The sequence below is a fragment of the Elephas maximus genome, chromosome 25 (genome assembly GCF_024166365.1).
Source record: "Elephas maximus indicus isolate mEleMax1 chromosome 25, mEleMax1 primary haplotype, whole genome shotgun sequence".
In the NCBI taxonomy this organism is placed as follows: Eukaryota; Metazoa; Chordata; class Mammalia; order Proboscidea; family Elephantidae; genus Elephas; species Elephas maximus.
Window position 1 is genome coordinate 67,603,681 of NC_064843.1, and position 144,179 is coordinate 67,747,859.

A 144,179-nucleotide genomic window follows, 5' to 3' on the forward strand; every position below is an offset into this window, starting at 1 on the left:
ACACTAATCTCTGCAATCCTTCCAGGAATGTGGTATTGTTTTCAGTTTACCATTTTCCTAGGTAAAGGTAGCTGTAATGGTTTCCATTTGGCCTTTCCTACCATAATAGCCCTTGCTCCACAGTTCAGGGAACAAATGAGGGAATCCTGCTAATTGTTGAGTACGTCTATTCCAGTTATGCATTCTGGAACTGAGGAAATAACCGCAGGATGGATTAAGGGACCCGTAACTGTAGGACAGACCTGAGCTAAAACTCCATTATCATTTGACCTTGTTATGCCTCTTTCTGTGAATGGTGGACCAAAACGACATTTTGGGTCTCCTAGAATTGGTGTTGAGCACTGGCAGCATACTGATTAAGAGCTATGGGGTCAGCAGTTTGAATCCACCAGCTGCTCCTTGGAAACCCTATGGGGAAGTTTTCTACTCTGTCCTATAGGGTCGCTATAAGCCAGAATAGGCTCAATGGCAACAAGTTTTAGAATTAGCATCAGTTCAGAGCCAAAATCCAATAATCCCTGAAAAGTCTGATTATTTCCTTTTCCCTAGGGCACAGTCATCCTGGTAAAAGGCCATAAATTCCTTTGGGGAAGCCTGGGAGAAAGATTAACAGTATAAATTTTTTTCAATTTAGTGGGGTCCTTCCTCAAGGGGACCTTGCCTCCCCTCATTCAGGGATTTGGTATGTACAGGCTCAAGATGGGAACTGATTGAGTAGCCATGACTCTTTGTATTGATAACTGAAGTCAGACCTCCATTAACTTGACCTAGAGCTTTTCTGGTTATACAGATCAAGTAAGAATTTATTAGACTTTCCATCTATTTTACTTCTAGGGACACCATAACCAACTAGCCAACACCAAAAGTCTATGCAAGTCAGATTATTCTAATTACTGTTTTGACTTTGCTGTACATTACAGTAACCATATCCATCTTGTCTTTGATAATTAAGTGCTGCCACTTGACTTCTGCCACCTCAGGATCCAATCACCCACGTTGTAATTAGGTTTCCCAATTCAATAGCAGAATTTCCTACTATAATATTTGACCTACAGAGAAGAACAATCACAACACTGTTCAAGGATACTGGGGCTCCCTTCACAAATTTATACCTCACAGTTGTGGTGACAAGTGTGTCCTCTGGGCATTCCGGGGGGGGTGAATGAGTCTGACATGATAGACCCACTGTAAATTTTCAATCTTTTTAAGACTCTTGATACCTTATTCTACAGTAAACCAAGGAAGTTCTGGCATTTCAACTCCAGTTAATGTAGGCCACTTTTGGTCCATGTTTCAGCCAAGCAACCAAACAATTAGAGACCTTTCTAAACTGTTGAGCTATAACATTGCATCCAGAATCTTGGTTTCACGGGCCCATGTGGAAAAATTCAGACCAATCCAACTTTATGTTCCTTCTGCCATTATCCCACACATATTCCCTGGATTTCTGCCTATATAAATAAGAAAAATCAAGTAGATCTTGTGGAGTGTGCTGCACCTCCTCATGGGTCACATTTTCTACTTCACCTTCAGGATCTGCGGGGACTTGAGTATAGTCATAGGTCTAGAATCAAAGATGGGTGGTGAGGTGGGTCCTGAGGACATTCAACAGTGTCTTACAAGGCAACTGCCTTAGGGGAGCTCATTCTAGTGTCTTCAGGCAAAACTGGGTTAGTATCCTCAGGTAGAGGTGAAAGGGCTGCTTCTACTGGCAAAGAAGACTCAGCAGAATTTGGAGGTTCAGTGTACCCAGATTCATCAAGATCTGCTCATATGTCCCCAACCAAATTTTTAGGATCTCATTCCTTCCAATCGATGCTCTCAATTTAACATCAGACAACCTGCGAAATTGAGAATTCAATTGGTAGTGTAAGTCAGTACTCCTACGATGAGACTCTGGGCTTGGCTTTCAGCAATTTCAGCTCTGTGGCTATAGGAGACAGTATTTCTTTCAGGGAACACACAGCAACATTCAGGTAATTTATGCAGCACTTGAGCTAGAAATTTGATGCTCCAAGCTATTCCTTTTCTTTCTCTACTTTGTCCAACAAAATTAGGAGCAACCATCCAATGTCATTACACTCATCAGTTTGACAAAATTTTTCCAAGATATCAAACATGATCATCCAGAACCTTGTCTCCCAAAATCATTTGATCAGTAGTGTTGGACAGTAATATTTTGCATATCTTTATTGTCATATCACAACATGGGCTACCAGTGCCCTCTATACAACTGGAAATAGAGCCATTAGTTCCTTTAAATCTAAACAGATTTAAGACCCAATTCCAGAAACTTCAAAAACCACTCTCACTACATCAGCCTGAGGCCAGAAGCACTAGATTGTGCCCAGCTATAACCGATGACTGCCCTGACAGGGAACACAACAAAGAACCCCTGAGGGAGCAGGAGAGCAGTGGGATGCAGACCCCAAATTCTCGTAAAAAGACCAGACTTAATGGTCTGACTAAGACTAGAATGACCTCGGAGGTCATGGTTCCCAGACCTTCTGTTAGCCCAACACAGGAACCATTCCTAAAACTAACTCTTCAGACAGGGATTGGACTAGACTATGGAATAGACAATGATACTGGTGAAGAATGAGCTTCTTGGATCAAGTAGACACATGAGACTATGTTGGCATTTCCTGTCTGAAGGGGAGATGAGAGGGTAGAGAGGGTCAGAAGCTGGCTGAATGGACGTGAAAATAAATAGAGAAGGGAAGGAGTGTGCTGTCTCTTTAGGGGGAGAGCAATTAGGAGTATGCAGCAAGGTGTTTATAAATTTTTGTATGAGAGTCTGACTTGATTTGTAAACTTTCACTTAGAGCACAATAAAAAAAATTTTTAAAATACTCTTAGTACCAAAATCTATCTTAGCATTCTCTAGAGAAACAGAACCAGTAAGGTACATAGATATAGATGTTGTTGTTGTTAGGTGCCATTGAGTTGGGTCCTATTCATAGAGAACTTATGTACAACTGAATGAAAATTTGCCCAGTCGTGTCCCACCTTCATAATAGTGGATATATTCAAGCCCATTGTTGCAGCCACTATGTCAATCCACCTGAGGGTCTTCCTCTTTTTTGATGACCCTGTCTACTTTACCAAGCATCATAACCTTCGTCAGGGATTGACTTCTCCTGATAATATGCCCAAAGTAAACAAGACAAAGTCTTGCCATTCCTGCTTATAAGGAGGATTCTGGCTGTACTTCTTTCAAGACAAATATATATATATACATATATGATATAAATATACATGAGATAGATGTTGATGTAGATATAGATATAAACACAGATATAGATCCACCAATCATCTGTCAGTTTCTCACACTGTGGTGGTGTGCATGTCACTGTGATTCTGGAAGCTGTGCCACCAGTATTTTAAATACCAGCAGGGCCGCCCATCATGGACAGGTTTCAGCAGAGCTTTCAGACCAAGACAGACTAGGAAGAAGAACCAAGCATTCTACTTCTAAAAACTGGCCACTGAAAACCTTGTAAATAGCAGCAGAACATTGTCTGATATAGTGTTGGAAGATGAGCTCCTCAGGTTGGAAGATCCTCAAAATACAACTGAGGAAGAGCTGCCTCCTCAAAGTAGAGTCAACCTTAACGATATAGGTGGAGTAAAGCTTGCAGGGCATTCATTTGCTGAAACAGCATGACTCAAAATGAGAAGAAACAGCTTCAAGTGTCCATTAATAATCAGAACATGGAATGTACAAAATATGAATCTAGGAAAATTGGAAATTGTCAAAAATGAAGGTAATGTGTAAAGATAGATATCCTAGGCATTAGTGAGCTGAATGGACTGGTATTGACCATTTTGAATCAGACAGTCATATGGTCTACTATGCTAGGAATGACAAATTGAAGAGAAATGGCATCACATTGATCCTGAAAAAGAAAATTTCAAAATCTACCTTGAAGTACAACTCTGTCAGTGACAGGATAACATCCATACGCCTACAAGGAAGATGAATAAACTGAAATTTTTTATCAACTTCTGCAGTCTGAAATTGATCAAACATGCAAATCATGAGGCATTGATAATAACTGGTTACTGGAATGAGAAAATTGGAAACAAAGAAGGATAGGTAGTTGGAAAATATGGGGTTGGTGATAAAAACAACGCCAGAGATCACATGACAGAATTTTGCAAGACCAACGACTTCTTCATTGCAAATACCTTTTTTTTAACAATGTAAATGGTAACTATATGCATAGACCTCGCTGGATGAAACACACAGGAATCAAGTCAACTACATCAGTGGAAACAGAAAATTGAGAAGCTCAATAACATCAGTCAGAAAGGCCAGGAGCTGTGGAACAGACCATTAATTGCTCATACGCAAGTTCAAGTTGGAGCTGAAGAAAATTAAAACAAGTCCATGAGAGCCAAAATATGACCTTAAGTATATCCCACCTGAATTTACAGACCATCTCATGTATAGAATTGACACATTGAACACTAATGATAAAAGACCAGACAAGTTGAGGGATGACATCAAGAACATTATACATGAAGAAAGGAAAAAACCCTTTGCCGTTGAGTTGATTCCAACTCATAGCAACCTTATAGGACAGAGTAGAACTGCCCCATAGGATTTCCAAGGAGTGCCTGGTACATTTGAACTGCTGGCCTTTTGGTTAGCAGCCATAGCTCTTAACCACTACACCACCAGGGTTTCTGAAGAAAGCAAAAGTTCATTTAAAAGACAGGAAAGAAAGAAAAGACCAAAATGGGAGACTCTGAAACTTGCTTTTGAAGGTAGAGCAGCTAAAGCAAACGAAAACAATAATGAAGTAAAAGAGTTAAACAGAGGGCTTCAAAGGGCAGTTCAAGAGGACAAATTAAAGTACTATAATGAAATGTGCAAAGACCTGAAATTAGAAAACCAGAAGGGAAGAACACACTCAGTATTACCCAAGCTGAAAGAACTGAAGAAAACATTCAAGCCTCAAGTTGCAGTATTGAAGGATTCTAAAGGCAAAATACTGAATAACGCAGGAAGCATCAAAAGAAAACGGAAGGAATACACAGAGTCACTGTACCAAAAAGAACTGGTCAATGTTCAAACATTTCAGGAGGTAGCATATGATGAAAAACCAGGTACCAAAGGAAGAAGTCCAAGCTGCACTGAAGGCATTGGTGAAAAACAAGGCTCCAGGGAACTGACAGAATACCAACTGAGATGTTACAATAAGTGGCTGCATTGCTGGAAGCACTCATTTATGACAAGAAATTTGGAAGAGAGCAACCAACTGGAAGAGATCCATATTTGTGCCCATTCCAAAAAAATGTGATCCAATAGAATGGAGAAACTATCAAACAATATCATTAACATCACACACAAGTAAAATTTTGCTGAAGGTAATTTCAAAAGCTGTTGCAGCAGGACATTTACGGGGAACTGCCAGAAATTCAAGCCTGATTCAGAAGAGGACATGGAACAGTGAATATCATTGCTGATATCAGATGAATCTTGGCTGAAAGCAGAGAATACCAGAAAGATGTTGTTATAGATTGAATTGTGCCCCCCAGAAAAGTGTGTCGACTTGGCTAGGCCATGATTCCCAATATTGTGTGATTGTGCACCATTTGGTCATCTGATGTGATTTTTCTGTGTTGTAAATCCTACCTCTATGATGTTAATGAGACAGGATTAGAGGCAGGACTCCATCTACAAGATTAGGTTGTGTCTTAAATCAATCTCTTTTGAGATATAAAAGTGAGAACAAGCAGAGAGATGGTGGGACCTCATACCACCAAGAAACAAGAGCCAGGAGAATAGCGTATACTCTGTACCCAGAGTCCCTTCACTGAGAAGCTCCTCCACCAGGTTAAAATTAATGAAGAGGAACTTCCCCAAGAGCCAACAGGGAGAGAGAGCCTTCCTCTGGAGCTGGCACCCTGAATTTGGACTTCTACCCTCCCAGAATGTGAGAGAACAAATTTCTTTTTCTTAAAGCCATCCACTTGTGGTATTTCTGTTATAGCAGCACTAGATAACTAAGATAGATATTTACTTCTGTTTTATTGACTATGCAAAGGCATTCAACTGTCTGGATCATAACAAATTATGGATAACATTGAGAAGAATGGAAATTCCAGGACACTTAATTGTGCTTATGAGGAACCTATACATAGACCCAAGAGTCAGTCCTTTGGACAGAACAGAGGGATAGTGCATTGTTCTAAATTAGGAAATGTGTGCATCAGGGTTGTATCCTTTCATCATACTTTTAAAATCTATATGCAAGCAAATAATTTAAGAAGCTGGACCATATGAAGAAGAGTGAGGCATCAGGATTGGAGGGAGATTAATTAACAGCCTGCTATATGCAGATGGCACAACTTTCCTTGCTGAAAATGAAGAGGACTTGAATCACTTACTGATGAAGATCAAAGACCACAGCCTTCATTATAGATTACACATCAACATAAAGAAAACAAAAATCTTCACAACTGGACCAATAAGCAACATCATGATAAATGGAGAAAGTATTAAAGTTGTCAAGGATTTCATTTTACTTGGATCCACAATCAACGCCCACAGAAGAAACAGTCAAGAAATCAAAGGACGGATTGCATTGGGCAGGTCTGTTTCAGAAGAACACTTTATAGTTTTAAAAAGCAAAAATGTCACTTTAAGGACTAAGGTGCACCTGATGCCAAGACATGGTGTTTTCAATCGCCTTATATGCATACAAAAGCTGGACAATGAATAAGGAAGGCCAAAGAAGAATTGATGCCTTTGAATTACGGTGTTGGTGAAGAATACTGAATATACCATACACTGCCAGAAAAACAAACAAATCTGTCTTGGAAGAAGTGCAGCCAAAAGGCTCCTTAGAAGCAAGGATGGTGAGACTTGGTCTCAAGAATGTACTTTGGACATGTTATCAGGAGGGACCAGTCCCCGGAGAAGGACATCAAGCTTGGTAAAGTAGAGGATCAGAGAAAGAGATGAAGGCTTTCTCTGGATTGATACAGTGGCTGCAACGATGGGCTCAAGCATAAAAATATTTGTGAGGCTGGCACAGGATCGGGCAGTTTTGTTCTGTTGTACATAGGGTCACTATGAGTCGGAACGGACTGGACAGCACCTAACAACAACAACAGACACAGAGATAGAGATAATGATATATACAGACACAGATGTAGATATATATAGAAAGATTTATTTTGAGGAATTAAGTCACTTGATTGTGGCCTCTGGAAAGTCCAAAGTCCATTCATCAAGCGACAGGCTAGGGATTCCAGCAGTCTTGTCTATTTACAGTCTTGAAACTGAATCCTTCTTCCTCTAGAAACCTCAGTTTTTGCTCTTAAATCCTTCAACTGATTGGCTGAGTCTCACCCACATTATAGAGGGTTATCTACTTAGCTTGAAGTCAACTGGTTTAAATGGTAGCAACATCTAGACTAGTATTTGACCAACCAACTGGGCACCATGGGCAAGCCAAGTTGGCACATAAAATTAACCATCACAAACACTGCCACCTTTTTTTTTTAAAAACAGGCAAGGAGACTTGGGATTCTAGAAGTCCAGTGACCCACCCAGTGTCCCACAGCTAACAGCTGAGCAAGGATTCAAACACAGGACACTCCATTCTTTAGGGCTTATTTGGCAGGGAGAGGAGAGCTGCTGTTTCCATTGTGGAGAAGGGGCTGAGCACTGACTCCTTCATGGAGCTTTCTTAAGATAGGAGGATGTTGGATGCAGCTAGGTTTTTGGAGCAGGAACAAGTGCCTGAGTGAAGGGAGCCTACACTGTCCCCACAACCCTTAGGGGATACAGAGGGAGGGGCAGGAACTACTGGTTGCTCTAAGCTGATGGCCCAGAGAGGAGATGCCCCATCTCATAGGAGGAGGTGTGGGCTGCAGGAAGGGGCCAAAAGGAGACACAGTCTTGGCAGTGAATGGTCCAGAATGAGGCTTAATGTCCCCAGGAAGGGCTTATGCTCCGTCTACATAGATGGAGGTCACCAGAGACAGATCCAGACTGTGACAGCCCCCACAGCCAGGCAGTGATGTCTCCAGTTAACTAAGACAACCTTGATTCCTGCCTCCTCCTAGGCCCAACTCCAGAGGAGCTAAGCCAGGAGAGTAGGGGCTGCAAACAAGGCTCCCCTCAGCTCCAAGACAGGGGAAGATGAAGGGCACACCTGCCCACAGGGGAGAGGATGCACTTGTAATCTGATTTGAGAAGGGAGTTTTAAGCTTAGAAAGACAGCACACTGGACTTATACATTTTTTTATTATGGGAAATTTCACACGTTTACAAAAGTAGAAGGGATAGCATGACAAGCCCCCTGGTGCCTGGTACCTGCTTCAACAATTATTAATTCATGTTTTTTGAGCTTTACTCTGAGGTGACTCCTGAATCATTCCATCTGTAAAGATTTCACTGCATATTTCTTAAAAGATAAAACTCCCTTTACACATTAAAATATCATTATCCATGAGGAAGAGCCAACATGGTGCTTTAGACAGAAACAACATGCTGTCCCTCCACAGCAAAGACCCAAAAAACTAAGTAAAACAGAGACATATGTCAACCTGGAACCCTAAGTGTCAAAATGAAGGGATAAAGAACTCAACCAAGCAACGAATGGAATAAGAAACTGATAGAGAACAGAGAGTGAGGAGAGCTAGAGTGGAGGTCCCCTATTGTCTAATGAGACAAGTACTTGACATCTTGGACACCTCAGCCACCAAGACTGACAGGGAGTACAGGAAGGCAGATTCACGGAGCTGCCGGCAGGAGACAGAGCAACTGGTAACCAGCAATACACACTGTCCCACCCGCCTTTTCTTTCCCCTGCTCAGCCTCCGCCTCTTTCTAGTAAGCCGCAGTTGCTCTACTGGGGAGATACTGGCCAGTTAAATTCACCTCACAGACACCGGCCAACTCCATCAGTGCTATTTTGTTGTTGTTGTTGTTGCTGCTCTTTTTTTTTTTTTTAGCTTCTTTTGGTTTCTTCGCTCTCTCATCTCCTTCCTTTCCTTTCTCTCAAACACCTGGCTCTGTCTGCCATCTCCACTCCTTCTTGACAGGTTGTACAGTGCCACTCAGTTGGGGAACTACATCCCTTGTTTGCACTGCCACGTTGGTGGGCTCCTTGGGGGCATTTTAGTTTGTTTTTCTCCATTTCTCAGTTTCTTCTCTCTCTCTCTCTGTACCTCCCTTCTTTTCCTTTCTCCCAAATACCTGGCACTATTTGCCATCTCTGCCCCTTCTTGATGTGCTGTGCAGCACCACTGGGCTGGGGAGCCACTTCCCTGATTTCTGACACCACACCAGTGGACTCCCTGGGAGCACTTTTTTTTTCTTTTTCTTCATTTCTTGGTTTATTGTCACTTTCTACTTCCTTCTTTTTCTTTCTTCTGAATACCTGGTGCCATGTGCCACCTCTGTTCCTTCTAGACAGGCTGTGGAATGCTGCTCAGCTGGGGAGCCACTTTCCTGGTCCTTGCTGCCAAGCCAGTGGGCTCCCTTGGGGCTTTTTCTTTTCTTGGTTTCTTGTCTCTCTCTACCATACTTCCTTTCTTTTCTCCAGAACACCTAGCACTGTGTGCCATTTCTGCTCCTCCTTGACAGGCTGTGTAGCATCAATCAGCTAGGGAGCCCCTTCCTCAGTCCATACCACTATACCAGTGGGCTCCCTCAGGTCATTTTTTTTTTTTTTCTCTCTTCTTCTCTTCTCTCTCTGCCTTCCTTTCTTACCATTTTCCTGAAGACCTGGCACCATGTACCATCTCCACTCCTTCTTGACAGGCTGTGCAGCTGCTGGGCTGGGGACTCACTTCCAGTGGGCTCCCTTGGGGCATTTTTTTCCTCTTTTGTTCTTGGTTTCTTGTCTCACTCTACCTTCCTTCCTTTCCTTTTTCCCCACCACCTGGCTCTGTGTACCTTTCTTTTTATTTTTTAAATCTAGTTTCTTATCTTTCTCTCCCTTCCATCCTTTCCTTTCTCCCAACCACCTAGTTGCATGTGCCATATCTGTCCCTTCTTGACAGGCTGTGCCACACGTCCTGGTTAGAAAGTCACCAGTACACAGCTTCTTTGGGTCTGTGCCACTACAAAAGTAGGCTCCCTCAGCACTCTCTGTTTTTTGTTTTGTTTTTGGCTTTTGTTTCTCCTTCCTCTTTCTCTTCTTTTCCACATCCACACTTCCCATCCTCCCCCCTCCCTACTGCCTAGCTTCACCATGTGCTAAGCATTACACCTCTGAGCAGTACAGGCATGGTCTACGAGAACCTGCCCTGCTGTGACCCCTGGCCCCGCCCAGGTGCCCCAATATGTGCCACAAACAACCTATCCCAGACCTCCCATCTGCTGGAACTGCCTTGCTGCACATAGCTGAGTGACTGGCCCTGCCATTGGACAAGGTGGGGAGAAGTATTGTGCCCGCAGATGAGCAAACAAAAAAGAATGCCCAGCCTGCCTTCTCATACATTACTAAAGAAAATTTAAAAAGCAAGACAAATGAACAAATACGCAATCAATAAACAAAGAAAATAATTACTGAATTTCCAGAGACAGCAGACAATATCAAAACATAAAAAAAAAAAAAAGACCAGATGGTTCCAGTAGATACCCAAAATAAAATGCCAGATGACTTTCCAGTAGAAGAAAAGGCACTGGAACCACCTGGTAAGGAATTCAAAACTCTAATATTCAGGGCTACCCAAGAGGTGAAGGAAAAAGCATATAAAATAATGGAAAATACAGAAAAATGTAAGGAAAAGACAGACAAAATAATGAAGGAATACCTGAAAATAATACAGGAAAAAATGCCAAAGTAAACTCACATCTAGAAATCATACAAAAGCAGCAATTAGAAATCCAAAAGATAAACAAGATTTCAGAAATGGACAGTGTCATAGAAGGTTTGAGGAGCAGGTCTGAAACAATGGAAGAGAGAATCAGCAAGGGGAAACAATAAGACTAAGCTTTGATTACTTGGCAGAAACCTTGCAAGCAAGAATGCATTGAGATAATATAGGTAAAACCTTGAAAGAAAAAAATTGCCAACCAAGAATAATAGATCCTGCAAAACTGTTGCTCACATATGATGGTGAAATTAGGACATTTCCAGATAAACAGAAATGAAGGGACTATGTACTGAAACCAAACTTACAAGAATTATTAATGGGAGTCCTTCAATTAGAGAACCAACAACATCAGACAACAGCCTGAATCTAGGGCACAACACCACATCAGCCAGATAGCAGCCTAGATAATAAACTCTCAAGGATAAAAGAAAACTAAAAGATTTACAACAGTGGATTTTATTCCAGGAATGAAAACTTGGTTCAATATTAGAAAATAAGTCAATGTAATACATCACATTGATAGAACAAATGAAAACAACCATATGGTCATCACAATTGACACAGCAAAGGCATTTGATAAAGCCCAGCACCCTTTCTTCATAAAAACTCTCAACAAGATAGGAATAGAAGGGAAGTTCCTCAACATGATTAAAGACACCTATGAAAACCCTACAGCCAACATTAGCTCAATGGAGAAAGATTGAGAAATTTACCCTTAAAAATGGGGACAAGGATACCTGCTCTTATCGCTCCTATTCAATATTATGGAAACCCTGGTGGCATACTGGTTAAGTGCTACAGCTGCTAACCAAAGGGCCGGCAGTTCGAATCCAACAGGCACTCCTGGGAAACTCTATGGGGCAGTTCTACTCTGTCCTATAGGGTTGCTATGAGTCGAAATTGACTCGACGGCACTGGGTTTTTTTTTGTTTTTGTTTTTGTTTTTTTGGTATTCAATGTTGTACTGAAAGTCCTAGCAAGAGCAATAAGGCAAGAAAAAGAAATAAAAGGTATCTAAATTGGAAGAGAAGTTGTAAAATTATCTCTGTTCACACATGACATGACCCTATATATAGAAAATCCCAAAGAATCTCCTAAAAAGGTTCTAGAACTAATAGAGGAATATAGCACAGTTGCAGAACACAAGGCCAACACAGAAAAATGAGTTGGGTTTTTCTACACCAACAATCAGAAATCTGAAAAGGAGATTAAGAAAACAACTCCATATACAATAAATAGCATCTAAGAGAGTAAAATACGTAGGAATAAACTTATCCAGGAATGTGAAAGACTTATACAATAAAAATTATACAGCACTACTAAAAGAAACTAAAGAAGACCTAAGAAGATGGAAAGACGTTCTGCGCTTGTGGATTGGGAGATTTAATATAGTTAAGGTCTCAATACTACCCAAAGTGATCTACAGATACAACAAAATTCCAACAACATTCTTTACAGAAATGGAAAAATTAGCCCTCAGTTTTATATGGAAAGAGACCCCAAATAGCCAAAGAAATTTTGAAGAGGAAGAACAAAGTAGGAGGCCTCACATTTCCTGACTTCAAAACATATTACACAGCTATAGTAATCAAAACAACCTAGTACTGGTTTAACAATAGACACATAGACCAATGGAATAGAATTGAAAACCCAGAAATAAATCCAAACATCCATGATCATTTGATTTTCAACAAGGTAGCCAAATCCATTCAATGGAGAAGGAACAGTCTCTTCAACAAATTGTGTTGCAAAACTGGATTTCCACATGGGGAAAAATAAAACATGATCCATACTTCACACTGTACACAGAAACCAATTCAAAATGGACAAGGACCTAAATGTTAAATCTAAAATCTTAAAGTTCTTGGAAGAAAATTCAGGAGTAAAGCATTGGGACCTAATTTTTTTCAGTGACAAATTATCAAACACAGCAACGAATGCATAAGCAACAGAAAACAAAACAGATAAGTGGGACCTCATAAAAGTTAAATATTTATGGTCGTCGAAAGACTTTATCAAGAGCCAAAAGAGACAACCTACAGACTAGGAAAAAAAATTGGGGAACAGTAAAATGACAAGGTTTCTTTGCTAAATTAAATAGCGACTGGCGAGGGTCAACCCTGGCTTACCATCCAGGCAGACAGACATACTATGTACCAGAGAGAAAAAAGGACAGGTGGGTGGAAAATTGTGCTAAATCCATGGTCATCAGTCTCCTGAAGAGTTTTTGAAATACAGATTACTGGGCCCCATCCCTAGCAAGTCTGAACAAATAGGTCTAGAATGAAGCAGGAGATTCTGTATTCCCATCAAGTTCCCTGGGCTTGCTGATTCTGCCAGAGACCTCACTTTAAGGAGGGAGGGGTTAAATGACGATGGATGGTTGGATAGACTGATGGATGGACAAACCAGTGAATGCTTGAGACTCAGTTCAGAGCCCCTCCCCCCGCAGCAGTGCCTTGGATAGGACAGAAATAGTGCACACAGCACACACATACACAGAGATATATATACACACATGCATGAATACACACAGGCATACACACTGCACATGCATGCTCACAGAGACACATATACAAACCCTTTCATGCAGACCTCACACAGAAACACACAAGACACATATAGACACTTGGACACATACATACACACAATACACACAGACACATATAGACTGAGACACGTGTGCACAAACATACACAGAATCACACACATATCACATAAACACACAGACTCAGAAAACATAGTTACACACATTCACACTCGGACTCATATAAAGACAGAAACAAAGACTCCTGGACACACACACATACACACACAGAGATACAAATGAACACAGACACACACCCCTAAACACACACACATACACTTTCCCATAGAGCCCTGCAATTGGGGTGCTGTGACAGCAGCTCCTTCCTCACTAGGGCATTCTGTGACCTGACAAGCCCCCCTGTGCCAGCAGATAGCTGAGGCAGGTGAATGTGGTGACCACCACTCACATCCACAGATGAAACGGCCGAGACCCCAGGGAAGATGCAGGGACTGGGGCAAGTCACATCATCTCCCTGAGCTTCATCCCAAAAATACAAAAAGATGGAGCAACAGGGACAACAAGCAGTAATAAGAACCCGCCCACCTTACTCACTGGAGGAGCAAGGAGAGAGGACGTGGGGCGTGGCACGCTCAGGGTAGTCTGGGTCTCTGACAAGCCCCTGACACAGCATAGGGATGTCGGGCCAGGTGGGGCACAGGGCGAACGTGGAAGAGGAGCCTCATGCGACCGCGTGGACAGCAGGGTGGGGAGCACGGAGGTGGACAACCGGCTCTCTCCAGACTCTGTGCCAAAGGCACTCCATGGTGATGTTTACCATCCTGGACACCTGTCTTGATGGTAGCCAGGATGCCTGGTACCTGGTGCCCAGCCCTGCAGGCCATCTGGCAAAGGGCTGTGTTCTAATCCTGGCTCTGACTTGGAGTCAGCCTGTGTAGGAGCACCGCCAGCATGGTTCCCGCCCCTGTGAACAGCAGGCTCCAGCATCCCTCTTACTGCTTGGCTGCCCAGAAATCCCAAGCAGGTCATGAACTTCCCTGAAGCTGTGGCTCTCTTCAAAGCCCTGAGCTCTTACAGGGGACAGAGAAAGTCCCCAAATCCTCACCATGACTAGTCTCAGAGAGTAGACTTTCTTCTTGGAACAGACCCCCGCTGCATTCAGAAGCTGTCCTCTCCTCCCTCTCCTGTGCCAGCTTTGAGCAAAAGACAGGGCTGACCAGTCCTTGAACCAGCATTGCTGCTTCCTCAGGGGTCCAGGGGATGTTGGAGCACAGCTGCTCGTACACCAGCCTTCTCCTCACCCTTGGGCTCCATGAGTCCCCAGCCTGCTCTTCTGCCTGGCTTCCCCTGGAGTTGGGGACTTATACCAGGGACATGGGTCTCTTGCTAGGGCCCCTTCAGCATGCCTGAGTCTTCGCAAGGAGGGGTATCATTTGGAGAAGAAACCCCAAATGATTCTGCTTCTGAAATTCCCTGCTGTTTTTTTTTTTTTTTTTTTAATGTGAAGGACCTTCCATATGTGACTGGGGGAGAAACCACCATGGATTGTCACAGGTGTCATGTTTTGTCCCCTCCCCCAGCAAACGATCACGGCTTGGAAACTTGCACAGAGGAAGTGGTTGAGGTTTGGCCTATAGATCTGGAGGAAAGAGCTTCTGATCAAAATGATTCAGCAAGAAACCTCCACTCCACAGCAGAGCCACCCACCCCAACTCAGCCAGGCTGCTGAGGGTGGGGGAGTCCTCCACCTCCGGCTTCTTGACAGGCCTCTGCAGGTACAGGGCACTACTGGGCAGCAAGCACTGCCACGGGGCGCGAGCACTCCACAGGGCATGAGAACTGCCAGGTACCGAGTCCCGTTGGGTCCAGCCTCTCACACAGCCACCATGCAGTTGGCCTGGACACTGCTGGCCTGCTGCTGCCTTGTCCTGAGCGCCGCGGGGGGCCCTTCCAAAGGTAAGAGGCTTGCTGGTTACTGAAATGTTCTCTGCGTTTGTACCTTCTCTCTGAGTTTGCCAACAGCACCCAGCTGTTGGGAGGGGCACGGGCTCCAGGGAGGAATTCTGTCCCACAGCAGGCTGGGGACAAGGGAAGCCGGTTCTACGGAAACCTGAGAATGTCCGCCTGAGCAGTTCTTTTTCTCCCACCACCTGCGTGTGCCTTTGGTCATCAGTTGGAGGTTCCTACTTGATGGCTGTCCTTTCTGCCTGACAGCTGGTCCTGTGCCTGGGCTGAGAGACCCCAGAGATCAAACACTTCCTTGAATCTGCCTCTACAGCATTTGCTGGCTCAATACAGCCAGGGAGGGTAAGCCCTCCTCCACCCACCTCCCCTACCCCTGCCACACACCAAAGGGTTGAGGACCCTCCAGCACACAGACTTATCAAGCATCGAGGCTGATGGAGATGAGAGGCCCCACCTGTGTAACCCAAGGAGCTGGCCCCAGAGCAGGTCACTCAGGCCACAACTGTCTGCCAGGTAGCAAGGCCCCAGATGGGCTGGTTTCTGCTCCCTCTCTTTAGAAGAGAATGGGGGACCAGCCAGAGGGGTCCAGGCAGAGGGTGTTCAGGCAAGACCAGGACACGGGGAACAGGGCCCCGCATGGTGAAGCCAGATGTTGAAGAGATGGTGACACTGTATGTGTGTGACCCCAGCCGGGGTGGTGCTTTGACACAGGGAGGTCATGGTGAGCAGGCCCACTCTGTGGGGGCAGGGTGAGCCCAAGGGCTCTTGCTCTGGTCTCAGGGATGGGCTCACCCAGCGCTCGGCAAACATGACTCACTCACCTGCTCAGACTCCATAGCACTGGAAGATGGAACCAACAGTGGGCTGAGGACAGGACAACCCTCCCTGACCTCCGCTTCTCAGCCTCACAGGGCCTCACCTCCCAGCCTGGTCCCCTGCCTTAGCATGGACTGGGATTTAGTTTTTCATACTCCCTGTTGATTATTCTTATACATGCTTCTCTGTGCCTCAGTTTCTCTACCTAAAAAGTGGGACAGTAGCAGAATCACATGGGACAATCCTTAAAGCAGGAAGCACTGGGCATCTGTGGGGGCCCACTCTCTCCTGGTGTCAAGTCCCTTTCTGCATTGACCCCTAGTGAGCTGTAGGAGGCCAAAGAGATGGCCTTGCCCTCTTTATGGTGACACAGCCAAGGCCCTGGCGCCAAGGCCTCAAACCTGTGCTGCCTCCTGTCAGATCTACCCCCTCCATAGAGCCCTGGGTGGGTCTGGGTGCTCCTCAGACACCCACACTACCACCATGGATCCTGGAACCTCTTCATGAAATGGAGATACTGGAGGGATTACATGACAGGGTGCAGGCCAAGCACTTAGCAGGGCTGCTCACAGGCTGGGGGAGCTGGGCCCCCATTCCTCATGCTCCTAAGTCTGCTATCACAGGCTTTCCTGGGCTGGCCAGTGACACCACAGTCACGGGGCCATGACTGCTACTGTGACACTTATACTTGACCAGCAGCAGCCCCAGCAAGGATTCAGGCACTGTCTATAGGATGAGGGCACTCGGAGTGCCCCCTTTCTGGTGGTCAAGCAGAGACGGGGGACCCAGAGGTATAACAGGGGGTGGAGGGGGGAGAGGGAGGCAATTGCCCCTGAACACAAGCCCAAAGGGGCTTTAGATGAGGTGCAGAATGAAATTCTGAGGCACCACAAATATGAAAGGGGCCTGACTGAGGCGGCGTGACAAGAGGCGAGGAAGGTGTTTCTGCTGACGCAATGTCACTATCAACAATCTATTCATCTTGAAATTGAGGAGGGGGCACAACTTAGAGATTGCCACTGAATACTCAAACAGGGGAGGGGGGCACAACTTAGAGATGGTACTAGGCACGCATTACCCTTGCCATGCCCCTGAATCCAGGCTCTGGACCCCAAGGTCCCCCATCATGGCTCCCGAGTCCCTTCCCTTGCCTCCCTGAGTAACAGGTTCCAGAACCTTCCCCTGGGGTGCAGGGATGACAGGAACCCAAAGGTGGGCCAGGGGGTCTAGCTTCTCCCAGGTGCCAACTCCATCCGCTGACCTGAAGCTGAGCCCCCCTGGAGGCATCTTCTCTTCTCTGAGCTTTCCAGGCCTTAGAAAATTGCTACATTGGTTTCCTCAGCCGTTTGTGACCGTTGTGATGAAAAGCCCTTCTTTCTCAACCTGACTTTCATCCTTTCTGGGAAGTTCCACTTGCTATGATGTCAACTCTGACCCTGGCCCTTCTCCAGCCAAGCTTGCTAAGCTGTATTCTCAGACGGGGTGCACGGGTGGGGCTCTGGGGCAAGTAAACTCTTTGCTCCTTGGAGTGGGTGAGTGTATGTGAGCGTGTGTGTGAGAGACAGACTGTGTGGGGGGTGTGTGTGTGAGAGACTGTGTGTGAGAGAGAGACTATGGGGGTGTGGGAGTGAGAGAGACTGTGTGTGGGGGTGAGGATGTGTATGGGGGTATGTGTATGTTAGAGACTGTGTGTGGGGGTGTGTGTGAGAGAGACTGTGTGGGGGTGTGTGTGAGAGACTGTGTGGGGGTGTGCGTGTGTGAGAGACTGTGTGTGGGGGGTGTGTGTGTGACAGACTGTGTGTGGGGGTGAGACTGTGTGTGGGGGTGTGTGTGTGAGAGACTGTGTGTGGGTGTGTGTGTGTGAGAGAGACTGTGTGGGGGTGTGTGTGAGAGACTGTGTGTGGGTGTGTGTGTGAGAGAGACTGTGTGGGGGGGTGTGTGTGAGAGACTGTGTGTGGGGGTGTGTGTGTGGGGGTGTGTGTGTAAGAGACTGTGTGTGAGGGTGTATGTGTGAGAGACTGGGGGTGTGTGGGGGGTGTGTGTGAGAGACTGTGTGTGGGGGTGTGTGTCTGAGAGACTGTGTGTGGGGGTGTGTGTGTGTGAGAGACTGTGTGTGGGGGTGTGTGTGTGTGAGACTGTGTGGGGGTGTGGGGGTGAGAGACTGTGTGTGGGGGTGTTTGTGTGAGAGACTGTGGGGGTGTGTGGGGGGTGTGTGTGAGAGACTGTGTGTGGGGGTGTGTGTGAGAGTGTGTGTGGGCATGTGTGTGTAAGAGACTGTGTGTGGGGGTGTATGTGTGAGAGACTGTGGGGGTGTGTGGGGGGTGTGTGAGAGACTGTGTGGGGGTGTGTGTGTGAGACACTGTGTGGGGGGGTGTGTGTGAGAGAGACTGTGTGTGGGGGTGTGTGTGTAAGAGACTGTGTGTGGGGGTGTATGTGTGAGAGACTGTGGGGGTGTGTGGGGGGTGTGTGTGAGAGACTGTGTATGGGGGTGTGTGTGTGAGAGACTGTGTATGGGGGTGTGTGTGTGAGAGACTGTGTGTGGGGGCATGAGTTCATGTGTGCCTGTGAGTGTATGTGTGTGTGTCTGCGGGGGACATGTGTATGCATGTGCTGAAGTCTGAGTGTGTGTGGACATGCGAGTGTCTGAGTGTGTGTGCCTGTGTGTCAGTGTGAGTATGTATATGTCTATGTGTGTGTGCCTATGTCTGTGTGTGGGTGATCAGAGCTGTGAGTTGTGTGTGCACGTGAGTGTATGGTGTGTGCACGCGTGAGTGAAAGTGCATGTGTGTGCCCGTGTGGATGTAACTTCCTGTGCAGAGCAGTGTTACACTCAGCCCCTGACTCAGTGCAGTTATCCAGCTGATGAGATGGACAAATGGACGGGCAAATGGATGGACACATGATTTAGTTTCTCACACCATTCTGCCCAGGAGTCAAGTACTGTCGAGTTGGAGTTTTATTTCTCCTCCGTAGCTCCTCTAAGCACGGTCTTGACCTTGGTCTTAAAACCCTCACCTCCTGGCTCTGCATCCTCGGGATTCCTTTCTTTTTATGTGAGCCCAGCTCTCAGCAACCCCTCTCTATCCATTGGCCTTTTTCCACCCACAGTATCTCAGCACTTCCTCAAAGCCCCAAGTCTCTACAGGTGCAGTGTGCTGGGCCCTGTACAGGCACTGCTGCCCCTTGGCCCGCTCCCACACCCTCCTTCTCTGTCACCAGGGATCCCCAGGCCCCGTACCCCCTGCAGCTCTGGGAACTTGAGCCAGGCTCAGGGGGAGGGGGGAGCAGTAGCAGAGCTGGACCACAGGGCAGAGGCACTCTCCCCCACTGGAGGCTGCAAAGCACTGGGAAGAAAGACCCAGAGAGCCTGTGTGAGGGCGCCAGGCTCTGGGGGGTTACTGACCATCAGAAGTGGGCAGAGCCAGGCTTGCTGGCAGCACTTCCTGACAGTTTACTCACATTTATATGGTGGGGACATTTCAGCCTCAAACCTCAGTGTCCCAATGCCCCCAGGCGAGCAGCCACGCCCTTTCACAGCAGCAGCACATCCATGCTCTCTGTAGGCAGAGACCAGAGCACATCACACACAAGAATAGCCCAGCTATTGGTGATGGTCAAGGTCGCTTCCATGTACCTGACCCTCCTTGTGCCAAGGGAAACACCAGGTGCTCAGCATGTATTAACACAATAAATACTCCAGTAACCCTGTGAAGCAGCCTCTATTATCTCCATTTTACAGATAGGGAAACTGAGGCACAGAGCAGCTAGGTAGCACACACAGGTCACATGCCCAGTGCTGACTCTGAGCCCTGACACCACTCCCCATCTGTGGTGGGGTACTGAGGACCTCCCTACCCCCCATCACTCATGAGTGGCCTTGCTTACCATGTGCTTCCTGCTGTCCCTGGGTCGGAAGTGACACTGGACCTTGGTTACCAGAAAGGAGACCTATGAGCACAATGCTGCCCCCAGAGACCACTGCACTGAGGTGGGTCCACACTGTGTATGCATCCTGGGGAGGGGAGGGGAGAGCCTCACAGAGGTAACTATTTTCACAGGTAGGCTCATTCTGGGGCCTGTGGAGGACCACTGACCCACCCTCTGTGTTTTGCAATTTTTTTCCCCTTTGGGGACATGTTTGGCCACATCCCACATTTGACGTTACATGTTTTCTTAGCCTGGGCTCTCTAGAGAAGCAAAACCAATGAAGTGTATATATATATATATATATATATATATATATATACACACACACACACGGAGAGATTTATCTGAAAGAAATGGCTCATGTGGTTGTAGAGGCTGGCAAGTTTCAAGTCTGTGGGTCAGGCATCAGGCTGAGGGCTTCTCCTAACTCACGTAACTGCAGGGGCTGACAAACTCAAGATCGGCAGGTCAGATGGCAGGCTGCTGGCTCACAGGCTGTAGAGGCTGATGAATTCCCAGATAGGCAGGTAAGCTGCTGGCTCAAGTCCCAAGAACCGGAGGTCAGATGGTGAGGATCCAGGTACAGGACCCAGAGTGAGAACCTTGGTGGAACATCTATTGATATACTGGGTACAGGCCACAACCCCAAGGAAACTCTTCCAACTGACTGGCTGCTCATAGCAGATCTCATCAGGGAGCTGATTACGTAACTGCTAAACCACTGAAAATCATGGCCCAGCCAAGTAGACACACACCCCAAACATCACACAAGTGATCACAGTTATCACTCCTGTGTGCCATTTACTGACCAGTGCACTCTACACACTTGTCTTATGCACCCCACCACCTGCCCACCTCACGGGTAAGGGTTTGGAGGCTCAGAGAGGTCCACAGCTCTTCTGAGGTTTCAAATCTGGCAAAAGACACAGCCATGCTCACAGGACAGCCAGGGGTCGAGGGACACATATGCCCTTAAAAGGATGGGCCTCTTGCCCTGCCTTCCTCTGAGACGCAAGAACACAGCCAGCAGGTATGACCTATGCGGGGAGCAGTGGGTGACTTGTCTTCAGTAGGCTCAGCATTCACCTCCCCACCCTGTCCCCAGGCACACTTCTCTGACTGTAAGCTTCAGGACCACAGGCCGACTGGGCCCCCTCCCTGAAGGTCCCACCATCCTGCTCTGTGCCTCACCTAGGTGAGGGGTCGATGGAGGCTGATGGGGGAGACCCAGGTGACAGTGCGGGCTCTCAGGGTGGCTGGCTCAGGCCCACAGGAAAACCCCTTCAGGTAGCCCAAGAGGGCACCCTGCTTTCCTCCTCTGGGATGGCTTCCAAGCTGGGGTTCTCGCCAGCCTCCCAGGCCCCACCTAGAGTACTCCTGAGAGAGGAAGGTTTGGATCATGGGCACCCATGAACAGTGGCCCTTTTCTTACGAAGTACAGGAGCTTCCCAGCACAAACTCCCCGCATTGGGATCATCAGGGCAACTCATCAATGCCGGGGGTGGGGGGCGGGGGGTGGGCAGCTCTTATCTAGGGGGCAGGGTCTTCCACCCTGTTCAATACCCTGAATGTGACCTGGGTCGCAGAAGCCAGCACCTTCCTGAGGGACATGCACCCAGCATGCCTTAGTGCTGAACAACTTTAACAAGTATAGTGAAACCTGGGAGAGCAGGAACTCGACGGGACTGCCTTGTTTTTCCGGGTCTCACAAGTTTTCCACCTTTGACAGGGTGCAGTCTTACTACTTTTCTATTGCTGATTTTAGGGTAAAGCATTTGAGTTTTCCTTCTCTGACAGGAAGCCTTACAGGTCTGGCAGTTCCCAGCTTTCTCAGGCTTTACTGTACTACTCTGACAGAAGCTGACTTCCAGGACATCTACCTGTGTGGTGGTGGGTGATAATTTGAGAAAAGACTGCATCCTGCTTAATCTGCACATAGTTAATAATTAAGTATTGAAGTAACCAACCACTCCCCAGGGTTTCATGTCACCTGTTCAATTTTGGATTGGGTTTAAATTCTTCCAAGATTTCATGAAGAGTCTATACACACTAGTGTGTATGAAGGTACTCTACCAAGAAGCTGTTGTCAGGGGACAGGAGAAGATGACAGCCCAGGATCGGTTAGTGCAGGGTCCTGGGTCAGCCCTGGAGCCTTTGGGGATCATGGTTTGTCCTAGGTTTGCCCTGGTAGGTCACAGTGAGAAAGAAAAGGTGCCAGGCGTTACGTCCTCTCTGGGAGTTCCATTGTCTCTCTTTTCCTTGTTGTTGTTAGTTGCCATCATGTTGGCTCTGACTCATGACAACCCCGTGCATAACAAAGGTTGTACTGGTCCTGCGTCATCTGTGATACCATGGATGATTCTGCTGGTATTTGAAATACCATTGCGCAGCTTCTGGCATCACAGCAACATACAAGCCACAGCAGTATGACAAACTGACAGACGGGTGGTGGTCTCTCTTCCCAGAATCGTCTCATGCCCACTTGAGCAGGGCTTGTCCTCTGGGGCATTACCTGCACTCCCCTCAGGGGCTATGCACCCAGCTGTCAGAACGTCCATGGAGTCCTGGTGCTGGGACGACAGCCCTGCATCTCTAAACCCTCAGGCACTTTTCAGTCTGCACATGGGGGCTCACTTCAGCTCCCCCATGCTGATATAACTGCAGTTCTGGGGCAGTGACCAGGCCAAGGGCTCACCCTGTCTGAGCACCAGCCCAGACACCCATTCTCCCAGCTCATGAACACATAAAGCCGGGCAGAGCAGACACCTAGCCAGAAGTGTCTTCTTGGCAAGACCACTCACCACAGGACGGCCACCCCAAACACTTGCCATCTGAGCTGTTTTTCCATGTACCAGAGCTATTTTTTCCTGACACTGAAAAGATGTGCAAGAGGATGGGGGAGTCCTTTATGTATGGTTCTGCTTCCAAGGGCCGCCAGACAGGCCTGAAGTGGGTAGTTGTCCTCACCTCCTCTCCTGCCTACCTGGTCCCATTGATTGCGGCCTGCCCCGTCCTTGCCCAATAGAGTGCCTGTCCCTAGAGTGAGTGTCCCCTGTGTCTCACACCTAGGTCAGGGGTGTCTGCGTGCACCCCCTGCTGGGCTATGAGCTGTGCGAGGACCATGACAGGCCACCACAGCCCACCAGAGGGTGGACACAGCACCGCCCCAGGCCCTGGCTGAGCTGGCCCTGGTGTCCACGGAAGTGAGGGCTGAGAACAGCAGGCCGGCCAGGGAGGGAGTGGCAGGCACTGCTTCAAGCCAGAAGAATTGTGTGCCCCCTGTTTTCAGTACACCATCCCAAGACAGCCCTGCGTGACATGAGTCACTGTTCTCTCCTCTCGTTCTTTGCCAGCTAAGTCCTCTGCCCTCCATACCTGGACAGTGTCAGCAGCACAAATACTTCTTAAATGAGGAAAAAAGAGCATGGTCTTTACAATTAGTCAAACCTGCATTTAAACCCCTGTGCTCCCCTGGGCTCTCAGTTTCCTTGCCTGTAAAATGGGGGTGCTAACACCACACTGCAAGTCATAAGAAACAGATGCTGCTCAAGACCCTCATGGCAGAGAACAGGGCTCAGGAAACCATAGGTCTCTCTCACTACACCCTCCAGAAACCCCAGACCCTCCTGGGGGGCTGAAACACCCAGGCCTGAGGCCCAGGGGCTGCCAGGGCCACAGCACTCAGAAAGCTGCCTGGCCATTTGCTCTCCGAGTGTTGGGTTGTTTGTTTTCTTCCTCACTTCGGGGGTGTTCATTCTTAATAACTACCACCCATCTCTCAGTTTGTCATACTGTGCTGGCTGATGCTGGAAGCTATGCCACGGGTATTTCAAATATCAGTAGGGTCACCTAGGGTGGGCAGGTTTCAGCAGAGCTTCCAGACTAAGACAGACTAGGAATAAAGGTCTGGTGGTCTACTTCTGGAAATTAGTCAATGAAAACTTTATGGGCCACAACAGAACACTGTCCAACACATCATCAGGAGGGATCCATCACTAGAAAAGGACATCATGTTTGGTGAAGTAGAGGGCCAACGAGGGCGAGGGAGGCCCTCGGTGAGATGGGCTGGCGTAGTGGCCATAGTGATGAACTCAAACATGCTGGCAATTGTAAGGATGACGTTTCGTTCTCTTGTATTTGGAGTCTTCATAAGTTGAAGTCAAAGCCAAGGCAGTTATCTATTCTTAACAAGCAGCCTTTCTCTGCTAATTTCTCTTGGAGAATCATCTTAAAAATAGGTTTGACCTTTAAACTTCTTTTTAATTAAAAATGGAACTTTTAGTGTTTGTTTAGGCAATGGTGAGATGGTTGATGAAGCTTTATTGCCCTGAAGCCTCATTTAAAAATCATGTAGACAAATAAAAATAAACCAACTTCCATATCATTCATAATCTTTCTGTAACTTTATCAAAATATTTTAGGAGCCAAGATCTTGTGTCTGGAAGGGACAGTCACCTGAAGGTCAGCATGACTTTGGTTTCACTTCATTTTTAGAATTCTGTTAAATTCAAGCAAAATCAAATATATTTTATTTTAAAAACATTTAATAGTGGTTACATTTCAAATATTGAGAAATGATTTTTAAATGTTTTCATTATACTCCATATTTTTCAAATTTTCTACCAAATATAAACTTATCAGAAAAACAGTAAACATAATTTTTACAAAGAGAAAAATGGACAGCTGGATATTAATCTACCAAAAGAAAAGAAAAAAAAAAAAAAAACCAAGTGCCAATCTCCGATATTCAGATACTGCCCTTCCCAGAGAGGTGCCTCTTTCTTCTACTGTTTGGATGACAGAGATGAGTAGAAGCCATGCCGGTTTCCAAAACGGTTTTCTTTCATAGCTAAAAACTGCGGGACAAACCACGCTGGACTCCCGGCTTCCACAAGTAGTCGCTGAGAGGGCAGCTTGAGCTTGGCCCTGCCCATGTTAACACACACACCCCAGGGAAAGTTTCATAAGGGCGGCAGCACCCCTGTATCAGAATCATTGGGAGTCTGAAAGCTGAGGTCCAGGGCCCAGACCCACCACCTAGCTTCCGTGCTCAACCTCTGGGAGTGAAGGCTTCTGCCTGGCTTTTGTGGCAAGATCATGAAGCTGGACCGTCATGAAGCAGGCCCTGGTGACGCTCACTCTGTGGATGGCAGGAGCTATGGGAAAGACAAATACCAGTAATACCAGTAGACGGCTAAGATTTCCTACTTGGACAGCACTAGCAACGTGCTTCTCTCATGGGGAGCAAAAGGCCGGGCTCATTATCTCCTAACCCACAGGGAGCCTTGAAAATCAGTCATAAGATTTGTCTTGACCCTTTGCCTTCTGGCCAGGGAATGGCCTGAGGGATGCATTTGCCAGGTGTGGCCCCTCCTTTCACAAAAGAGACTGAGGGTCTGGAAAACAATGGGAGTCCTAAGGTCACAGAGCTCAGAGTCCACACCTTCCTGTTCACCACCAATGTTCTCTCCATGCACCTTCCACTCATGCACTGCCAGTAGGGAGGGGGGACAGCAGGGCTGCTGGCTAGAGGTATCTGTGCCATCTCAGCAAGGCAGTGCCAGTCCTTGGGAGGAGTCAGGCAGGCTCTGGTAGTAGGGAGGATTCCTTGACACTCCACTCTGATGAGATCATCCACAACCTGGCAAGCCTCAGCATCCAGCAGAGCTTCCGCCCCTTCTCAACAGAGTGTGACAAATGACCTTTGGCAGACACCCCAGCTGCTTGACCAACCCCATCCTATGCGTCCAAGCACTCTCGGTGTCCCCAGGGATCTCATGCCCAGCTCTGCCTGCAGGGCCCCAGCATTTCTGGCTCCTGCATGCATCCCCAGCTCTCCTGCCTAGGTAGCCCACTACCCCACTAATTGGCAACTGCAGTTCTTTTATAAAACCCAAACTTGGTAACTAAGCACCATGCCCTGGCCCTGCATCCCTCCAGCCTCGCTTCTCAGCCCTTTTCCTCCTGCCCCTCACTGCCGCCACCCTGGCCTCCTTCTGCTACCTCCCAGCTCGAAGTCCAGCCCCACCCCCCTGCACCAGCAGCCCATCCCCAAGGCCCATTGCTGGCTGTCTTTTCATTTGGATCTGATCAGATAGCATAGCCTTGGCAAAGCAGTCCCTGGTCCCCACTACTGCCCTGGCAGATGGTCCTTGCAGAGCTCCCTGCCTGAGTTCTTCCTCTGCTTGTATATTTTTCTTGTTTGTTTATTTATAGCATGTAAGCTCCAACAAAATTAAACTGCTGCCACCCAAGAGCCTGGCAGGACAAGGCAGGCTCTAGAAGACACTTGGCAACGCTTACAAATGAATTGAACAAAGGAATAAATAGTTCACGTGTTCTTCTTCAACAAGCCAATCCTGACTTGAGTTCAACCATGACAGAAAAGACTAGGGTCCTCAGGGGCCACCATAGCTCCACTTTTTGGGAGCCAGGGAACAATATGTGGAGAGCAGAGAAGGACCATCTGCGGTAACTGGTTCTGCTTGGCTCTGGCACAGACACTAAGGAATGTGACTGTGTAGGGAGAAGTCCTTCGTGTTGCTTCCCCCATCTTTTATGAAATACTAGCCCCCTTGGTACAGAAAGACCATGTCAAAGGTTGAAATCCATCCACCCACCCACCCATCCATCCACCAATCCACTTGTCTTAGTTATTGTCCAAGTTACCTTGTGCTTCTAAAACAGAAATACCACAAGTGGATGGCTTTAACAAACAGAAATGTATTTTCCCACAGTTTAGGAAGCTAGAAGTCTGAATTCAGGGTGCCAACTCTAGTACACTTTCTCTGCCAGCTCTTGGGGAAGGTCTTTGTCTCTTTAGCTTCTGTTTCCTGGTTCCTTGAGATATCCATGTGGCTTGGCATAAATCCGCCCCCCTCCCATCTCTACTTTGCTCACTTGTTTAATCTCTTTTATATCTCAAAAGGCAGTGACTCAAGATATACCCTAATCTTGCCTCATGAACATAATAAAGAACCAATTCCCAAATGGGATTATAACCACAGGCATAGAGATTAGGATTTATAACACATATTTTGGGGGGACACAATTCAATCCATAACAGTTATCTAGTGCTGCTATAGCAGAACTACCATGAATGGCTTTAATGAACAAAAATTTATTTTCTCACAGTTTAGCAGACTAGAAGTCTGAACTCAGGGTGCTGTCTCTGGGGGAAGACTCTCTCCATCCAGTCAGGGGGAAAGTCTTTGTCTTTTTTAAGCTTCTAGTCCTTGGCTCTATGATGATCTTCATTTGGCATGACATATATCTTCCGCCATCTCTGCTTGCTTGCTTACTCTGCTTTTTACATCTCAAAAGAGACTGATTTAAGACACACCCTACACTAATCTTGCCTCATTAACATAAGAAAGAAAACCCATTCTCAAATGAGATTATAGCCAAAGGTATAGGGGCTAGGATTTATAACTTTTATTTTTGGGGGGGAGACACAATTCAGTCCTGTGCTAGCAAACCGCTAAAACGGAGGCACTTGGTATAATAAAATGGTTGACGTGAGGTCCGAATCAAAAGTCCATTTTGCTGCAGGCTCCTGCTTCTGCATTCCTAAAAATGTAACCTTGACTTCTTCCCATTCATATGCATATGTTCTTGGGCCTCTGGCTGGATGGAATCAGAAGACCCTAGTCCTGCACTTCTTTTCCTCATCTCTACTACAAAAGCACACCTCTTCCTCCATGCTTCAGAGCACTTGGTAGATTCCTTTCTACCATGTGTTTCTGCAATTTGTGAATTGTATTACCCTCAATAAATCTCTTTGCTTTTACTTTAACAGTGAGCATTCTTATTCAACATTTCTTGGTGTCAGGAGTGGGATTTTGAAGATACATTGCCTTTGGCAACCCCCGGGACATCCAGGACTAAGGCTTCTGGTACCAGCAGAGCCACTTGAGCTCACCACCTCCCCAGATTCCCGGGAGTCGTCCCAGGTAAACAGTCTCTCGAATCCGAGCTTTGCTCTCTGCGTGACACTTTGAGATTTATTGTTAGATTACCTTCATTTTCAGTTTATATTCTAATCATTTTGATGAGTTCGTTGCCAAATTAAGTTTGGTGAGGTTGTCACCATGGTTTTCCCAGGTCTACGTTAGTTGACTTAGGGAGAATCAAGGTTTCAACCCATTAAGTTTGAATTCTTTCTAAGGCATGCATTCAGGTCTTAGTGCATCATTAGGTTTTGAGGGCACATTAAGTCTCATAGTACATGCTGTTCACTGTTTTAGTAGAATGGGGAATGCCAGTTCCAAGGGCTTGGAAGAGCCACCTTTGGGCACCCCAACCACTTATATGAACAAATATTTTTGCCCTTGTACTTGCTTGCTTTTAGATTACTGGCATGCTTTCAATAAAAACAGTTTAGAAAATCAGTGGCTACTGTAGGACTGTTTTGATCTGGATAAGCTAGATTTTCTGTGCAGTAAGTTAGAAAAGAAAGGCCCCTGAATTCGGCAACCTCAATGGGACACCTACTTTGATTGGTACTAGAAGTCTCTAAAAGACATCAAGAAAGCAAAACAGCTTCCATACAGGATAAACCAAAACCAAAAACCAAACCCAGTGCCGTCGGGTTGATTCTGACTCATAGTGACCTTATGGAACAAAGCAGAACTGCCCCATAGAGTTTCCAAGGGGCACCTGCTGGATTAGAACTGCCGGCCCTTTGGTTAGCAGCCATAACAACTACTACGCTACCAGGATTTCCTCCATACAGGATAAGCATTTCTAAATTGACCAAACTAAAGGAAATGCAATGTCAGGTGCCTGCGCCTACTCCTACCCCATTCCTTCTGCCCCTGCACTGGCTGATTCTATGAATACACTTTCTGAACTCCCTTTCAACCCTACAGAACCTGCTAAAGAACGATTACAGAAACCAGTTTCCGTTACAGTCCCTGAGATGCCTTTTAAGATAAGGAATCCAGAAGAAGCAAATAAACCTCCCCAGGTTACTTTTGCCCCTTGGTCTAGAGCAGAACTTCACACAATTGTAAAGAACTTTCCTAATACAAAGATCCCCAAAAGTTCACCCAGGAATTTAGGATTTTAATAGAAACTTATGGAGCTGGCCCATCAGATCTGTGTCAATTAACAAACATGTTGATAGGGCTAGAGGAAGTTCAAAGGTGGATGGAAGAGGCCAGTTGGAAATATCCAGAAAGATCTTTTAACTATAAGACTCAAAGTTTCCCGTATAGAATTATTAGACCAAATCAAAGCCACTGTTAAGTTACTCATAGACTCTATTCCAAAATTTTCCCTAGGAAAATAGACTGGGCAAAAGTTCAAGGTTAGAAGCAAGAGAAAAGGATGAAAATGTTTATAATTACAGGGACCACTTGAGCCGACTTTTTGCTGAACACTCAGGATTAAATCTAACAGATCCTGGGGCTGAAATAGCTTTCAACTCCATATTCCTAAACGGACTTCACCCTGAATTATCTGAACTAGTCAACCCATTTTTGTTGTCCTTTCTTTCCTCCTCTTTGAGGAACTTTGGCACTCAGAGTTGTCAAAGGGTCTGAGATTCCTTCATCTGAGACTCTAGCAAGTTAAGTAGTTTTATCTAGAACTTGTTTTTCTGTTGAATTGGGTCGATCTTACCAAAGAATTCTGTATACATTTTAAGAAACTGGGTTATTTATGTTATGTGGTATTGTATAAGCCTGGTCTTTGAGTTGGCCTCACAGACCAGTGAGTTTATATGGTTTTCTGTCTCATTTTGTTCTGAGAGTTTACCTCTGGTCTAGACAGTAGTGTCTGAGTTTCTGTCTTGTATCAAGTTGAAGGCCATGGCTGGTGCTTTTCATAGAGCTGTATAAAATCTCAGGTATTTTCCAAGAAAAACTGTTTGTCAAGCCTGGGCTTTCAACAGCTACTCTGAGAAACTTTGATACAAATTAGTTCATTGAAAAGTGCACTGGAAAAGAGAATGGATCGTTTATTTTGACTGGTATAACGAGGTCTCAAAAAGATAAAAATTATTCTAAATTTCTTCTCCAAAGGATCTTATAAAGCATGCAAGAGATAGGGTTATGAAAATGCAATAACTTCCTTCTTTCAGATGGTTCTATTAAATGAAAATTGGCTTAATGACAAACCCTTATACAACTTTAATAGTCCAAATATTTCCAGGAATTAATGAAAGTGAATTCATTCTGACAAATATTTTTCTATTCTGTAGTATGTCAATCTTAAAAGCAAAACCTTTCTAAGTAATTTAAACTGGATATTATATGAAATGTGTTTTATTTAATGAAAAAGGGTCATTTCCAAGAATCAATGGGTTCATTTTTGCTAAAGAGCTTTGGTATTTACTGGGTAGATAAAAGGTTGTGCTAAAGAGAAGGTAAAACTGCTTAAGAAGAGAATAGTAAAAGTGAAAGAATATGGTTATCTTTTGTCTTTCAAAATACATAGGCCAACTAAAACATACGTAAATGAATTGAGATGACTAATTCTTGTCTTTGACAATGAGCCACAAGACAGGGATGGCAGGGTAGGATCAGGCCTCCTTGGCCCCCAGGCTCTGAGGTCATATAGCTCCAGGGAAGCTTTTCCAGGGAAGCTCTTTAAGGACCCCTCCTAACTAGGTGGAGACCTTTTAAGACAAATGAAAGTAAGATGGTACCTTACTATAGTTATCAGAAATTGGGTGGACCCCCATCATAAAAGAACTGTAAACAAGTCCCTATCCACGGTAGAGGAACACTAAGAAGCCAAAAGATAGAAGTCACATTGAAACCACACCTGAAGCAGCCTGGGGAAATATTTCCACCCCTAGTCAAAGACTTAAAGTCATATCCTTATCAATGAATTGGCCAGGTTGAGCAGAAGGCTTTGTGATTTCCAAAACTGGTTGATAAAAACCTTAAAACACTGAAGTTAGATTGGGGAAAATATGGGAAATGGTAAAAGTTTGAATGAAGACAAAATTTATTTCAACAGTAATTATTTTTTATGGTAAATAGGCTTAAAATAATTTCTAAGATCTTTAGGTAACCTATTAACATTCGTTGTATTTTAGGTTTATATACTTTTGCTTTTTATGCCATCAATAAAGGATATATAAAGAAAATTTTGTTATTTTAACAAGAAACCCAATTCTTACATAAACCCAAATATATATATATATATATATATATATTCGGTTTTGCTACAGAGTGTGTTCATTTTTGCCGCTTAAACTGTTACACTCTAAGAGATATGCAGTGAGGACAATGTTTAAAAGGGAATTTATTTGATATGTTCAAAGCCTGTATATGTCTGCCTAAAATTTGATGGATTAATTTACGAGTTTTAAGAACTTTCAGTGTCAAATAACATATAGAGCAAAGAATTGGGTTTCTTGTTAAAATAAAACAAAGTTTTAATTATTGAGTTGAAGAGTTAACTTATTCTCTGTGTAATCTGCCTCAAAGGCAAGAGTTCAGCATCTCATTAGAACAAATTCCTGAGTCATAACCAAGCCACGTGGCTTTGAAAATAAAAAATAAAAAAAGCTGAGTTTTTACCTTTAATACCTGTGGTTAAATAACGTAAGTACTGCTTGTTAGTGACCTGTGATAAACTCCTGACAATTTTGAAACTTAGTGGAAAGCCACAAAATATCTGTTCTTGCTTTATAAAAGGAAAAATGCTAAAAAAAAAAAAAAAAGGTGGGGGGAGTTTATCTGATGTTACAGTGCAATGAATTACTTAATGCGGCCCTTCTAGGCATGGTCTTTGTGACTCACATACAATGATTGAGTGGGACTATGCAAATAAGGTATATGGAACCCGTGATGGTTGGGGCTGTCAACTTGGCTAGGCCATGATTCCCAGTTTTATATATTTGTCCTCTATTTTGTGATCTGAATTATCCTAATTATCCTCCATTTTGTATGTTGTAATTCTAACCTCTACATGGTGATGAGGCGGAATTAGGGTGGAGAGTATCTTGAGTCACCGCCTTGCAGGAGGGCATGGCTAAAGTCCCACCCTGACTCAAGTTACACTCTTTCCTGGGGTGTGGCCTGCAAGAAAGTTATGTATATGGGTACTCTGGTGGGGCTCTCTCACTTTGGATCCTGTGTCAGGTTTGTGATCGTCTTACCTCCGGTTCTTGGGGCTTAAGCCAGAAGCCTGCCATCTGACCTGCTGATTCTGGGATTCACCAGTTTCCTCAGCCCTGTCGGTTGGCAGTCTATCATCTGACCTGATTCACCAGCTTCCACAACCTTATGAAGTCAGAAGCCTATGTTCTGACCTGCCAGTTTGGGTTCGTCAGTCCCTGCAGCCATGTGGGTTGGGAGACGCCGACATTGTGACCCATGAATTTGAGGCTTGCCAGCCTCCACAACCACATGAGCCATTCCCTTGATACAGTTCATGAGTTCTGTGAAATATTGCAGTGAATAATGGAACCCAAAGATGGGAGGTAGAGTATTAACGGGAGGAGTAGTTGATGTTAGAGATGATGGAGTGGTTCATAAGTTTGGAAAAGTTGGACATTTGGGACATCTTTAACCTCCACATCATAGGAACCAGCTTTGTGCTGATACTTATAAATTAATCATTTAGATGTGTTATGCATTACATGAAACATGTAGTCAAATTAAAAGAAGTTCCTGATTTTCTTTGGGTTAAAAAAATTTTATGTGTGTTTCCTCTTAAGTTTTTACCTGATACTAGACAACAGGCACATAATAGTATATCATAATTTTATTATTTCAATTGTTAACTTAGTACAACTTTGTTTTCTTTGAATGTAGCATCATCAAAGCCAATGGTTTTAACTGGGGAATTCACATCATTTACCCATGGAGTTTTTATTAACATTCAGGTGTTTAGAGACTTAATAACCTTAATATACCCATTGCTGTTGAGTTGATTCTGACTCATAGCAACCCTACAGGACAGAGCAGAACTGCTCTATAGGGTTACCAAGGAGCAGCTGGTGGATTCGAAGGGCCAACCTTTTGGTTAGCAGCCAATCTCTGGTTGTGCCAACCAGAGCTCCAAATCTTAGTGTATTCTTGATATATCCTTACTATATGGTATTATGTCTCAAGATCATTATGTGTTCTATCTGAAGCTGACGATGAGATTAATCATTATGTTTAACGTTTGTTGTTTTTTGGGGGGGGGCTTTATTGGTTTTGCATTGCTTCTGTAAATAACTCCTATTAGGTCTCTTACTTTTAAGAATTATTATTATAAGTTAACAATAGCCATTCTTAAGTTTTCATCTACAGCTAAGTTTTACCTTGTTGATTCACTAAAAATGCTTGACCAAAATATTTCAGCAGAAACAGTCTATATCAGACTTATAAAAAGGACTATAATTTTTAAAACATGGATACCACTGGACTAAATAGAACTGTTACGTAGAAAACTAATGGGGTTTTCAAGTTGCTGCTGATACAGAATTGCTAGAAGCAAAATTAGGTATATAGAACTGTGTAAATTAACAGAATTACTATAAGGCTTATATGAGAATATTACCAATACTCAATGCTGTATTTCCTACATAGGAAACCATTTCTCTCTCTCTTTTTTTTTTAAATGTAAGAATCAGCTATTTTAGGAACTAATGACACTATGTTGGTTACAGGATTGCCTGTGAATTAAAACATGTTATGGCTCAGGTCAAAGTTCTGACTACAATATATTCAAAAGTGACAGACCCCAAGAGATAAATACTGAAATGACTATGATGAGAGAAGTAGTTCTTCAAAACCAAATGGACTATGATGAGAGAAGTAGTTCTTCAAAACCAAATGGCCCTCACTATAATATTGCTCAACTCAAGTTACTGAAATATTGTCAATCTTTAATCCAATATTCTAAGGAATATTTTCCACAGGTTAAAGAAGCCTTTGGTGGCCAGAAACCAAAATCTGCCTGATACTGTTCCAGGGGTCTATGTATATTAGAAGACACATCAACTAAAAGATTCCCTGGAGCCTCATCGAAATGGACCGTATGTAGTTCTCCTTAAAAACTCATGTGCTGCCAAATTACAAAGAGTCAAAATTGGATCTATTTGTCCCAGCTAAAGAAGGCTAAAACATGCCTGTGCACTTGTCAGCCCTCTGGAGAACTAAAGATCACTTCGAAACACCCCAGTGGCCAAAAGATGACATCTAAGGTAGACAGTTGATACCAAGATCACAGAACCAGACTTCATAAGTCCATCTGAAGTTTTTGGACTTTGTCTCACAATCATAGCTATTTTTATTTTATTAGCTTTACTTCATACTTGTGGCTTTACTCTTTCACACTTTTATTCAAAATAGAGGGTTTTTTTTTTTTTTTTTTTTTTTTTTTTTTAAAGCCTTGTTCTTTTATTCCTAACACTTCTTGCTAATGCTTGGAAAGAATGCATTTTTCAGGTTAGTCCAATTAGTAGCTTAGTGCCAGTAACCTAGCCAAGTGTTGGATCTGTCATCCATCCCCACAATCTGGGCATGAGAACTCAGATCGGTTAGCCTTTCCTGTACTATAGTTACGTAGCCAGTGCTACTATTAACCCCAGCATCACATCTAAATGGACCATACATGTCAGGCTACGGTATCCCCCTGAATTATTGGCCCAACCTGAGACACCATGTTTTAATCTAATTACAACAACAACAAAAAATGTTCTTAAGCTGTGTGGGATCCTTCCGATGCAAAATGGGGACACAAAATTTTCTAATTTTGTACCCAAAACTTCCTAGGTTTTGGAATGATGCTCATGCAACTAATATAACAAATTGCATGAGTAGATTCAGGAGAATCTCCTGTGCCAAACTTGGGAGCCTGGATAAATTAGGATTAAGCAGACATCATTCGAATCTCCTGTTAAAGTTATATTAGATAACAGAATAGTTCTCGATTTCATTTTAGCTCAACTAGGAATTTGTGCTGTTGGTAATACCTCCTGTTATACTTGGATAAATACACAGGAGTAGAAGAGCACATTGCAAAAGTTCACAAAAAGGCTGTTTGGATACATTTGATACCTCCCACGTCTGGAATGTGGAAGTTGGAAACAAAGAGGAAGGACCAGTAGTTGCAAAATATGGCCTTGGTGATAGAAAAGATGCCAGAGATCGCATGACAGGATTTTGCAAGACTAACAACCTCTTCATTGCAAATAACTTTTTTCAGCAACATAAACAGCAACTACACACGTAGACCTCACCAGATGGAATACACAAGAATCAAATTGACTACATCTGTGGAAGGAGACAATGGAAAAGCTCAGTATCAGTCAGAACAAGGCCAGGGGCTGACTGCAGAACAGAGCATGAACTGCTCATATGCAAGTTCAAGTTGGAACTGAAGAAAATTAGAACAAGTCGACAAGAGCCAAAGTACGACACTGAGTATATCCCACCCGAATTTAAAGACAATCTCAAGAATAGATTTGACACGTTGAACGCTGATGATCATAGGCCAGAGGAGTTGTGGACTGAGATCAAGGAGGTCATTAAAAAGACAAGAAAAAAAACAAAATGCATGTCAGAAGAGACTCTGAAACTTGCTTTTGTACGTTGAATAACTAAAGCAAAAGGAAGAAATGATGAAGTAAAAGAGCTGAAGATTTCAAAAGGCAGCTCGAGAAGACAAAGTATTATAATGACATGTGCAAAGACCTGGAGATAGAAAACCAAAAGGGAAGAACATGCTCAGCATTTCTCAAGTTGAAAGAACTGGAGAAAAAAACTCAAGCCTTGAGTTGCAACAGTGAAGTATTCCATGGGGAAAATATTAAATAATGCAGGAAGCATCAAAAGAAGAATGAAAGAATAAACAGAGTCATTATACCAAAAAGAATTGGTCGACATTCAACCATTTCAAGAGGTAGCATATGATCAGGAACCGATGGTACGGAAGGAAGAAGTCCAAGCTGCACTGAAGGCACTGGCAAAAAACAAGCTTCCAGGAATTGACGGAATATCAATTGAGTTGTTTTGACAAATGGATGCAGCACTGAAAGCACTCATTCCTCTATGACAGGAGATTTGGAAGACAGCTACCTGGCCAACTGATTGGAAGGGACCCACATTTATGCTTATTCCCAAGAAAGGTGATCCAACCGAATGTGGAAACTATTGAACAATATCATTAATATCACACACATGTAAAATTTTGAAGATTAAAATTTGCAGCAGTACATCAACAGGGAACTGCCAGAAATTCAATCTGTCTTGGAAGAAGTACAACCAGAATGCTCCTTAAAAGGGTGGCGAGACTACGTCTTACATACTTTGGACATGTTATCCAGAAGGATCAGTCCCTGGAGAAAGATATCATGCTTGGTAAAGTACAGGGTCAGCAAAAAAGAGGAAGACCCTCAACAAGATGGACTGACACAGTGGCTGCAGCAATGTGCTCAAGCATAACAATTGTGAGCATGGTGCAGGACCAGGCAGTGTTTTGTTCTGTAGTACATTGGGTTGCTATGAGTCAGAATTGACTCAACAGCACCTAACAACAACATGTCCAGCTCTTTTCAATATTTTTAACTGGTTACCAGAAGGTGTTGGTTCTTGGTTCCATTCAATATTAAAAACTGGAATTAATCATTATAACATATATAACTCCGCTGCAACTCCCCTCACTAGGCAAAGGATCACATATTTAGAAGATATCAAATTTACAGGAGAAACTGAATAATTTCACACCTTGAGTTAGCATTTTTGATTGTCAAGTTGTTCCTTCAAATTCAGCCCCATCTGCAGCACTAACCCTGATGAAAGTCAACCCACCCTGAAGATGAGGCCTATTGATATGGCAAGGTAAAGAAGAAACTTAGCCCAACAACCTTAAGGTCTGGCACTCTCAATGTTTGGGCCTGTGACATACCCAAGAAGTCCTTGCAGAAGAAAGGTAACTCATTGTGGGTGCTCAGCACCCTCTAGCAGAGGCTTGAACAAAGAAGGCGAATGTGCTAGCAAACCTCTAAAACTGAGGCCCCTGGCATAATAAAATGGTTGACATGAGGTCTGAATCAAAACTCCATTTTGTTGCATCCTCCTGCTTCTACATTCCTGAGAATGTAACCTGACTTCTTCCTATTCATATGCATATGGTCTTGGACCTCTGGCTGGATGGGATCAGAAGACCTTGACTCCCTATCAATCATCTCATTTAAAAGGCCTTGCTCTTGCCCCAAGCCACTCTTAGCAAATAAGAGTGGGGGTCAGGGATGTGCTTTAGCCATTCTTAGTAAATAAGATGTTCCAGGAAGAATGTAGTTGAGCAGATGACATACCCATATTGTGACCATGCGAACATCACACACTCCCTTTCCCCATCTTTTCTGTAAAAACCACTCTCCCTCCATACTTTGGAGCACTTGGTAGATTTCTCTCAGCCCTGTGGTTCACGAATTTGCAAGTTGTACTACCCTCAATAAATCTTTGCTTTTACTTTAAAAATGTGAGCAATCCACAACACCACCCAATCACCAATCTACCCACCCACCCATCCATCCACTTATTTATCCACCAACACACCTATCTATCCACCTGCCTAACCAAACATCTGCCCATGTATCTATTCACTGAGTATGTACCATGTACCAGGCTCTGTAGTTGGAGTTGTGTAAGATAAAGCTTTACCAGGCCAGGCCTGGTCTCTGCCCTCAGGGCTCTCATCATTCATAGGAGTGAAAAGACTTGTACCCAAATAACTCAGACAGGAGATGGCACACAGGGACACCAGGTGTGACAGGGATTCTGGTAAGTGGAGGGGGTGGATAGGAGAAGGGCTACAGAGGAGAGTCACTGAATCACAGAGGATAGTGCCAGTCTACTTACAAGTGAGAAAGCAGGTCAGGGGTCTGAGGACTGCCGTGTGATCCACCCAGTTGGTGGTCAAGGCCAGAGAGTAGCAGGCCTTGAAGGCCAGACTGGGACTGACTTCTGACACGCTAAGGCTGCATCCTGTCCAGAGTATACACTGTTTGGGGGAAGTGTTCAGTTTTCAAAGTCTAGCTGGGAATAACCATCAGTCCTGAAAGTATCTCAAGGGCATGGATACAGGGATGTCTTATCCGTAACTGTACCCCTCTTTACCCTCCTCCCACAGTGCCTGGTCCCCAGCCTTGAGCGTGGAGCAAATGTTGGGGATGCTGAACAAAGGCACTGGAGGGTAAGGAGGATGGGGGCCCACACTGGGAATGGAGAGGAAAACTGACCATCCCCAGGTGTGGGGCAGGATACCTAAGCCAAGAGCCCTCACTAATATTAATGTTCTTGTCTGCTTCTGTGTTTCTCTTTCAGATTTTTGTCTCCAGAACATAAACTCAAGTGTGAAGCCAGGGTTTCCCAAAACAATAAAGACCAATAACCCAGGAGTCCTTAAAGCTGCCAGACACACTGCTGAAAGGTTCAATAACTGCACAAATGACATTTTCTTGTTCAAAGAGTCCCACATCAACAGAGCCCTGGTCCAGGTGAGGGTCTGGGTTCTTGTTGCCAGCCCCTTGGGAAAACACCAGGATGTACTGCCGTGGAGCCAGTGTGCCTAGCATCCTCTGTGGTCTGGCACAACACACCTGGGCCAGAAATGGACAGCAGTAGCCACAAATAGCACACAAGCAGCTCAAGCTGGTGTAACCCAGAATAGAGAAAAAGGCTCCCAGCTGTTCCCTTCCTCAAACCATGCTTATGGCAGTTACGGCCTCTCAGCCCAAAACACGTGAGGAGTAGGAGCAAGGAGGGGCAGAGGCTGCTAGAGGGGTGAGAAGCTGATGGTAGGGACAGAATAGAAAGCAGTATTTCACAGGAACAAGGCTGTGGCGTGTGTCCACAGCACACCTGAGTCCTTGGCACCCACAGCTGAGCCCACCTCCTGCCCCACCCCTCACCTGCACGACAGCCCCAAAGAATGCCACATTTTTTTCACATAGCTTTGGCCCAAGCTGCTCCCTCCTTCTCAGACAGTTCTCCTTTTCCTGACAAGTCTCCTCCCTCCAGGCCCTGCAGGAATGCCCACATCTGAGGCCATTACTGCTGGGACAACAGCAGTCACAGCCCCTCAAGGACATTACAGCCCCACTCACGGCCCTGCCCTGCTCAGAAACACAGCACAAACTTGGCCATGGTGGGCCGGCATCAGGGATCCTATCCTTTCTCAGAGCCAGGGCCATTGTGCAGCTACTGCCATCATATCTAAGAGCGTCTGCCGACATGGGAAGGTGGTTTGGGGTATTTTCACACTCCTGGGAATGTGTGGGTACATAGATGGTGAAAAGAAAGACATGGACACAGCCCTACTCTAACACTAATATTCTTTACACTATACTAATAATTACCTCTGGGTCATGGAAACCCTGGTGGCACAGAAACTCTGGTGGCATAGAGGTTAAGTGCTATGGCTGCTAACCAAAGGGTCGGCAGTTCAAACCCACCAGGTGCTCCTTGGAAACTCTATGGGGCAGTTCTACTCTGTCCTATAGGGTCACTATGAGTCAGAATTGACTCGGTGGCACTGAGTTTGGTTTTTCTTTTTTTGGTCATGGGATTATGGGTGATATTTACTTCTTTGTTCTTTTTGGCAATTGCAAACTTCTTAAGAGCCTCTACATTTTTTAGAATTAGAGAAGCACATTGGAAAAAGCAGTTTGGTGGTGATACAGTCTATAAACCTTCCCCAAAACAGTGTCTGTACTGTGTCATCACTGCATGGACCCAGCTTCAGGGCCTCAGAGGTTCCCTGCCTTCTCTGGATGACTCAAGCACAATGCTCTGTACTTAAATCTCAAGGCCCTCTGTGAGTGAGGAGGACAGGGAAGGTATCCTACTGGACCTTGGTGATGTTGGGGACCATTTCATTTCATTTGGGATTTGGTAGGGCCAAGTCTAAAAAAAGAGTCCTTTGAGACCAGTTCGCTGGTAATGTCTCACTTAACAGCCATGTCCAAGTGATGAAAGAAAACCAAACATTGCCCCAGGATCAGTGTGGAAATAGCTATATGGAAACAGTGGTAGACAGCACCAGCCGAGGGGGTGAGTCCCTGTGGGTTGGGTCCCTGCAGGTTGGGCTCAGTTGGTGTGCTACAGGAATGGGCCAAGCAGCCCCAGGGTGACCTAGCCTGACGTTGCTCCTGAGTGCATGGATCTAGGCAGAAAGGAGACATGCTAGCACAGGACACAGAGCCTGCAGCACCCCCCACCTGGGACTGGGAGTAGCCCTATGAATGGAACTGAGAACACTAGGGGGTTTGAAGTCCCAGTGAGTCTCCTCCAGAGCTCAGGGCTCTCATCATTCACAGGAGAGAAAAGACTTGTCCCAAATCCCAGAGGAGCTTCTGATAAATCCTCCACGCGTTCTGCCTCTCCACATCGCTCTGCTCCCAGCTGCACATCTAGGCATCTTTACCACCTGTCCATATACCACCTCTTGCTGTTGGAGGAGTCCACTAGCCCTTCCACCTGGCACCAAGTCACCAGGACATTCCCTTTTTTCCCTTCAGATAGTGAAAGGCCTGAAGTACATGCTCAACCTGGATATTGGCAGAACGACCTGCAAGAAAACCAGGCATCCCAGTCTAGACAAATGTGACTTCCAAACCAACCGCACTTTGACACAGGTAAAACAAAGATGGTCTCTCAGTCCTGCATGTCACGGTGACTATGTATCTCCATATACACCTGCATGTCTCTGTGACTGTGTATCTCTGTATACACCTGCATATCTCTGTTGCTATGTATCTCCATATACACTGCATGCCTCTGTGACTATGTATCTCCATATACACCTGTATGACTCTGTGACTATGTATCTCCATATACACCTGCACATCTCTGTGACTATGTATCTTCATATACACCTGCATGTCGCTGTGACTGTGTATCTCCATAAACACCTTCATATCTCGATGTATCTCCATATACACCTGCACGTCTCTGTGAATATGTATCTCCATATACACCTGCTGTCTCTGTAACTATGTATCTCCATGTACACCTTCATGTCTCTGTGACTGCGTATCACCATATACACCTTCATGCCTCTGTGACTGTGTATCTCCATATACAACTTCGTATCTCCGTGACTATGTATCTCCATATACACCTGTCTCTGTGATTATGTAGCCCCATATACACCTTCATGTTTCTGTGACTGCGTATCTCCATATACACCTGTCTCTGTGACTATGTATCTCCATATACACCTGTCTCTGTGACTATGTATCTCCATATACACCTTGTGTCCTTGTGACTGTGTATCTCCATATACATCTGCTGTCTCTGTGACTGTGTATCTCCATATACACCTTCTGTCTCTGTGACTGTGTATCTCCATATACACCTGCATGTCTCCGTGACTATGTATCTATATGTATCTGCATGTCTCTGTGACTATGTATCTCCATAAATCCCTGCATGTCTCTGTGGCTACGTATCTCCACACATACCTGCATGTCCCTGTGGTTATAATGCTCCATGCATACCTGCAAGGTTCTGTGAGTATATGAATACATATACAGAGAACATGCAAGAGCTCAAATGTGGCAAAACTGAGTATGTAAGTATAGGTGCAAGGTATAGAATCTCGAACCATTCTTTTCATCTTTTCTGTAGTTCTAAAACTTTTCAGAATAAAACTTTGGGGGCAGGGACCATGGAATCCCTCAGTAAGGAAAAGGGACACACAGGAACAGTGGCTGGCTCAGCATCCCACAGCCAGAGGCCCCGGGCAGCTTCTGGGGAACGCACTTGCCAGAGAGCTGCGTTCAGTGAGTTGCACGACCTTGGAGCAGACCAGGCAACCTTCAGCTCTGCTCCTTCTCTGTTCACAGACGTTCAGCTGCTACTCTGAGGTCTGGGTTGTTCCCTGGCTCCACAAGGTCACAGTGCTTGTTCTCCTCTGCCACTGACAACCTTCTCTTCCACAAGACTGCAGTTGTGACCAGCATGCAGCATGTCCTCTCTGCTACTTTCAGTCACAGCTTCCGGCTACCAGACTCTGGGGACTCCTGAAGCAGGATCTCACGAGTGAGCAGAAAGGAGGGGCAAGTGGGCTCATGACAACAGCTGGAGCAGTTTAGATCACCCCATAACTAGACTAAATATAGGCCTGAACATGAGATGGAGTATTGGATGGGAATCATCCGAGTAGCGAGCCGGCCCGGGGGCACGAGTCTTGGATGCCTGCAGAGGTTGTCTGTGCGGAGCTCCTGACTGTCCACCGGTCCCCAGGCTTGTAGACATCCATCCATTGATCTGAGCACCGAGTGGGGGCCAAGTCTGCAACTGACCATCTTGTCCTTTCATCGATAAACAGTTATGAATAAAAACTGACCATCTCAAAAGCAATGACTATATGCTTTCCCTTTCAATGGAGAGTGAGGGAGGAGAGGTGCGCACTGCAAGTGGTCTCTCTCACTGAGTGGCCTGAAGATTTCTAATTACTCCCAGAAAGCCCCTTGACTTGCCTCCTTCTGGTCATTTAATTTAGGGATGGTGGTGAGGAACTGGAGCCCTGGTGGCGATGTGGCTAAGAGCTCGGCTGCTAGCAAAAAGGTCAGCAGTTCAACTTCACCAGCCGCTCCTTGGAAACCCTATGGGGCAATTCTACTCTGTCCTGTAGGGTCACGATGAGCCAGGTTGGTGAAGAACTGGGCCATAAGATGTTCAACTTGTTCAATGATTCCCAAGACCCCTGAGGGCAACCCTTGCAATAACAGATGAACATACCCAACCCCATCAACAGACAGGGTTTCAGGGACAGAAGGGCCTCAGGACACATGAGAAAGGGGCCAGGTGACCTGTGCAAGGTGGTGAAGCACCCTAAGGTAAGGCCCACTCTCTTATTTCCCAGTTCACTCTCATCTCCGTTTTAAATACAGACCAACAGACAGCAAGGCCAGGCTTCTCCTAAAAACCAGGCTATCCAGACATGTCACCTCGCTTGGCCTCACAGCCTCAGAAATGCTGGCCCATGACTCTGGTCAAGTCACTTAGCCCTTCTGAGCCTCGATTCTCTCAGATTATCTGCAGAATGAGGCAGTATCTGCTTGCACCATTAAAAGAGTCAGCCTGTGTGAAAAAAGCTTCGAAATTATATCACTACATTGATAATAAAAAATCTCAAACGGGGATCTCTACTCTATGAACGGTAATGACAGAACCCTGGGGGAGTTTTTGCAACAGATAATAAAAAGGCACACAATGAATCACTCGATTTAATTTAAAAAGCATGTTCATAATTCAGATTAGAGCAAACCCTTTCTATGGATACAGCAAAAGCAGATCACACATCTAAACTGAGTAAAATCTGCACCCTGCCAGGCCAAACTACCATACAGAACACAGGAAATGACACTTTTGAGATAAAAAAATAACACAGGGTCACACTTTGCTGCAAAGTGTGAAAACCAATTTACCAGCTTCTCTGTATTGATGAAAACTGAGCACTGAAAGCAAAGCCCTCTGTTCTCAGCTGACAACCTGAGATGGGAACTTGTAGGCCCAGCACACCTGAACTGACTTTATGATTGAGTCATCAGGTACTGTCTTATTATTTTTGTATTCCTGATTTACGAGGCACACCACTAGCTATTAAAATGTATTTAATAATGACTACTCAGTTTTCTAACATACAAAGTCACATAAACAATATTCACAGTTGTTCAGGGGACCTGGTTGCATCAACCAGGTTGAAGCCCTTCTTTGAATCCATTCTACTGATGCTGTCCACACAGCACCACCCCTGTGCAGCCCAGTGCAACAAGACTAAGCCACCGTCAGGCTCCTGGCACCCGCTTCCCCTCAGATGGGACCTGACCAGCGCAGGGTGGGGGCAGGACTGGGAGAGGGATCGGGGGTAGGACACCAGCCGTGCAACAAGACTAAGCCACCGTCAGGCTCCTGGCACCCGCTTCCCCTCAGACGAGGCCTGACCAGTGCAGGGTAGGGGCAGGACTGGGAGAGGGATCAGGGGGTAGAACACCGGCCAGTGCAACAAGACCAAGTCACCGTCAGGCTCCTGGCACCCGCTTCCCCTCAGATGGGACCTGACCAGCGCAGGGTGGGGGCAGGACTGGGAGAGAGATCAGAGGGTAGAACACCAGCCAGTGCAACAAGACTAAGCCACCGTCAGGCTCCTGGCACCCGCTTCCCCTCAGACGGGGCCGGACCCGCACAGGGTGGGGGCAGGACTGGGAGAGGGATCAGGGGGTAGGACACCAGCCAGTACAACAAGACTAAGCCACCGTCAGGCTCCTGGCACCCGCTTCCCCTCAGATGGGGCCTGACCAGCGCAGGGTGGGAGCAGGACTGGGAGAGGGATCAGGGGGTAGAACACCAGCCAGTGCAACAAGACACAGAAGGTTCAGGTTGTACCACAGCTGCCACTCACCTTTGATTTTAACATGGCTGCCTATTTAAAACACGGTGTTTGTCAAGTTGTTAAAATACTTCCAGAGATAAAATCTCTGGTACATTAGTTCATAAACACGCAGGGATGAAAAGAACAGGTATTAGCCCCATTTTGAAGGCTGGAAAACATGAGAGAAATTACTATTAACTTGCCCAAGAACGACTCAACACTGACAGATGCACAGCCGGAGGCTGGCCTGCTCTCCCGGAGACGGCTGCTGTGTATACACGTGTCCTGTGGGCTGTCTTCCTGAGCAAATCGAACGGACACTTGTCGCTAAGACAAAATCCTAACCAAAACAACCCTCATATCAACACTAAAAGAAGGGAATTTCTAGTCACTGCTAAAATATTAAACTAAAGAAGACAGTCCCAGACAACACCATCAAAAAAGGTTAAGCGGCAGAAAAGTAGATTTAATATGATCATCACTACATGGGTCTCTCTAATAAATTTATGACCAGTGGGTAAACATAACTGTTAAGATATTCAACAATTTCGGGCCTCTAACACTTGACTCGACGGCACTAGGTTTTTTTAGGTTTAACACTCCAACGTACCGTGCCCTACTCATGTCTGCAGGTCTAGGGTGAACAAAGAACAAAGGTGTATAAGCAGGCCTCTCCTAAATTTACCCCTGCAGCACTAAATCACTGCATCCAACAATTCCCAGTGCAGTAGTGAGTTTACAGACACTCGTAAAGCCCTCGCTGAGCTGGTGGAGTTAACACACGTTTCAAAGGCACTGACTTGCAGATCCCTGAAACCCTCTAGGATGGTGGGGGCTGAGCTGGACAACAGGCTGGGAGGTGCGAACACCACCCTCCTCCATGGCTGGAACAGGCTGGGAGGTGCGAACACCACCCTCCTCCATGTGGAAGGGGGCCTGGGGACCAACAGCACAACTCTCGAGGACACAGTTCTAAGTTCCTCTGCACAGCTACTGCCACTGAGCTCAATGCACGTCAGCTCTGTGCTCCCCTCCCCCAAGCAAAGGCATTGCCCAGTTTACAGTGAAGACATGGAGGCTGGCAGGACAGAGCCAGCAGCCAAAACAAGAGCTCTGAGCAGCTCATCTACTGCTCTATCCACCAAGCCCTGAGCCCTGGTTAAAGTACATGAAGTTCCCAACTCCTAGAGAATTGTCAGACAGAGAAAGCATTTTTATCTAAAGAGAAAATGGCTTTACACGGATTTATCTTCCTCATGGCAGATAAATACAAAGTCAAGCCAGGTGAGGGTGGTGCTCGGGGGTTCACACCTCATGAGGTGTAGCAGCAGTCCCCGCACACATACGAGAGCTGATGAGGCGTAGCAGCAGTCCCCGCACACATATGAGAGCTGATGAGGTGTAGCAGCAGTCCCCGCACACATACGAGAGCTGATGAGGCATAGCAGCAGTCCCCGCACACATACGAGAGCTGATGAGGCATAGCAGCAGTCCCCGCACACATACGAGAGCTGATGAGGCACTGCAGCAGTCCCCGCACACATACGAGAGCTGATGAGGCATAGCAGCAGTCCCCGCACACATATAAGAGCTGATGAGGCATAGCAGCAGTCCCCGCACACATATGAGAGCTGATGGGTGCACAGGTCAGAGATGTGCCCGCTGCTCCTCCTGGGCCCAGGGCCCCTCCCCAGCACTACAGCCCCGGTGTGAGGGCCCAGCAGGATGCTGCCTGGCACAGCCTTGTGGCAGCTCTAAGTGGGTCACACAGACTCGAGGCTGAGCTGACAGAGGAAAGGGGACCTGAAGGAGCCCAGGTACAGATGCCCGTCATGCTCATGTGCCTCACTGACGTATGTGGCCACCAGGCCATTGGGGTCGTGCAGGCTTCTTTGGAAGGCCCCACTGTTGCTGAGCTCTAGGACGAGGCTGTACCGTGGCACGAACTTCATCACCGTCTCTTGACTCAAGAGCTGGAAGAGAAGCACAGGGTTAGGAGGATTTATCTCCCCACTCAGAAGATGTGAGATCTGACCGTACAGCCACCCACCACCCACTGACAGCACTGCACCTTCAGGGGCAGGGAGAGCATGAGAGGCAGGGCTGAGATTCAAGCCTAGGACCCCCGGCCTCATGGTGCTTGTCCCACACAATGCCTCACCTGACCATTGTTCCCCCAGGGTGCATATCAGTTCAAGATGCTTTCTGCAACTTGCATTCCAAGGGGCAGCACACCAGGCCCTCACCTCAGTCTCTCTCTGCACAACCCACTTGACAGAGAATCTAAGTCATACCCAGGGAAGACAAGGCATGAAGCCAGGTTTAGGGTGACCTTGATCCACCAGATCAAGACCAGCACAACCCAACCAGAACAAACATCAAGTCTTGTGATCAGGTTTAAAATATTTCAGATGTGCAAGGTACAAATGGTGGAGACCTGAGAGCAGGTCATGTCAAAAAAAAAAAAAGGAAGAAAGATGCCCTGGGAGGGTTAAACAAACAAGTTCACACACAATGTGATGTGGCTTCTTGCACAAGCCAGTTCAGCCTCCAGTGCTTTCCTGGAAGGACAGCACACAAATGCACCTAGTGCTGAGCAGAGTACGCTCAAGGTACACACCTGGCACGGCTGAGCAGAGGGGCTCAGGCTTTGGTTCTGTGTGCAACACGGGACTACTGAAAGTTGTTTTTTGTTTGTTTTTAATTTATTTTGTTGCTGTTGTTGAGAATATATACAACAAAACATACCATTTTTTACATGTACGGTTCAATGACATTGATTACATTCTTCGAGTTGTGCAACCATCCTCACCCTCCTTTTCTGAGTTTTCTCCTCCATTAACATAAACTCACTGTCCCCTAAGGTTCCTGTCTAATCTTTTGAGTTGCTGTTGTCACTTTGATCCCATATAGTCCTTAAAAGAGCATAATGTCCAGAAGACAGAAAGGGCCACATAAATCAAAGACTACATCGGCCTGAGGCCAGAAGAACTAGATGGTGCCCAGATACAACAACTGCCATGACAGGGAACACAACAGAGAATTCCTGAAGGAGAACAGTGGGATGCAGACCTCAAATTCTCATAAAAGGACCAGACTTAATGGTCTGACTGAGACTAGAAGGACCCCGGAGGTCATGGTCCCCAGGCCTTCTGTTAGCCCAAGACAGGAACCATTCCCAAAGCCAACTCTTCAGAGAGGGACTGGACTGAACTATAAGACAGAAAATGATATTAGTGAGGAGTGAGCTTCTTGGCTCAAGTAGACACATGAGACTATGTAGGCAGCTCCGGTCTGGAGGGGAGATATGAAGGCTGAAGGGGACAGAAGCTGGTTGAATGGACACAGAAATACAGGGTGGAGAGAAGGAGTGTGCTGTCTCATCAGGGAGAGAGCAACTAGGAGTATATAACCAAAAAAACCAAACCCACTGCCGTCGAGTTGATTCCAACTCATGGCAACCCTATAGGACAGAGTAGAACTGCCCCACAGAATTTCCAAGGAGCACCTGGCAGATTTGAACTGCCGACCTCTTGGTTAGCAGCCATCACACTGCATCACTATGCCACCAGGGTTTCCAGGAGTATATAGCAAGGTGTATATAAGTTTTCGTATGAGAGACTGACTTGTAAACTTTCACTTAAAGCACAATAAAAATATATATATATAATGCTCAAGGCAGACTTCTTTTTTTACTAATTTAACTAAACTATTATTTGGTTTTATGAAGACTTCAGGGGATATTTTTGGTTAAGTTTTAAAGATATCTCAGGGCAATAGTTTTAAGGGTTCATCCAACCTTCATGGCTCCAGGAAGTCTGGAGTCCATCAAAATTTGAAATTCTGTTCTGCTTTCTCCTCCTTTTACACAGGATTCTTCTATAGAATCTTTGATCAAAACGTTCAGCAATGGTAGCCAGGCACCATCCAGTTCTTCTGGTCTCATGCACGGCGAAGGGGGCAGTTGTTCATGGAGGCAATTAGCCACACATTCCATACCCTCCTCCTATTCCTGACTCTCCTTGCTCTGTTGCTCCAGGTGAACAGAGACCAATTGTCATGCCTTGGATGGCTGCTTGCAAGCTTTTAAGACACCAGGCAATACGCAATGAACTAGGAGGTAGAACAGAAGCACTAAATATGTTATTAGGCCAATTACTGGGATGTTCCATGAAACCATGACTCTAAAGCTCCAAACCAAGGAACCAAATCCCATGAAGGTTTTGGTTGTACATACTCTCAGCAGCTTTTTTTTTTTTTTTTTTAAATCACTGTTCTAAATCTATCACACAATTCTTGCCAATTCAACTTTTTAAAGGTGTATGACTTACTGACACCAATTTCAATAATCGGTTATGCAACCCTACCCTTAATCAATGTGATTTTTCAATCACCATTAACCTCCCCTTACCCTCTCCCTCTTCTCCTGGTAACCACTAATAAACTTTGTTCTAACTACTCAAAGGCTTTAAACAGAGAAACGCAAGGAAAGATGTTTAATTTCTAGCAAAGCAGCAGGATACCAGATAGGAAATAATGCCAAAGTGCATGGTTGTGTAAGCCCAATGAACAGAGACCTCTACCTTCCCACATGAGGGAAAAAACCCACAGAGCCACACATGCCCAGAGTACTGTCTCCCAGTCATAGGAAATGTCCAAGTCCACATACGAGTAAACTGTGTTTTAGAAGGTTCTACAGCGACGTACTTAAGTTTCATTATGGCTCACAGCCCTCCCATAGGGCTTCCAGCAACCTGCGAAAAGCTATCCCCGCCAGTCTGTCCCAGGCTCTCTCTCCTCTCCATTGTATCCCTAAGAGAGTTCATCTCTTTATTTCAATTATTCACTGTCCCAGAATGATGTCATTATGTAAAAGATGACAATAATCAATAAAGAGGAAGTAAATACAAGAGGCACAGATCTTCCATATGGAGAGGAAATCAAAGTGATACAGGGAGATACAAGTTACATTTATACTTAGAAAAATAGGGGTAAATATTAAGGTAACCACAATCCCATACTTCAAAATAAAAACCAAGATAAACATATGGGCTCAGCAAAAATAAATTCAACTATAATGAAAAACAGGAACACACAATTTACAAGGAAAAACTTCTCAGCACAAAAAAGTGGAAAAATGAAATTGTCAACAGCACACAAAAAAAGGCATCAAAATGACAGCACTAAACTCATACGTATCTACAATTACACTGAATGTAAATGGCCTAAATGCACCAATGAACACACAGAGAGTTGCAGATTGTATACAACAACATAATCCAGCTGTATGCTGCCTACAAGAGACACACCTTAGACTTAGAGACACAAACAAAAACTCAAAGGATGGAAAAAATATATCAAACAACAATCAAAAAAGAGCAGCAGTGGCAATATTAATTTCTGACAAAATAGACTTTTAAGTTAAATCCACCACAAAGAATAAAAAAGAACACTATATAATGATAAAGGGACAATTTACCAGGAAGATATACCCATATTAAATATTTATGCACCCAATGACAGGGCTGCAAGATACATAAAACAAACTCTAACAGCACTGAAAAGTGAGATAGACATCTCCACAATTATAGCAGGAGACTTGAACACACCACTTTTGTTGAAGGACAGGACATCCAGAAAGCAGCTCAATAAAGACATGGCAGGTCTTATTGCCACAATTCAACCAACTTGACCTCACAGACATATACAGGATACTCCACCCAACAGCAGCCAAGTATACTTTCTTTTCTAGTGCACATAGAACATTCTCTAGAACAGACCACATATTATGTCATAAAGCAAGCCTTAGCAGAATCCAAAACATCAAAATATTACAAAGCATCTTCTCTGACCATAAAGCCATAAAATTAGAAATCATTAACAGAAAAACCAGGGAAATCAAAATACTTGGAAACTGAATAATACTGTGCTAAAGAAGACTGGGTTATAGAAGAAATTAAGGATGGAATACACAAATTCATAAAATCCAATGAGGATGAAAACACTTCCTATCAGAACCTTTGGGACACAGCAAAAACACTACTCAGAGGTCAATTTATATCAATAAATGCACACGTACAAAAAGAAGAGATGGCCAAAAAGAAAGAACTGTCCCTACAACTTGAACAAACAGAGAGCAACAAAAGAAAATGTCAGGCACCAGGAGAAAACAAATAAAAAAAATTAGAGCAGAATTAAATGAAGTAGAGAACAGAAAAACAATTGAAAGAGTTAACAAGACCAAAAGCTGGTTCCTTGAAAAAATTAACAAAATTGATAAACCATTGGCCAGACTGACTAATGAAAAACAGGAGAGGACGCAAATAACCCAAATAAGAAATGAGATGGGCGATATCTCAACAGACACAACTGAAATCAAAGAATCATATCCAATTACTACGAAAAATTGTCCTCTAACAAATCTGAAAACCTAGAAGAAATGGATGAATTCCTAGAAACTAACACAAACAGAGGTAGAACAACTAAATAGACCCGTAACAAAAGAAGAGATTGAAAACATCATCAAAAAACTCCCACCAAAAAAAGCCCTGGTCCTGATGGCTTTACTACAGAGTTCTACCAAACTTTCAGAGAAGAGGTAACACACTGCTACTAAAGGTATTTCAGAGTATAGGAAAGGATGCAATACCCCCGAACTCATTCAATGAAGCCAGCATATCCCTGATACCAAAACCAGGTAAAAAAAAAAAAAAAAAAAAGACACCACAAAAAAAAAAAAAAATTACAGACTTACATCCCTCAAGAACATAGATGCAAAAATCCTGAACAAAATTCTAGCCAATAGAATTCAACAACATATCAAAAAAATAATTCACCATGACCAAGTGGGTATTATACCAAGTATGCTGGGATGGTTCAACATTAGAAAAACAATTAATGTAATCCACCATACAAATAAAACAAAAGACAAGAACCACATGATTTTATCAATTGATGCAGAAAAGGCATTTGACAAAGTCCAACACTCACTCATGATAAAAACTCTCTCAAAATACGAATAGAAGGAAAATTCCTCAACATAATAAAGGGCATTTACACAAAGCCAACATCCAACATCATCCTAAATGGAGGGATTCTGAAAGCATTCCCCTTGAGAACGGGAACTAGACAAGGACGCCGTTTAACATCACTCTTATTCAACGTTGTGCTGGAGGTCCTAGCCAGAGCAATTAGGCTAGATAAAGAAATAAAGGGCATCCAGATTGGTAAGGAAGAAGTAAAAATATCTCTGTTTGCACATGACATGACCTTATACACAGAAAACCCTACCGAATCCTAAAGAAAACTACTGAAGCTAGTAGAAGAGTTCAGCAGAGTATCGGGATACAAGATAAACACACAAAAATCAGTTGGATTCCTCTACACTAACAAAAAGAACATCCAAGAGGAAATCACCAAATCAGTACCATTTACAGTAGCCCCCAAGAACATAAAATACTTAGGAATAAATCTTACCAGAGACTTAAAATACCTATACAAAGCAAACTACATGACACCACCGCAAGTAACCAAAAGAGGCCTACATAAGTGGAAAAACATACCTTGCTCATGGATAGGAAGACTTAACATTGTAAAAACATCTATTCTACCAAAAGACATCTACAGATACAATGCAATTCTGATCCAAATTCCAACGACATTTTTTAATGAGATGGAGAAACAAATCACCAACTTCATATGGAAGAGAAAGACGCCCCGGGTAAGTAAAGCATTACTGGAAAAGAAGAACAAAGTGGGAGACCCCACTCTATCTGATTTTAGAACCTATTGTATTGCCACAGTAGTCTAAACAGCCTGGTACTGGTACAACAGACACATAGACCAGCAGAACAGAATTGAGAATTCAGACATAAATCCATCCACATATGAGCAGCTGATACTTGACAAAGGCCCAAAGTTAGTTAAGTGGGGAAAAGACAGTCTTTTTAACAAACGCTGCTGGTATAACTAGATATCCATCTGCAAAAAAATGAAACAAGACCAATATCTCACACCATGCACAAAAACTAACCCAAAATGGATCAAAGGCCTAAACATAAGATCTAAAACGATAAAGATCATGGAAGAAAAAATAGGGACATTAGGAGCCCTAATACATGGCATAAACAGAATATAAAACATTACTAAAAATGCAGAAGAGAAACCAGAAAACTGGGAGCTCCTAAAAATCAAATACTCATCCAAAGACTTCACCAAAAGAGTAAAAAGACTACCTACAGACTGGGAAAAAGTTTTTAGCTATGACATTTCCTATCAGCACCTGATCTCTAAAATCTATATAATTCTGCAAAAACTCAACCACAAAAAGACAAATAACCGAATTAAAAAATGGGCAAAGGATATGAACAGGCACTTCATTAATGACATTCATGCTGCTAATATGAGGAAATGCTCACGATCGTCAGCCACTAGAGAAATGCAAATCAAAACTACAATGAGATTCCATCTCACTGCAACGAGGCTGGCATTAATCCAAAAAACACATAATAATAAATGTTGGAGAGGCTGTGGAGAGACTGGAACACTTACACACTGCTGGTGGGAATGTAAAATGGTACAACCACTTTGGAAATCGATTTGGCGCTTCCTTAAAAAGCTAGAAATAGAACTACCATACGATCCAGCAGTCCCACTCTTTGGAATATACTCTAGAGAAGTAAGAGCCTTTACACGAACAGATATATGCACACCCATGTTCACTGCAGCACTGTTTACAACAGCAAAAAGTTGGAAGCAACCAAGGTGCCTGTCAACGAATGAATGGATAAATAAACTATGGTATATTCACAGAGTGGAATACTATGCATCAATAAAGAACAATGATGAATCCATGAAACATTTCATAACATGGAAATACCTGGAAGACATCATGCTGAGTGAAATTAGTCAACTGCAGAAAGTCAAATATTGTATAAGACCACCATTATAAGAACTGGAGAAACAGTTTAAACAACAAAGAAAATATTCTTTGATGGTTACAAAAGGGGGGAAGGAGGGAGGGAGGGAGGGGGAGGGGTATTCACTAATTAGATAGTAGATAAGTTTTATTTTAGGTGAAGGGAAAGACAATACACAATACAGAGGAGGACGGCACAACTGGACTAAACCAAAAGCAAAGGCGTTTCCTGAATAAACTGAATGCTTTGAAGGCCAGCGTAGCAGGGGCGGGGGTCTGGTGACCGTGGTTTCAGGGGACATCTAAGTCAACTGGCATAATAAAATCTATTAAGAAAACATCCTGCATCCCTCTTTGGAGAGTGGTGTCTGGGGTCTTAAACGCAAGCAAGCATCCACCTAATAAGATGCATCAATTGGTCCCAACCCACCTGGAGCAAGGAAGAATGAGGAACACCAAAGACACAAGGTAATTATGGGCCTAAGAGACAGAAAGTACCACATAAACCAGAGACTACATCAGCCTGAGGCCAGAACTAGATGTGCCCAGCCACAACCGATGACTGCCCTGACAGGCAACTCAACAGGGAAACCCTGAAGCAGCAGGAGAGCAGTGGGATGCAGAGCCCAAATTCTCATAAAAAGACCAGACTTTGTGGTCAGATTGGGACTGGAGGGACCCCGGAGGCCATGGTCCCTAGACCTTCTGTTAGCCCAGGACAGGAACCACTCCTAAAGCCAACTCTTCACACAGGTATTGGACTGGAATAGGGGATGGAAAATGATACTTGTGAAGAACAAGCTTCTTGGATCAGGTGGACACATAAGACTATGTTGGCATCTCCTGTCTGGAGGAGGGATGAGAGGGCAGAGGGGGCCAGAAGCTACCTGATTGGACATGAGGAGAGTGAGTGGAGGGATGAACTGTGCTGTCTCATTGGAGGGAGAGCAATTAGGAGTGTATGGTAAGGCGTATGTAAATTTTTTTATGAGAGACTGACCTGATTCGTAAACTTTCACTTAAAACACAATAAAAATTAATTAAAAAAAAAAAAACTAGAACTACCATACTATCCTGTAATCCCACTACTTGGAATATATCCTAGAGAAGTAATAGCCCTTGCACCAACAGATATATGCACACCCATGTTCACTGCAGCACTGTTTACAACAGCAAAAAGATGGAAGCAAACAAGGTACCCATCAACGGATGAATGGATAAATTATGGTATATTCACACAATGGAATATTACACAGCGATAAAGAACAATGATGAATCCATGAAACCTTTCATAACATGAAGGAATCTGGAAGGCATTATGCTGAGTGAAATTAATCAGCTGCAAAAGGACAAATATTGTATAAGACCACTATTATAAGAACTCGAGAAACAGTTTAAACAGAGAAGAGAATATTTTTTGATGGTTACAAGAGGGGAGAGGGAGGAGGGAGGGCGAGAGGTCTTCACTAATTAGACAGTATATATGAACTATTTTAGGTGAAGGGAAAGGCACACAATACAGGAGAGGTCAGCACAACTGGACTAAGCCAAAAGAAAAGAAGTTTGCTGAATAAACTGAACGCTTCATACACCAGCGTAGCAGGGGTGGGGGTTTGGGGACCATGGTTTCAGGGTACATCTAAGTCAGTTGGCATAATAAAATCTATTAAGAAAACATTCTGCATCCCGCTTTGGAGAGTGGCATCTGGGGTCTTAAACGCAAGCAAGCAGCCATCTAAGATGCATCAATTGGCCTCAACCCACCTGGAGCAAAGGAGAATGAAGAACACCAAAGACACAAAGTAATTATGAGCCCAAGAGGCAGAAGGTGCTACATAAAGCAGAGACTACATTAGCCTGAGACCAGAAGAACTAGATGGTACCTGGGTACAACCGATGACTGCCCTGACAGGGAACACAACAGAGAACCCCTGAGGGAGCAGGAGAGCAGTGGGATGCAGACCCCAAATTCTCATAAAAAGACCAGACTTAATGTTCTGACCGAGACTAGAATGACCTCGGAGGTCATGGTCCCCAGACCTTCTGTTAGCCCAAGACAGGAACCATTCCCAAAGCCAACTCTTCAGACAGGGATTGGACTGGACTATGGGATAGACAATGATACTGGTGAAGAGCAAGTTTCTTGGATCAAGTAGACATATGAGACTATGTTGGCATCTCCCGTCTGAAGAGGAGAGGAGAGGGTACAGAGGGTCAGATGCTGGCCGAATGGACACGAAAAGAGAGAGTGGAGGGAAGAACTGTGCTGTCTCATCTGGGGTAGAACAATTAGGAGTATACAGCAAGGTGTTTATAAATTTTTGTATGAGAGTCCAACTTGATTTGTAAACATTCACTTAAAGAACAATAAAAAAAAAAAAAATCTCTGATAAAGGACTTGTATCCAAAATATACAAAGAACTCTCAATATTCAACAATAAGAAAAAAAACCCAATTACAAAATGAGCAAAAGACCTGAACAAACACTTTACCAAGGAGATACACAGAAAAAAAAGAGAAAAGATGCTCGGCATCATACGTCATTGTTGTTAAGTGCCATTGATTTGCTTCCAACTCATAGTGACCCTACGTACAACAGAACGAAACACTGCCTGGTCCTGCACTATCCTCATGATTGTTGTTACGCTCGAGCCCAGCAGGGGGCTACACACTTCCTGACTTCAGAACATATTACACAGCTATAGTAATCAAAATAGCCTGGCAATAGTTTAACAAAATAGACACACAAACCAACTGAAGAGAACTGAAAACCCAAAAATAAATCCAAACCTCCATGATCTATTGATTTTCGACAAGGGACCCAAATCCATTCAATGGGAAGGGACAGTCTCTTCAACAAATGGTGCTGGCAAAACTGGATTCCACATGCAGAAAAACAAAATCCATACCTCACATCATACACAAAAACTAATTCAAAATGGGTCAAGGACCTAAATGTTAAATCTAAAACCATAAAGTTCTTGGAAGAAAATATAGGAGCAAAGCGTTGGGACCTAATTTTTTTCAATGCCAAATTATCAAACACAGCAATGAATACACAAGCAAAAGAAAACAAAACAGACAACTGGGACCTCATAAAAGTTAAATATTTATGGTCACAAAAAGACTTTATCGAAAGAATATACAACCCACCAACCGGAAAAAAATCTTTGAGATAACCAAAACCAAACAAAAACCAAGCCCACTGCCATGGAGTCGGTTCTTACTCTTAACAACCCTATCAGACAGTAGGGCTGCCCCATAGGGTTTCCAAGGAGCGCCTGATGGATTCAAACGGCTGACCTTTTGGTTAGCAGCTGTAGCTCTTAACCACTATACCACCAGGATTTCCGACAAGGGCCTAATACCTAAAACATATAGGCAGTCCCCAGGTTACAAACATCCGACTTATGTACAACTCGTAGTTACAAACCAATCCTTGTAAAGCCTAGTATATTAAAAATTTGAGGTACATACACTGATTCATAATAACAAAGGGGCACGAGGTTGTGACACTTAAATTATTACTACTGCATCATGTTAAAGATGTTCTAGTGTATCTGGAAGCGTCTCTTTAATATCTTTTATACATACAAAGGTATGTACATATACTATGGCAAACATTTGACTAACTGGCATTGGATATGAACCGCACCTGTTTTGACTTAGGTACAAATTCGACTCAAAGACAGACTTAGGAATAGAATTTGTTCATAATCTGGGAACTGCCTGCATATAAAGCTTCTACAACTTAACAACAAAAAGACAAATAACCCAATCAAAAACTGGGCAAAGGACATGAACAGACACTTCACCAAAGAGGAAAATTAAATGGCCAAACAGATACTTGAAAAGATGTTCAACATCATTACCTGACAGAAAAATGAAAATCAAAACCACGATGACATAACATTTCACTCCCACTAGGATGGATAACATTTTTTTGGGTTTTTAGGATGGATAGCATTGTACTTCAGGATAGATCATGAAACGTTCTTTTTGACGATAAATGCAACACCATTCCTCTTTGAGTTGTCATTCCCAGCATAGTAGACGATATGATTGTCCGATTCAAAATGGCCAAAACCAGTCCATTTCAGCTCACTAATGCCTAGGATGTTGATGTTTATGCATTCCATTTCATTTCTGACGATTTCTAATTTTCCTAGATTCATAGTTCGTACATTCCAGGTTCCAATTATTAATGGATGTTTGCAGCTGTTTCTTCTCATTTTGAGTTGTGCCACATCAGCAAATGAAGGTCCCAAAAGCTTGACTCCATCCATGTCATTAAGGTCGACTCTACTTTGAGGAGGCAGCTCTTCCGCAGTCATCTTTTGAGTGCCTTCCAACCTGGGGGGCTCATCTTCCAGCACTATATCAGACAATGTTCTGCTGCTATTCATAAGGTTTTCACTGGCTAATGCTTTTCAGAAGTAGACTGCCAGGTCCTTCTTAGCTTCTTAGTCTGGAAGCTCAGCTGAAACCTGTCCTCCATGGGTGACCCTGCTGGTATATGAATACCGGTGGTGTAGCTTCCAGCATCACAGCAACACACAAGCCCCCACAGTACGACAAACTGACAGACACGTGCGGGACAAAAGAACAAATCTGTCTTAGAAGACGTACAACCAGAATGCTCCTTAGAAGCAAGGATGGTGAGACTGAGTCTTACATACTTTGGACATGTTGTCAGGAGGGATCAGTCCCTAGAGAAGGACATCATTCTTGGCAGAGTACATGGTCAGCGGAAAAGAGGAAGACCCTCAACGAGGTGGACTGACACAGTGGCTGCAACAATGAGCTCAAGCATAACAACGATTTTAAGGATGGCTCAGGACTGGGCAGTGTTTCATTCTGTTGTACATGGGGTCGCTATGAGTCGGAACCGACTCAACGGCACCTAACAACAGTAACAACAGGATGGGTAAGATTAACAAAAAAAGAACAGAAAATGACAAGTGGGGGTGGGGGATGTAGAGAAACTAGAACCCTCATCCATTGCTGGTGGGAATGCAAAATGGTGCAGCTATTGTGCAGAACAGTCTGGCAGTTCCTCAAAAGCTAGAGGTAGAGCTGCCGTATGACCCAGCAATCCCACTCCTAGGTATGTATATACCCTAGGGATCTAACACAAGTGACACAAACAGACATATGCACACCTATGTTCACTGCAGCACTATTCACAACAGCAAAATGATGGAAACAACCTAAATACCCATTGACAGACGAATAAATAGAATGTGGTACACACATACAGTGGAATACGAACCAGCCAGTAGGAGAAATGAAGTCTTGATACATGCTACAGTATGAACAGAGCTTGAAGACATTATGCTGAGTGAAATAAGCCAATCACAAAAGGACAAATATTGTATAATCTTACTTACATAAAAAGACAAGAAAAGGCAAAAGTATAGAGAATAAAGTTTATTAGTGGTTACCGGGGGTAGGAGAAAGGGGGAAAAGCAGGGGTAGGGGTGAAGGAAAAATCAAGTCAATTAAAGGTAGGGCTGCAAAACCAATTACTGTAATTGCTGTCAGTAAATTGTATACCTGTAAAAGGGTGAATTAGCAAAAGTTGTATGACAGACATATTTATAACAACGACCAAAGAGAAGAGTAGCTGCTGAGGCTGTTTATGTACAACCAAACACCTCATGGGATTTGGTTCCTTGGTTTGGAAGTTTAGGATCATGGCTTCATGGGACATCCCAGTTCACTGGCCTAATAGTATGTTTAGTGCTTCTGTTCTACCTCCTGCTTTGTTGCATAGCGCCTGGGGTCTTAAAAGCTTGCAAGCAGCCATCCAAGGCACAACAACTGATATCCATTCACCCGGAGCAATAGAGGAAGGGGGAGAGTCAGGAACAGGAGGAGGATATGGACTATGCGGCTAATCGTCTCCATGAACAACTGCCTCCTTTGCCTTGAGACCAGAAGAACTGGAAAGTGCCTGGCTACCATTACTGAATGTTTTGATCAAAGATTCCATAGAAGAATCCTGATCAAAAGGAGGAAAATGGAGAACGGATTTTCAAATTCTCATAGACTCTAAACTTTCTGGAGCCACAGAGGGTGGATGAACCCCTGAAACCACTGCCCTGAGATAATCTTTAAACCTTAAACTAAAAATATACCCTAAAATCATGTGGAAATCAAACAACAGTTTAGCTTAACTAGTAAAAGAGGTCTGTGTTGAGCATCATGTTCTTTTCAGAACTTTCCACACGGGATCAAATTAACAACAGCAACTGGAAAGATTAGACAAGAGCTTTGGGGGCAGTCAGTTCATGTTAATGAGGGAGGAACAACTCAGAAAAGGGAAGTGAGAATAGTTGCACTACTTGAAAATAATCAATGTCACTAAATTGTACCTGTAGAAACTGTTGAATTGTATGTTTTGCTGTGTATATTCTCAACAACAACAAAATAAATAAAACTTAGGAAAAAAAAAGAAAAGATTGCCACCTTTGGGTATTGCATTACCTGAAAAAAAAAAAAAATCCATGTAAGACCAAAAGGTCAATAAAACCCATTAAAAACCCACTGCCGTCGCATCAATCCTGACTCACAGCAACCCTAAAGGTCGATAGCTGTTTTAAAATATAGATGAGAAGGCTGAGGAGGGCAGGGAGATTAAATAAATGGAAATAACTAGAATAGAAATAATGACAGTGTTGACAAAATGTGAAGAATGTAGCCAATGTCACTGATCATTGTCCAGACAGTGTAGAATGGGAGTGGATTTGCTGTGTATATCTTCACCAAAAAAAAAAAAAAAGTAATAACATAAGTAGAACTAGAATTTTTTAGGGCTAAAAATGTCAAAAGATCACAATTAGATGCATTTTCATTTTGTTTTTGGAACTGTAGTTTTTAGTTACCTTAAAAATTATTTTTTTAATCCAGGGTCTCTCGGATAAAAAATCCAACATGGAAAACCCTGGGTTAGAGCGGATCGCCGCCATGCTGACCCAGTATCCGCCGGAGCTGCTGGGCCGGATGTTGTCTGGAAATCCAGGCATGTTCTCCACGAACATATCTGCCCCTCCCTTCATCAGACCAGACACGTAGAACCTGAAAAATTCACCCAAGTATGCATTGAGCAGTAGCCCCCAATCTAAGGAAAAAGTTTTAGCCAAGCAAGAGGCTAGTATTAGTCCAGATAAAGTTTAGGAAGGCGAAGCTTACAAAAAGGGACCCTCGCAAGGAGGGCCAGCTGGAGTGCAGGAGAGCCCTGTGAGCACTGGGGGTTGGGATGCCATTAGGTCAAGCAGCACTCACAGACCAACAGACATTCAGAGGTGGGAGAGAGAACACACATCCCTGGAGAGCGTGACTGCATGAGCAGGAGGGGCCTGCTGCATCCTAGGCTCTGTCAGTCAGCATACCCTTCCACCTGGGGTAGAGCCAGCTCTGTGAGCAGCCGGCAGCTCTGCTAACACTGCACGTACCTTCTAATCCTTGCCATGGTTGTTTCTGCCACCAGGACAAAGTCCTCTGCTGGAGAAAGCTGGACTCCATTAGGGAACTGCAACTGCTCCATTAAGACTTTCACTTCCTTGGTCACAGTGTCATACTCTAGCAGGCTGAGGAATGACAAAAGTGGAGAGTCACCAATGTGGAGACCCCACGGCCTCTCACTAGTCTGGGGCTTTGCCCCCCTTCTGGTCCTTCAGGTGACTCAGCCTCACACTCGAGTATTGAAAGGCCCCTGGAGCCGCCCCATCCAGGGCAGACCTCAGCACCCTACACAGTCTGAGGGGTTGGCTGTGCACCAGGGAGGGCCGTCATGTTTCCAGCCTCACAGGAGCCCCCCAAGGGGAGCTCCCCCAAGGGGATCAACCTGAAGTCAGCCTGCTTGCAGGGTCTCCTGAAGGCTGCCAAGAACTACAGTTTCATTGGGTCAGTTGATGGCCAGGCTGCCTCGGAAACACCAGGAGGGGGCTTCACACCCCTGGCCCCATCAGCACGTACTTCCTGTGGGGCCGGCATACCACCACCTGGCAGCAGTTTTATTTAATGTGCTCATCTGTCCACTGTTCCCCCTCTGGACCATATGAGCCTTCCCTTGAGCGTCCCAGGACTAGGGGTAGTGGGCTCCTCTGCTTGTGGTAAGCCTGACAGCCCTGCCTGCAGCAGCTGGAGTCAGTGTGGTTCAAGCCCAGTGAACTTCAGAGGCAGCAAGAACTACAACAGGAGTGTCCCAAAATGGGTGCTAGTGTCTCAGCAGGCGAGGCTGTTTAAACAGGCACAACCAAGGGCAGCTGGCTCTGAGTACCTGCCGTTGTGCACCTCTTTGAACAGTTCCAAATGGGGCCTCTTGGGGGAGACATCTTCCCACACAAGCACTGTTGGCTGTGAGGAAGGAAGCCAGATGGGCACACCTGGCCAGCCACATATGCCACAGACTCAGTTCCCAGCAGAGAAGCCAATGTTTTATCAAACCCATGCATACACCATGCTCTCAACACCCAGCTTCTTTAGTTCAGAATCCATACCCTCTCTGTGTCCAGCCTCACAGGTCCACCTCAAGCAGAGCAGACAGGGCAGAGAGACAGAAGGCAGTCAGGATCCTGGGGAGTCCATCATACTCCAGTTTAGAGCACCAGGCATCACCTGGATTCCTCCTTCCTGTACATCCCCACACTAAATTCCCATCTAGCCTCCTATAAGGCTGCCCCAGGCTATAGGCCTTCATTAGCAGGCCCCTCTTCCACAGGCAAACCAAACCAGTCTGAATGAAACAGCAAACACCACGCATACACAAGTTTAACCCCTTAGAGTTACAGTGCTGGTCTGCTCACTAGATAGACCATTAATATGAAAACCTTTAAAGAGATAACCATCACATGGAAGAAAATATTTACCATAAGTCCTATTTTAATTTTATATGTCTTCAAAAGAGAAAGTAAGGAGAACATCTTGCCCTGTCTGTTTCCTCTGTAACCTGTTCCCAGAAGTCCTTAAGGTCTAATCTTAAGAAACACTCCAAGGATCTCCTAGAAGTAACAAACTCTGCTGAAGCTAGCCTGCCTGGCTGATTACATAACTGAGTAAAAGTCCTGAAATATATACTTACCGTCCATCGTCCGTTCCCTCCATAATCAAAAGCAGATAATCCCGTCTTTGCCATTTGCTGCTAGAATCTGTAAAATAAATTTTCCTCCCATCTCGAGTTATCGTAAGATCATTTACAAAGGACATTTTCTTTCCTTCAATTGGTGTCTCAGAAGACAACAGCACTTTCACTTCACCTGAGTTTTAAAAAAGAAATAAAAAAATCTTGCTTTCATTTTAAGAACTTGTTTTTCAATTATTTCAAAATATTAATAACCATAACTGGCTTAAAAAGAAGCTATGAAGAGCTTCTCCACATCATGTCATTCCTTCTTATACTAAAATACAGTGTATTATCTGTTAGGTGATAAATTTGTTTAGACTAACTTCATCAAAGGCGGAGTGCTTCTTCTAAGGACGAGGTCAGCTGACTTAAAAAGCTATTAAAGTAACTTAGGTAAAAGGCAATTTAGTTCTATCTGTTTGCTTAAGAGAAATATAAAACGTTCCACTCATCCACTTTTTAAAGAAAGCAGGAGTAGTTGTTATTACCCGTAATGTTTCCACTGGGTAATTTTCAGAAGTAGATTGCCAAGCCTTTTTCCTAGTCTGTCTTAGTCTGGACGCTCCACTGAAACTTGTCCACCATGGGTGACCCTAATGGCACTTGACATACCAGCGGCATAGCTTCCAGCATCGTAGCAACACAAAAGCCACTACAATACAACACACTGAAAGATGGGTGGTGGAAATTCGCCAAAGAAAACCTTACGGATAACAACAGAACACTGTCTGATACAGCGCTGGAAGATGAGCCCCACAGCTTGGAAGGCACTCAAAATACGACTGGGAAAGAGCTACCTGCTCAGAGTGGAGTCAGCCTTAATGACACGTATGGAGTAAAAGCCTTCTGAATCTTCATTTGCTAATGGGGAATGACTCAAAATGGAAAGAACTGTAAACATGCAATGATAATCAGAACATGGAATGTACAAAGTATGAATCAAGAAAAACTGAACATTGTCCAAAATGAAACGGGATGCTTGAAGATCAATATCCCAGGCATTGGTGAGTATTGGCCATTTTGAACCCAACAACCATGTGGTCTACTACAGCCGGAATAACAAATTGAGGAATAATAGCATTGCACTTATTATCAAAAAGAACATTTCAAGATCTATTCTGAAGTACAATGCTGTCCGTTTATATGACTATTATTCAAATTTACATACCAACCACAAATGCTGAAGATAAAGAAATCGAAGATTTTTACAATCTGCTGCAGGATGAAACTGATCGAACATGCAATCAAGATGCACGACGATTACAGAATATGATAATAATTGGAATGTGAAAGGTGGAACAAAGGAGCATCAGTAGCTACAAAATACAGCCTTGGTGATAGGAATGATGCTGAAGGTTGCATGATGGAATTCTGCAAGACCAACGAACTATTCATTAGAAATAGATTTTTCAACAACACAAACGACAGCTATATGCATGGACCTCACCAGATGGCTTACACAAGAATCAAATCAACTATATCTGTGCAAAGAGATGATGGAGAACCTCGATATTACCAGTCCAGACAAAGCCAGGGGCTGACCGCAGAAGGGATCATCAATTGCTCACATACAAGTTCAAACTGAAGCTACAGAAAATCAAATCAAGTCTATGAGAGCCGAAGTACGACCTTGAATACATCTCACCTGAATTTAAAGACCATCTCAAGAACATACGTGACACACTGAACAATAAAGGCCAAAGACCAGAAGAGTTGTAGGATGACATCGAGGACATTATACGTGAAGAAAATGAAAGGTCATTAAAATGACAGGAAAAACAAAGTGGATGTCAGAGAGACTCCGAAACTTTCTCTTAAGCACAGAGTAAAGCAAACAGAAGAAATGAAGTAAAAGCTGAATAGAAGATTTCAAAGGGCAGCTCAAGAAGACAAGTATTACAATGAAATGTGCAAAGACCTGGAGTTAGAAAACCAAAAGGAAAGAACATCATTGGCATTTCTCAAGCTGAAAGCCTGAAGTTGCAAACTGAAGGATTCTTTGGGTAAAAAACTAAACAATGCAGGAAGCATCAAAAGAAAATGGAAGGGATACACAGAGCTACTGCACCAAAAAGAACTGGTCAACATTCAACCATTTCAAGAGGTAGTATGTGATCAAGACCCGGTGATACTGATGGAAGAAGTACAAACTGCGCTGAAGGCAATGACGGAAAGAAGACTCCAGGAATTGACGGAATACCAATTGCGGGGCTTCAACAAACACAGGCAACTCTGGAAGCGCTTACTTACCTATGACAAGAAATCTGGAAGCAGCTACCTGGCCAACTGACTAGAAGAGATTCATATTCGTGCCCATTTCAAAGAAGGGCGATCAAACAGAATGCGGAAATTACCTAACAATATCATTAATATCACATGCCAGTAAACTTCTGCTGAAGATAATTAAAAAATGACTGCAGCCATAAATCAACAGGGAACTTCCAGAAGTTGAAGCCAGGTTCAGACATGAAATGAGGGATATCACTGCTGATGTCATACAGATCTCGGCCAAAAACACAGAATACCAATAGGATGTTTACCTATGTTTTATCAACTACGCAAAGGCATTCGACTGTGTGGATCTTAACAAATTGCAGGTTATGAGAATTCCAGAACACCTAATTGTGCTCATGAGGAACCTGTGCATGGATTAAGAGGCAGTAGTTTGAAGAGAGCAAGGGAATACTGCATAGTTTAAAACTAAAAAAGGTATGCAGCAAGTTGTATTCTGTCACCTTACTTATTCAACTTATATGATGAACAAATAATCTGAGAAGCTGGGCTATATGAAGAACACAGCACCAGGACTGGAGGAAGACTCATTAACAACCTGCTAAATGCAGAGGATACAATCTTGCTCGCTAAAAATTAAGACGAATGAAGCACTTACTGATGAAGGTAAAAGAAAACAATCTTCAGTATGGATTACTTCAGAATATAAAGAAAACAAAAATCCTTACAACTAGACCAATAAACACCACCAGGATAAATGAGGAAGAAACTGAATTTGTCAAGCATTTCTTTCTTCTTGGATGAATAATCAACATACATAGAAGCAGCACTCAAGAAACCAAATGACAGGGCAGGGCCAAGATGGTGGAGTAGTCAGACGCTTCTGGTGATCCCTCTCATAACAAAGCCCAGAAAAAATGGGTGAACGATTATATATATCACAGGTTAGGAGCCCTGAACATCAAAGGCAAAGTTAGGAAAACAGACTGAACAGCTGTGGCAAGGACAGGCAGTGCAGAAGTGGCGAGGAGTTGCCAGACTTGACCCAGTGGGAACTGAAGCCCCTCAGGCACGACCCCGTGACGCGAACGCAGCGGGGCTGGCAGTAGTATTCAGGATGCGGGTTCCTCAGGGACAGACAGCAAGCCGTACAGTCTACATTCACGTCCAGAATCAGAGAAGAACAGCACCCTCGGCAAAAGGTAAGTAGGTGCATCTAATTTACCGTGCCCCTAGCCTCAAAGCCGGCTTCAGTGGCTGTCGATTTCCCTGGACCTGAGATAGGTCCTGCTGCACGTCCTGAGCCATTCTCCCAGCCTTGGAGAAGGAATAAAGTAACACCTGGGAGAAAAGATAATCTTCCAGCTCCCCTAAGCTGGGAACTCAGGACAGAAGTGCCTCCTGTCCAGGCACAAATGGTCCACGGACTCTGAATGCCTTTCACCCCTGCACAGACCTGTGGGGACCCATTTCAGGAGCTTAGGCCCTGGTTGGCAGACTGCAACAGTGTATGTAGCCTAAGATCTGGCTTCAACTGTTTCAGCTATGTGGTGGAGAGGCAGTTTTTTGACATTTGACACCACCCTGCCTATTAAAAAGCGTCATCACCTACCCACATTGGGCCTGAGGACTGATGGCTCCACCCATGCTACCTAGCCAGCCTCAACAGGGGTCGAAGGATAAGTGATGCCTCCCAGTCCCTACAACCAAAAGCACTGGATGCCCATGGTCCAGCTGCAGAGCTGAACCACCTACGGGCTCTAGGGAACAGGGATGCGCCTTCCTCACAGACACTCGGGGAAGGTTGTCAGCCCCCTGCCTTGCTCAGGGCATGAACCCCTGCTGCAACCAGGTACCTATTCCTACACCAATCACCCTTGCCCCTCTAAGACTGTAGGACAGAACCTGCACCACACACTTGATGACCAACTACCTGGATACCTGAGCTGTATCCATACAAGAAAGGTGAATGGACTCCTAGGCTAATATACACGGTAACAGCTCTAGCCATCCGGTGACAGGACATTAGAGCTTCAAAGGTGCAAATTATCAAGCTAGCTCTCTCAAGCAGCCTATTTGGGAATATCTAAAAAAAGCAAAGCAAGAAGCTAGGATACAGTAAGCAAACATAAATTAATACAATAACTTACAGATGGCTTGGAGACAACAGTCAATATCAAAGACCATGACCATTCGAAAAAGCTCTCAAAACAAAGAATCAAAGAATCTTCTGGACGAAGAGGTATTCCTGGAAATACCAGAGGCAGAATACAAAAGATAAATTTACAAAACTCTTCAAGAGATCAGGAAGGAGATGAGGCAAAATGCAGAACAAGCCAAGGAACACACAGATAAGATAGTGGGGGAAATCAAGAAGGTTATTCAAGAGCATAATGAAAAATTTAATAGGCTGCAAGAATCCACAGAGAGACAGCAATCAGAAACTCACAAGATTAACAATAAAATTTCAGAGTTAGACAACTCAATAGAAAGAGGAGCAGAACTGAGGAAAAAGAAGTCAGAATTACTGAGACTGAAGATAAAACACTTGGCACCAATATATTAGAAGAAAAAGTAAATAAAAGAATTTAAAAAATGAAGAAAACCTAAGAACGCTGTGCGACTCTATCAAGAGAAATAACCTATGAGTAACTGAAGTACCAGAAGCAAGGGAGAACAGAAAACGGAGAGAGAATTGTTGAAGATTTGCAGGGTGAAAACTTCCCCAATACCATGAAAGGTAAGAAGATACCTATCAAAGATGCTCATCGAGCCCCAAACAAGGCAGATCCCAAAAGAAAGTCACCAAGACATATTATAATCACACTGGCCAAAACCAAAGATAAAGAGAGAATTTTAAGAGCAGCTAGGGATAAATGAAAAGTCACCTACAAAGGAGAGTCAATAAGAATAAGCCCGGACTACACAGCAGAAACCATGCAGGCAATGGGATGACATATATAAAGCCTTGAAGTAAAAAAACTGCCAGCCAAGAATCATACATCCAAAAAAAAACTGTCTCTCAAATATTAAGGCAAAATTAGGACGTTTCAAGATAAACAGAAGTTTAGTGAATTCATAAAAACCAAACCAAAACTAAAAGAAATACTAAAGGGAGATCTTTGGTTAGAAAATGAATAATATCAGGTATCAACCCAAGACTAGAACAATGGACAGGGCCGTCAGATGTCAACCCAGACAAGGAAATCACAAAAATAAATCAAGATAAAAAAACACGCAAAACAGGGAAACAGCAATGTCATTATGTAAAAGATGACAACATTTAATCAAAAAAGAGGAATTAAGAAATGTAGTCATAGACTTTTCATATGGAGAGGAAGTTAAGGCAACATAAAGAAATAAAATTAGGTTTAAACTTAGAAAAATAGGGGTAAATATTAAGGTAACCACAAAGGAGGCTACCAATCCTACACATCAAAATAAAATACAAGAAAAACATAAGAACTCAGCAAAAACAAAATCAACAACAATGAAAAAGAGAAAAAAATATATAAAGAAAAACTTCCCAGCACAAAAAATGAAGCAGAAAAAAGAAACTGTCAACAACACACAAAAAAACGGCACTAAACACATACCTATCCATAATTATGCTGAATGTAAATGGACTGAATGCACCAATAAAGAGGCAGAAGGCAGCAGAATGGGTTAAAAAAAAAAAAAGATCCATCTATACGCTGCCTACAAGAGACACACCTTAGACTTAAAGACACAAACAAACAAAAACTCAAAGGATGGAAAAAATATCGAGCAAACAACAATCAAAAAAGAACAGAAGTAGCAATATTAATTTCTCACAAAATAGACTTTAAAGTTAAATCCACCACAAAGGATACAGAAGGACACTATATAATGACTAAGGGGACAATGTACCAGGAGGATATAACCATATTACATATTTACCCACCCAACGACAGGGCTTCAAAATACATAAACTCTAACACCGTTGAAAAGCGAGACAGACAGCCTCACAATGATAGGAGGAGACTTTAACACACCACTTTTAGTGAAGAACAGAACATTCACAAAGAAGCTCAATAAAAACACGAAAACCAAAAAAACAAACCTACTGCTGTCAAATCAATTCTGACTCATAGTGACCCTACAGGACAGAGTAGAACTGCCCCATAGAGCTTCCAAGGAGTACCTTGGTGGACTGGAACTGCCAACCTTTTGGTTAGCAGTGGTAACTGCTAACCACTATGCCACCACAGTTTCCAATAAAGATATGGAAGATCTAAATACCATGATGAATCAACTTGACCTCACAGACGTATGAAGAACACTCCACCCAACAGCAGCCAAGTATACTTTCTTTTCCAATGCATATGGAACATTCACTAGAACAGACCATGTATTAGGTCATAAAGCAAGCCTTAACAGAATCCAAAACATCGAAATATTACAAAGCATCTTCTCTGACCATAAAGCCATGAAAGTAGAAATCAATAACAGAAAAAAGCGGGGAAAAGAAATCAAACACATGGAAACTGAACAACACCTTGCTCAAAACCCACTGGGTTATAGAAGAAATTAAGGACAGAATAAAGAAATTCATAGAATCCAATGAGAATGAAAACACTTCCTATCAGAACCTTTGGGACACAGCAAAAGCAGTGCTCAGAGATCAATTTATAGCAATACATGCACACATCCAAACAGAAGAATGAGTCAAAATCAAAGAATTATCCCTACAGCTTGAACAAACAGAAAGACAGCAACAAAAGAAACCCTCAGGCACCAGAATAAAGGAAATAATAAAAATCAGAGCAGAATTATATGAAATAGAGAACAGAAAAGCAACTGAAAGGGTTAGTAAGATGAAAAGCTGGTTCTTTGAAAAAATTAACTAAATCGATAAACCACTGGCCAAACTGACAAAAGATAAACAGGAGAAGAAACAAATACCCTCCCCGCCCCCCCCCCCCCCCCCCCAAAAAACGAAAGAGGTGATATCACAACGGATCCAACTGAAATTAAAAGAATCATATCAGGTTACTTTTAAAAACTGCACTCTAACAAATTTGAAAAGAAATTGATGGATTTCCACAAACACACTACCTACCTAAACTAACACAAACAGAGGTAGAACCACATAAACCTATAACAAGAGACTGAAAAGGTAATTTAAAAACTCCCAACAAAAAGAAAAAAAAAAGCCCTGGCCCTGGCAGCCTCACTGGAGAATTCTCCCAAACTTTCAGAGAAGGGTTCACATCACTACTACTAAAGGTATTTCAGAGCATAGAAAAGGACGGAATACTCCCAAACTCATTCTATGAAGCCAGCATATCCCTGATACCAAAACCAGGTAAAGACACCACAAAAAAAGAAAATTACAGACCTAGATTCCTCATGAACTTAAACTCAAAAATCCTCAATAAAATTCTAGCCGATAGAATTCAACAAACCAAAAAAAAAAAAAAAGATTTACCATGATCAAGAGGGATTCATACCAGGTATTCAGGAAAGATTCGACATTAGAAAAAAAATCAATGTAATCATCACATAAATAAAAGAAGAGAATCACATGATTTTATCAATTGATGTAGAAAAGGCATTTGACAAAGTCCAACACTCATTCATGATAAAAACTCTCAGCAAAATAGGAATAGAAGGAAAATCCCTCAACATAACAAAGGGCAATTATACAAAGCCAATAGCCAACATCATCCTAAATGGTGAAAGTCTGAAAGCACTCCCCTTGACAACAGGAACCAGACAAGGATGCCCTTTATCACCATTCTTATTCAGCATTGTGCTGGAGGCCCTAACCAGAGCAATTAGGCTAGATAAAGAAATAAAGGGCATCCAGATTGGCAAGGAAGTAGTACAAGTATCTCTATTTGCAGATGACATGATCTTATATACAGAAAACCCTAGAGAATCCTCAAGAAAACTACTGAAACTACTAGTTCAGCAGATTATAAGGATACAAGATAAACATACAAAAATCAGTTGGATTCCTCTACACCAACAAAAAGAATATTGAAGAGGAAATCACCAAATCAATACCATTTACAGTAGCTCCCCAGAAGATAAAACACTTAGGTTAGGGATAAATCTAACCAGAAGGACATAAAAGACCTATACAAAGAAAACTACAAGACGCTACTGCAAGAAACCAAAAAAGACCTACATAGGTGGAAAAACATACCTTGCCCAGGGATAGGAAGACTCAATGTTGTAAAAATGTCTGTTCTACCAAAAGACATCTACGGATACAATGCAATTCCGATTCAAATTCCAACGACATTTTTTAATGAGATGGAGAAACAAATCACCAACTTCATGTGGAAGGGAAAGAGGCCTCGGAGAAGTAAAGCATTACTGAAAAAGAACAAAGTGGGAGGCCTCGTACTACCTGATTTTAGAACATATTATACCACTACGGTAGTCAAAACAGCCTAGTACTGGTACAACAACAGATACATAGACCAGTGGAACAGAATTGAGAATCCAGACATAAATCCATCCACATATGAGCAGCTGATATTTGACAAAGGCCCAAAGTCTGTTAAATGGGAAAAGACAGTCTCTTTAACAAATGGTACTGGCAAACTGGATATCCATCTGTGAAAAAGTAAGACTCATACCTCAAACCATGCACAAAAACGAACTCAAAATGGATCAAAGACCTAAATATAAAATCTAAAACAATAAAGATCATGGAAGAAAAAATAGGGACAATGCTGGGAGCTCTAATACATGGCATAAACAGTATACAAAACATTACTAACAACGCACAAACACAGAAGAGAAACTAGATAACTGGGAACTCCTAAAAATCAAACACTTATGTTCATCCAAAGACTTCACCAAAGGAGTGAAAAGATTACCTACAGACTGGGAAAAAATTTTTGGCTACAATAATTCCAATCAGCATCTGATCTCTAAAATCTACATGATACTGCAAAAACTCAACAACAAAAAGACAAGCCAATTAAAAAATGGGCAAAGAATATGAACAGACACTTCACCAAAGAAGACATTCAGGTGACTAATGGATACATGAGGAACTGTTCATGATCATTAGCCATTAGAGAATTGCAAATCTAAACTACAATGAGATACTCTCTCACTCCAACATGGCTGGCACTAATCCAAAAAACACAAAATAATAAATGTTGGAGAGGTTGTGGAGAGACTGGAACGCTTATACACTGCAAAATGGTACAAGGACTTTGGAAATCGATTCAGCGCTTCCTTAGAAAGCTAGAAATAGAGCTACTATATGATCCAGCAATCCTGCTCCTGGGAATATATCCTAGAGAAATACGAGCCTTTACACAAACAGATACATGCACACCCATGTTCACTGCCGCATTGTTTACCATAGCAAAAAGACGGAAGCAACCAAAGTACCCTTCAAGATGAATGGATAAATTATGGTATATTTACATAATGGAATACTACACAACCATAAAGAAAAACGATGAATCCAGGAAACATCTCATAACATGGAGTGACCTGGAAGGCATTAGGCTGAGTGAAATTAGTCAGTCACAAAAGGACAAATATTGTATGAGACCACTATTATAAGAACTAGAGAAATAGTTTAAACACAGAAGAAAATATTCTTTGATTGCTACAAGGGTGGTGTGGGAGGGAGTAGGGTATTCACTAATTAGATAGTAGACAAGAACTATTTTAGGTGAAGGGAGAGACAACAGACAATATAGGAGAGGTTAGCACAACTGGACTAAACCAAAAGCAAAGAAGTTTCCTGAACACAATGGAACACTTCAAAGGCAAAAGTAGCAGGCGGGGGTCTGGGGACCATGGTTTCAGGGGACATCCAGGTCAAGTGGCATAACAAAATGTATTATGAAAACATTTTACATCCTACTTTGGTGAGTGGCATCTGGGGTCTTAAATGCTAGCAAGCGGCCATCTAAATGCATCAACTGGTCTCAACCCATCTGGAGTAAAGGAGAATGCAGAACACCAAAGACACAAGGTAATTATGAGCCCAAGAGACAGAAAAGACCACATAAACCAGAGACTCCATCAGCTTGAGACCAGAAGAACGAGATGGTGCCCAGCTATAACTGATGACTGCCCTGACAGGGAGCACAACAGAGAACCCCTGAGCAGGCAGGAGAACAGTGGGATGCAGACCTCAAATTCTCATAAAAAGACCAGACTTAATGGTCTGACTGAGACTAGAAGGAACCCGGAGGTCATGTTCCCCGAACCTTCTGTTTGCCCAAGACTGGAACCATTCCCAAAGCCAACTCTTCAGACAGGGATTGGACTGGACTATAAGACAGAAAATGATACTGGTAAGGAAAGAGTTTCTTGGCTCAAGTAGACACGTGAGATTATGTGGGCAGCTCCTGTCTGGAGGTGAGATGAGAAGGCAGAGGGGGGCAGGAGATGGCTGAACGCACCCCAGGGAATACAGGGTGGAGAGGAGGAGTGTGCTGTCTCATTATGGGGAGACCAACTAGGAGTACATAGCAAGGTGTATATAAGTTTTTGTATGAGAGACTGACTTGATTTGTAAACTTTCACTTAAAGCACAATTTAAAAAAAAAAAATCAAATCTGCCGCAAAAGACCTCCTGAAAGGGTTAAAAAGCGAAGACATCACTTGGATGACGAAGGTGTGTCTGATCCAAGCCATGGTATTTTCAATTGCCTCATATGCATATGAAAGCTGGGCAATAAAAAAGGAACACTAAAGAACTGGCATCTTGGAATCCTGACCTTGGCAACAAATACCGAATATACCTTGGATTGTAAGAAGAGCTAACAAATCCGTCTTGGAGGAAGTACAGCCAGAATGCACCTTAGGTGTGAGGATGGTATGACTTCATCTTGCTTACTTTGATATGTCATTGGGAAGGATCAATCACTGGAGAAAGACAGCAAAGTAGAGGGTCCGCGAAAAAAGAGACAGGGATTGACACGGTAGCTGCGACAATCAGCTCAAACATACAAATGACTGTGAGGATGGCAAAGGACCAGGCAACATTTCCTTCTCTTATACATAAGGTCGCCGTAAGTTACAGCCAACCCGATGGCACCTAACAACAACTACCACTAGCAGCAGTGGTAGCAAGTTTTCAGAACTAATAGAACCAAACATTTATTGAGTACTAAGCTCTCCCCAGAAGCCATGGCTGCACAGTGGTTAAGCACTCGGCTGCTAATGGAAACGCTGGTGGTTTGAACCGTGGAAGATGTTGCAGTCTGCTGTCACAAAGGTTTACAGCCTTGGAAACCCTGTGGGGCCAGTTCTACTCTGTCCTACAGGGACGCTATGAGTCGGAATTGACCTGATGGTAATGAGTTTAATGGGTTAAGCTCTTTCCATGAAATCCCCTTTAAACCCTCCTATGAGGTAAGCGCTATCATTCCGCCTGTGTTTTCAGCAAAGGCTCCATAATGTGCATCATCACAGAGCCAGGAGACAGCAGAGCTGGGGTGTACCTGAGGTGGGCAGTCTGCAGAGCCTGAGCTCAGGCCCCTGTGCCATCACCCACGACACCGGGCTCCCTTGTAGCGTAAGTCTCCATACAATAAAGTACCTATAGCGAATATGGTAACACTGGCTGAAGGTGACATGGCCAGCCGAGGGGCAGAAACAGGAGGAGGAGCTGGAGAAAAGGAGAAACGCAGAGAGACAGAGACAAAGGGGCAGGACACAGGAGAAGACTGAGAAACAGAAGACAAACAGAAAAGGTAGGACAAATCTTCACGGTCAAACATCCCCAAAATGCGACAATCTGAGACCTGCAGATAAAACACAGATGCCAGGGGAAAACAGGGCAATATCACATGCTGTCACGGACAGGAGTTACGGGGTGTTTACTACCAGCCAGTACTTGCAGGGAATACGCTCATTACTATTCAGACTGCATTTCCAACAAATTCTATTAAATCTGCATATATGCATTTTGTTTAAAAGATCTGAAATCACCACAGAGAATATAAGATGCTGTCACATACGTTTCCAGGGATTTACTTCAAATAGTCCCTTATAGGCATCAGCCACAAAAAGGGTCCCATTGGGCCCCGCCCGGATGCCCAGAGGTCTTCCACAGGCAGGCTCGTCATCTCGGGTTCCTAGGAAAACAGAGAGACAGGAATTGAGAGCTGGTCCAAGATCCTACCTATGCTCTCCTCCGTGTCCAAACGCCTCACCTGTCCCTTTGTAAATAAACATCACACACAATCTGGCAAAACTAAAACTACTGCAGTAGCACTAGCACTGCCCCCATCTAGTACTCCAGCCTCCTTAGGACATCTGAAGACAACCCACGGTCAGAGGGAGTCCCAAAAATCTGGGCACAGAGCCTGCTCACATCAGCATCGGAGAATCCAACAGCTACCTCAAGGGATAAAATCAGGACCCTGGAGTGGCTCCGGAATCCTCCCAGAACCTCCACTGGGAGTTTAAGCCCAACGGCCTGCCCTGAATACTTGTGCCGGGTGTGAGAGTGACACTCTCTTCTCCACCCGACATAAAGGGAGAACTGTTATTTTACCCCTTAGGTTCATTCTCCTGCTCCATTACTAAGCTCTTTTTAACCTTGTGGCAACGCATGTTTATTGCCAAGAGCTTACTGATTACTGCCAGGTGCCTACTGCAGGGTGTTTACTGCCACAATATGGTGTGGAAAAAAAGAAATGTATATACATCTCCATTATATATAACTGTGGGTGGGTATGTGTGAGTGTCCATTAACAGAAAGAGGTCTGAAAAGTTATTCACTAAAATATTCATAGCAGTTATACCTGAGAGGACTCTGAGATGACTTTTGCTTTGTTCTTTGTATCTTTCTGTTGGGTGCATTTTTACAAAAACATTGCAGCTATTAGTAAATGATGGCTGATAGGTGGTAAGTCTGTGCACATCACCAAATGAATGGATAAACAAAATGTAGTACATATATACCAAAAACTAAAGCAAACCCACTGTCGTCGTGTGGATTCCGACTCACAGCGACCCGACAGGACAGGGTCGGACGGCCCCACAGGGTTTCCAAGGCTGTAAATCTTTCCAATACTGCCACTTCTTTCTCCTGTGGAGCAGCTGATGGCTTCAACCTGCTGACCTTTCGTTCGGCAGCCAAGTGCTTAACCACTGTGCCACCAGGGCTCTTCATACACATATACGATGGAGTATTACTCAGTCATAAAGAAAATGAAGTCCTGATACATACTACAATATGGATGAACCTTGAAAGCATTATTATGCTGAGTGAAATAAGACACAGAAGGACAAATATTGTATATGAGTCCACTTATATGAAATTAACTAGAATAGGCAAGGCATAGAGACTGAAGTTTATCAGTGGTTACCAGGTGCTGGGGGGAAGGAGAAAAACAAAGTCACTGCCTAAGGGTTACTGCTGAGTTTCTGTTTAGGATGATGAAAAATTCCTGCAAATAGTGGGGATGGTTGTACAACATAAGGAATGTAATTAATGTCACTGAATTATACACTTAAAAATGGTTAAAACAGCAAACTTTCTGTTATATATGTTTTGTCATAATAAAATAAGAAAGAACTCTGTTGGCTACCACTTTTTAAGCAGTAAGATTCATCTACTGTAGTTTTTAAATACCAGAGTGACTGAAGGATAGTGTCCCTTTGAATGACACTGTGAAATTCCTCAGAGGTTAATGCAGGAGTTCCGTTTCAACATCCAACTCACGGCAGAGCCAAGTGCTTTTCTACAGCAGTGCTCTCTCTGATGTCAACACCCAATAACCTTCTCCAAGTCACACACGGGCCTGAGCTGATGGCAAGGGGCGGGGACCCAAGAAGTAATCAGCAGGTACCAACACGCCGTCTGGCACGAAGCCGCGACCAGAGGGTGAGAAGCAGGCACCCTGAGTCATGCCCTGTCTGTCCGATGGCCAGGGGTCCTGGCTGTCCCAGGGGACCATCTGACAGCTCTCTAAAGATGGCAGGAAACTAAAGTCCTGGGTGTGTCATCAACTTACTGCACGGGCCGGTGCCAAATTGGGCAATCGTCTCTACCTCGCCATTTTCAAGTTTCACGATCCGGCCATCTGCTGTACCAGTAAACATGGCATCTGTTTAAAAAATGAAAAGGATAAGAGCATGACAGGGCAGCCTACAGAACCACGACCACACCACTCTTCTACAACAGAGGCGGCTTACTTATGCTTTTGTCTCCAGAGAGGAGACAGCAGCTCTGAGAATGAAGTGCTGTCTGGAAATAAACACCCTTAAAGCCTTGCAGTGACTGGCCCGTGGGGCTAGAGGACTGGTGTGTGGACTGCAGCCTTACTGAGGAGCAAGGGTGCAGAAGCCCCAGCCCACAACAGGAAACTAGGGGGATCGTCCACTCTCCAGAAAGAGCATGGCTCCAACCCTGCCACTCAGAGGCCGGGGCATGTGTTCATGTCGGCCGCGTGTCAGTGACTGCTGCTAATGTTGGTTATACCCAATTAGGAAGTCTTCCAGAATAAAATTAAAGCACAATTATTCTCCCCATGTGCTTTCCTCTGAGGCTAGGCCCTCCCTCCACTGCCAGCATCACACCAGCCACCCACCCACCATGACGACGTCCAAACAAGGCTGCAGCATCAGCCCTTGGGGGACCCTGTGGGCCACACTCACAGCCAGGTGACCCAAGAAACCCCATAGTGCCTTATCAGAAATGCCACTGAGAGGACAACCAGCTCCTTCAGTGTGGGGAAAGAGAAAAAGGCAAGAGCTGGTGAAGAAGTGCAATGAGCGGTCAAGCCAAGTGGGAGGGGAAAGTGCTCTCTGTGAGCAGCAAGAACAGAACACTGACTGCACTTCACTCCTGTAAGTTCCACTGTTAAATATCAATATGTGATTTTTCACCAAGGAAAAGCTAACATCATTTACTAATAAATTGTCATTTTCTTTTTAAGCAAAATTGAAAAGTTCTGTCAATAAACATCCTACACATCATGAAATACTATCTCTCTTGAAACATAGCAACAACAACAAAAAATCTACCGAACGTGCTAGTCTTTGGGTTCCATGTCAAACAGCAGGAGCTGGGAACAGGAGGTGGTCAAATACAAGTAGAGGGGTGGCTACTGACCTGTCTTTAAAAAGAAAAACAGGTAGTCCCCGACTTATGACAGGGCTCCGTTCCGACAACTTCGTCCTAAATTGGTTCTGACTTAAGTCAATCATCTTGTTTTTTTTAGTTTTCATTATTGTTGTCTTTTATTATTGGTATCTTTATAAATCTGATGTTTGGGGGTTGGAAACTTCACATGAACTTACAGATATATTTTGATATTGTATGTAGTACATATTACTAAGAATAAAATGTAGAAAAACACAGAGGGTCATAAGTGTGGTTTGTCATAATGCAAACACGCCGCCATCGGGGACTACTTGTGTAAGAAAACTGGACACTCAGATCCACAGCTGTTTTGCTGATACTGGGATTTCAGAATGATGAGGGACACGTCCAAGTTGCTTGTAAATCCTCACACTATTTTAAGTCTATAAATATTTTCATTAACTTTATTTTTTTAATTCATAAGCTTAATTCCTATTTTAACAGGTAGAAAATGCTCTCCTTATTAGAATCAAGCCAATTCTAGTTTTCAGTGTGAAATGTGAAAAAGATGATTACCATGAACATACCCTGACACGTACCTACCAAAGTGAGCTTTACAGTGGGAAGACTACAAACCATTCATCTTCATTTCTAAATGAAATCTACAGAAAGGCAAACAGCTGAGCAAGGACATCTGCCAAGTAACACCTACTGACAAACTCTGATAAATGAATCAATCACCAATGTCTGTATTCTGCCTTTTTCCTCTCATTTTAATGAGCCTGACACTTCAAACTGAAGGAAGCGCTCCACAGAGGTGAACTGAAAATCACCTGGTACTAGAGCAACACAGCAACTGAGAGGCCAGCACCCAGAAAGAGCCAGTGAGCACACCCCTCTGGAGCAGCCTGCTTGACAAGCGGCACCCCTGGGGCCAAGACGGATGTCCAGGTCCCACCAGCCCCCAGTAGAGTGAAAAATAATGTCCAGGGCCCCTCTCCATCCCTGATGGAGGTAAGAAGGACATCTAGGTCCCCCTCAGTGGAGCTAAGAAGGATATCCAGAGCCCCCACCCCAGCAGCAGCTACCACTATGGGTTGCTCCCACAGAGTCCACCCCTTACAGCAGCAGGCAGCCTCAAAGGCCCCATAGCATCAGACTCTGTGGGCCCAGGGTATACTTACCCCCAATATGTGCTATGGACTCTGGCCCAATAAGTTGATTTTCATATAGCCTTTTGGCCTGTTGCAACTTTGTATTTGGATGCAGAACACCAAGCAAGAAAGGAGGTTCTTTGAAACTGTAAAATAACGCAGTTATAGTAATTTGTTTATAAGAAACATTCCAATAATACCCTCAGTTGCCAGAAACACAAAGCGTAAGAAAAAAAACTGCTCTAGGACATCAGAAAAGGTCATATACAAAACAAAAATAAAGATATAACTCTGGCTGGTGCCAGGCCTTGGTCCTCATTCAATGATCAGCTCGACAGGCACCTATCACCTGACAGTACCTGTGCCCCTGCAGTCCTCCAGGCTACCCGCACTCCTCTGTCACCCATCCAGCGCCTCACAATGCCTCACAGGAGGCTAAACCTCCTGGAACCCTCCAATTTATACAAGCCTGTGTCAAAGACTGAACTGTGTTTTCCAAAAAGATATCGTAAAGTCCTAACCCCTGGGACCTGTGAACCTGACCTTGTTTGGATCTAGGGTCTTTGAAGATGTTATCAGTTAACAGAGGTCATACTGGAGCAGGTGGGCCCTACCACATCTGAGTGCTGTCTTATAAACAAGGACAACAGACACAGTAACAGAGATAGACAGAGGAAGGACAGCCACGTGACAACGGGGGTACATGCCAGCCAAGAAACACCAAGGATTGGCAGAAGCCACAAGAAGCTAGGAACAGTTTCTCTCTCAGAGCTGTCAGAAGGAATCAAAATGGCCAATGCCCTGATTTGGACTTCCGGCCTCCAGAACTGTGAGACAACACATTTCTGTTCTTTAAAGCCACCTATTCTGTACTATTTTGTTACGGCAGTCCTAGGGGACCAAGACCTGGTATTCATTTGTCCAGAGGCTGTCCAGCCGTTAACATCCAACTGAGATGGAGGCAGTAGTGTGGACACTTCACACCTTGCTCACCTCAGACTGCCGGGCTCCTCCACCAGCCGACAGCCTTGCTTCCTGCTTCAGAGAAAAGAGAGCACAGGTACTGCCCACAGCTCCCCACGGCCTGACATCCGGCACGCCAAGGTAAGCTCTGCCTCCGCCTGTCTAGTGGCATGGGTCACCCGGGCTTTTCTCTAAAGACAGCCCTCTACCAGGCACAGGGCCCCTTCTCCCCAGCACAAAGCCACACTCCAGAATCTTTCCCTCTGCTCAGTCAACCCCACCCACACGTGAATGTGTTACTTCTCCAGATCCACCTGCTACCATAGAATCACACATCACTGAACACTGCACCGGCATTCCTCTGCCACCTTCAAATCACACATCACTGAACACTGCACCGGCATTCCTCTGCTACCACTCTGCTTCAAGCCACCATCTTCTCCCCTGGATTGCCACAATGGCCTCCTGCTCCTCCCTGGTACCACAGTCTAGTCTCAACACAGAAGCCAGCGTGAACCTTCTGAAATAAAGACAGGTCACATCACTTGTCTGCTCAAGCCCTGCAACGGTCTAAAGTCCTTTTGGGGCCTCTCAGGCCCTACAGAATCTTGCATGTCACCCCTCTCGCTCCCTCTCCTCCTCTCCCCCTGGCTTGCTCCACTCCAGCTGCTCTGGCCTCTACTTGCTGTTTCTTGAATGCACCAAACCTCTCCCACCTTAAGTCCTTTGCGCTGGCTGTCCCCTCCACCTGGAACGTTAACTCCCTCAACAGCCCCTCTGGGCTCAACTCTCACCTCGGTGAGGCCCACTCTAACCACCCACTTTAATAGTCACCACCCAGCCTGGCCCCCCTGCCCTGCTCTACTTTTCATTGCATGTGTCACTTGCTCACACGCTATGTAATTTACTTCTTGTTATGTTTCCTGTCTGTCTGTCCCCACTGGATACATGCTCCATGAGATCAGGGATTGCGTCTGTGTTTTTCTCTGCTGGAAGCTACATGGCACACAGGAGGAACCCAGTGACTACTGCAGAAGGAAGGGATAGATGGAGGGAGAGAGGGAGACAGTGAGGAGGGCAAGTACAGGTTCACCACTTCAACGTATCTCTTGGGGGACACAATTGAATCCGTAACAGAGCATTTTCCAATTCCCTCCCCGCTTGCCCTTGGTTTCCTAGCCAAGCAAGGGGCAGCGGTGGTTGAGGGTGTCCCAAGAGGGGAAAGCTCTCTGCCCTGCCTCCTCCCTCCCTTCCAGGCAATGCACTTCACTCCCGGCCACGTCATCTGACTAGGCACCTGCTCAGGAGACGGCACAGAATCCCCAAATGAAGTCCCCTCCTTCGCTCTCTGCCCTGCCTCCCAATGGTGGCTTTCCACCTGCTTTTTTTTTTTTTTTTTTAATTGTGGTAAATATATAGGTAACAAAACATTTGCCGTTCCAATAATCTTGACATGTACAGTTCAGTGACTTCATGTTCACCATGTTGTTCAACCGTCACCCTTATCTGTTCTACCTGCTTTTAAAAACCATTCCTAGTTTAACTAACAAGTTTTATTTCCAGAGGAGAAAAGGGAGGCACTTGTGGAAGTGGTCCGCATGCTTTGGTGAAAAGATGCTGGGCTATGGAGTCACACACACATAGGTTCAAATTCTGACCTCGGGAAGGTCATGCCTCGCAGCTGCACCTCCCTCCTCACGTCGGATGTTCCTGTGAGGATTATACAACAGGAACAGGCACATGGCCCGAGGACAGAGGGGCCCACAGCAGACGCTCAGCCATTCTCTGCCCCGGAGTCCTTGGTCTTTGCCTAATTCCCTACATACAGCATGTACTCAATAAGTGTTTGCTGAACTAAACTCACCAGTCTGTAGTCCACAGTCCCTGCTCACAAGGAACCCCAGGAATAACTGTAGCAGGGAGAGAAGGAAAAACCCTCTCTGCCCCCTTGCAGCACGACAGCCACCAACCAGTGCAGGGCCCCACAGGCGTACCACTGGGTGGTACAGGCAAGAAGCAGAGGCTTCCCTGGAGAGTCAGGCCACACGGAGCTCTTGCCAGATCTCTGCGTGTGCCGCTGACATTTTTTAATACAAATATGGGCCTTTATATGGTCAATTTTAAATTTTATCCTGTTTCTCCTCGTGGTTCTAACTGATCAGGATCACTCTTTAATCTTCCTTCTGTGAACAAACTTATTAAATATTCCTGCCAACGCTGCCGAGCTGTAAATGTGGTGCGTCTCCTGTGAATCCACGCGGCTCGGCCACAGCCAAGCAGTGGCGGTCCTTGTGCATCAGCTCGTGAATCGCCATTTCAGTCCTACACCCCACAATGAGTGTGGATTTCCATACAGAAGAAACAAGATGATTTTTCAAGGAAGTATATGAATGCTTTTAGTCGCTGTTTAATGCATTTATTAAAGTAAAGTTTAAGTCAAAAAAATAGTCATGTTTTGGGAAGTAGATTTTGTTGCCGTAGTTGTAAAGACCAACCAAACCAAAAAACCAAACCCAGTGCCGTCGAGTCAATTCCAACTCATAGCAACCCTGTAGGACAGAGTAGAACTGCCCCATAGAGCTTCCAAGGAGCGCCTGGTGGATTCAAACTGCCGACCCTTTGGTTAGCAGCCATAGCACTTAACCACTACACCACCAGGAAAGATAATTCTACTAGCAGTTGAAAGGTATAATAGTACCATCGAAGGTACACATCTTACTACCAAGATCAAACTGTAACACTTAAATGTTATAAATAAAAAATACGAACAGTCTTTATAGATGGTCAGGGGCACTAAGAGAAAACAGAAACCTGTACACCAGTGTTCACTGCAGCACTATTCAAAATAGCCAAAGTGCACAACCCAAGTGTACATCAACAGATGGGTGGATGAACAAATGTGGTATATCCATATGATGGTATGCTGCTGTTGCTGGTAGGTGCCATCGAGTCGCTTCCGACTCATAGTGACCCAGCGTACAACAGAGCGAAACACTGCCCAGTCCTGCACCATCCTCGCAATTGTTGTTATGCTTCAGCCCATCGTTGTACCCACTGTGTCAAACCATTTCACTGAGGGTCTTCCTCCTTTTCAGTGACCCTCTACCAAGTATGATGTCCTTCTCTGGGGACTGGTCACTCCTGATAACATGTCCAAGGTACCGGAGACGAACTCTCACCATCCTTGCTTCTGAGGAGCACTCTGGATGTACTTCTTCCAAGACAGATTTGTTCATTCTTTTGGCAGTCCATGGTATATTCAATATTCTTTGCCAACTTCATAATTCAAAGGCATCAATTCTTCTTCAGTCTTCCTTATTTGCTGTCCAACTTTCACACGCATATGAGGCAAATGAAAATACCACGGCTTGGGTCAGGCGTACCTTAGTCCTCAAAGTGAGATCTCTGCTTTTTAATACTCCAAAAAAAGGCTTCTGCAGCAGATTTGCCCAGTGCAGTGCACTGTTTGATTTCCTAGTTGCTGCTTCCTTGGGCATTGATTGTGGATCCAAGTAAAATGAAATCTTTAATAACATCAAATCTTTTCTCTGTTTATCGTGATGCTGCTGATTGGTCCAGTTGTGAGGATTTTTGTTTTCTTTATGTTGAGGTGTAACCCATACTGAAGGCTGTGGTCTTTGATCTTCATTAGTAAGTGCTTCAAGTCCTCTTCTTTCAGCAAGCAAGGTTGTGTCATCTGCATATCGCGGGTTGTTAATGAGTATTCCTCTGATCCATATGCCATGTTCTTCTTCATATAGTCCAGCTCCTCGGATTATGTGCTCAGCATACAGATTGAATAGGTATGGTGAAAGGATACAACCCTAACGCACAGCTTTCCTGACTTTAAACCACATAGTATCCCCGTGTTCTGTTCGAGCTACTGCCTCTCGATCCATGTGCAGGTTCCTCACGAGCACTATTACAACGGCATATTACTCTGCCATAACAGAAATGAACTCCTGATACATGCTACGACATCGATGAACCTTAAAGACATTTTGCTAACTAAGTCAGTCAGAAAAGGACAGATGTTATATGATCCCACTTATACAAGACAGTCAAATGTAAAGAGACCAAAGTTTATTAGTGGGTTCCAGAGATGGGAGGGAGGGAAAATGGGGAGTCACTGTCCAGGTGGCACTGAGTTTCTGCTAATAATGGTGGAATAATTCGGCAACAGCGGTGATGACTGCACAGCATGATGAATGTAACCAATGTCACTCTACTGTAGACATAAAAAATGCTGAAATGGTTAAATGTTTTCTTGTATGATCTTGCTGTTGTTGCTGTTAGGTGCCGCCGAGCTGGTTCTGACTCATAGTGGCCTTATGTACAAGAGAACGAAACAGTGCCCAGTCCCGTGCCATTCTCCCAATCACTGCTATGTTTGAGCCCATTTTTGCAGCCACTGTGTCAATCCATCTTGTCAACGGTCTTCCTTTTTTTCACTGACCCTCTACCAAGCATGATGCCCTTCTCCAGGAACTGGTCCCTCCTGATAACAAGTCCAAAGTATGTGAGACGAAGTTTCGCCATCATCCCTTCCAAGGAGCACTATGGCTGTGCTTCTCCCAAGACAGACTTGTTCATTCTTCTGGCAGTCTGTGGTATATTCAATATTGGTCCAGTTGTGAGAATTTTTGTTTTTACTTTATATTGAGGTATAATCCATACTGAAGGGTGTAGTCTTTAATAAAACAATTTTTTAATCTTTTTTTTTAAAAAAAAGCACAGGGGAGGTCCATGGGAGACTGGCAGGGGAAAACAGTAAGAGAAACACAGAGTCCATACCCCCTGACCTCCTTTATTGGGGAGAGACGTGGAAACTGAGAGAGCTGGTTCTCAGAAACGCTTGTCAGCCTAAACCATTTCGGCTCCCGCATGTGGCCCCACTGAAGTGACCCAGGCTTTCTGATGTCAGCTACGCAACCATGCCTGACAGCATGTTTCACTCTGCTCCCGTCTCATGTCTCACTGACAGCATCAAAGCATGCCCTGAAAGACGCTGCCAAACACCCTATGGAGTCAAGTCAGTTTGCTGTGTCCATGATATACCTCTAGTCTCCCAAATAAGGGGGAAAACACTACACCACGTTGAACAGCAGGTTTCTGGTACAGCCCTGCAGCCTTCCTGGTAATTTTACTCTGTAAGCACTGAAGCCAGCCACATAATAATCCGTTCTGGAAGGGTGTTCACTTGTCTCCTCTTTCCCCAACCAGTCCCTGGTCTGTCTGTTCTCTATGATTTCTCAGAGATTTCTGAGTCTAAGGTTTCACAGGCAAGTCACTTAGCATCCTGGGAGATGGACTCTCAAACACACTAAAATTCACTCACTGAAGGCTCATGCCTACCCCACCTCTTTGCCTGACTCCACACCCTGCACTTCAGAGGTGACAGAGGCAGAGCAGAGACTGAATATTCCTGCCTTTCTCGGTCATCACAATGTTGCACACTTGCCCCAAAGAGTGGGGCTCTCTCTTCCTTGCTCTTTTGGCTCTGAAGAGGCTTTAAAGCCCTTTTTGCTGCAGTCATTAGCAATTTTTCCCAAACCTCAGGTCATTTCAGTTCTTACACTCTCTGCCAGTCTTTTGCTTTTCTTCTTCATTTTGGAGCCCATCCTCCCAATTCTAGGGCAAGTCATTCCCTAAATCTGAGCCCACAGGAGCAATCTGTCAGCCACATTGGTTTCGTTGGGTTTCCCCTCTCTGCCCTCCTCACCAGCTCACCTGCACAGATAGAATCCACTCTTCAGAGCCTCTTGGGCCATGTGTCCTTTTAGTTTCTGCTCAGGGGCACATGCCTATCTTTCCTTTGAATTTTTCACCGCTTTTTCCACATATAAATTCACTTTTACTTTACTGAGGTCAAAGTTTTTTAGGCAGTGAAGCTTAACCCACTCCTCACCAACTCAAAAACTCAATCTTCACCTTCTCTTCTCTTCTTCTATCAGCAGGAGAAGTGTCCTTCTTTTCCAAGGTCAAATTCCTAATCCGTGTTCTAGATTCTCACCTGGGGACACCCTCCCCTCTCTTCTCCCTTTGAGACAGATTACCCAAAAGGTATGGGGGGTGTGGACTGAGCCACATCCTTTGATATGCTGAGTGGAGTTAACAGGACAGAAGCCCCTCCCCCAGCATCCTGGGAGCCCCTGGGGATGGTGAACCAGACCCCTTCTGAGAGGGTACCTTATGTCCTCGGGCCCCCTTCAGGCAGACACCTGAGGATCCGCTGGCACACCAGGAACCACAGAGCTAAAACTCACAACTGCCCACAGTCCTCACGCCTGCTTCCAGTCTCAATCTCACACTAGCCAACTGTGCTTTACAGCACACTGCATCTTTCCTAATTCTAAATCCAATATAAAGTTGCTGATTCCTGTAAATATATGTCAACCTAAGGTCAGAACCGTGTCTTCGTTATGTCTTTGTATCAGCTGGGTACCTACCTTAAGCATACTAAGTGTTGAATATACATTTTTATTAAGTTGAATGCAATATAAAGCCTCTATTTTTAAAACATCAACACATTATTCAGTTGTATGTTCCATTCACTCTATAGCTAGAAATGGTTCTCACCTGAAATTTTTAAAACCTTTCATAATAAATTTATTTAAAATAAACTTCAGGCAGCTTCACCTTCCTGGGCAGTTTCGAGGGGAAACATGTCTAGTTACTCGACCGGGTTGCACAACCCTTCTGACACCAGTTCTACATCAATGTCATAGGTCTTCGCAACCAAGGAAAGTCTAGGTCTGTACTATTATAATTACAAATATGAATATATGTCATGTGTTCCCTAGGTATGTGCTAATTTTTCAATTAAAATGAACTGCTTTACTCATAGTTCTCCATTGGTAAAAAGTAACTTAGGAAAAATAGAACATTAGTCACAGGTATTAAAAAATTATCTGCTGATAAAATTTAAACTCCACCTTTTTTTGTGGATGTTTTTGCCACTTCCGATGAACCTAGGTTACCCATCTCTAACTTAACTATTTGGATTTTTCTGAGTTTTCTTATTGCTTTATACAGCTTTGTTTTTTAAACTATGACATGGATGATCCAAGCCAAACCCACTGCCGTTGAGCTGATGCTGATTTACAGACATGGACAACATCACACATATATTCTGCGTAACATCTAATTCAATATGAGAACTAGGATCCTAAAGAAATCACAAAACTCTATTTCTCGTAACTTACCATTAAGACCCTCCATTCCCTAGAAATTATTTCAGGGTATTACATGTACCAAGCAGCCCTCCCCACAAACTGCTGGCGTAGCTCACCTGAGAGGCTGTGGGTCTATGGGAGACTCCAGCAGCACCATGGCGCCGAGCAGGGGGAGGGCGAGGGAAACAGCGAGCATCAACAGCGTCACTCGGAAGACTCTGCCACTAAAAGTGCTGCCGGAAATGAAACACACAAAGGTGAGCAGCAGAGACTAACCTGGTGACAAGCTCATGTGACCTTCTGAGCCCTTTCTCAAACACAACCGACAGGGGCAGCCCCCCCCCCCCCCGCCCCCCACACTGCAAGGCCGCTGACCTCCAGGCCTTGTGAGTAAACTTGGTCACTGTTTGCGGAGATTGGTAAACATGCCTTTGTTCTGTTCTAAAATCTTCTAGCTGTGTGGGTCACTCTTACCAGGTATTTTCCAGACAGTTTTTATAATGGGCTGCACTTGAATCCTCTAGCAGAATTTAAAGAGGGCAAACTCAAAAGACGAGCACAAACAGTAGTGGGAAAACAAAGTCCCGGTGACATAAGGGGCACACACTCATGCACATGGCAGGCAGCGGTCTCAGGTTTTGCTGTGATGTGGGTTCAAAGCAGCGACTCTCAGTACCTATGAGTCCCTAAGATTTCTCAGGGTTCCTGGGTAGAAGAAGTAGAGAAAAATTCTTGAAGCAAATGGAAGCAGAGCAACTTCCGGAACCTACAGTTCCCAAATATTTTGCAGATCACACCTTTAACAGCTCAAAAGGAAATCCAGCTCTTCCACCTGACAGATATCTGACAGCTACTGACAGTTATTCACATAGAAATTATAAAATCACAATTGCAAATCATCACTACTAAATCTACGGGAAGACCTGAATCTTGGGAATCTTAAGCGAAAGTTTTTGGACAGATGACCAAGAGTGACTAAAACCTCTCTCGGCTCTCGGCCAATGCTGATGTACACTATTACTTACCTGGTAAACAACGGAAAACATGTGGCCTCTTGCCACCAAGTAAACTTCATAGGATGACTGTTTACTTACATTAATGGCACTCACACTCACTAAACACTTGACATTATAGTTAATTTAAAGCAAATAAAATCATAAGCTCCTAAGGTGGAAAATCCTTTTTCCATAAAAGGAAAAAAAATGTTGACTTAAATAAATCAAGACCCATACTTAACGAAATGGACTTGATTTAAGAAAACTGTTTTGTCTGATAGAAGGCTATTCCGCTGTTCCAACATATGTTTAGCTCCGTTCTGGGTTCAGGGCAGGAACGTGCAGACCGCCGTGCCATTCTCCACTCCCCAACAACCAGCCAGCGGACTGTCGGCAAGCCTCTTCACCCCAGCAGCCCACAGGCTCCTCACTGTAAAACGGGGACTTGGAGGGAAACCCCAAAATCCCGCCTGGTTCTGCACATGCATGATTTTAATAAATTATGACCCTAATACTCCCTAGCATCTTCTCTCCTTTTCAAATGGGTGACTCAGGGCTTGACATAACCAATGCCATAATGAACCTGTAAGTATTTCTCCTTCCTCTGCCTGCCTTTTCCTTTCACATACCTTTGTTAATGGCTTTGTTTTGATCTGATGCTAATAACTTTGTTTTGTTCTGTCTGACCACCTGTGACTTAAACCTCCCACATGGAGATTAGAGCCCAGACGTCTGGCACCAATATCCTTAGCCCGGCACCAATATCCTTAGCCCGGCACCAATATCCTTAGCCCGATAAGGACGTGTCCAGTATGTATCTCTTTAGAGTCTCTTGTCATTATCTTGAAATGAATAACTCATCTGGCCATGCCATCTGCGGCTACAAAGGCACTTCTAACTTTTGTAAAAATCATATATAAGCTCTAACGTAAAAATGCCTTTTGGGATTCCACAGAGACAGCCTGCATTGTTGTTGGATCCCCATTGGTGGATACCGCCTAAACAAAGTTTCTCACTCTTTCTCACTTTGGAGTACATTCCATTGGCTGGACTGCTCCAGGGCATGAACCCTAAGAGGGCAACAAAATGAATAAATCAGAAAACGAAAGAATTCTGCTTCTATTGGGACAGCTGGAAGTGAAAGGCAAAGGGAAGACATTCGGACAGAAGACGCAGACATTCGGACAGAAGACGCAGACATTCGGACAGCACAACTGAGGTGTGGACCCTGCCAATAACGCACCTGAGTAGAAGACAGAATCTCCACCAGAGCCTCAGAAAGTAGCACAGCCCGGCCAAAGCCCGGATTTTGCCTAGAGAGGCCCAGACAGACTGCTGACCTACAGAACTGTAACACACTAAATTTGTGTTGCTTGAGCCACAAAGTTTAAGTAATTTGTTGCAGCAGCAACAGGAAGCTAATACTGATTTTGGTACCTGAAGTAGGGCACTCCGGAATCAGGCAGTGGTGGATGGTGAAAGAATTCTGAGGAGCATGACCAAAAAAGTCTAGGCTGTCTTGAACAGGAACAGACATATGGATGTCCAAGCCTTTGCCAGTGAGGACTCGGAGGGAGTGATGGGCATGGTGGAGAAAACTTAAATCTCTTAGAGAAAACCTAAATCGCCAGCAACAGACTGCAGGTAAAAATGAGGACATAAAAGGTGTGCTGGAGAGGGCTCAGGAGGAGGTGAGGGACATGGTACTGGCTACTGAAGGGGATCGCAGTTATAGGGTGGCAGAAAGCTTAACACAATTGTGCCCTGCAGTTACGTGGACTGCAGAACTTGTAAATGATGGAATTGGACCTTTAATTGCCCTTGTTTCCCTAGAGATTATTGAGCTGAGGAGATTTCAAGCCAAGTGTTAAGGGTGCAGCCTGGTTTCTTCTTGCTGCTCTCTCCTCCAGTGCAGAACAGGCATAGGGAACAGTACTAACCACTCCTCTTTTCTTTTAACACTTCCCCTGTGCTAATGAGAACTCTCATCTGTGCCCATCCAGAAAAGTCTTTTGCCCATAACTTCCTTCTCTTCACTCCCAGCCCAAAACCAAGCCTGTTGGTGTTGATTCCAACTCATAGCAACCCTATAGGAAGGCAAGAACTGTCCCACAGGGTTTCCAAGGAGCCGCTGGTGGATTCAAAGCCCTGACCTTTTGATTGACAGTCATAGCCCTTAATCACTATGCCACCAGGGTCCAGGCCAGGTAAAATGCCAAGTCAGCAGTCTTTCCCCTTCTTGCTAGCTGGGAAAAGAGGTTGGGGAAGGAAGCAGTCAGCCAGTAGGGGGAAAAATCAAGTTAAACCTTCCCTCCCAGGCCTCTCTCCACAACCCCAGAGCCACACAAACTCTTTTAATATGACTTATGCTAGTCAAGGGGTACGAGAACCACAAGTACATGAGAAGGCCTTTGTGACACAGACGACCCCTGAGCTAGACACTGAGCAGATTCATGCAGCCTGAAAGGCCTGCAGCAGGGAGAGGTGTAAGGGCCATGAAAGAATTAATGATAAAAACCAGTAAAAGTATGATCTTGTTGAGCACTTACCATGTGCATGCAGTACGCTTTACACAAGTAACTAGGCAGGAACTGTGTATCTCTCTGCTTTACAAATGAGGGGAGAGGGCAGAGGAACGTCCAGGCGGCTTGCCTTCAGCCCACTGCAGGAGCTGGAAGAGCTGCAACAGAAAGCCAGGCCTGGCTCTAGGCTGCAGTCGACATAAGCAGCACTGCCTGCCAAAGAACGTGAGGAGGGACCTAGAGCCTTCAGACTCGAATTTAAAAACTCTCTAAAAGTTAATGGGATGAAACTTAGACTGTGGTGATGGCTGCACAACTCTGCGAATACGCCAAAAACCACTGAATTGGGATGCCAAATGGGTAAATTTTATGATACGTGAATTAAATCTCACTGAAGATGTTTTCTAAAAGGGCTATTTATTCCACTAGTCAAGCTGCTCTTTAAACCAGTGATCTCCTTTAAAGGATGCCTAATGTCTTTCCACATGATAGAAATGACAAAGTACCTGTAAAGTAAAGCAGGGCTTGTTTACACGTGCAAATGACAGCAATGTTTCTGAGAGTATGATTCTTTAAAAAGCAGGACCCAAAGAGTGGCAAACCCACAAAGGAGCAGAGCGGGACGTGCGACCCAGAGAGGAACAGGCACAGGGTCTTTCAATACAGAGTCATCGAGGACGCTTCCTGTCCAGACAAGGAGGCTGGCGTAATCACTGCCCAGAAGTGGTCCCTCAGGGAGGCTGCATTATGCACTCCTCCAGCATGCCAACAGCTGTCATTAACGAGAACAGTGGCAATGTGAACCAAGTGCTACTCTACTTTTTCCTCGCCTAACGTGATTCTACATAAACAATTTCCCCCATTTACCTCAGGCCCCTACATTGTTAACTATCCTTTACCAGACTGCAGTTTGCAGTTTGAAAATCTTAATTTGGCCATCTGATGCGGAGCTTGTGACACCTGATTATATAGTCAGTTGCCCCTTCACACAACGGTAAAAGGCTCGATTACGTCCAGAACAAAAAACCCGGTCAGGACTAGACGCGATGGTGCTTATGGTAAAGAAGTCAAAATGGGTCAACCTGCATGCCACATCACCTGTCCTTACCAAGCGTCTAGCTGTAATGCCCTCTTAGAACCAAAGAGTATAAAAGCGGGAGAAGAATCTAGAGGCTGCCCCATCCAGAGCTCCTCAGAAAGTCAGTCCCTGCATTGCTTACATCAAGATGACCCGGCAGCTTTACACAAACAGACCCTGGGCCACAGTCCAGACTCCGGGGGGTGGGTCCAGGGTTGGCCTGGGAGCCCAGCTTGTTTTCATGCTCCCCAGTTGTTCCTGATTTGTAGCTGACACCACTGGCCTTGCCCAACCCCTACCCCAGTAAAACAAGTCTTTTCAGACTGATATCGGGTCATCATCCAGCCTCTACCAGAAGCTCTGTGGTCAAAGTTTAGAAAGAGTAGCTTAAACGAAACTCCTTGCACAGCACTGTACAGTGGAAATTTCTGCAGTGACAGAAATGTTCTAAATCTGCGCTATCCCATACGGCAGCCACACGTGAGGATGGGCTACTTGAAACGGGGCCAGTATGATGAAGGGACTGAACGGTTACTTTTAATAATTTTAATTTAAATAGCTACACATGCTGAATGGCTACTATACTAGACAACATAGCCTTAGAGCATTTAATATTCCTTCACAAGGCGCATTTATGTGCCAGGTACTATTCTAGGCCCTGTACAGAGTACAGTAGTAAATAAAATAAACAAAGTGAATACAATAAAGTTTCCTGCCCTCTGTGATTTTAGTATAAATAAGCATATGCCAGACAGTTACAAATACAATGAAGAAAAATAAACCAGGATGAGGGCAAAGTGATGGGGAGGGCTGGCTACACACAGGTGTCAAAGCAAATGACATGGGAACAGAGACTTCAACGAATTTGGGGAGAAATCAAATATCTGCGGGAAGAACAACTCAGGCAGAAGAAACATAGCAGGACCTCAAAAAATACTTGTCATATGAGTAAAGAACAAATGCTCTAAGGAGTTCTGTTAACAGCTCCTGTTTCTAAACTTTGATCGCAGCAGGGCACTGAGGCAGAGTGAGTGACGGGAGTGGGCCAGGGTTAGAACAGGCCAGGTAGGTAGACAGGGTGGACCCCAGAGAGCCCTAAAGGCTGGAAAGCACCTGTTAATGTGCACCCTGTGGTCCAAGAAGGGCCCAAACAGGCCACTTCCCAAGCTACTGGATTCACAAAGCCCTAACTTCTCAGGTCACCTCATGGACTACATTTTGAGAAACATGCTTTCCCCCTGTGCCACTGCCTGGCCCAGCTCTGCCCTCCAGAGTGGCAAACCCTTGTCCTCCATGACAGCGCTTCCAGAAGTGATCCCCCAAATTGCACCACCATTCAGTTCTCTCCTCTCCTGCATGAAGCACCCCTAGTCCTGTGGGAGCTCCTCAGACAATAGGGGTTACAGAGCATTCTTTCTTCTGGTTGTTTCAGGGTTTGTTAAGTCCCTCACAAAATGCAGTGCCTGGAACTCAAAGTCAAGTTCTAGTCTAAATCAGAAGCTGACATTCTACAAAATGGCTTTCATTGCCAAAACTGAACAATAAGATTTCACAGAAAGGTCTGGGTTTCCAGCTTCTCTTGAAAAAGTGGGAGCTCGGGCCCTAGGAGACCCGAGTGCCACCACACAGGGTCCCTGCTCTTCAGGCGGGCAAGCCCTCCACCTCTCCCCAGGCCCACACTTCCTGTGGGGGCACCTACATATGGAGCAGTATAAAAGCCAAACAACGTGATGTATGTTCAGGCCTAAGATCAGGGCCCAGAACACAAAAAGTGTTCAGTCCCCTGACACCTTCCCTGACCGCTCCCCCGGGGGGCACCTGAGTCTGTTACTGCCGGTGCAGAGTTGGAGAAGGTGCCTATACTCATGCCCTGGGCATCATACTTACACTTATTTTAGCTCAGCCCAAGGCAAACTTGCAGTCAACTGCACGCCGCCAGCCAGCTCTCCCCATCTGCATCCCTGACTTGGCGCACCTGCGCTAGTTTAACTTCAGGCTACCACAGTTAGCCCTAGCAAATCTGCATGTTCCCACCATGCTCTCCTTCCCAGTCTGTGCGGACACATCCTGGTAAACCGGCAACTTACTAACCTGGTGTGTCTTGGTAATCACTTTGTTTGCCCCAAACTGTCAGAAAAGCCTGGAGTGAGGCCTGCCCTCCCTGAAGAAATCTGCAACCTGAAATTTCACAGTCTCTAAGGGCAAGTGAGCAATCATGGTGATGTAAAAGGATTTGACAATTATCGCTGGCTCAGCCACAATTTACAAAATCCTCTGTGTATTTCCCAGCCTAATCTGAAGGGTGTTTGTTCTCTCTTTCTGCATAGGGCACACCAGACCCTGGAGTCATGGACTGAAGTCTTCATGGCCAGGCTCTGTGAGATCAAAGCTGGCCTTTGATTTTTGAGGAAAACCTGTTAGTCCCAAATCACAGGGCCCTGGAACCACAGGTGTGAAGGTAATCCCCAGAACTTACAGTCAAATAGACACAGCTCAGTCTTTTTAAGTGACTGCACTTTGAATTTGTTCCTTTCTCACATTCCTTCAAACCAGGGCTTCAACCAGTTTGTTCCGGTTCGAACCCCTGCTGAGCATTAGCATTTCCAAGATCAGAAGGCTGGGTCGCAACTGCTACAGTGAACCCTGTCCAGAAAGGGCCAAAACAGACCACTTACCAAGCTTCCCGCTGAGAATCTGCATTTCCACCCCAGATATACTGAATCAGGATCTACAGTTTAACAAGATCCCCAGGTGATTCTTATGTATAACTTCCTTGGAGCTTCTTAGAAACTCAAATTCTTGGCAGGGTTCGAAGCCCTGTTTTAAACTGGGGCTCCCAGACTGTTACTGCTGTGTGCCCTGGAGTTGATTCCGATACATAACAACCCTATAGGTCTGAGTAGAACTGCCCCAAAGGGTTTCCCAGGCTGCAGTCTTTATGGGAGCAGGTCGCCAGGTCTCTTCTCCCATGGAGGCCCGGTGGGTTCAAACTGCCAGCCTTTCCGTTAGCAGCTGAGCAATTACCTATTGCGCCAACAGGGCTCCTTTTTCCTACGCTGTACAAGGATTAATTTCATCACTGAAAAAAATTAAGAAACAAGTTACAAGAACCATTTGGAGACACACACCCAGGAGCAGGGCTGAGAAGAAAACTCCTGGTTCCTGGCTGCTCACATGGTGCCTCCCTTACTCTTCAGTCTTGACAGGGAAAATGGACCTGGTATAGATGTTTCTCATTCGTCCAAAGCCCTTCAGACTGAAAAACCAGCTGTTACATTCTCAATGTGTTCACTCTTTACTCCTAAACAGTTATACGTGAATGTCAAATAACTATTTTCTCTTCCCAGGCAGACCTGGGCTCCAAGAGAATGAACAGTTTCCCAGTACACAGTTACTAGGTTTCTAAAGTATTTGGGGGAATTGATTCCTAATAATAATTATAAGGAGCCCTGGTACCACAGTGGTTAAAGCGCTCAGCTTAGCTACCAACCAAAAGGTCAGCGGTTCAAAATCACCAGTCACTCCATGGGAGAAAGATGTGGCAGTCTGCTTCCATATAGATTTACAGCCTTGGAAACCCTATGGGGCAGTTCTACTCTGTCCTATAGGATCGCTAGGAGTCGGAATTGACTCAATGGCAGTGGGTTTTTGGTTTAATAACAATTATAAGCTTGCACGGGTATGCTACAGTGCTTATTTCACCCATGTTTCACACTGAATAAAAGGGTTTAACAATTAAAATTCTCCACTTTAACTCAGAAACAGAAATTTAAGAGCTTTGGCATAAAATCTTATTTCCAAAGTCATCCTTTTATTTCTCTTCTGACTCCATTACTCTGTAGCTTCATATAAACCACTACATAGGCCTCAATGCCTCCTCGGTAAGACAGCTAATACCACCTTACATGCCAAGAGTTAGGAGACCAGTCAAGGCATCCCTAGGTGCCTCTCCCACTGCTAAAATCTACTGTGCTGCTTCTGTTCTCTTAATTTAATTATAAATTAAGGGTTATTATTCTTCCAAGGCTTATTCTGTTTAAAAAAAAAAATGTGTATAGCACATTTAAAGTTTATTCTACAGTTAGCATGTTTCTACTTCCTTTAGACTCCTTTACTTTTCTGTCTTATGTTGAACTCTCAACTTTCAAAGTAACCAGAATAATCAGAAGTACTACCAGAAATAACTACAACAGAAATGAAAACTATAGAATTACAGAAGAAAAATACACAAACAGCTGTAATGTTGTAACAATAAATGTAGAAATGAAGGTGGGTGACAGGAACTCTAAAAAGACCACTGCAGGTTTATAGAAAAGGGATCAAACAAGAAACCGAGGGAAAGAGAGGAAAATAAAAACAATGTTCATGGACAGCAAAGTCAAGAATATATCTTAAATAAACACAATAGATCAAGCAGCAAAAGATAACTCTGGAACATCCAATTTACCCTGCCAATAAAGAAGATATCCCCAAACTAAAAAACTCTGCCCCTCCAGGCTGGGCCCCTCTAAAAAGTGCCCTCACTCAGGTGCTGTATGCCCTGGTTTTCCACACACTGCCCCCCAGACAAACTGAGGCCCAGCTGTTTGTTCACTTCTCATGTACAGGTGTCTGGGGGGCCATGCCTCGTTTTCATATTTTCTGTAGTAAAGCACTGCCGCTGCTTGCATGTCCATTCTAAAAGGCTGGTCAGTCATCAGCAATGAAGTCATAATAGACAGTCTGTGGGGTGATCAAGTTTCCCCAGTTAGCCCAGGTTTAGCACTGCAAGTCTCATGTCCTTAGAAACCCCTCGGTCCTGGACAGGCTGGAGGCAGCTGTTCGTCCTACAGACAGGATAGATGGCAGCACCCCCCGACCTTTCCGCTGGCCTTGGGGGTCAGACACTACCACCACATCTTCTCCCCGAAATGCCTTTCTAGAGCCAAAATCAGTGATGACACCCCTGGCTGGTGTCTCCTCTCTGCTAGAGCTCGCCTTCAGATGCACTCCTCTGTCTTCAGTGAAGGAATTCAGCCTGCCAGAGGTAAACCCTGCCCCTCATTTAGCATGTACCACAACCTTTGGCACACCGCTAATGATTAATAAATATTTCCAGTATTTCTATCAAGATGTAAGTCAATCACTCCCACAGGGCTTGGTCTATGGGGCCTCTTGGTTCTGTCTAAAAACTCAAATCACGAAACTCAGGACACAACATTGAAAAAGAATTGTATGTATTTTGTGTTGAAATAAATACCTTAAGGGTTGAGCTTCTGTTTTTCCGTAACAAAACACATCATACTTAAATTTTTGGAAGATTGGGACAGGAAACAAAGACCAAAAACCTTCAGGCTTCTTTCATTAGACATCAACAATTACAATTTCCTATGCTTCTCCGGCCCTAGCAGGAAAACCTGCAAGGCTGAACTTTCACAAAAATTGCCTAACAACGTAACTTCTGTTCGCTGCCCGCTCCCGAGGCCCGCGGCGAGGGCTGGTCAAGCACCAGGAGGAACCAGGCGCAGAGAAGCAGAGCTAGAAGCCAGCTCTTGGCTGGATGGCGAGGCGGGGCGCGAGCATCTTTTCGGCCTCCTCCAGGGAGGTGCGAGCAGGGGACAGGTTAGATACAGGGCCGCGGGCCAGGTGGCTCCGTCCTGAGAGGGTGGGGGCCCAGGTAAGCCAGCAGGAGGGCAGGGCGGAGGGGCAGCGGGGACAGGGAGCGCGAGGAAGCAATCGCTCCGGAGGGTCTGGCGAGAGTGCGGGGCAGGACGGGGCTGCTGCGGCGCGAGAAGAACGCGGCCACCGAGTCCAGGGCGGCCTGGAGGCCTGACGAGCCCGCTTCCCATCCCGTGAAGCCGGCTTTGCCGCGGGACCGAGCCAGGGCGCACACAGCGCCTCCGGCCGCGCATCCGGCCCGTTACTGCCCCGCGTCGCCCTGCTTGACCAGAGCCGCCCCACGCCGCCCCGCCGCAGCGCCCGGCCTGCGGTCCGGCTCACCCGCCGCCCTCGGCCTCCGAGGCCGGGCCATCGTCCGTGACGACCTGAGGCCGTAGAGGCCGACGCTGCCGCAGCCCGTCCACCTCGCTCATGACGCGGGCGCCGCTGCCACCTCCTCCTCCAGCACCGACGGGTTCCAGGCTACACCTGCCGCCGCGCCGCACGGCCTCTCGCCTGCGCCCCGCCCTCCGGTGTCGTCATTGGCCGGCGACGCGTGAATCGGCGCACGGAAGGACGTCACAGCCAGGAGCCAATCCGCAGCGCCGGCCCGCCCCCCACCCGACGCTGGGGCGGTGGTTTCCGGAGCGTTGGCGCCTGGGCTTTCCCGGCAGATTTGGCCGTGGACCGACGTCAGGCTGGGACGCCAGGTTGGGCAGGGGTCCCCGGGGGGCGCGGGGCTCAGAGCCCGGTCGCGAGCAAGCGCCAAGGTCTCTGGGACCCGGAAGCCCGGGGCCTGAACTCGGCCTCGCCTGGCCCGGCCCCCGCGCTTGCCGCCGCCCTGTTGTCTGACAGTGAGAGCTTCCCTGCGTGTTGTCCTCTGACACTGAGAGCTTCCCTGCGTGTTGTCCTCTGACATTGAGAGCTTCCCTGCGTGTTGTCCTCTGACATTGAGAGCTTCCCTGCCTGTTGTCCTCTGACACTGAGAGCTTCCCTGCGTGTTGTCCTCTGACATTGAGAGCTTCCCTGCCCTGTTGTTCTCTGACACTGAGAGCTTCCCTGCGTGTTGTCCTCTGACACTGAGAGCTTCCCTGCCCTGTTGTCCTCTGACAGTGAGAGCTTCCCTGCCTGTTGTCCTCTGACACTGAGAGCTTCCCTGCCCTGTTGTCCTCTGACACTGACAGCTTCCCTGCCCTGTTGTCCTCTGACACTGAGAGCTTCCCTGCCCTGTTGTCCTCTGACATTGAGAGCTTCCCTGCGTGTTGTCCTCTGACACTGAGAGCTTCCCTGCGTGTTGTCCTCTGACATTGAGAGCTTCCCTGCCCTGTTGTTCTCTGACACTGAGAGCTTCCCTGCCTGTTGTCCTCTGACACTGAGAGCTTCCCTGCCTGTTGTCCTCTGACACTGAGAGCTTCCCTGCCCTGTTGTCCTCTGACACTGAGAGCTTCCCTGCCCTGTTGTCCTCTGACACTGAGAGCTTCCCTGCCTGTTGTCCTCTGACACTGAGAGCTTCCCTGCCCTGTTGTCCTCTGACACTGAGAGCTTCCCTGCCCTGTTGTCCTCTGACACTGAGAGCTTTCCTGCCTGTTGTCCTCTGACAGTGAGAGCTCGCGCCGCCCTGTTGTCCTCTGACACTGAGAACTTGCGCCGCCCTGTTGTCCTGTGACACTGAGAGCTTCCCTGCCTGTTGTCCTCTGACACTGAGAGCTTCCCTGCGTGTTGTCCTCTGACACTGAGAGCTTCCCTGCCTGTTGTCTTCTGACAGTGAGAGCTTCCCTGCCCTGTTGTCCTCTGACAGTGAGAGCTTCCCTGCCTGTTGTCCTCTGACACTGGAGCTTCCCTGCCTGTTGTCCTCTGACACTGAGAGCTTCCCTGCCTGTTGTCCTCTGACAGTGAGAGCTTCCCTGCCTGTTGTCCTCTGACAGTGAGAGCTTCCCTGCCTGTTGTCCTCTGACACTGAGAGCTTCCCTGCGTGTTGTCCTCTGACACTGAGAGCTTCCCTGCCTGTTGTCCTCTGACACTGAGAGCTTCCCTGCCCTGTTGTCCTCTGACACTGAGAGCTTCCCTGCCCTGTTGTCCTCTGACACTGAGAGCTTTCCTGCCTGTTGTCCTCTGACAGTGAGAGCTCGCGCCGCCCTGTTGTCCTCTGACAGTGAGAGCTTCCCTGCCTGTTGTCCTCTGACACTGAGAGCTTCCCTGCCTGTTGTCCTCTGACACTGAGAGCTTCCCTGCCCTGTTGTCCTCTGACACTGAGAACTTGCGCCACCCTGTTGTCCTGTGACACTGAGAGCTTCCCTGCCTGTTGTCCTCTGACACTGAGAGCTTCCCTGCCCTGTTGTCCTCTGACAGTGAGAGCTTCCCTGCCCTGTTGTCCTCTGACACTGAGAGCTTCCCTGCCTGTTGTCCTCTGACAGTGAGAGCTTCCCTGCCCTGTTGTCCTCTGACACTGAGAGCTTCCCTGCCTGTTGTCCTCTGACACTGAGAGCTTCCCTGCCCTGTTGTCCTCTGACAGTGAGAGCTTGCGCCGCCCTGTTGTTCTCGGACAGTGAGAGCTTGCCCTGCCCTGTTGTTGTCTGACACTGAGAGCTTGTGCTGCCCTGTTGTCCTCTGACAGTGAGAGCTTCCCTGCCCTGTTGTCCTCTGACACTGAGAGCTTCCCTGCCCTGTTGTCCTCTGACACTGAGAGCTTCCCTGCCCTGTTGTCCTCTGACACTGAGAGCTTGCACCACCCTGTTGTTGTCTGACAGTGAGAGCTTCCCTGCCCTGTTCTCTGACAGTGAGAGCTTGCCCTGCCCTGTTGTTCTCTGACAGTGAGAGCTTCCCTGCCCTGTTGTTGTCTGACAGTGAGAGCTTGCGCTGTCCTCTTGTTTTCTGACAGTGAGAGCGTGCACTGCCCTGTTGTCCTCTGACAGTGAGAGCTTGCGCTGCCCTGTTGTCCTCTGACAGTGAGAGCTTGCCCTGCCCTGTTGTCCTCTGACAGTGAGAGCTTGCCCTGCCCTGTTGTCCTCTGACAGTGAGAGCTTGCCCTGCCCTGTTGTCCTCTGACAGTGAGAGCTTGCCCTGCCCTGTTGTCCTCTGACAGTGAGAGCTTGCCCCGCCCTGTTGTCCTCTGACCCTGAGAGCTTGCGCTGCCCTGTTGTCCTCTGACAGTGAGAGCTTCCCTGCCCTGTTCTCTGACAGTGAGAGCTTGCCCTGCCCTGTTGTTCTCTGACTGTGAGAGCTTCCCTGCCCTGTTGTTGTCTGACAGTGAGAGCTTGCCCCGCCCTGTTGTTCTCTGACCCTGAGAGCTTGCCCCGCCCTGTTGTTCTCTGACCCTGAGAGCTTGCCCCGCCCTGTTGTTCTCTGACAGTGAGAGCTTGCCCCGCCCTGTTGTTCTCTGACAGTGAGAGCTTGAGCTGTCCTGTTGTTGTCTGACAGTGGGAGCTTGTCCTGCCCTGTTGTTTTCTGACGGAGCTTGTCCGGCCCTGTTGTTTTCTGACAGTGAGAGCTTGCGCCGTCTTCTTGTTTTCTTACAGTTTGAGCTTACGCCGCCCTGTTGTTTTCTGACAGTGAGAGCTTGCGCTGCCCTATTGTTCTCTGACAGTGAGAGCTTGCCCTGCCCTGTTGTTGTCTGACAGTGAGAACTTGCCCTGCCCTATTGTTCTCTGACAGTGAGAGCTTGCGCTATCTTGTTGTCTGACAGTGAGAGCTTGCCCTGCCCTGTTGTTCATCTAACAGTGAGAGTTTGCGCCGTCCTGTTGTTCTCTGACCGTGAGATCTTGCGCTGTCCTGTTGTTTTCTGACAGTTAGACACCAGTAATCGTCATGAACCACGGTGCTGGGCTGAGGTGCTGGCTGCTAGGTCAGAGAGGATCGCGCTCTTTTTTAAGCTGAGAGAGACTGAGGCGTTCTTGGAGGCTAGTTAGTGCAGCAACTCACGTGTTTACCTGGAAATGACATGACCTTTTTTGAACCAATCCAGTTAAGGCAAAAACTAAGGTGTAAAATCTTTTCCCTTTCGTTAAGGACAGATGTGTATTAAATCTTTATGTATAGGTTACAACGGCCATTTGATGAAGTTTGTGAAAGAGTTACCTGTAGAAGTAAAGGCAGCGTATAAGTAGAAACTACTATTAATAACAACAAAGGTTAAGAAAGCATGAAGCGAGCATCGTTCCTTCGTTCACAGTGTTTTAATGAACTAGGTAGATTGCTAAGTGCTGGGAGGTGATGGTGAGCAAACTGCAGACGAGGTCCGTCTTGTGGAAAGAAAGCCAATGGGAGAGGTGACTTTAATCGGATCATCGTAAGTGTAAAATTTTTAATAATTGCTTTGAAGAGGAAGAACATGATTTTGTGAGGGCATTGGGGAGGGGGCTGAAAAGGAGCTGGAAGTTGGATAGGATTTGGAGGAAGAAACCAGGAGGACTTCCAGACAAAGGAAACCAAGTCCAACTAGTGCCAGTATAAATCATCTCTGAAAAGGCTTGTTCCAAAATCCAGTATTAAAAATGAATTTCCTTATTGCACATGGAGGCGTTCCTGGTGCAAACTTGCCATGACCTTTTTCAATGCTAGATGGCACTAAAATTCCACGTGAATATTCCAGGCTAAAGAACCAGCAAGAGAGAAATGGAGTGTTGTTATACAAACCTAGTTCTCTAGCCATCCCAGATTGTAGTTCAGGCCTTGGTGACATTTTAATTCATTCTGTGTCACTGAACATAGCCAAGAAAACAAACCCATTGCTGAGGAGTTGATTCCGGCTCGTGGCGACCCTGTAGGACAAAGTAGAGCTGCCCCAGAGGGTTTCTAAAGTTATAATCTTTACCGGAGCAGACTGCCACATCTTTCTCCCACAGAGCAGCTCCTTGAATATAGTCGATAGAGCTGTTAAATCAGGGACAGCTTTAACTAAGCATTTCACGATCTCACCCTGCCTGCCTGTCTAGTTTATCCTTGTTGCCTTGAATCCCATGTTTCAGATACTCAGGATTGCTTGTCATTTCTAATTCCATGGCTTTGTCCACATTGTTCTTTCTTCCTGTAATATGCTTTCCTTCACCTCCACTGTTTTTATCATTCAGGGTCACTTTGAAAAACCTTTCCCTAATTTCCTAAGCAGAACATCTTCCTCTTTGTTTCCAAGGCACTTGGAACATGCTCCAACTATAACACTTAGCCCATTGCCTTGGAGGTATTTGTATCCTGTTCCCGTTGTTAAAGCCCAACTACCAAAAGCAACCAAGAACACATCTGTAGAAAAAATAGTAATAAATTAGGTTTATTGAACTTGCTGCAACAAGAGAGAATGTACCAAAGGACCTGTGAGTCTCCTCAAAACAGAGACGTAAGGGAGTTAGTCATGGGACTAGGGGGCTGGAGTTAGGCACAGGATGGTCTTGGCAGAGATTGTTCAGCATTTGTAAACTGGAAGCTTCAGTGGCCTTATTACGGAACACATGAGTCCATGCAGAATTATTGTGAGATCTGCCTGTGGTCTTATCTCGGAGCACTTGGGTCTGAATGAGCTGGCTTTAAAATAGCCTGAACTTAGATCATTTGTGTTGTATGACACACCATAATTAGTTTCTCTCTGTATGAGTCATCATGGTGAAGTCCACTTTGAAGGTTGTAGTTTGTCCCAGTTTTCAGCCCCCACCCCACCTTTCAGCCTAGTTGCCAATCAGATTGACGTACACTTTCTCCTCATGTCTAAATCAGTTATTGGCAGGGAATGGAACCACTCTGACTGGTTAGATCAGGGCTTCTCTCTCTCAGCACTACTGGCATTTGGAGCTGGGTAAGTCATTGCTGGGGACTGTCCTTTGCACTGTAGGATGTTTAATAGCCACTCTACCCACTAGATACCAGTAGCACTCTACAGTCATGACATTCAGAAATGTTTCTAGACTTGCAAGCTGTCCCTTGAAGGCAAAATTGTACCTGGTCGAGAGCCATAAAGTTTGAGAATGTGGAATAGCTTGTTCACAGTAGAAGAAGCATCTTCGAGATCATTTGGCTGCAATAACAGACCTTGCCCCAAACTAGCCTAAGATAAAGGTAGCAGTGAGGGGTTTATTGAAGGAGTTGGGATCTCTTATGAAGCTCATGTGCAGAAAGTACAGCCAGGCCTGACCATCAACCAGCATGAGGACCTGTGAAACAGGAATGTGGTGATCCTCCGGCTCCCTGCACCACCTGCCACCCCAAACACACACACTTCTGTGGCAGACCTGTTTGGCAGGCCCTCTTCTCTTTTGCTGCCCTCTACCATGGAGCCTAGAAAAGATGAATAGTCGCTTTAGTAGCCACTCTTGAAGCTAAGCTGGCCACGGACAATGTTCTAGCTGTGAGATAAAATCAGAAATCTACCGAGGGCTTCTATGAAAGCTTTTGCTTTCCTGATAAAAGGGACTGATGGGACTGGCACTGCCTTTTCTTCCTATCTGAACCTGAGAGTTATGCTTGAAGCAACAAGAATACCTTATGACCACGGGAAGAACCTTTAGGTCTAAAAGACAACATGTTTAGAATAGAAAAGCCTAAGTCCTTGGTAGTATCATGAGAAAAAGTAATCCATTGTGCATTTAAGCCACTGCCAGTCGAGCAGTTTATGTTTGCACTTGAATGCATCCTACCTGATGTGCTAGCGTCTTCTGCTTGGCTATTTGTCAATGGCAGAAAGTTATTACCTCAAGTCCAGCTCTTCGTGACTTCTTATTTCGAGTGTCCAATACCAGCTGACTACCGTCTCTTCATTCCAAGTCCAAATTCTTGAACTGAGAATCTTATGTTCCCAGCTTCGTTTAGGAGCTCAAACGTGGTCTGGGCATCAGTGGTAGAAGACAGGATCCCATGGCCCGGCCTCCATGCAGTGGGAGCCAAGAAAGCAGACTAGGAGATGCAGGCAGGACAGGACAGAACTGGCATGTCGAATGCCATGTCTACCCCAAGAGAATCAAGGGTAGAGTTGAAGAGTACACAGGTGAGAGTAAAGATAATAGCAAAGGGATGACGTAGGTAATAGGACAATGAAGTAAATTAGGAAACAAGCTAAAAGCACATGGTAGTAATAGAGAAAGGAGTACAGGGCAAGCAGAATTTTGTTACAGGAAGAATTACAAAAATAGGTTGACTGGGAAAAGCCACCTTAATAGCCCTATTGAGGAGGATTCTTAAGGTCCAACTGAGTGGGAAAGGTTCCTCCGTAGTAAAGCCTTTCCTAGTCAATGTCTACCGTGGGCATGGCACTCATATTTGTTATCCCTGCTGAAAGGTGAACTCCCCAGCACTGGCATTTCATGATTGGCAGGGGTCACTCATTTATCATATGTTTCATTATACCCAGAAAGGATTTCTTGAAGGCAACTAATCATTTCCCTTTTGACAAGTACTGCTTTGCCTTTTTGCCTCTGTGTGAACAAACTCATGTATACTTTTAAGAGTTAAATATTTCTTTGACTGTCAGTAATAAAGACGTGTGGTTTGGGCCAGGTAATTTTCTTTTTTAGGAAAGTAATTGGCCTAAAACTAAAACCAAACCTGTTGCCGTCAAGTCAATTCCAACTCATAGCGACCCTATAGGACAGAGTAGAACTGCCTCATAAGGTTTCCAAGGAGTGGCTGGTGGATTTGAACTGTGGACCTTTTGGTTAGCACCCAAGCTCTTGACCACTGTGCCTAAGGTGTGTTTATTCATTCAGAACACTAAGTGGCTGAAGTTTGGATCTACAAGAGCAGGAAGACTAGAAAACCCAGGATTACTCAGTTGACGGCACTTACCAAGAAAATTCCACCCTGTTGCAAAAGAAGCTGGCAATGCCGATTATCCCTACAGATTTTCTAAACTCCTTAGATGCAGCTTTATTAATAATGATAGCTGAATAACCAAAGCAATCTTGACAAAGAACAGCAAAGTAGGAGGATTCACACTTCCCAATTTCAATGTACTATAAACTACAATAATCAAACCAGTGTGATACTGGTATAAGAATACACATATAGACCAACAAAATAGAAATGAGAGTCCAGAAATAAACCCAAACATCAATGATCAACTTATTTTTGACAAGGGGGCTAAGTCCATTCAGGAGTCCTGGTGGTGCATATAGTCTCTTCGATAAATGGTGCTGGGGCAATAGGATCTCCACAAGCAAAAGAGTGAAGATGGACCCATACTTCACACCATATACAAAGATTAATTCAGAATGGGTCAATGGCCTAAAAATAAGGATTAAAACCATAGAAAGTATAGAGGAAAACATAGTAGTAAAGCCCTGAGACCTAGCTTCCTACAATGGATTCTTAGATATGACATCAAAAATACAAGCAACAAAACATAAAATAGATAAATTGGACTTAATCAAAATTTAAAATGTTTGTGCATCAAAGGAATTTATTAAGAAAGTGAAGAGACAACCAACAGAATGGGAGAAAATATTTGGTAACTAAAAATCTGACCCACAAAAAAAACCAAACCCACTGCCATCAAGTCCACTCCAACTCATAGCGACCATATAGGACAGAGTAGAACAGCTCCACAGGGTTTTCAAGGCTGTAAATATTGTGGCCATATAGGACAGAGTCGAACAGCTCCATAGGGTTTTCAAGGCTGTAAATATTGTGACCATATAGGACAGAGTAGAACAGCTCCATAGGGTTTTCAAGGCTGTAAATATTGTGACCATATAGGACAGAGTAGAACAGCTCCATAGGGTTTTCAAGGCTGTAAATATTTACAGGAGCAGACTGCCACATCTTTTTCCTGCAAATATCTGACAGGCTTTTAATACATAGAATATACAAAGAATTCCTACAACTCAACAATAAAAAGATAACCCAGCTTAAAAATGGGCAAAAGATTTGAATAGATATCTCTTCAAAGAAGATATACAAATGGCTTATAAGTACATAAAAAGATGCTCAGTGTCATTAATCATTGTTGTTGATATTTTTGGTGGTGGTGTTAACTGCCCTCAAGTCAGCCCCCAACTCAGTGAGCCCACACACAATGCCACGAAACGCTGACAGTCCTGCGCCATCCCCGTGTTCAGTCGCAGATTGGACTGTTGTGATACATAGGTTTTTCGCTGGCTGATCTTTGGAAGTAGACTGTTAAGCCCTTCTTCCTAGCCTGTCTTAGCCCGGAAGCACCTCTGAAACCTGTTCGGTATCATAGCAGCATGAAAGACTCCAGTGATCAATAGTGATGGGTGTTTATGAGGTTCATTGGCTGAGAATTAAATATGGGTCTCTCAGTCATTAGAGAAATGCAAATTAAAATCACTATAAGATACAATTTCTTATCCACTAGGATGCATATTATCAGAAAAAAAAATGGAAAATAACCTGTGTTGGAGAGGTTGTGGAGAAATTGGAACCTCGTCAACTGGCGGTGGGAATGTGAAATCACGTACCCGCTGTGAAAAGCAGTTTGACTGTTTCTCAAAAAATTAAGCATAGAGCTACCACATGACCCAGGAATTCCACTTCCAAGTATATGTCCATAAGACTTGAAGGCAGGATGGAAACAAATACTTGTACACCAGTATTCATTGCAGCATTATTCACAATAATCAAAAAGTAGGAACAACTTGAGTGTTCATTAACAGATGAATGGACAAACAAAATGTGGTATATGTATACACTGGAAAATTATTCAGTTATAAAGAGAAATGAAGTTCGGATAAGTACTACAACATGGTTGAACCTTACAGACATTATACTAAGTGAAATAAGTCAGACACATAAGGAAAAATACTGTGTGACCTCGCTTATGTGAAATTTCTAGAACAGGCAAATGCATAGAGGCAACTAAGCGGTGGGTGAGAGGGAAGTGGGGAGTTGTTACTTGAGAGTGCTGAGTTTCTGTTTCAAGAGATGAAAATCATTTGGAAAAGGATATTGGTGATGGTTGATCAACTTGTTGTTAAGTACTGTCAAGTCAGTTCTGACTCTAGCAAGCCCATGTATAACAGAACGAACCGCTGCCTAGTCCTGTGCCATCCTCACAATCATGGTTAGGCTTCAGCCAATCCCTGCAGCCACTGTGTAAACCCATCTCATTGAGGGTCTTCCTCTTTTTTGTTGACACTCTACCTTACCAGTCATGATGTGCTTCTCAAGGAACTGGTCCTTCCTCATGTCCAAAGCGTATGAGACGATATCTCGCCATCCTTGCTTCTAAGGAACATACTGGCTGTACTTCCTCCAAGACATATTTGTTCGTTCTTCTGGCGTCCATGATACATTCAGTGTTCTTTACCAATACCACAATTCAAAGGCATCGATTCTTTTTTGGCCTTCTTTATTCACTGTCCAGCATTTGCAGGCATATGAGGTGACTGAAAATACCATGGCTTGGGTCACACGCAGCTTAGGCCTCAAAGTGACAACTTTGCTTTTGAACACATTAAAGAGGCCATTTGCAGCAGACTTGCCCTATTCAATTCTTCACTTGAGTGCTTGACTGCTGCCTTTATGGGTGTTGGTTGTGGATCCAAGTAAAATGAAATCCTTGACAATGTCGGTCTTCTCTCCGTTTATCATGATGTTGCTCACCGGTCTAGTTGTGAGGGATTTTGTTTTCTTTATGTTGAGGTGCAATCCATAACAAAGGCTGTAGTCTTTTATCTTCATCAATAAGTGCTTCAAGTCCTCTTCCTACAGCCCATATCCCCTCCTCTGAGATGAGGCGTCTCCTCCCTGGGCCATCATCTCAGGGCAGCCTGCTGGCTCCTGCCCCTCCGTCTGCATCCTCTGAGGGCCGTGGGGACAGTGTGGGCCCTTTCTCCCATGCACTCAATTGTACACTTTAAAATGAATATGATAGTAAAAGGGGGGGAACAGTAAGAGCACCCTCATACAATTTTTGTGAGGATCAAGTTAGATAAATTAAAGGATTTAACCTTTGCAGAGTGCTTAGACCAGGACCCAGCCCAGAGTTGGTGCTACAGAAGGTTTGGAGAGAAAAAGGGATGGCAGCACAAACCCTTGGAAGGTGGGCAGATGGAGAGACCAGTCCACAGAGGAAAGACTTACCCCTTTTCTGAAGAGGTGGTCAGCAAAGGCCTGGGAACAAAGCCCTACAGCTTTGCTCACCACCCGTAGGTAAGTCTTCTATGAGACACAAAGAACTCCCAATGGCCCCCAGAACATGGCGCCCTCCTTGGGGAGCCAACTCAGCAGACTCTGTGGGATCTCTTTAGAGCAGGGAATGGCACTGGGGCGGACATGGGCCACCTGCCAGACACTCAGCCTTCCCCAACCAGAAAAAGAAGAGACACGACTGTTCTCCACACTGTCCAGGACGCTATGACCCACCTGTGGACAGAGAGCCTTAAAGATACACTCTGAAATCCTGTCCCCTGACTCCGGGCCTCATGGATGCACCACCCCACAGGTACTCTCGGTGGAAGGCTTCCAGCTGTTGGCTGTGCACCCTTCCTGTGCATTTCTAGCCTCATCTCACCCTTCACACTTCTTGCCTCCAGCACTGTGGCCTTGCCAGACTCTGCCAGGTCTCTCACAGGTGCTGTGCTCCTCCCACCACTTAGCCTGTCCTATGTGGTCCTGTACCTGGCACTCTTCCCTCCCTTCTTTGCAATTTTAGCCCAGTGCACTCAGATTTCAGCTCACAGAATACATTCTCATCTTGCCACGTGCCTGTCCCTGGTCACATCTGTCATTTGTCTTTGTGACCTTTATTAAAATCTGTCTGTGTTCTGAGTTCCTGCTGGCCAAACCCCAGGAAGAAGGACTGGAGGACCCCTAACCTCTCCTTCCTCTCCCATGTGCTCACCATCACTGATCCTCCCAGCTAAGGACTCTGGACTGAAGCCAGCAAAGACAACCACATGGACAGCACCAGTCCTGGCACAGGCAAGCATTGCCATCACAGCCAGTGAGAACACAGGCATGTAGATGGCCACATGGTCCTCTCGACGAACTTCATGTCTCTTCAGCATGTTGGCCAGGCAGCAAGTGGTCTCCAGCAGTTTCCTGCAGCAGATGGAAAAGATGGCCATCAGAGATGGGGAGGGACATGGCACAGCATTTAGTGTGGAATAACTGCAAACTGTAAGTACTGTATACCAGGCCCAGTGCCTAGAGCACAGGAGGCACTCAAATCCTTGTTTCTTGGAAAGTTCTTCACCAGAAAGAAATACTTTTGAACATTTTAGTCTGGTAGTGACACTAGTGACACAGAGGTATAATGTATAACACCTCAACACAAGGAAAACAAGAATCATAACCAGACCTCACAACTGGACCAATAAGCAATATGATAAATGGAGGCAAGATTGAAGTTGTCAAGGATTTCATTTTACTTAATCCACAATCAACGCCCATAAAAGCAGCAGTCAAGTAATCAAACAACATATTGCATTGGGCAAGTCTGCTGCAAAAGACCTCTGTAAACTGTTAAAAAACAAAGATGTCACTTTAAGCACTGAGGTGCCCCTGACGTCTGAGTGACTCGGGTCACGAAACCTCACCCAGAGTTGTGCGTGCCGGTGCTCTGACTGCAATGCAGCGCTCCATGGACTTGGACAGAGCCAGCTTGAAACCTGCATCACCTTTGCTTTCTTCTCCTTTGATTTTTTTTATTGTACTTCAAATGGGTTTACAGAGCAAATTAGTTTCTCATTAAACAGCTAATACACATATTGTTTTGTGACTCCCCACCCAACAGACTGACTTTGCCCCAAGTACCCACACATTAACCTATCCATTAATGATCCTCTCCTTGGCTGCCTCGATATTCTGATAAAGAAGTTTGCTCCCGAAAGTAATTACTTTGGGGGTGAGAAGAGCAAGGTGCAAGGGTGAAGCACCCAGACTGGAGGCCTGCCTTTTAGCTGAGATGCATATCCTCCCAGCTGAGGTTACACTGTGTGACCTTACACACCTGCTATGAACACAGCCCTGAAAACACCAGCTGCCTGCCCAGCACCAGTGGCCACAGGCCACTCTGGCCTATGGAATCTGAGATTCTCTGCTGACCTTCCTTCAACGGCTACAACACAGCTAAAAGAGGCCCTCCCAGGACACGGGCCCATGCTGGGCTCTCGTCCCATATCCCACTCAGCACTCACAGCAGCCCAGGGAGAAGTCATGATCCCATTTTGCAAATGAGAAAACTGAGGGTCAGTGGGTAAAGTGACACACGGGCAGAGGGCAGAGCAGCCCCTCTCCCAACCACGGCCACCTCGCCCTTCAGTGCACCCACTGCCACTGCCCCTCTGCCTCCGTCACCGATGCCTCTCCCCGTCCCTCTGCCTCTCTGTACCCAACACGAGATTTCCCCCAAAAGCTTCTACAACCAGTGTCGACATGAAACTTCCTACTCCCGATCACTTGAACCCACAGGGAGCACTTCCGTGGCCTCGATAAATGGCCGCATTGGAAGATAACCCAGGCCGGGAAAGAAACAAAGGAAGGCCTCCTTCTGCTGACTTGTGCGGCATAAGGTTTCACAGCACCTGAGAAAACATGGGCTGCAAATTCCTCCCCGTGCACAGGGCAAAGGCCACGGTGCCTGCTGTGGGGCTGAGCCCCTGGCCAGGGCAAGTCTGGGATGTGCTGACTTGCCCCCTCTGTGCCTGAGGCCATGCTGGCTAACCATCAGGGAGTTTCTCTCTCTGAGTCGCCTTAGTCTTGGGGGGCCAGTTAACAGCAGAATCCTGGGCTAGCCCCATGCTTCAGCTCCCCATGGCTGGTGTCGTATCCAGGGAATGGCATTCCTACCACCATCCTAGCATCTGAGAACCACAGGGACCCAGGCTGTGAGTCTGGAGCTTGGCCTTCCAGCTGGTGAGGTCTGTGACTGTCCTGAGGCCCCTTGAGTGCCATTTGCATGACATGGACAGGAAAGCAGCTTGTTTTAGTGGTCTACACAGTGGCAGTTTGTGTCCCACAGGACAACCAGCATCAATGTCTAGGTAGTTTTCCTCTGAGGGGGAGAAAAGAACAAACGTCAAAAACCCAAAATGCCACTCCACCCTCACTAGGATGGCTATTATCAAAAACAGAAAGCAACAAGTGTTGGCAAGGGTGTGGAGAAACTGGAGCCCTCATGCATTGCTGGTGGGAAGGTAAATGGTAAAGCCACTGTGGAAACCAGTGTGGCAGTGCCCCAGAAGTTAAGCTATGCAATTACCATATGACCAGCCTAGGTATATACCTGAGAGACTTGAGAGCAGGGTCTCAAAAGGTACTTGTCTACCAATGCTCATTGCAGCATTAATCACAATAGCCAAAAGGTAGAAACAACCATGGCCATCTACAGATGAATGGATAAACAAAATGTGGCATATTCATACAATGCAATATGATTCAGCCATAAAGAGAAATGATGTTCTCATACATGCTATGACATGGATGAACCTTGAAAACATTATGCTGAGTGAAATAAGCCAGACAAGGGACAAATATTGTATGACGACACCACTTCTACGAAATATCTAGAGTAGGCAAAACCTCGAGACCAAAATACATTGTGGCCAACAGGATCTGGGGGAAAAGGGGGTGGGGAGTGGCTACGTAAAGGGCACTGAGTTTCTGTTTGGGGTGAAGAAAAAGTTTGGGGAAAGGATAACCAAAAAAAGGAAACCAAAACCCATTGCTGTCGAGTCAATTCCAACTCATAGCAACCCTACAGGACAGAGTAGAACAGAACTGCCCCTTAGGGCTTCCAAGGAGCGGCTGGTGGATTCGAACTGCCAACCTCTTGATAAGCAGCTGTAGCTCTTAAGAACTGTTGCCCCACGTGGTGACTGTAATTTTGTCACTGAATTGTACATGTAAAAATGGTTGAGACATATTTTACCACAACAAAAATTTTTTAAAAGAAAAACCTAAAATGGCCAGGACAATAATTAACCCAAATCCCTTAAAAATTGGCTGCAATTACCACCGTGCATACAACTTATTTCTCCTTGACATTGAAACAGCAGATAGGAATAATCACCTTTTACCAAGCCTGGCTGAGGCCCATACCCTGAGGCCTGTAAAACTACCTCAGGGTAAATCTGTCTATCTTTGGAGAGAAAGAGAAAAGTAACATAACCGTTCGCCTGTACCCATAACTGTCCCTCGTTTGGGGCTGCTTTGGTGAACTGGAGCTAAGCCTGTTCTCAGCTTCAACGTGCTGGCTCTAGTCCTGAAAATTCCTGCTTGGTTTACATTTAACCCAGGAGCAGATTAACCAGTAAGCAAGGCACACATGGGCTTAATTGTGTTTACTTACTAATCTGTAGTGCACAACTGCATGTGGGTTTCACCACATCTTTGACGTAGTGAAAAACAGGTGAAATTGTGCGCCACAGGTTAGTAAGCACACACGTGTAAGCCCGAGCGAGCCTTGCTCTTGGGTAATCCGTCCTTGATTTAACCGCATTTCTCCACAGGCCCAATGGCGCTGTGCTCACTGCTGGTCTGATGCTGCTTCACAGTAACTCGGTGTTCAAACAGGGCACTCCCAACCCAGGGGGGCATCTGCAACACCCACCATCCCTGGGGCCCAGGCACAGGGAGGGAGATGTGATGAAAGTGAATTAGTTCTCAGGAGAGCTCCTTAACTGAGCCAGCTGGCCTTATCTCCCCGCCATCCAGTTAGTCACACCCTCCACCTGCCCCCATTCAGTCTTCGTTTTAAAGCAGAAGGGCTCCCCAGGGAGTTTGTGTACCGAAGCAGGGCTCCCCAAACCTCAGTGTGCATGGGGAAGGTGGACAGCGCCCCAGGCGGTCTGGGGTGGTGGGGTCGAGACCAGGAGAGGGAAGGCTCACCTGGCTCTAGCCAGGAAGTGGAGATGAGAAATGTACACAGTCCCTGAGCCTATCCCTGCAGGAGAAGAGGGACAACCCCCGAGAGCTGTGGAGGGGTGGTATGATAGAACAGTGCAAGCTAGGAGCTGGGGCAGATTAACGAGCAGCTCAGGATTCACCTGTGATAAAACCTGAGTTCAAAAACACACAGGAAGCTACGAGTGGCCAGCCACCACCCCAGTCGCCCAATGCCAGGAAGTAAGTAACGGCTGCTCTCAGCCCGACATCTGGACCTGCTTCTCTGCACAGTGCTCATACCACGTCCCCCACTCCCATTGCCAGCCACGTGCACCCACTTCAGGGCCTGGGACACACTCAGCTTACCCCCCTCAGGGCCTTGGCATGGGCCTGGGATGTTCCTTCCGGGTCTTCTCATGGCTGCTCCACCTTATCGGTAGGACCTCAGCTTACATGTCACCTCCTCAGAGAGGCTCTCCTTGACTATTCAATCCAAAGGAACCACCTAGCCACCCCCTACCATGCCTTCAGGGATCCTTTGTTGCTACAACATACCCCATGGGGGCAGTGGTGGAATGCTTGCCTTTCATGCAGGAGGTCTGAGTTCAATTCCTGACCAATGCACCTTATGCATGCCACCACCCATCTATCAGTGGAGGCTTGTGTGTTGCTATGATGCTGAACAGTTTTCAGTGGAGCTTCCAGACTAAGACAGACTATGAAGAAAGGCTTTAAAACAGTGTAGGAAGAAAGGCCTGGCTTTCTACTTCAGAAAATCTGTCAATAAAAACCCTATGGAGCACAGCGGTCTGATCTACAGCCCATCAAGGGGATGGCACAGGACTTGGTAGTATATGGGGTCACCATGAGTCGAGGACCACCTGGACAGCAGCTAACAAGAACAAATACCCCAGCCTGTCCTGAGTGATATAAAGTCACTCAGTGAAAGCTTGTTGATGATTGGACGAGAAAACCCCAAGCCACCCAGGGAGAGCGTAATCATACTTGATGGAGAGGGAAAAGAGGTGTGGTGAGAAGGACACAGGACTCAGAGACAAAGTGGGCGGCAGATATCATTGTAAAGGTGAGACGAGGCTTAAGCAAGGGGCTTTTACTCAAGGGAAATGAGAGCCAGTGCCCTGCAGTGACAGAGAACCAACGACTTCTGAGCAAGGCCCCACCCTACAGGAAGCAGTGCCTCAGGAAGGCAGTTACCGTTCCCGGACAGTGGGCTCGCTTAACGCTGACTTGCTCCACGTCTCCCCCCGATAAGCACACACAATATCTAGAAGAGTGCTTGGTGCATAGAATGTGTGAAGCATTTGTTTAAGGAATCAAAGAAGAAACATGTCAGGTGCTTGCTGCTGTTGTTAGTTGCTGTCAGGTTGGCTCTGGCTCGTGGCGTCCTCTTGTACAACAGAATGAAACATTGTCCAGTCCTGTGCCACCTTCGTGATCAGTGGTGTGGCCCAGTCCATTGTTGTGGCTACTGTGTCAGTCCGTCTCACAGAGGGTCTCCCTTGTGTGCGCTGACCCACTCAGTTTTCTTTATCATCTCGCTCTCACAAAGGAACAAAGAATAAGAGACTGAGTGAGCATGTGTGCACGTGTGCTTGTGTGTGTGTGTGTGCTTAAGTGCATGTTTACGTGTTGCTTGTGTGCATGTGTGTGTGCATGTGTGTGCGCGCATGTGTGCATGGATGTAAGTTTACGTGTGTGTGTAAATGTATGTGTTCCTATGTGTGTGCATGTGTGTGCATGTTTATCTGAGTGTGTTCTCGTGTACATGTGTATGTTCTTATGTGCTTGTGCTCATGTTGTGCTTGCATGCATGTATATGTCCGTGTGGGCTTGTGAGCATATGTGTCATTGTGTGCGTGAGTGTGCATGTGTATGTGAGTGTGTGCTTATGTACAGGTGTGTGTTCATGTGTGCTTATTACAGGTGTGTGTTCATGTGTGCTTCTGTTCATGTGTGTGCTTATGTGCATGTGTGTGCATGTGTGCATACGTGTGTGAATATGCGCTTGTGTACATGTGAGTATGTGTGTGTGATGTTCGTGAGTGCTCACGGTGAGGCCACCCTGTGCTATAAACCCCACATGAGGCACTAACTCCCACCAAGGGTCTCGTGTCATTCCCAGCATAACACGCCATGATGCAAGAGCATCCAAGGCTAACGTCAAGCAGCTACAGGGTCTTATTTTGCTTCATTACGAAAAGGTTTAAAAACCCTCTCCCACTGCTGGTGGGACTATAAAATGGCCCAGTCACTGTGGAAAACGTTTGGCAGTTATTGAAAAAGTTGAAATAGAGCTACCGTATGATCCAGCAATCGCAATCCTGGGCATATGCCCAGAAGAAGTGAAGGCAAGAACACAAACAGAAACCTCTACAACAATGTTCATTTCTGCCCTCTTCACAATCGCCAAAAGGTGCAAACGACCGAGATGTCCATCAACAGATGAGTAGATGAGCAAGGTGGTATATACATACAATGGACTATGACTCAGCCATGAAGAGAAATATAAATGAATGAACCTTGAAAACATCATGCTAAGTGAAATAAGTCAGACACAAAAGGACAAATATTGTATGACTCCACTCATATGAAGTGTCTACAATAGGTAAATGTACTGGTGTAGCGACCTAAGATTATAGTGGTAACCAGGGGCAGGAGAGGGAGAGAAGGATAACGGAGACTTATTGCTGAAAACAAAAGTTATTTTTAATTTAAAAACACTGGCATTTCCCATCCACCCCCCGGGAGCCTCTCCCTTTTTACCAAATGTTTGTTTGTTTGGTTTTCTGGATGGCGTGGTCTTTAAGGAGCACAAGGCATATGGAGCATTTAAAACCCCAGATTGAACCAATGTACCGGGCACCAATTCTGATCAAGGCATCAGGCTGAGTGCCAAGGGAAGTGCAAGGACAAATGTTAGAGACATGATGAGAGAAGAACATGCAGCAGTAACCAAAAAGATAGAGAGTAGGCTGGGGCAAGCACCACAACATTTGCCCAAACTGGACACGGGAGCTGAATTTACCTAGAGAGGGCAAACCCCATGGAAGTTAACACAATCCCAGACCATGGAAGTAGGAATGGCAAGAGCCTTCATGTAGACAGCAATCCCTGTGGACCGGGCCCTACACTGACCCAGGAGGAGGGACTATCATTGTCTCTGTGCTATGGATGGGAAAACTAAGGCACAGAGAGGCTAGGTAGCATGTTTAAGGTCACACAGCCAGTCAGGGGAAGAGCTGAGATTCCAACAAAAGCTGACTAGCTGGATATTCCTATGCTTCACTGTGAATCCACAACAGTCCAAATACCAGCAGCCAAATACTTGCTCCATAGACTAGTGGGAGAGAGGATAAGCCACTGGGGCTGGGATGGCAGAGAAGAGGGGGAGAGGTGAGATTAGAAAAGTAGAGAATGGAGAGGCCAAGTCAGGCAAGTGGAAAGGAAAAAGTGAGCTGTGGGGGAAGTGGAGAAAAAACAAGGTTGTTGGGAGAAAATTAGGAAACCAGTCTTGCCAAATCATAGCACAGGGGTCACCAACAGTAGTACGCAGGCTATAGACGCGTTTTGTTTCTCTGACTGATGTGTATGTGTCCGGTGTCGGTGTGTATGTGTGTCAGCCTGGTCCAATGTTGAAAATTCAAGAGTTGTCACACTAAAACCATGGGCTTCTCACTTCTCTTGAGCAGTCAGCAGGCCAGACCCATCCTCGAGGGAGCTAAGGTGAAGGCCACCTCTCAGGAGGGCTCCTCCTCTCACCCAGCTGCCCCATTGCCTACCTTGGAGATACTGGATTGTAGTACCAGATCCAATGGAACAGGAGGTGGTAAGACCAGGCAGGTCACACAAAGTCCTGACAGGTCAGCTAAGGACCAACACTGCAGGAAGACAAGGGAGAGGTCAGACCTGGTCAGTGTGATGCATAAGGGGGTCTCTCCTGGAAGGGAGAGCTCAGACCTGGCAATTATGCACAGAGGGGTCTTGCAGGAAGATGGGGAGAGGCCAGATCCAGTCAGCATGAGGGAGTCTCACAGGAAAGGGACAGCTGCTGACAGTGCACAGCGGCCTGTTTAGCACCTGGCTGCTCCAGGCATCACCTCGGAGCAGTAGCAAATACAAATTCTCAGCACCACCCAGGCCTGCTGAATGAGAACCCACACAGGGAGAAGACCAGGAGGTGTGTGTGTCCATATCTGAGAATGGCTGCCTTAACACACCTGCTCTCACACTAAGTCTTGCCCTCAGTTGCCCTGGAAAGTGGTCTACTCAGGTGTAGGTAGGAAAGAGCTTCCAGCTGTGCAAGACCTGTGAGGCCCAGGCCCTCACACCGAACCTGGGCAATGGGTTCTCCCCACCTGAGCCTGAGAGCTGCAACTTCAGCTGAGAGACCCTTGCAGGGCATCCCGGGCCCTTTTCACACCAAGCAGGAGGCACAGCTGAGGAAGGCTGACAGGAACCAGAGTCAGCTGTGTGTCCCAAGGGCAGCTGTATGCTCAACTCTCCCAGCTGGGCTGATGCTGGATCCAGGCAGGCCAGAGCTGAGCCCAAAGAGTAGTGTCCCTGGTGCCTGGAAGACACCTTCCCTGCACATAGCACATGCTAGCTGTGGTCCTGTGTGATCTACCCTCCCTGTGTGCCATGCTCCAGCCACCCTGGGTTCCCAAGTCCTGCCTGGCCCCTGCCTGCCTCAGGGCCTTTGTGCTGGCTTCTCCCTCAATGTGGGACACCGCTTCCCTCTTCCCATGCTGCTTCCACCCACCCTTACCATCCTGGGGGCCTTAGCCTCCATGCCACATCCTCAGAAAGGCCACCCCACTTCTACCCTCTCTCACTGCGCACCTCACTTTCCTTGGACTCTGCATCTTCCCTCCGAAGCATCATGAGCTGTTTGCTGCTTGTTGCACCATCTGCAAGCCCCCTGAGGGCAGGCCTGGATGCCTGCTCGTCTCTGTACACCTGCTGCTGAGCCAAGCACAGACCAGCAGCGGAAGCACCCACTCTGGGGTGATGCTGGGGTCTAAACAGCATAAGCCTTGCCCCACAGGCCCAGGGAGGGGACCTCTTCTTGTCTCCATGCCTTGTCCACCTGGCATGTCTCTTTTTGGCCTAAATCAGCACTTTTTTTTGCCTCTACTGGCATCAGAGCCCCCTGGAGGGCTGTGAACATACAGATGGCCGTTCCACCCCAGTCTCAGATCCATTACTTATGGTGAGCGCCCCAAAATTTGCATTTCTACATGATGCTGATGCGGCTGGCCAGGGACCCCGCTCTGACACAGACAGATGTGTACAGACATCTGCACACACACCTACAGTGCATGGGATACTCGTCGCCTATGTAAGACATCACTGCATGGCATTAAAATCCATGGTCTAGAGCCAGGCCCTGTCCAACCACTCAGTGAACTGTAGGCCATGGGCTTGTAGTTTAACCTGAGTCTCAGTTTCAGAATCTGTAGGGCAGTGTGAGGATGCCCGTGAGAACTGGGCTGTTGTTGAGTGTTTATTGACATAGGGTCAGATGGCTCTGCAGCTTTCGCAAGGGAAACACAAATGGAATAATCCCCCCGTTTGTTCACAGTTGCCCTGAATGAGACTCAGAGATGCAAGTACCTAGAGAATGCACAGTGTGGGTGTCTAAGTTATCTATCGTGATCCCTATCAGGGCAGTCGTTGGTGGTAGCTGGACACCGTCTAGTTGTACTGGACTCAGTCTGGTGAGGGCTGTGGTAGGTGTGGTCCATTAGTCCTGTCTTAGTCATCTAGTGCTGCTATAACAGAAAGACTACAAGTGAGTGGTTTTAACATACAGAAATTTATTTTCTCATAGTTTAGGGGCCTACATACATGTCGAAATTCAGGGTGCCAGCTCTAGGGGAAGGCTATCTCTTTCTGTCAACTCTGGAGGAATGTTCTTGTCTCTTCAGAGTTTGCTCCTGGGCAATCTTTTTTTTTTTTTTAATTGTACTTTAGGTGAAAGTTTACAGAGCAAAGGAGATTCTCATTAAACAATTAATATACATTGTTTCATGACATTGGTTTTCAACTCCATGACATGTCAACACTATCCCCTTTTCAACCTTGGGTTCCCCATCACCAGCTCTCCTATCTCCTCCTGCCTCATTGTCCTTGCCCCTGCGCTGGTGTGCCCATTTAGTTTCATTTTGTTTCGTGGGCCTGTCTAATCTTTGGCTGAAGGGTGAACCTCAGGAGTGACTTCATGACTGACCTATAAGGGTGTCTGGGGGGCATACTCTTGGGGTTTCTCCAGTGTCTGTCAGACCAGTAAGTCTGGTCTTTTTTTGCATGTGTGTTAGAATTTTGTCCTACATTTTTCTCCAGTTCTGTCTGGGACCCCCTATTGCGATCCTTTTCAGGGCAGTCAGTGGTGGTAGCTGGGCACCATCTAGTTGTACTGGACTCAGCCTGGTGGAGGCTGTGATAGCTGTGGTCCATCAGTCCTGTATAAGTCATCTAATGCTGCTATAACAGAAATACCACAAGTAGATGGCTTTAACAGAGAGAAGTTTATTTTCTCACAGTCTAGTAGGCTAGAAGTCTAATTTTAGGGCGTCAACTCCAGAGGGAGGCTTTCTCTCTGTGTCGGCTCTGGAGGAAGGTCCTTCTCATCAATCTTCCCCTGGACTAAGAGCTTCTCTGCACAGGAACCTGGGGTCCAAAGGACACACTTTGCCCCCAGCGCTTCTTTCTTGGTGGTATGAGGTTCTCATGTCTCTCTGCTCATTTCTCTCTTTCATATCTCAAAAGAGATTAGCTTAAAATACTACTTAATCTCAAATATCATAGACCTCATCAATATAACCGCTGCTAATCCGTCTTATTACATCATAGTGATTGGATTTACAACATATAGGAAAATCACATAAAATGGTAGACAATCACACAATACTAAGAATCATGGACGAGCTAAGTTGACAAATATTTTGGGGGGCACAATTCAATCCATGACAAATCCTCTGGACTAATCTTTCCCTTGCATCTTTAGTTTTCTTCTTTCTCTCTTGTTCCAGACAGGGTGAGACCAGTGGAATATCTTAGATTGTCGCTCACAAGCTTTTAAGACCCCAGACCCTACTCACCAAAGTAGAATGTAGAACATTTTCTTTATACACTGTTATGCAAATTGAGCTGGATGTTGCCTGAAACCATGGTCCCCACAGGCCTTAGCCCAGTAATTTGGTCCCTCAGGGAGTTTGGATGTGTCTGTAGAGCTTCCATGTCCTTGCCTTGGACAAATTTGCTGGCTTGCCCTGTATTGTGTACTGTCTTACCCTTCACTAAAGTTACCACTTGTCTATTTAGTGTTTTTACATCTTGACCCCTCCCCTCCCTCATAACCATCAAAGTCTCACCATCCTCGCTTCCAAGGAGCTCTCTAGCTGTGTTTCTTCCAAGACTGACTTGTTCGTTCTTCTGGCAGATCATGGTATTTTCAATATTCTTCACCAACACCATAATTCAAAGGCACCACTTCTTCAGTCTTCCTTATTCATTGTCCAGCTTTCATATGCATATGAGGAGATTGAAAATATCATGGCTTTGCTCAGGTGTACCTTAATCCCCAAAGTGACATCTTTGCTTTTTGACATCATTCAAGGGATTGTGGGTCTGTAAACTGATTCGAGTCTGGGAATTGTTTCAGGGACCATGACTTTCTATTCCAGCAATTCAAGTTAGCCTGCCATTCACCTGACCTAGAATTTTTCGTATTCTATCTATAAAAAAAAAAATTTTTTTTTTTTTTTTTTAGTAAATATTTAGTAGGTTTTCCATCTATTTGACACCTAGACTCCTAGGGACACCATGACCAAGTAGCCAATGCTATAAATCCATACGAATCTGACCTTCTGGTTACTGCTTTGATACTACTGCCCATTATGGTGACCACGCCCACCTTGCCTTTGTCAATGGAGTGACGCCACAGGGTCCAATCACCCCATCATAGTTTGGTGTCAACTGAGGGTAGCTCCCACTGTCAAATCTGACTTACATAACATAGCAGTCACAGCAGTCTTCAAGGATGCTGGGGCTCCCTTCACAAATTAGTTCCTCACTGTTGTGGTAAAATATCTGTCCTCTGGGCACTCCGTGTGTGGCTGTGTGGGTCTGTGGGTCTAACCCAATAAATCCACTCTAACATGCCAATTTCCCTAAGCCTTTAGGTATCTTCTTCTACGGTATACCAAAGTAGGTATGGTACTTCAGTTTGATTTAGTATAGGCCACTGCATAATTCATGCATCAGCAAACCAACAAAATAAGCTATTAGATCCTTTCTAACCACCTCAAGCTGAAACACAGAATGAAGAATCAGTGCTTAGCAGGCCCATATCAATAAACTCAGACTGATCCTACTTTATGTTTCTTGCACCATGTATTCCACATCCTCAATACCCATTCCCACACGTATTCACCAGATTTCTGTTTGTACATATTAGAGAAGTCAAGCAGTTCTTTTAGAGTGTAGCATACTTTCCCCTGGTAACATTTTGTACTTCACTTTCTGAGGCTCCCTGGGACTTAAGTCTAGTTACAGGCCTAGAAGCAAAAATGGGTGGTTGGAGTGGGTCCTGGGAACATTCAACAATGCCCTGGAAGGCATCTACTTCAGAAGATCCCCCAAGTTCCACCCCAGACAATATCTCAGAAAAGGCTCTTCAGGCACAACTAGGTTAATTTCCTCAGATGGAGTGCAAGGGAAAATGGTTTTACTGGGGAGGGTAGCTTAGCAGACAAAGATGGAGCGATCTCTTCATATGGGTGTAAGAGGGCTGGTTCTGTTGGCAGGTGTGATTCAACAGAATTTGGGGGCTCAGTGTCCCCAGCTTCCTGATTACCTGCCCTTATGTCTCCATTTCAAGTTTCAGGACCCCATTTGTTCCTAATCAATGCCCGCACTTTGACTTCAGACATGATTCAAGATTGAGCATTCCATTGGTGCTGCAATTCAGCCACTCTTACAATAATACTCTGAGTTTGGTTTTCAGCAATATCAGCTCTATTACTACAAGAAATAAGGCTTCCTTTCAGGGCATATGTAGTAACTTTCAGGTGTTTTATGCAACACTTTAGCTATGACCCTGAAACCCTGAGCTCAGAGTTATTTCACCACTTTCTCTAGTGAATGTAGGACCAACCAACCAGCTTCCTTATACTTCTCATTCTGACAAAATTATGGAAAAGGATTAAACATGCAGTCACCCAGACTTGATCTATTGGTGGTGATATTTTGCATATTAATATTGCCACTTCACACCATGAATTAACAGCACCCTCTTTACTACCGGAGACAGAGTCATCAGCACCTTTAAGACTACTCAGACTTGGGAACCAATTTAGAAAACTCATCCTTACAATTTTGTTTCTCTAGAACCACTCCTGGTACCAAATGTCTTAGGCTGAGTCCTCTAGAGAAGCAAAACCAGTGAGTGTATGTATATGTATATAGAGAGAGATTTATCTCAAGTAAATGGATCCCGTGGCTGTAGAGGCTGGCAAATTCCAAGTCCATGGATCAGGCATCAGGCTGGAGGTTTCTCCTGACTCCTGTGGGTGCAGTGGCTGAGGAACCCAAGATGAGCAGATCAGACTGCAGGCTGTTGGCTTAGGGGCTGCAGAAGCTGACAAATCCAAGATTGTCAAGTAATATGACAGGCAGCAGGCTCAAGTGCCAAGAACTGGCGGTCAGATGATGATGAGGTGGATACAGGATCTACAGCTAGCAAGCGAACTTTTCCAAAATGTTTCCATACATATATATATGTATATAGGATGCAGTCCACACCCCAAAGGAAAATTCCCTTACAACTGATTGGCTAATCACATCAGGTCACATCATGGAGGATGACTACATCATTACATAACTTCCAAATTACATAAATGCCAAACTGTATCATTACATAACAGCCAAAATTCATCATTACTTAACTGTCAAAACACTGAGAATCATGGCCCACCCAAACTGACACACAACCTTAACTACCAAAATCCTCAAAGTTATATCTTTGCTTTTTTTTCCTAAATTTTATTTTCTTTTTTTTGTTGAGAATATACACAGTAAAACATACACCAATTCAACAGTTTCTACATGTACAATTTAGTGACATTGATTACATTCTTCAAGTTGTGCACCCTCTTTTTCTAAGTTATTCTCTCATTAACACAAACTCACTGCCCCCTAAGATTCCTATCTAATCTTTCTGATTGCTGCTGTCAATTTTATCCCATATATTGTTGTTGTGGTTAGGTGCCATTGAGTCAGTTCCAACCCATGGTGACAACAGAAAGAAACACTGCCCAGTCCTGCACTATTCTCACAATCATTGTTATGCTTGAGCCCATTTTGCACCCACTGTATCAATCCATCTCATTGAGGGTCTTCCTCTTTTTCTCTGACCCTCTTCTTTACCGAGCACGATGTCCTTCTCCAGGAACTGATCCCTTCTGATAACATAAGTATGTGAGATGTAGTTTTGCCATCCTTGCTTTTAAGGAGCATTCTGGCTATAATTCTTCCAAGACAGATTTGCTTGTTCTTTTGGCAGTTCGTGGTATATTCAATATCTTCACCAACACCATAGTTCAAAAGCATCCATTCTTCTTTAGTCTTCTTTATTCATTGTCCAGCTTTCATATGTATATGAGGCAATTGAAAACACCATGACTTGAGTCAGGTGCACCTTAGTCTTCAAGGTGACATCTTTGCTTTTTAACACTTTAAAGAGGTCTTTTGCAACAGATTTGTCCAGTGCAACACGTCCTTTGATTTCTTGACTGCTGCTTTCATCGGTGTTGATTGTGGATCCAAGTAAAATGATATCCTTGCTAATTTCAATCTTTTCTCCATTTACCATGATGTTGCTTATTGGTCCAGTTGTGAGGATTTTTGTTTTCTTTATGTTGAGGTGCAATCCATACTGAAGGCTGTGGTCTTTGATCTTCATCAGTAAGTGCTTCAAGTCCTCTTCACTTTCAGCAAGCAAGCTTGTATCATCTGCATAACACAGGTTGTTAATGAGTCTTCCTCCAATCCTGGTGCCCTGTTCTTCTTTGTATAGTCCAGCTTCTCGGATTATTTGTTCAGCGTACAGATTGAATAGGTATGGTGAAAGGATACAACCCTAATGCACAGCTTTTCAAAATTTAAACCACGCGGTATCCCCTTATTCTGTTTGAACGACTGCCTCTTGATCTGTGCACAGGTTCCTCTTGAGCACAATTACGTGTTCTGGAATTCCCTTTCTTTGCAATGTTATCATAATTTGTTATGATCCACACAGTCAAATGCCTTTTCATAGTCAATAAAACACAGGTAAACATCTTTCTGGTATTCTCTGCTTTTAGCCAGGATCCATCTGACATCAGCAATGATATCCCTTGTTCCACATCCTCTTCTGAATCTGGCTTGAACTTCTGGCAGTTCTCTGTTGATATGCTGTTGCAGCCACTTTTGAATGATCTTCAGCAAAATTTTACTTGTGTGTGATATCAATGATATTTTTTGATAGTTTCCACATTCGGTTGGATCAGCTTTCTTGGGAATTAGCATAAATATGGATCTCTTCCAGTCGGTTGGCCAGGTAGCTGTCTCCCAAATTTCTTGGTGTAGATGAGTGAACACTTCCAGCTCTGCATCTGTTTGTTGAAACATCTCAATTGGTATTCCATCAATTCCTGGAGCCTTGCTTTTCACCAATGCCTTCAGTGCAGCTTAGACTTCTTTCTTCAGCACCATCAGTTCCTGATGATATGCTACCTCCTGAAATGGTTGAACGTTGACCAGTTTTTTTGGGTACAGTGACTCTGTATACTCCTTCCATCTTCTTCTGATGCTTCCTGCATCATTTAATATTTTCCCTGTAGAGTCTGTCAATATTGCAACTTGAGGCTTGAATTTCAAGTTCTTTCAGCTCGTTCTTCTCCTTTGGTTTTCTATCTCCAGGTCTTTGCATATGTCATTGTAAGACAGATCCCATAGAGATAGTTCTTAAAAGAGTGTAATGCTCAGGGCAGACATTTTTTACTAGTTAAGCCAAACTCTTGTTTGGTTTTAAAATAATTTCAGGGGATATTTTTGGTTTGAGATTTAAAGATTATCTCAGGGCAATAGTTTCAAAGGTTCATCCACCCTCCATGGCTCCAGAAAGCCTGGAGTCCACTGAGAATTTGAAATTCTGTTCTGCATTTTCTCCCTTTTGATCAGGGTTCTTCTGTAGAATCTTTGATCAAAGTATTCAGTAATGGTAGCTGAACACCATCCAGTTCCTCTGATCTCATAGAAAAGGAGGCAGTTGTTCATGGATACGATTGGCTACACAGTCCATAACCTACTCCTTTTCCTGACACTCCTTCTTCCTCTGTTGCACCAGGTAAATAGAGACCAGTTGTACCTTGTATGGTCACTTGCAAGCTTTAAAGACACCAGGCACTACAAAACAAGCTAGGAGGTAGAACAGAAGCACTAAATATGTTATAAGGCCAATTAACTGGCTTGTCCCATGAAACTAAGACTCCAACCTCCAAGCCAAAGTACCAAATCCCATGAGGTGTTTGGTTGTACATAACCATCCTCAGCATCAGCAGCTACTTTTTTTTTTTTGTCATTAGTTGTAAATATTTCTATCACATAGCTTTTGCCAATTCAAAATTTTACTGGTGTACAATTTATTGACAGCAATTACAATAATTGGCTGTGCAACCCTACCCTTAATGCAGTTTTCCCATCACTGTTAATACCCCTTTTCCACTGCCCATGGTAACCACTAATAAACTTTGGTCTCTATACATTCACCTTTTCTTCCTTATATAAGTGAAGTCATAAAATATTTGTCCTTTTGTGGTTGGCTTCTTTCACTCAGCGTTTTGTCTTCAAGCTTCATCCATACTGTAGCATGTATCAGGACTTTATTTCTTCTACTGGCTGAGTAATATTCCATTGTATGTATGTATCACATTTTGTGTATCCGTTCATCTGTTGATGGGCATTTAGATTGTTTCTACCTTTTGGCTGTTGTCAACAGTGCTGCAATGAACACTGGTGTGCAAGTCTCTTCTTGAGTCTCTGCTTTCAAGTCTTGGAATTGCTGAGTCACATGGTAGTTCTACTTTTAGTTTTTCGAGGAAATACCACACTGTTTTCCATAACAGCTGTACCGTTTTATAGTCTCCAACAATGGATAAGGGTTCCAATTTCCCCACATCCTTGCCAACATTTGTTTTTTCTTTTCCTTTTTGTTTTTTCTTTTATCTTAGCCATCCTAGTGGGAGAGAAATGGTATCTCATTCTGGTTTTGATTTGCATCTTTCTAATGGCTAGTGATGCTGAGCATCTTTTCATGTGCTTGGCAGCCATTTGAATGTCCTCTTTGGTGAAATGTCTATTCAATACCTTTATGCATTTTATGATTGGGTTATTTGTCTATTTGATGTTAAGATGTCCAAGTGTTATATGTATTTGGGGTATTTGATTCTTTTTCCAAAGATACTCTCCCAATTGGTAGCCTGTCTTTTCACTTTTTTGGGTAAAGATTTTCTTTTTTCATTGTACTTTAGATGACAGCTTACGGAACAAACTAGTTTCTCATTAAACAGTTAGTACACATATTGTTTTATGACATTGGTTAACAACCCCACAACGTGTCAACACTCTTCCTTCTCAACCTTGGGTTCTCTATTACCAGCTTTTCTGTTCCCTCCTGCCTTCTAGTCCTTGCCTCTGGGCTAGTGTGCCCCTCTAGTCTTGTTTTGTTTTGCGGGCCTGTCCAATCTTTGGCTGAAGGGTGAACCTCAGGAGTGACTTCGTTACTGAGCTGAAAGGATGTCCGGGGCCATACTTTCAGGGCTTCTCCAGTCTCTGTCAGGCCAGCAAATCTTTCTAGGTAAAGACTTTTGACGAACAGAAGTTTTTAATTTTTATGAGGTCCCGTTTATTTATTTTGTCTTTTGCTGTTTGTGCTTTTGTTGTTACATTAGATAATCGATTGTTGAAAACTAGTCCTGACAACACTGTCGTGCTTGTTGTTCTAGGAATTTTATGGCTTTAGTTTGCACATTTAGATCCTAATCCATTTTGAATTTGTTTTTGTGTATCGTGTGAGGCATGGATTTTCTTTCATTTTTCTGCATGGGGAAATCCAATTTTCCCAGCACAATTTCTTAAAGAGATTCTTCTTTCCCCCATTGAATAGATTTAGCAACCTTGTCAATAATCACTTGACCGTAGATGTATGAGTTTATTTTTGGACTCTTATTTCTATTCCATTGGTCTATGTGTCTATTGTTATAACAGTACCAGGCTGTTTTGATTACTGCAGCTATATAGGATATATAGTATGTTTTAAAATCAGAAAGTGTGAATCTTCCTACTTTGTTCTTCTCTGTCAACATTGTTTTAGTTATTCATGGGCTCTTGCCATTCCATAAAAAGTTGAGGATTGGTTTTTCTATTTGTAAAGAAGGCTGCTGGAATTTTGATTGGGATTGCATTAAATGTGTAGATCAGCTTGGGTAGTATTGACATCTTAACAACATTAACTCTTCCAATCCATGAACATGGAACCTCTTTCCATTGATTTAAGTCTTCTTTGTTCTCTTTCAGTAGTGTTTATTTTATAAGTCCTTCACATCCCTGGTTAGATTTAATCCTAGGTATATTATTCCCTTAGAAGCTATTGTAAATGGAATTATTTCCCTAATTTCCTCTTCGGATTTCTCATTGCTATTGTATAGAAACCTAACAGATTTTTGTTTGTTGGCCTTGTACTCTGCAACTTTGCTAAATTTCTCAATTAGCTGTAAAAGTTTTCTTGTAAACTCTTTGGGATTGTCTGTATATGAAATCATATCACCTATGAATAGAGATAATCTTACTTCTTTTCCAATTTGGATAGTTTTTATTTCTTTTTCTTGTCTTATTACTCTGGGTGGGACTTTTAATATAATATTAGATAGAAGGGGTAAGAGTGGGCACAGTTGTCTTTCTCCTGATTTCAAGGGAAAAGCTCTCAGTTTTCTCCATTAAGTATAATGTTAGCTGTTGGCTTTTCATATATGCCGTGAATCATATTGAGGAATTTCCCTTCTATTCCAATTTTCTTTAACATTTTCATCAAGAAAGGGTGGTGGGCTCTTATTCAGCATTGTGCTGGAGGTCCTAGCTTGAGCAATTAGGCCAGACAAAGAAAGAAAAGGCATCCAGATTGACAAGTAAGAAGTAAAATTATCTCTATTTGCAGATGACATGATCTTATACCCAGAAAACCCTAAGGAATCCTCAAAAAAACTACTGAAGCTAATAGAAGAGTTCAGCAGAATATTGGGATACAAGATAAACATACAAAAATCAGTTGGATTCCTCTACACCAACAAAAAGAACATCAAAGAGGAAATCACGAAATCAATACCATTTACAGTAGCCCCCAAGAAGATAAAATACTTAGGAATAAATCTTACCAGGGATGTAAAAGACTTATAGAAAGAAAACTACAATACACTTGTGCAAGTTAACCAAAAGAGACCTACATAAGTGGGAAAACATACCTCGCTCATGGATAGGAAGACTTAATATTATAAAAATGTCTATTCTACCAAAAGTGATCTATACATTTAATGCAATTGCGATCCAAATTCCAACGACATTCTTTAATGAGATGGAGAAACAAATCACCAATTTCATATGGGAGGGAAAGAAGCCCCAGATAAGTGAAATATTACTGAACAAGAAGAACAAAGTGGGAGGCATTACTCTACCTGATTTTAGAACCTATTATACCACCACAGTAGTCAAAACAGCCTGGTACTGGTACAACAACAGATACATAAGCCAAGGGAACAGAATTGAGAATCCAGACATAAATCCATCCACATATGAGCAGTTGATATTTGACAAAGGCCCCAAAACAGTTAAATGGGAACAAGACAGTCTTTTTAACAAATGGTGCTGGCATAACTGGATATCTATCTGCAAAAAAATGAAACAAACAAGACCCTTACCTCACTGGATCAAAGACCTAAATATAAAATCTAAAATGATAAAGATCATGGAAAAAAAAACAGGGACAACGTTAGGAGCCCTAATACATGAAACAAACAGTATACAAAACATTACTAACAATGCAGAAGAGAAACTGGATAACTGGGAGCTCCTAAAAATCAAACGCCTATGCTCATCCAAGGACTTCGCCAAAAGAGTAAAAAGATTACCTGCAGACTGGGAAAAAGTTTTTAGCTATGACATTTCTGATCAGCACCTGATCTCTAAAATCTACATGATACTGCAAAAACTCAACTGCAAAAAGGCAAATACCCCAATTAAAAAATGGTCAAATGGTATGAACAGACACTTAAGAACACATTCAGGTAGCTAACAGATACATGAGGAAATGCTCATGATCATTAGCCATTACAGAAATGCAAATCAAAACTACAATGAGATTCCATCTCACTCCAACAAGGCTGTCATTAATCCAAAAAACAATAAATGTTGGAGAGGCTGTGGAGAGATTGGAGCACTTATACACTGCTGGTGAGAATGTAAAATGGTACAACCACTTTGGAAATCGATTCGGTGCTTCCTTAAAAAGCTAGAAATAGAACAACCGTACAATCCGGGAATCCCACTCCTTGGAATATATCCTAGAGAAATAAAAGCCTTTACACGAACAGATATATGCACACCCATGTTCATTGCAGCATTGTTTTCAATGGCATAAAGTTGGAAACAAACAAGGTGCCCATCAACAGATGAATGGATAAATAAATTATGGTATATTCACACAATGGAATACTACACATTGATAAAGAACAGTGATGAATCTGTGAAACATTTCATTACATGAAGGACTCTGGAAGGCATTATGCTGAGTGAAATTCGTCAGTTGCAAAAGGACAAGTACTGTATAAGATTACTATTATAAGAACTGAAGAAATAGTTTAAACAGAAGAAAATATTCTTTGATGGTTATGAGAGAGGGGAGGGAGGGAAGGAGGGTGAGAGGAGGTATTCACTAATTAGTAGATAAGAACTACTTTAGGTGACGAGAAAGACAACACACAATACAGGAGAGGTCAGCCAAAAGCAAAGAAGCTTCCAGAATAAACTGAATGCTTCGAAGGCCAGCGTAGCAGGGGCAGGGGCTTGGGGACCATGGTTTCAGCGGACATCTAAGTCAATTGGCATAATAAAATCTATTAAGAAAACATTCTGCATCCCACCTTGGAGAGAGGCATCTAGGGTCTTAAACGCTAGCAAGCGGCCATCTAAGATGTATCAATTTGTCTCAACCCACCTGGATCAAAGGAGAATGAAGAACACCAAGGACTCAAGGTAATTATGAGCCCAAGAGACAGAAAGGGCCACATAAACCAGAGACTACATCAGCCTGAGACCAGAAGAGCTAGGTGGTGCCCGGCTATAACCGATGACTGCCCTGAGGGGAACGCAACAGAGAACCCCTGAGGGAGCAGGAGAGCAGTGGGATGCACACCCCAAATTCTCATAAAAAGACCAGACTTAACGGTCTGACTGAGACTAGAAGGACCCGGTGGTCAGGCCCCCAGACCTTCTCTTGGCCCAGGACAGGAACCATTCCCAAAGCCAACTCTTCAGACAGGAATTGGACTGGACAACGGGTCGGAGAGGGATGCTGGTGAGGAGTGAGTTTCTTGGATCAGGTGGACACTTTATATTGGCATCTCCTTCCTGGAGGGGAGATGAGAGGGTGGAGGGGGTTAGGAGCTGGAGAAATGGACATGAAAAGAGAGAGTGGAGGGAGACAGCAGGCTGTCTCATTAGGGGGAGATTAGATGGGAGTGTGTAGCAAGGTGTATATAAGTTTTTTGTGTGAGAGACTGACTTGATTTGTAAACTTTCGCTTAAAGCACAATAAAAATTAAAAAAAAAAAAAAAGATGGTGGATTTTACAGATGCTTTTTCAGTATCCGTAAAGATGATTATGTGGTTATTTTCCTTTGTCCTATTGATGTGGTGTATTATATTGATTGATTTTCTAAAGTTGAACCATTCCTGCATTCCTGGAATAAATTCCACATGGTCTTTGTGTATGACTCTTTTAAGATGCTGTTGGGTTCTGTTTGCTAGTATTTCGTTGAAGATTTTTGCATCTATATTCATAAGAGATATTGGCCTATAGTGTTCTTTTCTTGTGATGTCTTTGTCTAGTTTGGGTGTCAGGGTTATGTTTACTTCATGGAACGAACTTGGGAGTATTCCTTCCCTCTCTATCTTTTGGAAGAGTTTAAACAGTATTGGTGTCAATTCTTCTCTAAATGCTTGGTAGAATTCCCTCATGAAGCCGTCTGGTCCAGGACTTTTTTTTGGGGGGGAGGGTTTTTGTTCATTGATTGTATCTCTTTACTTGTTATGGGTCTGTTGAGGCTTTCTATTTCCTCTTCCGTCAGCTTGGGTGTAGGTCGTGTGCTTCTAGGAATTTGTTCATTTCATCTAGGTTTTTCAGTTTGTTGCCATAGAGTTGCTCACAATATTCTCTCATAATTCTATTTATTTCTATTGGGTCAATTGTAATGTCCTCTTTTTCATTTTTTTTATTTTGGTTATTTATATATTTTATCTTCTTTATTGTCAGTCTAGCTAAAGGTTTTTCAATTTTATTGATCTTTTCAAAGAACTAACTTCTGGTTTCGTTGATTCTCTGTATTGTTTTTCTGTACTTAATTTTTTTTTATTTCTGCTGTAATCTTTGTTGTTTCTTTTCTTCTGATAGGTTAGGCTTATTTTGCTCTTCCTTTTCTAGTTCCTAGAGTTGTCAAGTTATGCTATTAATTTGAGTTTTTTCTTCTTTTTTATGTAGTCATTTATTGCTATATGTTTCCCTCTGAGTACTGCCATTGCTGCATCCCATAAGTTTTGGTAGGTTGTGCTTTCATTTTCATTCGACTCAAAGATATTTGTGGTTTCTCTTTTGATTTCTTCCTTGATCCATTCATGATTTAATAATGTGTTGTTTAATTTCTATATGTTCATGTATTTTCCAGTTTTTTTTTTTCTTATTGATTTCTACCTTCACTGTGGTCAGAGAAAATACTTCATATGATTTCAATCTTTTTAGATTTATTGAGACTTGCTTTGTGATCTAAACTGTGATCTCTACTGGAGGATGACTCATGTGCACGGTAGTAGAATGTGTATTGTGCTGTTTCTGGGTGGAGTGTTCTATATATGACTGTTAAGTCTAGTTGGTTTATAGTGTCATTAAAGTCCTCTGTTTCCTTGTTGATCTTGTTTCTAGATGTTCTGTTCAATATTGAAAGTGGTGTACTGAAATCTCCAAATGTTATTGTATTACTATTTCTCCCTTGAATTCTATCAGCGTTTGCTTGTAAAATATTCAGGTGGCCCAATGTTTGGTGCATATATGTTTATTACTATTAAATCTTGATTAATTGACACTATATAATGTCGGTCTTTATCTCTTCTGACAGGTTTGTCATAAAATCTACTTTGTCTGATATTAAAATTGTCACCCCAACTCTCTTTGCATTATTATTTGCATGGAATTTTTTTTCCATCCGTTCACTTTCAACCAATTTGTGTCCTGGATTTAAGGTATGTCTCTTGTAAACAGTGTATAGCTGGACAATTTTTTTTCCATCTATTCTGCCACTCTCTGCCCTTCGAATGGAGTATTTAATCCATTTACATTCACTTTAAATTCTGATCAAAAGTGATTAGTTCTGCCATTTTGTCATTTGTTTTTTGCGTGTCTTAAGCCTTCTTTGTCTTTCTCCTTTAACACTGCTTGCTTTTGTGTTTTCTTTGTTTATTGTGGTGAAGCTTCTCCTTTTCTTTTATGTATGTTCTTTATACATTTTCTTAGTGGTTAACATAAATTTTACATTAAACCTTGTATTTATAACATTCTAAGGTAAGTTGCTACCAACTTAACTTCAGTAACATACAAGAAATTCTATATGCCATTCCTCTCCCCCCTTTTGTTGTTTTTATCACTAATTACATCTTTATATTTTATGGGCCCTGTAACATAATTTTATTCTTGACTTTTTAATATTTGTTATTAAAAACATGAAGGACAATACATTTAGAATTATCAGGCTTAAATTTCCACGCACTTGGATTAGATTAGAGACCTTTCTTTTTATGTATAGCTTTAAATTATTTTATAATGTCTTTTCCCTTTCCTTCTATGGAACTCCCATTAGTATTTTTTGTGGGGTCAGTGAAGTGGATATGAACTCTCTCTGCTTCTGTTCCTCTGGGAATGTATTAATTTCACCTTCATTCTATTTTTTTTCTTTTTTTGGGGGGTGGTACTTTAGATGAAAGTTTACAGAGTAAATTAGTTTCTCATTAAACAATTAATACACTTTTTTTGTGTGACATTGGTTGCCAACCCCATGACATATCAACACTCTCCTGTTCTCAACCTTGGGTTCCCTGTTACCAGCTTTGCTGTCCCCTCCTGCCTTCTCGTCCTTGCTTTCCTAATTTCTTTTTTGTAGTTCTCTTTATTACTGTATAGGAATCGAACTGATTTTTGTTTGCCTTGTTTTCTGCTACTCTGGTGAATCTTTCTATTAGTTTCAGTAGTTTTCTTGTGAAGTCCTTTGGGTTGTCTATGTGTAGTATCATATCCACAAATAGGGATATTTTTACTTCTTCCTTACCAATTTGGATGCCCTTTATTTTTCTTGCCTTATTGCTCTAGCTAGGACTTTCAGCACAGTGTTAAATAGGAGTGGTAATAAAGGGCATCCCTATCTTGTTCCTGTTCTCAGGGGGAGTGTTTTCAGCTTCTCTCCATTAATAATGATGTTGGCTGTTGGTTTTGTATAAATGCCCTTTATTATGTTCAGGAGTTTCCCTTCTCTCTTAGGCTGGGTTCTCTACAGAAGCAAAACCAGTAAAGCATATAAATATATATAGACAGAGATTTATATCAAGGAACTGGGTCACACAGTTGTAGAGGCTGGAACATCCCCAAGTCCATGGGTCAGGATAGAGGCTTCTCCTGATTCACATAGCTACAGGGGCTGGCTAACCCAAGATCAGCAGGCCAGAGATCAGGGCTCTTGCTCACAGGCTGTGATGGTCGACAAATCCCAAGATCAGCAGGTAAGAGGACAGGTGAGCTGCTAGTTCAAGTCCCAAGAACCAGAGGTCAGACAAACAGGAGCCAACTGCAGGATCCAGAAACAGTAACAGCGCTTCAGCCTTGCCAGAACATCCACTTATATTCGAGGTAGGCCACATACCCAAGGAAACTCCTTTTCAACTGATTGTCTACTCACAGCAGATCCCATCATGGGGGTGATCACATATCAGACATCAACAGGGAAGTAATCAAAACATTATATGACCACCAAAGGACTAAGAATACTAGCCCAGCCAAGCTGACACACAATGTTAACCATTACAATCCACCCCTTGTCAACTTGACACCTGTACACATCTCTTTAAACCATGTATAATCCCTGAATAAAGACAATTATTGTCATACTTGCACCTAATATGATTCAATGAACACACATACAACTGAAAATGCACTAGCCCTGTTTACATCTTTTTCTTTGCTGGCTCATTCCTTATATAAATATTTGAAATCTTCTGAGCCTGATTCATTCCAGCTTGCACCAGAAGACGCAGAAGCCACAGTTAAATTGAAGGAGAGTTGATGAATACACCTGCTTTGGGCTTTCCTAATTACAATCTAGACTTTTCTTTGTGCATGAAGTATCTGGAATACAGCAGAGACCTGTGGGTTATTATACCCTGCAACTCCATCCTGTAGCCAGAGGATATCCTCCTGGCCTTAGGGCTGTGGCAGCCACTGCCAAGTTAATGGCGACCACTGCAGATGCAGTATTAGGAAAGTTTTTAGACATTTATATGTTCCATGCTGTGTCTGCTTTAATTAATTCTGCTTTGACACAACCTGTATTTGCTCTTCCCTCACCTGTTCTTGGCCCTGTCAGCTTTACACAGCTGAAACTGCTCCTGGTGACGTCATAGACTACCTATGCGCTGATTGTGCCTGGCTCTGCCTCAGGCCATTTCTCTTCTCACTCTGTAAACATCATCCATTCCCAAAGGTTCAACTGTCATCCTAAGCTTCCAACTTGAACCAAATTGCTGACTTGACTCAAGTACCTCATCCCCAACAAGTCACTCCCATTTACCTTTTCTACTGAGTCACTTCTCCCCATTAATGCAAGATTCTGGGAGCCATATCTAATCTTACTTCCTCCCTTATTCCACATCCGACTAGTCACCAGCCCTTGCACCTAAGTCACTCTCAGAACAGTGCCTCCTGTCTATCATCACAATTTCCCTAGATCCCCAGGGTGCACAACAGTCTCCTAAGTGCTCTTCTTCCATCAGTGCCTCATCTGATGATCCCACATACTGCTAGAGGATGTCCTCAAGACCAGTTGATCCTGTCATCCTCCCAGTCAAAACCTTTCAGTAGCTCCCCATGTTTGGATGAAACTCAACGTTCTCAGCTACCCTCTTGATCATTTCTCATTGGTCCTATCCACACAAACTTCAACAAAGCCATGCTCTCCCTCCCACTTCAAACCTTGCACACATGGCTCCCCTTACTGTTCGCACCCCTCCTCTTCTTTTCCTGGACGCTCCTAGGCCTGCATCCGGTCTTGACAAGAACCTCCTCTTCAAGGAAGCCTCCTACAGCCCAGCCCAGGGTGACTTAGGTACTTCCCTTGAGACTACTAGTAACCTGAGATGCTTCTAATCATATGTTTTGGGGGCACAACCATTCATTGGGAAATGTCGACTGGTGCAGTGATTAAGACCCTTATGACCGTGGGCTTATGCTCCTTAAAACCTGGGTGTCCTTGAACAAATTACTCAACCTTTCTGAACCATAGTTTCCTTCTCTGTAAGCTGGAGATGATAAATGTACCTTTTTAAAATAAGATTATTGTTAGCTAGTTAAGTGTTTAACACAATGCCTGACACTTAGTAAATGACTGACAAACATTATCAAGTAGAGTAAAAATCCCTAAATATATCTGAAACTTCCATTTTTGAAAAACTGCAAATATAGACTCAATGTCTTAGTCATCTAGTGGTGCTATAACAAAAAAACACATGGATGGCTTTAACCAAGAGAAATTTATTCTCTCACAGCCTAGGAGGCTGGAAGTCCAAATTCAGGGCACCAGCTCCAGGGAAAGTCTTTTTGTCTCTGTTGGTTCAGGGGGAATGTCCTTGTCATCAATCTTCCCCTGGACTAGGAGATTCTCAGCACAGGGACCCCAGGCCCAAAGAATGCACTATGCCCCTGGTGCTCCTTTCTTGGTTGTTTGATGTCCCCCTGTCTCTCTGCTCACTTCTTCCTTTTGTATCTCAAAAGAGATTGTCTTAAAACACAATCTAATCTTGTAGATTGAGTCCTGCCTCATTTACATAACTGCCACTAACCCTGCCTCACTAACATCATAAAGGTAGGATTTACAACACCTAGAAAAATCACATCAGATGACAAAATTTACACAATACTGGGAATCATGGCCTAGCCAAGTGACACATATTTTGGGGGGGACACAATTCAATCCATGGCACTCAAGAAGAAGAAAGTTGTTAGAAAAGATGTACGGCTGTCTTATAGTTCAGATAGTTCAGCATCCCATGGTTAAGACTTGAGACCCCACCACCACTCTATAATTAGCTACTTTATTTTTTAATGTCACGTGGATAATGGCTTCAAAGAAGGGAGAGGCCTAGGAGAGAGACTAGAGGGCCAAGTCGATGGCTGAAGAGAGAAAACCAAGATATGGTCAGTAAGGGAGAAAACATCAGAATCTATCAAACAGTTGCTTAAGTCCGGAAAGTAATTGAAAAAGCACAGTTGAATGGAAATGGTGTGGGCTACAAAGTGTGTGCACTGCATACCTGTATCTGAAACTCTCCTTAAGAGCACTTTTAGATTTAACCTCTGAAGATGAAGGATTTGCTTTTTTTGTAGGTTCAGTGCTCGCTTTTCAGGTCCCCCCTTCTATAAAGGCTTAGCAGATGGAGGACCAGTAGGCTGAGGGACCCAGATAACCTTCCTCCTAGCCAAGCCTGTGGCTTCCACCCACTTCTCACCAACTAGGACATCAGCATAGAGTAAAAGGTGCAAGAAGCCAGTGGATGCCCCTGAAAGTTCAGTCAAGTGATGACAAGGAGAAATGCAACGGGAAGAACCAGATTCTGGTCCCAACCCCGGGTCTTACTGTTTGGCCCATCTCTGGTATCAACTTTGATTTTCAGTAAAATGAGAGGTTAGATTAGGTAAATTTGTGTGCTGTGTTGTATCATGAAGAATTCATTTTACCCAAAGAGAGTTCTGGCCTTTCTCCTGGAATTTCCACAGTGATTGGAGTATCTCTGCTTTTCATGGGCACCTGGGATCACACTCAATAGCTTATGCCAATAAGGTGATTCATGGTGGGCCCCTCCATAGCCTATGCTACCAAGATAACTCAAGATCGGGGCTGGCCATATCCCAAAAGACCAACCATGTGATTAGAGGGTTAGGGCTTCGAGACACAAAATGTCAGTCAGACCTCCAGGGAGGGGTAGCTGGAGATTGAATTCAATTAAGTAGCCAATGATTCAATCAATTGTGCGTGTATATAACAGTGACTTGTAATACCAAAGCCAAAACCCTAGTGGCGTGGTGGTTAAGCAGTACGGCTGCTAACCAAAAGTTAGGGAGTTTAAATCTACCAGGCGCTCCCTGGAAACCCTATGGGGCACTTCCATTCTGTCCTATAGGATCACTCTGAGTCAGAATCGACTTTATGGCAACAAGTTGGTTTGGTTTTTAACATCAAGGCTTGAATGAGCTTCCCTGATTGAAAATATTATTTTTCATATTGTCTCGCATCAAGGTGCAAGAAGAGTGATGTGCCCTAACTCAATGGGGAGAAGACAATGGAAGGTTCACATTTGGGGCCTTCCCAAACCTCACCCTATCAGTCTCCCTTCGACTGGATTTGATTTGTATTTTTCGTTGTTATAATAAATCTGAAACTGAAAATATAGCACTTTACTGAGTTCTGTGAGTCATTCTAGTGAATTATTGAACCTGACAAGATAGTGGGAACCCCCAAAATTTTAGCCACTTGGTCAGAAGTGAGAGTGGCCCGGGGACCCGTGACCTTGCAGCTAGCATCTGAAATGAGGGCACTCTCGTGGAGGTCTGTGCCCTTAACTTGGGAAGCTTGGTCCAACTCTGGGTAGTTGGTGTCAGAAGTCATTTGCATGTGTATTTTAACTTCATTTTTGAAAAATGTATACATGCAGACTGCACAAGCTTAAAAACACAAAAAAGATATTCAGTGACAAGTCTCCCTCCCACTCCACTTCCACTTCCCCTCCCTGAAGGCACCCAGCTTGTGTAAGCTCCAGGGATAGCTCATGCATTTACTGACAAGTTCACCACTCTCTCTTTGTACTAATGGTGGCTCCTACACTCACCTCTGTGCACCTCAAATCATTTGTTCCATATCAATATGTTAAGTGCTATCTCGTTTTGTTTTGTTTTCCTTAAGACTGCGGATTCTCCCAGTCTATGGATGTCCTATAATTTTAAATAAATTTTCAGGGACGCTCCCAGCTCTGAAAATCAGAGTTATACATTCAGAGCTGCCCTCCAGCCTGCCCAAAGTGGGCTAGGGACAGGCATCCCTGCCACACAGGAAGCCTCACCTCTCCTTCCTTGAGGTGATAGGGCAGGAGGAGACCCTCACATAAATGAGACCACTTTTTGCATCAGACCTAGGACAGTCATTCCTCAGCCAGATGGTATCTTGGCAGACAAACCAGGCCTGAAAAGGCTTTGTTTCTAAGGCTGTGCTAACACATGAGGGGCGGAGGCTTCTATTACCAAGTGTGGGATGCCCAGAGAGCTGACCCCATAAAGCACTCAGACATATCCAGAAAAATGCCTTACTGGAAAGGACTGACCCGCCTTTCCCCACAGCTACTCCGGCCTCATGACAAGATAATGTTCCCACCTGGGCAGTTCATCCCTTAGAAAAGACAAAGAGAATTAGGTCCTGAAGACAAAGGAGGCGTCATCCTCACCAAGCCCCTTTACCAGCTGCAGAATAACACTGGGATTGACCTACACATCCATGCTTGCTGTATCAGTGCCAAAGGGGAGGTTCAGCAGACTACAGTGGTGCCAGGTGACTCTTCTTTATCCAGTCACTTCATCTCCCTATCCTAGAGGTAAGTCAGAAGGAGAGAGATTGACAGTGAACAGAGGGCTGGAAAGAGAAATGAGCAGGTAGACAAAGAGCAGAGGTGAAAGCTGATTAAGCCAGCATCAAACAGAGGTACCATGTTTTTATGCAAATAATGCACACTTTCTACGTTTGCTTCACAACCAAGCCCTGCCCCCAAATAGGTATTTCAAGGTATTTTCCTAAAAGCCGCTTTACCAATTTGTTTTCTGGTTGCTAAAAAAAAAAAAAAAAAAAATTAGACCAGAGCTCAAGTTATTGGCTTAAAAATACACTAAATGAGAGTGAACACTGGAATCATAGAGTCCAGGAATAAAGATGCTGATTGGGAGGATGGAGGATTCAAACACTGCTACGTATTTAGGTGCCTGTGAGTGGAGTGTGGTGGACAGCATGCCCCAGATAAAAATAATGGAAAGGATATTCTGAACAAAAAGAAAGAAAGCATGTTACCTACTTATTGCTGCATAACAAATTACCCCAAAGCCTAATGGTTTGAAACAATAATAGTCATTTGTTTCTCACAGTTTCTGTGGGTCAGGATTCATGAGCAGTTGGCTAGGCCATCTTGACTCAGGCCTCTCACAAGGCTGAAGTCAGATGTCAGCACGGGTTGCCCTCAACTGTGGCTGGAGGACGTGCTTCCAAGCTGACTCCCTCACGTGGTTCAGCTGGTGCTGGCTATTGGTGGGAGGCCTCAGTGCTTCTCTATTCAGGCTTCTCCAAGGACTGCTCAAGTGTCCTCATGGCATGGTACTGGCTGCCCCCAGAGCAAACAACCCAAGACAGCAAAATGGAAGCTGCAATGCTTTTATGACCTAGCCATCATCACATCTGTGTATTCTGTTGACCACAGAAGCTAGCCCTGATTCAATGTGGGAAGGCACTGCAAAAGGGTATGAGTAACAGGAGTCAAGGCTCATTGGCAACCATCCTGGAAACTGGAGACTACAGAAGAAGAGAGACAAGATACTCCATAGGAACATGAAATTGTTAGCAGCCAGGCCAAGCTCATGGTAGAAGATAATGAGGATGAAGAATTAGAAAGGAAAAGAGGAAAAATAAAAGCAAACCTTCTTGTACTCCCATTGGACCCACACCTTTTTTTGTTCTCTCACCTTCCTTGTTATTTTAAAATTTTTAAATAATTATTTTAAATAAAATTCATAATGCATACATATTTTTCTCATTATAAGAATGCCTAAAAATACAGGTGAAGAGAAAAGTCCTCCTTAACCAAATGACCTTGAATGCTAGCCTCCTCCCCGGCATTAACTGCTGTTCACGTTGATGTAATATCCCAGAATTTTCCTTTAATTTGTCCTTTACATTACTTTTCATGTGTGTGTATAGGTAAGAAATGGATTTTGATTTCATGATAAATATAACTTCATTTTGTATTTTTTAACAGAAATTGTATCATACAGTGTATCGTTACTCTTCAAATTATTTTTGCACTTATCAATGTGTCTTGGACATCATTCCACGTTTGTGTATATAACTCGGCCTCATTCTTTTTTTTATTCATTTTACTTTTTGTTGTTGTTGAGAATATATGCCAATTCAACAACTGAATTGTACAGTTCAGTGATATTGATTACATTCTTCAAATTGTGCAACCATTCTCATCCTCCTTTTCAGACTGTTCCGCTTCCCTATTAACATAAACTCACTGCCCCTTAAGTTTCCTACCTAATCCCTGGAGTTGCTGTTGTCAATTTGATCCCATATAGATAGATCTTAAAAGAGCATAATGCTCAAGGCAGACATTCTTTGTTAATTAAGCTAATGTAATTGTTTGGTTTGACTTTTATTGTTTGGCTTAAAGAAGACTTTAGGGGTGTAAAATGATCTTAGCACCCTTGTCAAAAATCAGTTGAACATACATGTGTGGGTTTCTTTCTGGACTCTTAATTCTACTCCATTGGTCTATGTGTCTATTGTTATACAAGTACCAGGTTGTTTTGATTGCTGTAGCTATATAAACCAAAAAACCAAACCCACTGCCATCGAGCTGATTCTGACTCGTAGTGACTCTATAGGACAGAGTAGAGCTGCCCCACAGAGTTTCCAAGGAGCGCCTGGCTCCACTTAACCAGTACGCCACCAGGGTTTCCTGGTAGCTATATAAAAAAAAAAAAAAAAAAAAAATTTTTTTTTTTTTTTTTTTTTAAAGTGTGAGGATTCCGCATTCTTTTTAACTGCTGCGTGGCATTCCCCAGTATGGAATTACTGTGGTGTGTGACCATTCCTTTCCCGAAGGAGATTCAGGTTATATCTCAAAAGTGATTGGCTTAAAATACACCCTACACCAATATGACCTCATTAAGATAATAAAGAAAACCCTATTCCCAAATGGAATTACATCCATGGGTATAGGGGTTAGGATTTACTACACATTTTGTGAGAACATTTATTGAAAGAGTGAGTCTCTTAGACTTACTTACAACTGGTTTTTATTATACATTTCTCTTGAGCATACAAAAAATGAAAATATAAGTGAAATACATTGGTTAAGGTATACCTAAGACTAGTCTTTCAGAATCCAATTCTCCTTAATTACTTTCTTAATTAGAGCTGTGGATGTCCATGTTTTTCCACACATCTCATTCTTTGTTCCATCAAGAACATTGGTGATATGGAATTTCTTAAAAAGTGTTCCCCTATTGTCTTCCAACTTTTCTCCCAAGGTGTGCACATCCATTCTGTGAGTTTCCATGCTGCTGCTTTATTGATGTTACCAAACGTGTCAGTAGAGGGTACTCAGACAACAACCAGAATTCATGATCTTCCTCAAATCGCCATTGCATAGTTTATTAAAATGCCAGGGGTTGCAGTTGTCCATTCAAGCCTTTAGGAGCAACAACCAAGTTCACATGTGCACAGTAATGACAACTGTATCCTGACAGCTGCCTGACCAACAGCTGTAGGAAGACCTCACTGATCACAGACATACTAACTTTGCCTGGCTGACAACCATTGGAAGACTTCACTGATGACCGGACATCCTAACTTCACAGCTGCTAAAAGGTGAAATAGAATGTGTCCCAGTCATGTATTTCAGGATGACATAGTTAGGTACATGAAGGTTTGTGGCACATCCTCTTGGTGGATTGTACGTTTTCTCCATATAAAATATGCCTTTCACTGCTTTCCACCTCAACTTCCAAGGAGAAACTATTATTTTAGAAATGCACTGAAGTTTGATATTCAGCCTAAATCTGATCTCACCTTGCTACCTTGTAAACTGAAATTTGGGCATGCAGCAATAACCAGAGTTTATCAACAAAGTTAACTCATGATGATTTAAATTTTTCTTCTGCTCTCCTGAGTCTCCACAGCTAATCACAGACTAAGTCTACATCTGAATAGTGAATCTGACTGAGGAAATATGGAATGGAAATCAGTAAATAAAAGAGTCACACAACTGCCATAGTCATAGAACAAAGATGGCTCAATTTTGAGTGACTTAGGACTCACATAATAATGTTTTGCTCTTACTCTTCAGTATGTATTGAGAACATAATTATAGTGTAGGGCAATACAGGAGAACTACTAGCCATCAGGAGAAAGAAATTTGAAGACTATGGCTCTTCTTCAATGAAAGGCAAACTACTCAACACAACACTCTGGGACACTGGAACTGCCTTATCTATACTTACACAATCTGCTCAAACAAAATGGAAAGTTACTGTGGGGCAGCCCTCAGGCTTTTTAAGTTGCTGAGAAGATGATTATATAAGACTGTGGTGGGACTGGAGCCCTGGGGCACAGTGGTTAAGAGCTATATCTACTAACCATAAGGTCAGTAGTTTGAATGCACCAGCTCCTCCTTGGAAACTCTATGGGGCAGTTCTGCTCTGTCCTATAGGGTCAATATGAGTTGGAATTGACTTGATGGCAGTGGGTTTTGTTTTGTTTTGTTTTGGTGGTGGAACCAGGGAGGCTTGAAAACAGCAAATGGAGGACAGGGCCTACATCTATTTCAGCTAATCATTATGTTACCAGTGCCTAGCACAGGAAACATTGGCAAGATAGAAACTGAGTGAGTAGATGTTCTAACTACCCTTGCATTGTTGTATAAATTCCTGCTGCCATGTGCCTAGGTTCCAGTTCTTTTAGGGTAAGAACCAGCATTGGGACACGTGTTCTTAGAACTTCCAAAACCGCTGTACTTCTACCTTCTGTTTGAAATCCACACCACAATGGGACAGTCACATAATCCCTCTGCAAAGCAAATGGAATTTTTATCCTCATGGGATCTCAAGTAAAGAAGGCTCTGCAGCATTCATGAGTAAACACTTCAAGTCTTTCTCAAGCCACCAGTTTGGAAATTCTTCGTGTTTGATCTTGTTTCTGCCACCTGATCTGTCCACATTAGAGATCACGAAGTACGGGCTTGGCCCGAGACGGGAAGCTCCAAGAATGAATTGCAGAGAACGCAATTTCTTTGTCATTTTATTTCTTCCCACCCGCCAGTACCCAATAAATAGTTATTTTGCTGAGGAATGAGCGTGATGATCATCAGATCTGTCAGCAAATACTTACTGGATGTGTGCTTCCCCAGCCTCCTCCCAGGAAGTAACAGCGAAATGCAAAAGATTGCCTCTGCCTCAAGGACAGCACTGCTGCAAAGTAAAAAAACAGCAACACAACACAAAACAGCATACGGTTCCATTCTGATTACCAGGAAATATGCTAAGGAGCTACAATTACACTTTTAAAGTAAATTGTAATTAAAGCATTACACTCACAGAAAGAGCGCACAACTCATAAGTATATAAACCATTGGATTGTCACAAAATGTTTACACCCAGATCAAGAAATAGAAG

The 144,179-nt window shown here is 44.4% G+C and overlaps 2 protein-coding genes across 3 annotated transcripts; one reads left to right on the top strand and one right to left on the bottom strand.

The window, feature by feature from the left end:
* The first annotated feature begins 15,075 nt into the window (after positions 1-15,075).
* CST7 (cystatin F) lies at positions 15,076-42,418 on the top strand. The gene is made up of 4 exons (XM_049869590.1): positions 15,076-15,352; positions 38,383-38,555; positions 40,578-40,694; positions 41,907-42,418. The coding sequence occupies exons 1-4, from the start codon at positions 15,229-15,231 to the stop codon at positions 41,982-41,984; spliced, it is 492 nt and encodes a 163-aa protein (XP_049725547.1). The 5' UTR covers positions 15,076-15,228; the 3' UTR covers positions 41,985-42,418.
* A 3,211-nt stretch (positions 42,419-45,629) lies between these two features.
* APMAP (adipocyte plasma membrane associated protein) lies at positions 45,630-97,828 on the bottom strand. Of its 2 annotated transcripts, XM_049869569.1 has the most exons (9): positions 97,628-97,827; positions 87,170-87,286; positions 78,946-79,061; positions 76,692-76,784; positions 74,688-74,804; positions 62,440-62,614; positions 60,812-60,946; positions 60,242-60,434; positions 45,630-46,410 (listed from the first exon to the last, which is right to left on the bottom strand). In XM_049869569.1, exons 1-9 carry the CDS (start codon positions 97,717-97,719, stop codon positions 46,201-46,203), a joined length of 1,248 nt encoding a protein of 415 aa, XP_049725526.1. In that variant the 5' UTR covers positions 97,720-97,827; the 3' UTR covers positions 45,630-46,200. The 2 variants fall into 2 exon arrangements, with proteins under 2 accessions (XP_049725526.1, XP_049725527.1); XM_049869570.1 differs by lacking the exon at positions 87,170-87,286 and having other exon boundaries at positions 97,628-97,828.
* Positions 97,829-144,179: the final 46,351 nt, after the last annotated feature.

Bases quoted from the DNA above. Each gene is read 5' to 3' on its own strand.
- CST7 (XM_049869590.1), top strand. From the start codon at position 15,229: ATGAGAACTGCCAGGTACCGAGTCCCGTTGGGTCCAGCCTCTCACACA. The intron at 38,556-40,577 runs GTGAGGGTCTGG...TTTTCCCTTCAG, and splicing joins TCAACAGAGCCCTGGTCCAG to ATAGTGAAAGGCCTGAAGTA. The intron at 40,695-41,906 runs GTAAAACAAAGA...CTCTGTTCACAG, and splicing joins CCAACCGCACTTTGACACAG to ACGTTCAGCTGCTACTCTGA.
- APMAP (XM_049869569.1), bottom strand. From the start codon at position 97,719: ATGAGCGAGGTGGACGGGCTGCGGCAGCGTCGGCCTCTACGGCCTCAG. The intron at 87,287-97,627 runs GTGAGCCGGACC...CATTTCCGGCAG, and splicing joins TCGGAGGCCGAGGGCGGCGG to CACTTTTAGTGGCAGAGTCT. The intron at 79,062-87,169 runs GTGAGCTACGCC...GTTATTTTACAG, and splicing joins ATAGACCCACAGCCTCTCAG to TTTCAAAGAACCTCCTTTCT.